The sequence below is a fragment of the Schistocerca serialis genome, chromosome 3 (assembly GCF_023864345.2).
Source record: "Schistocerca serialis cubense isolate TAMUIC-IGC-003099 chromosome 3, iqSchSeri2.2, whole genome shotgun sequence".
NCBI classification, from domain to species: Eukaryota; Metazoa; Arthropoda; class Insecta; order Orthoptera; family Acrididae; genus Schistocerca; species Schistocerca serialis.
Window position 1 is genome coordinate 372,598,821 of NC_064640.1, and position 144,179 is coordinate 372,742,999.

General features: G+C 40.5%; 2 protein-coding genes across 3 annotated transcripts; one reads left to right on the forward strand and one right to left on the reverse strand.

The window, feature by feature from the left end:
* Window positions 1–1,234: 1,234 nt before the first annotated feature.
* Window positions 1,235–33,329, forward strand: LOC126470193 (uncharacterized). 2 transcript variants are annotated; one of them, XR_007586146.1, is made up of 7 exons: window positions 1,235–1,406; window positions 2,867–3,009; window positions 4,057–4,156; window positions 16,677–16,864; window positions 16,962–17,012; window positions 30,443–30,584; window positions 31,824–33,329. XR_007586146.1 is itself a non-coding variant. In XM_050097853.1 (6 exons), the coding sequence occupies exons 2-6, from the start codon at window positions 2,923–2,925 to the stop codon at window positions 30,524–30,526; spliced, it is 510 nt and encodes a 169-aa protein (XP_049953810.1). In that variant the 5' UTR covers window positions 1,235–1,406; window positions 2,867–2,922; the 3' UTR covers window positions 30,527–33,329. The 2 variants fall into 2 exon arrangements, 1 of the variants encoding a protein (XP_049953810.1); XM_050097853.1 differs by having other exon boundaries at window positions 30,443–33,329.
* Window positions 33,330–41,160: 7,831 nt separating this feature from the next.
* On the reverse strand, window positions 41,161–116,902 carry LOC126471614 (uncharacterized). The gene is made up of 3 exons (XM_050099854.1): window positions 116,272–116,902; window positions 48,702–48,886; window positions 41,161–41,379 (listed from the first exon to the last, which is right to left on the reverse strand). Exons 2-3 carry the CDS (start codon window positions 48,867–48,869, stop codon window positions 41,173–41,175), a joined length of 375 nt encoding a protein of 124 aa, XP_049955811.1. The 5' UTR covers window positions 48,870–48,886; window positions 116,272–116,902; the 3' UTR covers window positions 41,161–41,172.
* Window positions 116,903–144,179: the final 27,277 nt, after the last annotated feature.

Here is a 144,179-nt window from a genome sequence, read left to right on the forward strand (position 1 = left end):
ATGCAAGGTGAGATACAGTTTTGTTTCTTTTCAGCATTAATGAGTCTGTCGTTGTAATACTTCCACAAAATAAGAGAAGGTTGTTCCAATACTCTTGACTTCTTTATAGAAAGTATGACCTGTAAAGGGAATAACATTATCTGCTATCAAAATATTGTCACTCTGGGAACTTCAGAAACTACCTTTATCATTAGCGAGGTCAGAAAAAAGGACGGAATATTCTGTCCAACTGTAATTATCCACAAATGAGGGCTGTTTTAGTATTGCTTAGGCCTATGTAGCATGATTTTTCTAAATTAAAACGAATGGTGACAACATCTCAGTTTATCTCTTCCCAGTTTGCCGGGAACTAATTTTGAAAAATCTCATCATTAATGTAAAGTTGTGTAGCTATTTTTGACTACTCGTCGAACTTAATACGACAGCTAAGCGTTATTTCGAACTAGTACAACGCGTTTCCAGAATTATTCTAAGAACAGAGTTTGTGAAGATACCCCTAGGCACTGTAAACCACAAATAATTTTTGTTTTCGAATATGTTGCCTATTTTGTGGAAGAACACTCATGGAAAAATATCCAAGCTGTCATGAAACATTTTCAGAGTTCCACTAAAACAAAGCAAAGAATAAATAAACATTGAGAAGAGACAGAAGCTCAAAATCTACTACTGTAACATGTGTGGACGCTTTGAAAATAGGTTAACCTCCTTTGTTACCACATGATGTCGCTAGAGACCAGTTCATACTAGATAGAGTGGAACGGACCGCCTGCCAATATTACCATCAATTAGTGACGGTTCACACTAGACGGAAAATCAACACGACATCAATTCACTTCGCCCAATGCCGAACTGTGAAAGTGAGGTTATGAGACACCATCCATAACACAAATAGGCGAAATATAGTATAAAAACTAAGAACTATAAAGAATATTAGTGGTCAAAGTAAACTTTATAACGGATTTTCTTGATCGGTTTTGTACGGCAAATTGCTGGGAAATGAAACATTTGAAAACACAGGCATTTATTTTCTGGCGGAAATATACACATCAAACAGTATTTATAAGAGAATACATAGAGCCCGGTTAGCTAATCTATTATGTTTTTTCCTACTTAGCAAATAACGTCTTACAAGACTGTATTTTTCACCTTCAATTGAGCTGACTCGATAGAAATCAGCGATTATATTTCTGTCTACACGCGCAGTTTCGCATATACTACTTCTCTGGTGTTTACGTCGTCGGAATGCTTGAATCCGTTAGGCCAGGGCGTTGCCTTGTTTTGTTGATTTCTGTTGTTAAGATAATGTTGAGATGAATAAAATTATTTGGATGGATCGTGGAGCCAGCTGATGAGTGAAAAATTGCTGCGAGTGTGTCTATTGCCGCTGCCTATTATACTGAGGGGAGGTTTGTTAACACAAATTGAGACATCGAATAACTTCTGAAAAAATTCAAAATATGCCTGACAATCTACAATAATGATGTTGAAATGCACTGAATGCAGAAATCTTTATTTCTGTTTCCAAAACAACGTGAATTATAATGTTCGTCTACAATTAGAATAATGTTGGCCGATTGAAATATATATGTGGAAGAGGTTATTATGCACGTTCATGAAAATACCATCATTGCTTGACATTACAAGAGTTGTTACACGTTGCACTCCGTTCTTCAGTGTCATTTGCTATTCCTTAAAATGTCCATTGCGAAATCTCTCCTTCATCTGAAAGTAATCTTGTGTATTTGCGTAAAGTGGCAGTGATTTTTAAAATATTTTTGTACTTTGAGATATCTCATTAAGGCTATGGATTTTATTGAACTAAAAGAGTGAAGTTCTGTTTCTACTGACCTTACGTCTATAATCCTACTCATTACTCCAGTGACAAAAGATACAGGCATGTATTTTATTTATTAGCAGTTCGTGTTTGCAGAAGTTGTCAAGCCACTATAGCTTTATGAGATACGTTGTGGTAGTATGTTGTTTTTCACGGTTGTCATGGCACTTTAGCTTTATGAAATACGTTGTGATAGTATGTTCTTCGGGATGGTTGACTTCCATGCGTGGATCTGCCTGCCTAAGGTACCATGTATTTGTGTTTGTAAATGTGCACCTTGCGCGAGGGAGAGAGATGCGTGTGCACCTTGCGGCAGCTGGCCCACAGATATGTTTACATCTGTGGCTAATAGGGAACCAGTTCATATTGACAAATCGATTCGAATTAGGGTTGGAGTACTGGAGACATGTAAGGTACACCGTTCACATGCTTATATTCAAGATTGCGTTGACGAAAGTGTTAAAGTAAATTATGTTCGTCGTCATTGTTTGACATATCTTACATTCACTACCTAATAACAAAATTATATTGTGCCTTGTGTAGTATGCGAGTACTACAGTGCGAAGTAATTTGAACCTTCGATTAGAATCACCTTAAGACAGAAGGCTATTTTAGCCCGACGGCGGAGCGTTAATTTTTAAGTTCTAGGATCACCGTTACGACAATTTATGGCACGGTATACCAAAAATTCTAGAAGTAACGTGAGTAAAGTAATGCAGTTGGCGCGGTACATTGTACCCCGCCTGCAAATGTGCACTTGAATTTTATGTAGTTTGGCAATATTCAGTATAGGCGTTTATGCAATAGTTAATAGATAAGAGTTAATTGCCAGTTTACTGTAGTTTACGTAGTTGTTTCATTTGTGACATCATGTTGTTTAAACTTCATTCTTGTTTTGCATACAGTGCTTTGTAATCAGTGCGTAGAATGTTATTTTTGATTATCATGGAAGTATTAAACTACCCCATAAACTTAGATATCAAATTCATGCATGATATAAAAAAAAACATTATTTTTCTATTTTATCACCAGCTGCTGCCTTTGTGTTGCTGTCAAATCCTGATATCCCTTGAATATTTGGAACAAGAATGGTTGCCATAAGATCATGTTGGTCTCCTTGCATATGGAACAGCAATGTCAAAGTTGGAACCTACATGGTTGCAGCTTATACTGCAGTAAGTGTTTGACTCATAGATGCTGTGACACATTTTTCATGTATTGACCTAATTTGTATTTTTGATCAAAGTGGAATTTGCCATGTATAAATTCATTATGGACAGAAATTTGAAGCTGTAATCTATGATGTGGATAGACATCTGTACTTGTCAGAAAAAGGAAATGAACTTATTCATTTGTTCACAGTGTGTCCATTTTATTATAACAGTTACTGCTCATTGTTTGTTGAGGTAAATGCTTCTTGGACCTCAAAGCTAGCATTTTGGAAGACATACAGAAGTCTTTCATTGTAGTGCATATAACAACTGAATAAAAGCATTCCTGGGACAGTTGTAATGCACTGTGTGGAATTCAAATTATGTTAAAATTATATTACTTGAAGCTAAGTAGTGTTTTCTCACTAAAAGCAGAATAATGTCTGTAGAAGAAAAATATGTATGGTGATATGGATTTATGTGGTGGCATAGTTTTTGTGTATGTGCAATGTTCTCTACATTGGTTGCCATGTAGTGGATGGGAGTTGTCAAATGTGTATGAAATATTCTTGGTCATAAAGTTCTAGTTGTTTAAAATCATTGGGATCACTTTTAATATCTAGTCCCTTTTGATTTCACTGTATACATTTATTGAACAAAAGCACTCAGATTACTATCTTAAACTTATGTGTCACTGTGAAAAACATTCATTTGTCCAAACTGGAGAGATTCTGAGTCTTTCCCTGTTTTTTGTACTTTAAATGTTACTTGCTTTCCAAGAGATCATACAATAGAAAATTTATGTTCGACTGTTGAGATTTTTTTATGCTTGTGATGAGCACTATAGTCATAGGATGGCAGTGCACATACATAGCTCTATACTGATGAAGTAAGGTGTAAATTATGTTTCTTCAAGACACATTAAAAATTGTGAAGCGATCTATAACAATACCCACAGACTGTAATGATGTGTTTACACGATTTGAATTAAGTTGTGCATAATGAGTTTTCGCTTTAGATATGTTATCAAAAGTAACTGTTCAAGTGTACTGATATGGTTTCTGTTTCCAGTCCTTCAGTGTTGTCCTAATTACACTGATTGCATATATGATGAGTGGTGGGGAATCAACCCAGCTATATTCACCATTATTTGAGACGGATGTCAGAGGATGTAAGTTAATATGATATTATAAGTAGTACAAACATCTTTATAACAACAAATTAGGTCACTCAATAATTTCGTACAGGGTGTCCGCATAAAACATATAATATAAAAAGGTAGTTACTTGAGACATAATTGAGATATTTGTTGACAGTTTTCTTCTACAAGTATGCTATCTCAAAAGGTATTGTTTAGTATTTTATCCATCCTCAGCAATTGTAGTTGTATGTAATGAAATAATAAGCAACCATTTGCATAAAAGAAATTTAATTTCTGTACTGGTTTCATGCACTTAGTGACCTCCTTCAGAAGGTTACACGTATCGTATTATTTGCGAGTGTCAGTACTAAAGTGCATGCAGCACAATGCTGTGGTCCTGAAAAATATATGCAGGAGCAATAAGTAATACAATACTGAGTCCATTAATACAATATTTTAAGAGCATGATATTTTTGTTTCACTTCTTTGTACTAGTTTTATGCAAACACCAAACTACATGTAGGCATCTAAGAGCTCTTATTGTATTAATAGGTTCAGTATTGTAATATTTATTGCCCCTGCATATATTTTTTAGAATCATGGCATTGTGCTGTATGCACTTTATTTGATATCCACAAGTAATGCGATAGGCATAGCCTTCTGAAAAAAGGCTCTAAGCGCCCAAAACTGGTAAAAAAAATAATTTTTCTTTTATGTTTCTTATTTTATTACAATATATTGTGTGTTTGCTTGCAGCAGTTGGTAACTGCTTTGTTTATGTGAACGCTCATTAGTATCCATATGGACTCCACAGCAGGTGTTCTATGTGGTTTCTCTGGGGGAGCTAAAGTCTTTTTACACTGGTACGTCGTGACATGATATTTCAACAAAATGGCGCACCATACCATTTTGCGAACATTGTGAGGTATTTATTGAATTGTGGGTTCCAGGATTGTTGGAATGGGAGAGGTAGTCCATTGACTGCTTGGTCCCCTAGAAGTCCAGATATTACCCCAGTTGATGTTTTTCTGTTGAGGGTTTGTCAAGAATGAAATGTACCAGATCACATTTCATAATATACCAGACCTGCACCATCATGTATGTTTCACCTGCAGTGCTGCAACACCTTTGGAGATAATTGGAATACAGATTACATGTGTCTCACACTACTATTGGTCTGCATATCAGGGTGTATTAGATATGTTAAACAAGATTTTGAGTTCCCATACTTGTAGGCACATACTGTCAATAAATACATCAATTAATTCTCAAGTTATTATGTTTTATATTGTTATATGTATAATGCGGGCACCTTGTATTTAGTTATAATCACATGTAGATAAGCTAAAGTCAGCATTGTATTTGTGAAGGTACTGTTTTGAAAAATAGTATCCTTCTGTGCTTTAATATTTATGTGAATGTAAGTGCTTGAAAACATTGTAGACGCTAGAAGTTAATGAATAAGAACTGCCTCTGTAAGGTCCTTTTTTTAACTTTTAAGGCACTTTGGAACTCATTAGATGTATTAAAACTGAGTGAAGACAATTATGATACCCTTGCTTCCATACAAACAGTGTATTGCCATGACATTTTCCTGCTGGGATTGAAGGTGATGCATAATTAGTTAGTGGGTAATGTGTATTTAAATCTGTTGGTAAATCAAAGAAGTTAGCAATACTTCATGGGGTTCTTGAGGCTGCTATTACGTTCTTGTGAATAGCTGCACTTGGGATGTGCATGAGCTGCTGTGGTTGTGTGTCAAGATGAGGGGATCACACAGTGTCAGCATTGTCTTTGAAGAGTTCAGCATCATGGCTCACCTTGTACGATGAGTGTATGAGGATGTCACATTAACGGCAACTAGCATTAAGTAGTTTTTATTGCACTTTTTGAGTCATTGTGTGACTCGTTTGTGTCACCTGGAGTCTAATTATCCACTGTATATAGCAACAGCTATACAAGGTAGTGGAGAGATTTATGTGATAGGGGACCATGTTTACCTAGCAAGAGCTTACCACTTCTTCCTTTCGCTCATCCTCACAAAACATGCCCAGGGCTTGTGCCCTAGCTGCCATACCCTAATTGACTGCTTGCACCTTTGGTGGTCAAAGAAAAATAAGTGCCGGTTTTTTGGTATGATTGGTTTAGTGAATTGATTATGTGATGACTGTCTGTAAGACAAAACATGTTGCTTTCTGAACAACGCAGTATGGACTCTCACCATTTTGCATCATCCATAAATTCACCCCGTGTCCCTGGTATGATCACTTTCTGAACTTTTTGAATTGCCCATTGTAATAGTGTACACATCTTGTCACCATACTAGCGCTGAATTGACTTCTCATACAGAAACCTCACCCATGCTGCGAGACAGCTAAAAACATAAAACATTGCTATGTGAGAGCACATCATATGCAATAGCGAGTAGCTCGCTATAGTCAGTGAACAGTGGGCTTACAGTTTTTTAAGGAATCTGTAAAGTGTTAGGATAAATTACAGAGGGTGAAGAAAAATTCACGCACTCATACTTTGCAGCACGATTCCTCATGTACAAGCAATACATAAATGTCTCTTGTAAAGTTTCGTCCTCCGCATGTTTCTGGCAGTAAATGGATGTCACAGATTAGCTATCTGGCATCACTGTAATCACATGTCAGCCTCTGTCAGCATATAGTAGTAGTGCTGTGCAGTTGGTGTAGTGCATAGCATTTTGGGTTACTATGCAGGGGGTCAATGGTTCGATTCTGGATCGACACACATTTGTTTTTATTTGCTGAATGTAGTCTTTGTGGTATGGTATCTGAGGTCTTAATCGTCATACAGCGATTACAGTTTGTCTTCTACAAAACATCTTCACTTATGTACTATGAACACAGAAATGTAAGTACAGTTGATATCATTGCTCAGCTTTTAAAGAAGTCTTTTGCATGTCGTGGGCGCAAATTATTTCGCACCACTGTGTCTACTAGATTCCAAACTTGTTTTCTGTGTACTCTCCCACAGTGGTTCCACCGATTAGTATGAACTGTTATTCTTGCCACATTCCAGTCCATTACATTTCATTAGGGCCTTACATCACCAGTAGGGCTAGCAACATGCTTTCAAATAATTTTCAAACTCATTTACCATGTGTGTGTGTATTATTACCATCGAACCACTAATTATGCCTTTCAACATTGATTCTGATAACCACTTGCTGTTTTTTATCTCCACGTGTTACTATCATTGTCATCATTGTTATAATTGATGGAGATGTAGAAACATCATGTCCATTACAATTAGGGAAACAGTGTGATTAGAAAAAAAGCACATTTCACAATTAGCAGTGTCTGGATGAATCTGCAGAACAGAGACTGTAAGAGAAGCGATGCTATGCTGCAAATAATGACATGTTTATGCTGTATGCACTGTTCACCAGACAGGAACTAGTAGCTAGTGGAGTAATGCGCCTGTGACAGACTCCATGTGTATTCGTACACATATCGTATTTTCTTCTTGTGTTATTCTAAAACAGTGTGGCAGGTGTATGGCATACACAAACAATGAATATGTGGATATGCTTCTGGTCCATTATGCAGCTAATAACCGGGTTAGTGTTGCTGCTCGTAAATATGTTCCTAGGTGTACTGGTCAAAGTTGTCCAGATAAAAATGTGTTTCATCATCTGGAGCTTCGTCTTTGGGAGACAGGTTCCCTCCTTCCACTATCACGTGATAGAGGTCGTCCATGGACTCGCCGTACTCCAGCCACTGAGGAAGCTATTCTGTAGGTTAAATATCAAGAATGCCAGCAAAGTACACATAGTGTAGCAAGGTAGCTGCGTGTCTCACAGTGCACAGTTGTTGATGTGCTGTACAAGCATAAGTTGCACCCTTATTATTCTTTAATGCAATACCTGGATGCTGTCTGCAGATGACCTGTAAGTCCTCTGAATTTTTTTCCTGGGGGGACACTTGAAGGAGCAAAAGTATTATACTCCATCGGGGCATGTGGAATAACTGGTAGCACATGTTCATATTGCTCTTGTATCTTTGGATGCAGCCATGTTATGAAGAAATCACAGCTGTGTGACACAGCGGGTCGTGCAATGTTCGGAGCTGCAGGGGGATAGCGTTGAGCATCTGCTCTGAGGGCAGTGTATTCTTTTGTGAATATCATGTGGTCATTAGTATGGAAATTATTCATCAGATTACCTTCCACTAGGAATGTGGGTGCACTCAGCGACTGTGATATGATTTACAGATGATAGAGCACAGCAATCAGCAGTCCCTTTTTGCACATTTTATTTGGCAAATCTAGATTTCGGCTTGTGCCTAGCCATTATCAATGCTTTATTTCATAATATCAATGCATGTCAGTTCCCTGTTGTTCGGACGTCTGTTACAGTTCTTTCAAGAGTAGTCTTGAAAGAAAGGTGACGCTCGAACAACAGGGGACTGACATGCATTGATACTATGAAATAATGCATTGATAATGACTAGGCACTAGCCAAAATCTAAATTTGCCAAATAAAACCTGCAAAAAAGGATGACTGACTGCTGTGCTCTGTCATTTGTAAATGGATATTATTATTGTCATAGATTGCTAATGTATTACATCTGAGTGGACGTATGGCATGTAGTATAAATGACTAGTAGATGTTGAGTGAAATCATCTTTAGCATCTCAAAATTGTTGTTGTTTTTGTAATTGTTTTATCGTGTGACTGGTCATTTGTTTCTGCTATCCAATTATGACTTGTCTGATCATGTTTTTATTATGTTCACTGTTGCAAGTCACTGTACTATGTCAATGTTGGATATGTGTGGCTTAAGAAATGGTGTATTCTACAGTATTATATGGCAGAATGAAAATGGCAAATGAAAACAAATGTGCTTCGAACAGAATCGAACCCCCAACCTCATAAACAATACCAGCTGCACAGCACTATGCCTATATGCTGACACCATGAATGTGATTACAGTGTGACTGCCAATCTGTAATACCCATTTACTGCCAAAAATATGTGCAGGATGAAATTTTGTGACAGGCATTTTTGTATTGCAAGTATGTGAGGAATCGTGCTGTGATGTCAACGTGTGTGAATTTTTCTCTGCCCTATATAACAAGTAATCACCTGTATATGAAATGATTATCATAAGAGTTGAAAACATTCATGCTCCAGTAAAACTTCTTTGGCACTGAGAATTCAGTTGAGGAGAAATATAGGGAAAAGTGAATTAAATCCCTCCCCCCTTCAACAGTGGACCTTACTGTTGGTTGGTTGGTTTGTGGGATTAAAGGGACCAGACTGTGACGGTCATCGGTCCCTCTTACTGTTGGTGATATGGCTTGTGTGCCTCAGTGATTGAAATTGCTGTACCATAGATGGATATCTGTTGAGAAGCCAGACAAACATGTGTTTCCTGAAAAGGGGCAGCAGCCTTTTTAGTAGTTGCAAGGACAACAGTCTGGATGATTGACTGATCTGGCCTTTAACATCAGCCAGAACGACCTTGCTGTACTGGTAATGTGAACAACTGAAAGGAAGAGGAAACTACTGCTGCAGTTTTTCCCCAGGGCATGCAGCTCTACTGTATGGTTAAATGATAATGGCCTCCTCCTGGGTAAAATATTACAGAGGTAGAATTATCCCCCTTTCAGATCTCCATGTGGGGACTACTCAGGAGGATGTCACCAGGAGAAACAAAACTGGCATTCTACAGATTGAAGGATGGAATGTCAGATTCCTTATTGGGCAGATAGGTTAGAAAATTTCAAAAGAAAAATGGATAGGTTGAAATTACACATAGTGGGAATTAGTGAAGTTTGGTGGCAGGAGGAACAGGACTTCTGGTCTGGGAAATACAATTTTATAAATACAAAATCAAATAGCGGTAATGCAGAAATAATTTTAGTATTGAATAAGAAAATATTAATGCAAGTTAATTACTATGAACAGCATACCTAACACATTATTGAAGGCAAGAGGGACACAAACTTGTTGAATATGTGGAAGAGACTTGGAGATACCAGAAGGTTTCAGATTGATTATATTATGGTAAGACAGAAATTTCGGATCCAGATTTTAAATTGCAAGATATTTTCAGGGGCAGATGTGGACCCTGATGACAATTTATTGGTTATGCACTGTAGATTAAAACTGAAGATATTGGAAAAAGGTTGGAAATAAAGGAGCTGGCGCCTGGATAAGTTGAAAGAACGAGAGTTTGTTCAGAGTTTCAGAGGTAGCATTTGGCAACAGCTGACCAGAACAGGAAAAGGAATACAGTAGATGATGAATGGGTAGCTTTTAAGAGATGAAATAGTGAAAACAGCAGAGGATCAGATAGGTAGAAAGACAAGGCCTAGTAGAAATCCTTTACAGGTGAAAGGTGGTACAAATGTCTAAATAATTAGATTGACAGGAAATGCATACTGGCTAAGCAGGAATGGCCAGAGGACAAATGTAAAGATTTAGAAGCCCGTTTCAATAGGGGAAAGATAGATGCTGCCTACAGGAAAATCAAAGGGGCCTTTCGAAAAAATAGAAGTAGCTGTGTGCATATCAAGAATTCAGGTGGAAAACCAGTCCTAAGCAAAGAAGGGAAAGGTGGAAGGAGGATCTGCAGTGTCTGTACAAGAGAGATGAACTTGACAGCACTATTAAAGAAATTGAAGTGGATGTAGATGAAAATGAGATGGGAGCTATGATACTGCAAGAATAATTTGACAGAGCACTGAGAGACCTAAGTTGCAACAAAGTCATTGGAGTAGATGGCATTCCATCAGAACTAATGATAACTTAGGAGAGCCAGTCATTTCAAAACTTCCATCTTGTGTGCAAGATATATGAGACAGGTTAAATATCCTCAGACTTTAAAGAAGACTGCAGTATTCCAATTCCAGAGAGAGCAGCTGCTGACAGGTGTGAACATTACCAAAATACCTGTTTAATAAGTCAGGTTGCAAAATACAAACACGAATTCTTTACAGAACAGAAAAATTGGTAGAAGTCAACCTCGGGGAAGATCAGTTTGAATTCTGGAGAAATGTAGGAACACACAAGGCGATAATGACCCTATGCCTTATCTTGGAAGATGGGTTAAGGAAAGGCTAACCTATGTTTATAACATTTGTAGACCTAGGGAAAGATTTTGACAGTGTTGACTGGAATACTCTCCTTGAAATTCTGAAGGGAGCAGGGGTAAAATACAGGGAGTGAAAGGCTATTTGAAACTTTACAGAATCTGGACAGCTGTTACGAGTTGAGGGACATGAAAGGGTAGCAGTGGTTAAGAATGGAGTGAGACAGGGTTGTAGCCTATTCCTGATGTTGTCCCATCTGTACATTGACATTGAGCAAGCAATAAATGATTCCAAAGAAAAATTTCGAAGTTCAGGGAGAAGAAATAAAAACTTCGAGGTTGGGTAATGACAACATAATTCTGACAGAGGCGCAAAGGACTTGGAAGAGCAGTTGAACAGAATGGACAGTGTCTTGAAAGGAGGATATAAGCAATGAAAGCAAAACACTGATAATGGAATATTGTCACATTAAGTCAGGTAACACTGAGAGAATTAGCTCAGGGCCGAGGCACTTGAAAGTAGTACACAAGTTTTGCTGTTTGGCCAGCAAAATAACTGCTTATGGCCAAAATAGAGAGTACGTAAAACATAGACTGCTAATGCCAAGAAAAGTGTTTCTGAAGAAGAGAAATTTAACATTGAATATAGAATTAAGTGTTACGAAGCTTTTCTGAAAGTGTTTGTATAGAGTGTAGCCATGTGTGGAAGTGTAACATGGATGATAAAACTGTTCAGTCAGTAAGAGAATAGAGGGTTTTGAAATGTGATGCTGCAAAAAAAATGCTGAGGTTTAGATTAGTACTATAAATCACATAATATGAGGAGCTACAGAATGGAATTGGTAGACAAGATATTTGTGGCACAACCTGTATAGAAAGGGTCATTTGATAGGACACATTCTGAGACATCATAGGATCACAAATTGAGTATTGGAGGGATGTGTGGGTAGTAATAATCACAGAAGAAGACCAGAAGACGAATAAGTAGGACTTCGAACGTGGTCAGGTGATGGGCGTCACTTGGGTCGTACGAGATTTCCACACTCCTAAACATCCTTAGGTCCACTGTTTTTTATGTGATAGTGAAGTGGAAACATGAAGGGTGACGAACAGCACAAAAGCGTACAGGCCGACCTCGTCTGTTGACTGACAGAGACCGCCGACAGTTGAAGGGGGTCGTAATGTGCAATAAGCTGACATCTATCCAGACCATCCCACAGGAATTCCAAACTGCATCAGTATCCACTGCAAGTACTACGACAGTTAGGCGGGAGGTGAGAAAACTTGGATTTCATGGTCGAGCGGCTGATCATAAGCCACACATCACGCCGGTAAATGCCAAACAATGCCTCATTTGGTGTAAGGAGTGTAAACATTGGATGATTGAACAGTGGAAAAAGTTGTGTGGAATGACAAACCACGGTACACAATGTGGCAATCTGATGGCAAGGTGTGGGCAAGGCGAATGCACAGTGAACGTCATCTGCCAGCATGTGTAGTGCCAACAGTAAAATTCGGAGGCAGCGGTGTTATGGTGTGGCTGTGTTTTTTATGGAGGGGGCTTGCACCCCTTGTTGTTTTGCGTGGCACTATCACAGCACAGGCCTACATTGGTGTTTTAAGCACCTTCTTGCTTCCCACTGCTGAAGAGAAATTCGGAGATGGCGATTGCATCTTTCAATATGATCGAGCACCTGTTTATAATGGACAGCCTATGGTGGAGTGGTTACATGACAGTAACATCCCTGTAATGGACTGGCCTCCATGGCATCCTGACCTGAATCATATAGAACACCTTTGAGATGTTTTGGAACACATACTTCATGCCAGGCCTCTCCTCAGTGCAACGCTTCGTGAAGAATGGGCTGCCATTCCCCAAGAAAACTTCCAGCACCTGATTGAACATATGCCTTTGAGAGAGGAAGTTGTCATCAAGGCTAAGGGTGGGCCAACACCATATTGAATTCCAGCATTACCAGTGGAGGGTGCCACAAACTTGTAAGTCATTTTCAGCCAGGTGTCCGGATACTTTTGATCACATAGCATACTTTGGCGGCAGTAGAATTGTTCTGCAGTCAGCCTCAAATACCAGTTCTCTAAATTTTCGTCATAGTGTTCCTCGAAAAGAATGTCCCCTTTCCGCCAGTGTTTCCCCATTAGGTTTTTCGAAGCATCTCTGTAATGCTTGCATGTTGTTCAGATCTACCAGTAACAAATCTAGCATCCTGTCTCTGAATTTCTTCAATTTCTTCCTTCAATCTGACCCGTTGTGAATCCCAAACAACTGAACAGTACCCAACAATGGGTCGCACTGTTGTTCCACAAGTGGTCTCCTTTACAGATGTACACTTTCCTAAAATTCTCCTAATTAATCAAAGTTGACTGTTTGCCTTCCCGGCTACAATCCTTAAATGCTCATTTCCATTTCATATTGCTGTCCAGTGTTACACGTAGATATTTAATTGAAGTGACTGTGTCTAGCAAAACTCTATTCATGCTGTATTCGAACATTATGGATTTGTTTATCCTAATCAGCTGCATTAACTTAGATTTTTGTACATTTAGAGCTAGCTGCCATTCACCACACCAATTAGAAATTTTGTCTAAGTCGTCTTGCGTTGTACTCGACAATGACACCATTCAATCACACCACAACATCATCAACAGTCGCAGACTTCTGTTTACCCTTATCTGCCATATCATTTGTGTGTGTGGAAAATAGTAGCAGTTTTATCATATTTCCCTGATGAATACTCACCATTGAGGAAAACGTATTGGATCCTATCACTCTTCAAGCCACTCACGTACCTGGGAACCTATTCCATATGCTTGTACCTACATTGTCAGTCAGAATTGGGGTACTGTGGCAAAAACTTGACAAAACTCTTGTAATATGGAATCTACCTGTTGATTTTCATTCATATTTAACAGGATATCATGTGAGAAAACGACAAGCTGGGTTTCGCACAAGCAATGCTTTGTAAACCCGTGCTGATTTGTGGACAGAAGCTTTTCCCTGTGGAGGAAATTTATTATGTTCTGAATGAGAATATGTTAAAAGATTCTGCAGCAAACTGATGTTAGGGATATTGGTCTGTAACTTTGCAGGTCCGTGTTTTTACCCTTCTGTGCAGGAGTCATTCGCACTTTTTTCCAGTCATATGGCATCGGGCGAGAGATTGACGATAAATGCTAGCTAAGAGAGGGACCACTGCCATAGGGGACTCTTTGTAAAAACCGAATGGCAATTCTCAGGACCTGGCAACCTATTTGCCTTCAACTCCTTCAATTGCTTGTCTGTGCCAAGGAGGCTTGTTGCTATGTTCTCCATACGGGAGTCTGTGCGATGGTCAAATGATGATGTGTTTGTACAATTCTCCTGCATGAACGATTTCTTAAATGCAAATTAGAAACTTTGGCTTTACTTTTGCTTTCTTCTTCTGCCACACCAGACGGGTCAATGGGTGACTCTATAGAACCCTTAGAGCAACTTAGCGATTTTAATTGGTCTTTTTAGAGATGCACTAATTTCTGTTACCTTTTGCTTGTGGTCATTTGCACGTTCTCTTTTGAACCAAGAATGCAACAGGCCTTGCTTGTTCAGCATTTCTGAATTTCGTTGTTAAACCACAGTGGATCTTTTCTTTCCTTAATCCATTTACTCGACACATACTTTTCAAGAGAATGATTTACTATCCATTTAAACTTTTCCCATAATACCTCTACATCCACTGTACTGGAACTGAATAATGCCAGTTCATTGTCTAATGTCTAAGTGATATGCTAACAGCTGTCTATCTGCTCTCTTTAGCAGAAATACCCTGTCTTGATACTGATGCCGTTGATTAGGTCAGCCTTGGTTGTAGCTACAAGATCTAAAATATTTCCATTGTGTGAAGGCCATCAAATTAGATGCTCAAGACAGTTTTCGGAAAATGTGTTTCAAAGATCTTTGCAAGACTGCCTATCTGTGCCCCCTGCAATGAATCCATAGACGTCCCAGTCTATACTCTGTAGGCTTAAGTCACCTCCAATTAATATCACATGATCTGGGTATTTCCGCGCTGTTGACCGTAGACTTTATTTCACTTACTTTAAAACCATCACATCAGAATCAGGAGGCTGGTAAAAACATCAAATTGTTAATTTAATTACACCTAGACCTGTTACATGTGACCAGACAACTTCACTGTAGCGTGTAGGTTGCAGTAGTTATTTAGAGATGAAGAGGCTTGCACAGTACATAGTAGCGTGGAGAGCTGCATCAAATCAGCCGTGAGACTGAAAATAACAAAAACTAGTATGGAGAATGAGATTTTCACTCTGCAGAGGAATGTGCATTGATATGAAACTTCCTGGCAGATTTAAACTTTATGCTGGACTGAGACTCGAACTCGGGACCTTTGCCTTTCGTGGGCAAGGGCTCTACCAACTCAGCTACCCAAGCACGACTCACGACCTGCCCCACAGCTGTAATTCTGTCAGTACCTCCTCTCCTACCTTCCAACTTCACAGAAGCTCTTCTGCGAAACTTGCAGAACTAGCACTCCTGGAAGAAAGGACATTGCAGAGGCATGGCTTAGCTACAGCCTGGGAGATATTTCCAGAATATTTTCACTCTGCAGCGGAGCGTGCACTGATATGGAACTTCCTGGCAGATTAATCTCATTCTGGAAACATCCCCCAGGCTGTGGCTAAGCCATGTCTCTGCATATACTTTCTTCCAGGAGTGCTAGTTCTGCAAGTTTTGCAGAAGAGCTGCTGTGAAATTTGGAAGGTAGGAGACGAGGTACTGGTGGAATTAAAGCTGTGGGGACGGGTCGTGAGTCGTGCTTGGGTAGCTTAGTTGGTAGAGCACTTGCCCTCGAAAGGCAAAGGACTCGAGTCTCGGTCCGGCACACAGTTTTAATCTGCCAGGAAGTTTCAAATAGTATGGAGTTTTTGTGTACTCAAAAATGCAGAACAATGTAGATAAGTAACATATAGAAATAAAAATTTGGCAATATAAAATACACAATTTTATACAATCAGTATACATAAAAAGTGTATTTATGCAAATAGTTCTATATTGTTCCTAATATAGCATGTGCTGTGACTTAAAGGGTGAACTGTTTTAGTACTTATAGGTTTTGAGCATTCTTAATTTGTAAACTTATTTAAATATTATGAACAAGAATGCAGTGAGGAATGTTCATTGTTGGCATCATAGTAGAAAACAGCAGTCAGCTAGTAGTAAATGCAAGAGTAAATAACTCATGCACATAGAAAGTAATGATAAACATCTGTGGAAGTAAGTCAAGTGTGTAAATGGAATGAACATTGAAATTTGATTATTTAATATTTACTTGTCCTGCTTGATTTGGATGGTCTGCCATGTATTGTGTAGTTAGAGGAATAGTGACTCTAACAAACATAATGTTTTAATTCATTTGTATTATTTCTCAGAAAGTACTGCAAAAACTTGATTACAATTTTGTTTTGCAGCTATGCTTGGTGTTGGAGGGTTTTTCATTGCCTACCTGCTGCTGCTGATTGCATTCTCTGTATTCCTCATTTTTGGTGTGGTGGAAACTAATCGAGGAATGATGCTGCCATGGATGATCTGCTTTGGAATAGTAATATTGTTTCAGCTAGTTTTTGGCCTGTGGTTGCTTGGTGGATACTACATATATGTAAGAATATTATTTTTTAGTGAGTTAGTATCAAGCATATTTTAATGGTGGTAACTCAATGATTACACTGAAATAAATTAAACCATTATTTTTGCAGCTGGATTCCGTTATGGCAGCTCTTGTTGATTGGCTTTGGATGGCATACAATGTAAGTTTTGTTGTTTTAGGATCACTGTTATTTCATTCCTCCTTTTTTTTAATTTTGAGCAAAACTTAGTGAAATGTAAAAAACAGGAGCACAATTTAAGATATTTTTGAGACAAATGGTATAATATTTTTTGTTGTGCTGTATTAAATCTGAGTTTTCGTCTGTAATGACATTTAAATATCTATAAGAGTACAGATTATCACTCTTTGTTTTTCATGTGAGTGAGACAATGAAGAGCATCATAAAGGTGTTGAGGAATGAAGGGTGCAACAAGCCATTGCTTGATTTCTTAAAGATCACATGGTATAATATGAGAGACCTGCCACATAGTAGTAGTCATGGAAGTAGTTTAGGCTAGCTGCTACATTAAAAATTAGATTCAGGGTATTGGATCTCAAGTATTGTGAAACCAGCTCCTAGACTATATCAGCATGAAACTTGAGAAAAATTTGTAAGGGTTTTATTAAGAAGGTTAGTGCTGAAAGATGGGAACTAGAAGTGATTTAGCTAATAGCATAAAATATAGTCTTGTGTGTCATGGACAAAATAAGAACATATATTGAACACACAAATGTGTGTTTTGTGAAAGCCCTATGGTTCCACTTCCATTGCTGCTGTTGACTATGTTTTAAAGTGTATAAATGTAGAGATGAGGAAGCATCTGAGATTTTAAGTGAGGTACCACATCAATGTTATTGCTATGGATGCTATAGACGGATCATAGTACTCTTCTCATGGCCTACATTTGTATCAGTTAGGTAAATACAAGTTAGCAGATCTGTTTGTAGAAGGCATGAAAGAGGGCCATTAGTACACAAAGGCAAAATGCTGTGGTTATTTAAAATGTCGAGTGAGATGTTGCTTTTGTATTAATGCTTTCACATAAATTGACACGGCAAGAAACATGTGGAGATTTTATTGCAAATGTAAAATTGTTGGGCTTACAAAATAATTTGCTTAACATGAGTAGTTGAAAAGTAATTCACAGCCGTGCACCCACAATGATTTAGCTTGGCCCTGGGTGGTGATCTCTTAACTGTCATTTACAGTCTATATGTGCAGCTGGTTTTTACATCATAAGAAATGTAAGAGACGTGATTAACTGTGCAGTTGAAATGAAAAAATTTCAACTGTGCAGTTGGAATTAGTATTCTGTATTTATTTCTTTTTCATTCATTACAAACCAGCTTTATCTAGTAACTTCCCCCTCCCCTCCCCCCTCCTCCAAGCTCTTTTTTGGAAATTTTATCACTAGTTAATTTTGTTTATGTATTTTGTTCTTTGTGCATATCTTTTGTACTTATGCCAATATCTCCATCTCCATGCGCTCACCAAAATCAGTTTGGTTTGACTTTTAATTTTTCAAAATAATTTTTTTTTTTTTCTTGTCAGTATGATAGGATTCATTCTTTGTCTATGTTCAAAAAACATTAGTTTTATTTTCCAATTTCTAATGCAATATTTTCCTGTGTATTTTTATACCTCAGAGTTACTTCTTACTTTAGATGTTTCTACTGTTGCAGTGTTTCCTAATGTCCTCATCACTTCTTTCTTTTCATTTTTCTGTTGTTTTTTTTTTTCATATTCTTTAATCATCAGAAACTAGTGTTTTTGATGCATACATGCATTTTAGCCATATGACAGTCTTCTAGTGGTAAACTTTTATGTTTAAAGGGAATGATGTTTTTATTAATGCGTTTTCATAGTCTTGCTCTGTTAGCTTCTGCATTGTCCATAATAATTTATTCTTTGGACTTAAATTTTTATGAACTCTTCTGATTATTCCATACTTCATGCTTAATTTTGATGGTGCAGTATTTTCTAAATTATCTGCAACTGCTAAACTGCTAGTTTTGACTTTATTTTCCCAAGCTATTTTTATTCCCGTTCTGGTGTTTGTTTCTGCAAATGTTTTCCTCCATACTGTGATCTTTTTTACAGCACACTGTTCAACAGGGAATAGTCGATAATCTTGTCAAACTTGTGTCTTCTTGTGAAATGGGTCTGATATTTATTCCATGAATTTTGTCTGGGATATTGTGTTTGTTAGGGTTTGTTGCAATAGCTCTTGCATTTTCTTTTCCATTCCAAATTCTTCCATATTGTGGAATAAAACCATCCTGTGTATAGGGTCATAAGCGTTGTTCGAAATTTAGAAATGTTCATCAGTATTCTGTAGCCTTTTCATTCTTATTAGCAACATTAGATTCATACCTACAATAAGACATCATTCAAATGTTAAGAGAGATGATAAAATTGTCCTTTTGGAGGTTGGCATTCAATTGAAGGAAAAAGAAATAAAAGGGGAAGCTGCCCAGTAGAATTTAGCACAGAGCACAATTTGATCATAGTTGACACCTGCTTTAAAAATCACGAAAAAAAGGTTATCTACTTAAAAGAAATATAATTGTAAGATGATGTTTTTGAGAACAGTTCTCAAACTGCGAAAGATTTCCAGGGGCAGGTGTAGACTGTGGCCATAATTCACTGATTATGAACTGTGGATGAAAAGTGAAGAAACTGCAGAAAGGTACGAGATTTGAGAAAGAGTACTTGGACCAGTTGAAAGACCCTAAGGTTGTTGAGAGTTTCACTGGGAGTATTGCACAATATTGACCTGAAACAGAGAAAAGGAATGCAATAAAAGTGATGCGGGTAGATCTTGAGATGAAATAATGAAGGTAGCAGAGCAAAGGACAAGGATCGGTAGGAATCTTTGGGTAACACGAGATACTGAATTTGACAAAAAGAGACTGTGTGAAACTGAAGTGAATGATTGAAAGCAAAAGTGAACAAAAACCAGCTAAAAATTAGACTGACAGAAACTGCAAAGTGACAAAGCAGGAAATTGCTAGAGGAGAAATGCAAAACTTTAGAAGCATGCATGAATATGTGAAATAGAAGCTGCCCATAGGCAAATTAAAGAGACATTTGGAAACACGAGAAGCTCCAATATGAATATTAAAAGTGCATATGGTAAGTCTGTACTAAGCAAACAAGAAATTTGGAAGGCATGTACAGAAAGGCTGTATAAAGGAAAGAAACTTGAAGACAACCTTATAAAAGGGAAGTCATGAAATGAGAGTGCATTATTGCTAGTTGAATTTGGTATAGCACTGGAAGACCTAAGGTGCCGTAAGGCACTTAGAGTAGATGTTATTCCCTCAGATTTAGTGAGGTTCTAGGGTGACCATGACATGACAAAATTATTCACCTGAAACTGGAGATGTATGAGACAGGCAAAAACTTTTGAACTCAAAGAAAAATGTAGTTATTACATCTCCAAAGAAGGCAAGTGCTGACACATATATTAACACACCATCAGTTTAACAAGTCATGGTTGCAAAATAATGACACGAATTATTTACAGAAAATTGGGTATAAGTGTGCCACAGGGATGGTCACTGTGGGTTCTGGAGAAATGGGTTCTGGAGAAATGTAGGACTATGCGAGGCAATATTGACCCTACAGCTCATCTTAGAAGCTAGGCTGAAGGAAAATAATCCTTTAATTTATAATATTTGTGCAAAAGCTTTTATCATTGTTGACTGAGATACGCTGATCTACAGGTAATTTATGACTTGTCGCACATTGAGCAGTCTGAAGAGGAATTTGAAAGTGAATTAATGTTCTGTGAGAATAAATAAGTATATGACTTACCTTACAAAATAGACTCAAGAAAGACAAAACTATGTTTAAAGAACTTGTAGATTTCAGGAAAGCTTTCAATATTGTTGACAGGAATACACAATTTGAGATTCTGAATGTAGTGGAGATAAAATGCAGGTTGCGGAAGGTTATCTGCAATTTCTACGGTAACATGACTGCAGTTACAAGAATCAAAGGGCTGAGACAACATTGTAACCTAACATCAATGTTTTTCAGCCTGTGCTTTAAAACAGAAGGATGAAAATGGAAAGGTTATACGATTTAGTTGAACAGAACAGAAAGTTTGGAAGGCAGGAGACGAGGTACTGGCAGAAGTAAAGCTGTGAGTACCGGGCGTGAGTCGTGCTTCGGTAGCTCAGTTGGTAGAGCACTTGCCCGCGAAAGGCAAAGGTCCTGAGTTCGAGTCTCGGTCGGGCACACAGTTTTAATCTGCCAGGAAGTTTCATATCAGTGCACACTCCACTGCAGAGTGAAAATCTCATTCTGAGAACAGACAGTTTCTTGAAGGGAGGTTGTTGTACGAGTATCGACAAAAGTAAAACAAGGATAATTGAATGTAGGTGAATAGAATGAGGTGGTGCCGGGCATGTCAGTCTGTCCAGTGCATCAAGTTGGTTGTTGTACAGAAGAAGAAGAAGAAGAAGAAGAAGCTATTACTGATTTGTTCTCAGAGTGTGTACAACCCAGTAGATCTGGGTAAAACTCGGGAATTTTTTCATCTGGGAGAAAACTGGGAAAAGCCCGTAAATTTTTTTACGATTCTGGGGAATTTTTCATGGTTTCAGTTTTCAATTAAATTTTTGTAATTTTGACTGGTAAGAATCAATGTTCTAACAAAGGATATTACCATATCTTGGCACTGCAGAATAATATTGCAGCAATAAAACATGAACGAGAGGGAAAAAAATGAAAATAAAACTTAAGTTTCAAAGGAAATGCACCATATATGGTGTCACCGCCAGACACCACACTTGCTAGGTGGTAGCCTTTAAATCAGCTGCGGTCCGTTAGTATATGTCGGACCCGCGTGTCGCCACTATCAGGATTGCAGACCGAGCGCCGCCATACGGCGGGTCTAGTCTAGAGACTCCCTAGCAATTGCCCCAGTTGTACAACCGACTTTGCTAGTGATGGTTCACTGTCTACATACGTTCTCATTTGCAGAGACGACAGTTTAGCATAGCCTTCAGCTACGTCATTTGCTAAGACCTAGCAAGGCGCCATATTCAGTTACTATAATCTGAACAGATAATATTGTGAATCATGTACCGTCAAGAGTGACGTTCATCATTAATTGATTAAAGTTAAGTATCAAACTAATTACGTCTGCTTTCTGAATTCTAATTCCTTCTCATGTTCCAGACCTCACGTCAGTATAGTCCTTCCCTCCTCACGCCAGCCTGCGTGAGCTAAAACGCGTGCATTTAGGCCTCCTCTAGTAACACAGTGTTGGCTCTTCTGCCAACACAACACCATATATAAGGAAAAAACAGTGTTCGTACAAACACATGCCAAGCGCAAAATATGTCATAAAGGTTTTAGGAAGACTATGCCATACTGCAGAACGACAAATTACCTCCAATGAATGTGACGTCACAACTGTTTACATTAGATTTGTGTGCGCAGTTGCGGGCGGGCTCATGTGCATGTGCAATTGAGTTGTGTATGAGTAGTACCTTCTCCCGCTTCCGGCTACAGAAGTGTGGCTGTTAGCTGTATAAGCAGTAGCAGCAAGCAGCCAGATGCTGCCCAAAATTTTACTGGCACTCTCAAGCTGCCAGATTCACGCATGCGCAACAGGCACAGATCTAGACGGCGGGGACAAACCTGGGTATCTGCCCCAGGTGGCAATTTCAGAGGGAGTGGGGCCAAATTCATATTCTTTAGGTAAAACCTTTTTTTACAAAGTGTCTAGCATCCGGTGACATTGCTCTATCGATTCTTCATATGATTTAGAAACACATCTCTGTTGGTTTTTTAACGTTTTTGAAAACATTCTGAGTTGATTTCTGAATGTATCATAAATTGATTTTTGAATGCGTGCGTACTGTACATGATCCCTCTGCCATGAGAACCCCTGTCTCATCTAGAAATAAACTTTCCTGCAAACAAAAGGGAATGCGGCTACATGAGCTGAGCGAAATAAAGCCGAATGGGTGAATGCCAATTGCAGTTTATTTATGAGGTTGACTGGGTTTTGCGAATGTTCAACGTTGTTATAATTACTAGCAAACCATAGCTTTAGACTGCCAGAGTGGAAATAAAGGGCTAAGAGGAATAACAAGTAAGAAAAATTATGTTATCTTCCCGGTGTACCCAAGAAAATGAAATTTTCACAAAGTTTTTGGCCAGACCAGTACACTAGTAAGGGCCAGTTGTACAGTCCCCGGCTAGCAGGCGCGTAAGTTCTATTGTGGGAGAAGCACGGAAAACGCGTTGTACAGACACATAATAACACCTAACCTGAGAATAAACATAGGATAACTAAACCGGCGATTGTGGCAGGGTTAGTGAAGTTAACCAGAGAATAAGTTTTGACACTGGCAGGTAATAGTTACAGAATTAGTGATGACAAGATAGTTTGTTAGAACAAGGAAGGAGACAAAATGGGGACATCACACAAGTTGTGGAAGAATATGGCAATTCCAAATTTATACAAAACATTTGAACCACTCCTTTTTGATCTCATGCTTGAGAAACTGGCGCCTATGAATGAAATGTGAAACTATTTCCTAACGTAAAGCTTTTTGCTTGTAGTAGGCCTTGGCATTTGATATTGGTACTTTGTGAATTATATGACCATTTGTTCCAAAAAAGTTTCGTTTATTTGGTGTGTATTAAAATTGCTGCAATATTACACAGGGCTATTTTGTTGTACCTAACAGACAGTGACAAAATACGTGTAATCAGCTTGTGTATAAAACCATATTGATTCTATGGGATCTGTCCACTTTTAGCAGACCATCTTTCTTCTGTGACTCACTTCGGAATTGAGAGACTGATGACCTCGCCGATTGGCCCCATAACCCCACTCAATTAATCAATCAACCAACAGGCTTGTATAGGCTGTGGGGCCAGTTACCTCACTGTCCCTGTATGTTGACAACTTTAGTAAATATGAAAGCTCTTCATCTGCCAGTGTTGCTGAATGCCAGCTACAAGGTGCCTCAAGGAAAGTGGAGTCACTGGGCCCTCAGCCAGGGCTTCCATCCTGTTGGAACTTTGCTAAGCCCTTGTCCTATTTTGATGGGCTTATGGACTAGTGGCCACCTTTGTATTACAGCTACTGTACAGAGTGCACCATTGTGGGATCTGACTTGCAACTGGTGCCTTTTGGACAAGTCCTGTGGATAGCCTCTTGGGAGAGGCTGGAATTCCTCCTCTGCACATCAGGTGCCACCAGTTACTATTGAGTTTTGCAATACATGTCCTCAACTTCCCAGAACCATATTCTTTTTCCTGTCAGGATGATTCCCCTCCCACAATGGTGACCCAGGTTGGGTGTCCTAGCAGAAGTTCATCTGGAATCTCTTCGTTGTGATCTTGACCTTCCGTCATTGAATCCTCTTATCAGATCACCTTTGTAACACACACCACTACCAACCCCCTTCAACCCCCAACACCCTCCAACAGTGGTTTATACCTCATAGAAGGATCCACTTCTAAATTGGGCAGAAAGAAAAGGTAGACCACCTGTTTTTTTATTTGTTTCTCTTTTCTTGGGAACTTTCATGTTCCAGAGTTGTATGTAGTTACAGCTTGAAGTTGATAATATCACCAGCTGTCCCTTCATAAATTCTGGGGGTCACAAGTAACATCCATCCCATATGGGCACACCTTTTTGAGCAGAATTAATGGCCATTGTCCAAACTCTGTTATGCGCCCACTCAACCTTGGGAGAGTTTTCTAACCTGCAATGACATTAATTATAAGCAGTCTGCAGCCATTTTTTATAGTCCTCAGTCTTCTGACTGATGTGATGCAACCTACCACAAATTATTCTCCTGCATCAATGTCTTCATGTCAGAGTAGCACTTGTAATTATTTGTTAGATGCATCCCAGTCTCTTGACTTTCTCTACAGTTCTTACTCTCTACACCTCCCAATAATACCATGGAAGTTCCTGATGTGTTAACACATGTTCTAACATGCTATCCCTCTTCTTGTCAGTGTTTCCTGTATGTTCCATTTTTCATCAATTCTGTGGAGAACCTCCTCATTTCATCTTTTGTCAGTCCACCTAATTTTCAACATTATTGTGTACCACCACATCTCAAATGCTTCGATTCTCTTCAGTCCTGGTTTTCCCACTGTCCATGATTCAACACCATACAGAAGTTTCTTCCTCAAATTCAGGTCTGTGTTTGATACCAGTAGACTTCTCTTGGCCAGGAATGCCCTCTTTGCCTGTGCTACTCAGCTTTTTATATCCTCCTTGCTTTGCTGATCATGGGTTATTTTGCTTCCAAGATAGCAGAATTCCTTGACATCATCTACTTCATGATCACCAGTTTTAATGTTAAGTTTATCACTGTTTTCATTTCTGCTGCTTCTTGTTACTTTTGTCTTTTTACAGTTTATGCTAATCCATATTCTGTGCTCATTAGGTTATTCATTTCATTGAATGGATCATTAATTCTTATTCACTGTCACTGAAGATAGCAGTGTCATTAATGAATCTTATCGAATGTTAATCCCACTCTTGAACCAGTCTTTTATTTCCATCATAGCTTCTTCGATGTATAAACTAAACAGCAGAGATGAAAGACTGCATTCCTATCTTACACCTTTTTTAATCCGAGCACCATGTTCTTGGTCTTCCAGTCTTCCAGTCTTATTGTTCCTCCTTTCTTCCTGTACATATTGTATACTACCTGTTTATCCCAATAGCTTACTTCAAGTTTTCTGAAAATTTTGAGCGTCTCGCATCATTTTATCTTATTGAACATTTTCTCTAGGTTGACAAATCCTTGATTTTCTTCATTCTTGCTTCCATTATCAAGTATAACATCAGAACTGTCTCCGTGGTACCTTTTCCTTTCCTAAAACCAAACTGAGTGTCATATAGAAGACCCACAGTTTTCTTTTCCACAAGCCATAAACCAATTCTATCCTCAGAACGTATTGGTATCGACCATACATGATCTTTCTGCGACCTCTAGGGTACTTGCAGCTCGATTTTGTTCCTCTGGACCCCAAGCCACATTGTGATTCATGGGAACAAGCTGCCTGATGAGTTAACAAAGGTGGTCGCAAGAAATTACTCTAGAAGATGAATATCCTGGGGTCTGACTTGCAGTCAACACTGCATCTTCAACTTTTGGAGGTTTGGACTGCAGGGGAAGGGGAGGGGTGTTCGCATGCCATGGTCGCTATTCACAAGCAGCAATTACTAAATGGGTGCATGGTTGCATGGCAGGCTTGCCTTCACCCTTTCCAAAGGGTGTATTGTCCACACCTAGCTGACTCGGTGTCACATCCTCGGATAAGCAGCCACCCTGTTGTGATTGTGGTACTCCTGTGAAAGTGGCCCATATCCTGTTAGTACCCAAGCTCTCCGCTTTGTGGCAAACGTTGCAGCTTGCTGAAGACTCTATACCCCTGCTGTTAGGTAATGATATCCATGTGGCAGATGTGGTCTTGCATTTTATTCAAGAGAGTTGTTTGTTTACTGTCATTTAAAATATGTCAACTCAGCTTCATCGCCTCTTCTTACTTTTCTCTGATGCAGGCATTCTGCCTGTATTCTAAAGTGGCTGGAGGGTCATCAGTCAGGTGTGGAAGTTGACCTGCAGAACTAATGTCAGAGGATCTCCAGCTGTCTCTACCACCACACCTCCCCTACCTCACTGTATTTTTTCATTTTTGTATGGCTGTTTTGTCTTTGTTCTTCTGACAATATTTTACACTTCAGAGAAAATTACTTGAGATTCGGTTGGCTGTGTAGCAGCTCTTGAACGGTATATCAGCCTGATAAACACTTTTTAATCTTTTTAATCTCTTTATGCATTTATATTGACCATTGTTTCCATAGTTTATTTTACATTTTTACTCTTCTTTGATGGGAGCATGCCGTCCAAGTATTTTATGTGAAACACGGGGGGGGGGGGGGGGGGGGGGAAGCAATCTCCTTCTTACCCCCTGCCCCTCGATGGTTCTTTGGCTGATTGCTGGATGTTACACCTCCCCCACCTCACTGATTTTTACTTTATTTTGTTTGTTGGTCCCGCCATGTGCTTCTTACTTATGCATCAAATGATACTGCAAGAGATCATATTGGCTGTCTGTCCTTTTCTCCTCATGGAATCTCGTGGGCTTGGATTATTAAAGGAAGATAGGACTGATGGCTTTATTGTTCAGTTCCTTTCAACCCTACTAGTTAATCAACCATTCTTCCAGTTGTTCCCAAAACTATTTCTGGAGGTGATAATAAATTTGGCAACAATGTATGTTGATCACTTAGTAATGGATATTGTTAGTAAGTGTGGCACACTTTCCACAATGTCTTTATTTCCATTTCAAGATTTGATAATTATCTGACTAGTGTTCCTTCATCTGTGAATCTGGTTTCTTGTAATATCAGTTCTATGATCTGTATTGAATTGAGCAAGTCTGTCCTGGGGTTTCCCATTATCTTGACAACCCCAAATAACTCGCTTTGTTCAGAAACAAAATAAAAAACATATCAAGCAAATGTTATTTCATTACCAGGGATACAGTATCGAGTGTAATTACCTCTCTTTTAATTTTATTTGTTGAGAAGATATGACCAGCAGTAAACTTTTTTAAAAATACCACCTTATATTTTTTATTCAGCAGTCCATTTCCTCTCCTCAAGACATGTTAAAAAATATCACTTTGTTCCATTCATGCAAGCATGACATTAACACTAATATAACACAAAATTGCCTTTGAGTGTCCAGTACCAGCACACAAAGCAGGTACTTGAGATAGCGCAACTTGTCCACTTTCCGGTGATGACTGTAAACAAATGGAAACTCAAGGAAAGAGCACACTGGTCATACAGTCTTCTGTTGACTCTTTGTGCAAGTAAAATGTATACCAACAAAGAGTGGGCAGAAATGCTGCTCATCTACAGAGAATGAAGCTAACAGCACAGTAGTTACAATAATGTTTTTTGTATTTACAATATGGGTACATGTCGTACAGTACTTAAGTTTGTTTAAATGATATGTTTTGTACAGTGAATGCAGCACTTGGTTAAAAACTGCACTGCAATTACTTTCCTTTTATTGTGGTTTGAGGTAGGTGTATTGCTACTCGGCCAGACGAACTCTACAGACAGCAGTATCCTGACAAAAACCACCTTCCTGATGAATGTTTTTTCTTCTTCTTGTTGTGATGCTTGAGGAAACAAGAAGTTTCAACCCGAGGCAACAGAAACAACATAGAACATACACAGATGAAGATAACAAAGTTACTCTTCCTGTTTCTGTTGCACATGACAGCTTGAACAGGTTATTGGCATTCCTAGGACCAGTGTACATTGCATTCCAACACGTCGCGAATTCTAGATATGTCATGGAGACCTACACCAAGATTTGCATGGGAACGGTTTCCAGTATTGCGTACAGTTCTGCCAGTAGACACAGCAGCAAATCCTCATGAACCAGAATTTTTTTTATGATTTTCTTTTTACTGATAAATGTTCCTTTTCAGACAAAAGACAGATAAATACAAAGAACATACATTTGTTGGTCCAGTGAAAACCAGAGATTGCTCAGACATGTATAACATCAGTGTCAATCGAGAGTTAATTTCTGGTGTGGGATACTTGATACTAAAATTGTCCCTTATTTCATCAATGGTGACCTAACTTACAAGGCATGTGCTGACTTTCTCTCATTAATTCTTTCTAGTCTTTTGAATGAAGTGCCACTTATAGCAAGACTACTTATATGGATCAACATAATGAATGCCCTTGAATGATGTGTTGGAAGAGGTCTTGAGGAGAGGAAGAAGATTACTGAATAAAAAATGTAGGATACTATTTAAACAGACGTACTGCTGAGCATACTTTCTTATGAAACATTTAACAGAAACTGGCAGTCATGTTGGTTAGTGTCCCACAGGTAGCTTTTTGCCGATACTTTTTTTTACGAAAAGGTGTGATAGAGATAAATGATACACCTTATGTGCAGTGTTAGTGTTTGTGTGTTTAATGCCTGGTTACATTTCTTAATTTTGGGTTTAGATTTTGTAATTGTATTTAAAAGCTTTCCCATTTCACCTATATGTATTGAGATGCTGTAATTCACATGTTAGTTTGGTATGCCCTGAATGTGAAGACCCATATGAAGATGCATATATTACCATGCAGGATTCCCCTTCTGGTTTTACTATCACTCACACATAGTGAAATCCTCTAATATTTTTTCTAGCATATGAACTTCGGGAACTGAGTTGAATTGTTGATGTTCCAGCCACATAATTTTCACCACGTGACTAGCTACAGCGAAAGATCAATTTGAAACAGGAATTCCTTCTGACCATCTACAGCTCACTGATGAAGTTACTTTGTCTGGTTCCTTGCGAGATCGTTTTCTGTACGACTACTACCACCTTTTATGAAGTAATGTGCTGTATAGATATAGTTTCTCCCAGTTTTTCTAATCACATTCATGTCTAACATTGTTTTGTATATCCCACAAGTTCCATGCTTTTATAATCGTCCATGTATGGTATTCAGTTTTTCACAAAAATAAGTATTGTCACGTTATCTACAGTGTGCATGCATACACATTCTCTCTCAGTAGTACTCTTGCTAAGATACAATGTTTTCAAGCTTGCATCTATTTTTGTTTGTATTGTTATTTGAGACAACTATAGCATTGATAATACTACACACCACAGTTTCCCTGGGTGTGTGTAATCAATTTTAGAAGGGTACAGGTTGGCTGAATAAAACATGTAACTCAGTGTAGCAACCTTTGTGACTGCATGTTAAACGATATTCTGCAGCCCAACAGTTAACTGGTTTGTGGAACTAGCTCATTCTGCGTATTTACTTTTCTGTGATAATAAGTCACTTGAGCAGAGAGATCTTGAGGTGGTGCATGCAGTGATGCTGTAGCAGTCTTGATTCCACTACACTAACAGTGGAGTCTGCATAGAGTTGCTCCGAAAATGAATCAGTAGTAGTGTACATAAAGGAAATGAAGAGATGTTTGATCTTATATTAAACACTTTTTAAAGTAGTTGCTTTTTGTTTTTGAAATGCATTTTGCCACATCAGGTATTCAGTAGCTTGCCATTTGTTTGCAAATAGTCATAAATCTTTTCAGTGCTGTGGTTGGGACCATTCATATTTTATTTAAAATATGGAGAAGTACCTTTCGCATAGAAACATGATTTTTATTTTTTGCAGTGTGATGTAAGATTCATGTTAAGCTGATAAGACTATGAAAATAGGAGTAAATGCTATGTTCAGCAGATGAGCTTCTAGTGGGGAACACACGTTAGCCACTATTGTTTAATATATTGTTTTAAACTTCGTACAGTTAATTAACAAAACGCAAAATTTCAACTGTCTTGAGTCTTTCCTTATAATGGCTCAGGACTACTCAGTTACATTACCACTGTGGTGTTCTTAATCACTGCAACAAAATGAAATTGCATTTGAACCTAATTCTAATTTAACTTTAAGTTCTTGTGTTGATGAGTGTTACGAAAGAACAGCTGTTTTTTCCATTTAGATGTTTGATTAGAGGTTTTTCTGGAGCTTTGTTTTTCTTTTTCAGGCATACTGCTGGACCTGTGTGTATTCTCTGTACCAGATATTTAAGGAAATGCAGTCCCCAAATATTGAACTGCTGTACCCATGAACTATAGCAGTTGCTCTGATCATCAGAAAAGCACCATCTAAATCTATGAATAGATTAGGTATAGTTACGACCACAATTTTTTTAAAACTGGGAGTTACATATCAGAAAGAGTGTGTGAAGTTTCAGGTTTATAAGAGGAGGAAACTTTAATTCATGTACAAAATTATGAATCTCGTATTGATATTTTGTATTTTTGTAATGAATATTTACTCCAGTATTTACAGAGACAGTGTGTAAAGTTTGAAGGATGGTTTTTACATGGCATGAAACTTCTGTATTATGAGTAACCAAAGAATGAATGCTAATGACCTATTGTGAAAGAAAAAGTAACAGGTGCACTCATAAAGCAAGAGCTTTTTATTTTGCTGGTGTCTTGGAAGAGATTTGGAACTTAATTATCAGTTGTGACATTAATAATGTAAGGGTTTGTTTTATCTGTAGCTTTCTTATAAATTTTGTTTTGTTATTTTAATAAGAAAGTGATCTGTAGTGGCTTTTTGCCTTCTGTTCAGTGCTGCTTGTATTTTCATTCGTTCGGTGAAATGATTGGTCTCTCTAAACTGAAGCATTGAGGCAACCAGTATTGCCTTCAGTCTACTTATAAAATAGTAACTATAACTGTTTATGAGATTGTCATGACCAGTTTGCCATCAGTAATACCATTTAAGAATACATGCACCATCTCTGTTTTTCCAGTTCTTTTGTTTGTGGTTTCTTTAATTGAATAAGTGACATGCATTTTACTCATTAACTGTGCCAAATGCATCCTATATTCATTGTTTCTGAACTAGATCAATTGTTACATAGTTCCAATCAAAACCAAGCACCATGCTCCAGCAGATAACAGTAAGATAAGCCAGAAATTGCTAGTTTGTGGTGGTGTTCTGTTAATTATAATTCATTTTTGTTTCTTTTCCCACAAATGAAAACAAGAGGTGGCTTAAACACTTAAATGTTCACAAATGGAGGTTCCATAAAGGCATATAAGATCCAGCTGTGACTCCTTTTACCAGATCTTTGAAAATTCACTTAATGATGGAATCGTGTAGTTAGCTCTACCTCTTTCCTCTCTTAATCAAAATGTATTAAGTGATCTGGATGGCATTATTCACAAAAGAAATATACCATCATAGTATTTTTAGATACTGTAAGATTAATATAAACAACCCAACAACTAATGCATGTTGGTTGAGTATGTGCTCAGCAAGTAAGTTTTAATGGGAAAGTATTTGTTGTATTTTCTTATGTTGCCATTACTAGCATGAAGTTAAATATTTTTCCTCCTTTTTTTCCTCAGATGAACACAGGGATCTGGTCTCTCATTATGCGCACAATATCCAGTAAAATTCCCCAGCATGCTTTGGCTTTATTATGTTACTTCATGTGAATAGAAACAGTACTTCCACTTCAAATAAAAGTGTTCATAGCATTATGTATATTTTTAGTTTTCATTGTGAGGAAAGTTCATTTGTGGATCTTACCATATAACCATTGTGATTTATATTGCATTCATATGAATAATACATTAGAACACTGTGTTCTGGAACATTTACTCCATGCTATGGTATCAGTAAATACTACAAACTAGTTCCTGTCAACCAATCAGACTTAGAATTACCATTTTGTGGGCATTGGTATTATGAATGTATGGTTAACACCCATCTGTAGTTTTTCAAAGATAATGTAGATGCATTCTTAAAATTTGTGTTCTGTTACACTTGTAGCCACTATCTAGTTTACATGTAATTATCACTGAAAAAACTGGCTGTTTTTAAAGTTATTCTACAGCAAAGAGGCCTTGCTATATGTTGTACAGTTTTGTCATCATGCAGATGTAAAATTTGCCTTTGCCTGTTTCAGTAATTAAAATATTCTTGCATCACTGTCTTCCAACACACACACACACACACACACACACACACACACACACACACACACACACACACATACACACACAAAAAAACAGCGATCATTTTACAAATAAGATTAATGCTGCCATGTATCCTGTTATCATCAGTATCTGAAGGTATTTCTAATCTCACAGAGTTTGTAAACATAGACAAGATATATTTCACACCTTGTGAAGTGTCAGAGAATGTACATTACAAAGCAATAAGTGACTAGCATAATAGTACTTTTAGATAGAGTAGGATTATTATAAAATGCTACACAGGAGCTAATGTGTATTGATTATGTACACAGTAAATTTTAATCTAAAAGTATCTGTCATACTTTCAAATTCATAAATACTGTGCATTAAGGAGAGATGCCACAGGTTCTGTTTTGAGAGGGTTGAATTATTTTGCATGTTCAGCCTGTGTTCAAACGTTCATTCTCTGTTCCCCACTGAGTAATTTAAATTTATTAATTATCTTTTACTAAACTGTGGTTGCCTTTTTGCACACCACTGTTTGCAAGGGGAAAATCGTATACATGCATCATTGTTTCTAATTCTTAATATGTCCAATAAAATATTAGTGAGAAGTATTATAAAACTTTTTTTTACTGTAATGTTATTTTGTAGTTGAATGTTATATTTGTACTTTTTATAGTAGTTAATGTTAGTCTTTCATGAAGACTGACTCTTATTTTTTTATCACTAAAATTGTCAAACATTGATTACTCAGAATGTACCTTAAAGTATTCTACACAATTCCGTCCAATTAAGAAACTGTGTTTCATTGTGAAAAGTAATCCATCCATTGTTGCATTTTTGTCAAATGCATTTTTACCCATACATTTGTTAAATGTTTACAATATTTTATGCAGTAAAATGTTTAATAAACATATGTTTTATTGAAAATCTGCTGTGTGTTTCAATGATGAAAGTTTCACCCCTCCTAGAATTGTTACTTTCAGTCAAGAGGTGCTGTTTACTATGTGATAAGTGTGATTCCTAATATTTATTTTTAGAGGGGAAGGGGGGGGGGACATGTGACAAACTTTTCGTATTCTATTGATAATTCCCTGTACACCTCTGACGGGATACGTTGGACAATATGCAGTTTTCGTCCAAAGCGCTGGGCTAGTTCATTCGTTTCCTTGGAAGAGGAGGCCGATAAGTGTTTTCCACCTTTTGACTAGTCAGCGATGACAGAATCGAGGTGCGCACCCGGCAATCTTTTTCAAATGATTTTACAGAAACTATTCAGCAAAAAAATTTCATTTTTGCTTTGCTGATAGCTTTACATGGCATGTTACTGATGATGTGCCCAACATTTCGTTAATGATCTTAGTTATTGTGATTTACGCAAAAGTAAAATACTGTGCAAAATTCGGAAAGTGTGCAATGAAAAATTGGGGTCGCTATGATTTTGCATTTGGTGCATATTGCATAATACGTTATTGCATATGAAATTTGGGTATCATTGGAATTTTTTTTAGACATGGGTAGAGGTATCTACATGTCACCAATCTTGTGAAAACTGATTTGATGTAGCACACTCATTTGTGATGGTGCTGTGCCAGCAATAAAGCCAGAGTGAAATATCCACAACACTCCTCGTATTTTGTTAACGGTTTCTGATATCAAAATGAGATTTTGGCAAATGATAGTACGCAAAGAGGAGAGTATTTTACCGTATCGTTATTATCTAGTAACTTCATTATCTACTGTGTTATTCCAATAGCTACTGATTTTTTTTGGTGAAAGAATGTAATTTTTAAGGGCCATCGATAGCTGGTGAAACGAGAAATGCTATAGGTTTTGGAACAACATATGTGAAGACATTACAGCCTTTTTTATGTAGAGAATGTGCTATTTCACAAGCTACTGACTTGAGTTTTCCTTAGTTCCTCATTTAATAAACAACTGTTTCAGAATTCTGTCACAACTATGTCTGCATAAGGTGAGGTGAGACAGTGTAAACTCCGCTGCCTTTTGGCAAAACAAGCAAATTTTGACATGGAAGCCAGAGAAATGTGTAGGTTTCACTCAAAATTCACTATTCATGATGTTTCTCTGAAAGTTGCAAACGGTTAACAAGGCAGGCGAAAATAAGTCGTTGCATTCTCAGTGGAATTCTTTTTAGATACTAACGAAAGCAAAGGTGACGGTAGATTTTTTTGAATGGTCACCATTCAAGTGTGAGCGTGGAGGGGGACCACTTAATATTTACATAAAATGTGAGTATAGGCTTCAGTTTAGAACAGCACTTCCCCTCCAGCACTCGATATTTCCCCTACAGTGCTCTGAGTGACCGCCTACAACTGCTGCTCTCCCCACACTTCCCCAGCTGTCTGTGCATCTAGCGGCCATGGCATTTTGCGCGCAGTATACTTGGTTTCTTCTTTGTTCAGATTTTTTATTCAGTTGTTTACCTCATACTTTTGAAGTAGAAAAATCAGTGTCAGCCATTAATGATTGCATAAACGTATGGGTTCAGAGTGGGGGAGGGAGATGTCAGTGCGTCAGCCGGCCTCCATTATATTCTGTTGCCATACGTCAGCAAATTCTGTTAGGCTTGATAATGAAACGTTGGCCTGGTTTACAAGGAACATAGAAATTTAAACCTCAATGTCTAATCTGTGACAATGGAATTGAGGATACTCTTAATTTTTGGGGTGTTATTGAACAGTTGCTAGGGAACACCTCCCACATTCCATTTGTATTAAGTATACGTAATCCTATGGATTTCCTTCAGATGTAAAATCAGTTCTTCAAAATATTCAATTTTAGCAAGGATTTTGTACTGACGGTGACGTAATGCACTTTTGGAAGTACAATTGCAAAATTGATGAGTAAATGAAGGGGTAATTGAAATCAAATATATTCAGTGAAAGTCAATGACGAACTGCAGAGGATGTAACCTGTCATTCTTATCTTCAGTTCAGTTTGCGTAAACATATTAACATGACAGGTGGTGGCAGTCACAACAGAACTGCACACCTGATCTGTGCCTGACAGTGAAACATCCATCATTATGTGTGCAGCAATCAACATGTTAAAGCCTCAGTGCAATGCCTTAAGTTTTAGATTTGACCACACTATCCTGCGATGCAAATACTTAGTGAGGTTGCATAGTGCAGGACTCTCTCATATTCTGATAAGCAATTCAAATCCCAGTCTGGCAATCCAGACCTAGGTTTTCTGTGATTTTTCTAATTTGATTAAGGTGAATACAGGGACGGTTCTCTTCAAAGGGCATGACTGATTTCCTTCCCAATCAGAGTTTGTGCTTCATCTTCAATAACTTTGTCAACAAGACAATAAACCCTAATCTTCCTTACTTTTTCCCTATACTGTAAAAGGTGTAAGACTGTAGTTTAGGTGCATATGAATTGTGAAATAAATGTTTGACATTACTAGTGTATGTGTAAATCACTTGAGCATCATGAGAAGCCGTTTTCAGTGTTACCACAAATAAAAAAATGTCAATAGCTGAAGATAGTTAGCCATATTACATATGCTGAGCCATCAGTTCTTATAAAGAGTTACAGTCTTTAACATTTGTCACAACCTTCAAGAAAACGAATTGTCGAAAAGTTCTGTCAGATTTTTCCTATCCCATCAGAAGCCACCTGTAGAAGCAGCTATCTCGTATACCACTCTGCTGCAATCACTGCACAGCTTTTTATGGTGGCATGACAGCAAACCAGCTGTTCATGAGAAAGAATGCCCACTGTCCAACTGGGGTCAAGAGCAAAGTGGTACAACCTGCAGCTGAGTATGACATGTTGGAGTTCAATGGCTACACCACAACCCAAGCCACTGGATATTTCTCTCGAGCACCAGATTTGCTGATCTACACAGATGAGACTTATCCTGGCAACACATCCTTCGTTCCCACAGCCTTTCTCTCCTGTAACCCTCCTGGCTTCACTCTGTGCTAACCCATTGTTGCCACACACAGCTCTGTCATATTAACCCCTCCCACCCCACATAATCTTTGTGTGCTGCACCTCACCAGCTCCAATACCCCCGTAGCGCATGCCTAACCTGTACCCTTGCCATCACTTCCACCTGCATTCCTAGCCAACCTGCTGCCTCCCTTTGAGCCACTATCTACCCATCACCAAACCCTCTTCCTCCACTCCCCCACCCTCCCCCTCCTGTCCCCTCCCCTCCCCTCCCTGCCCAACACAACCCCCACTCCAGTCCATCTGCTTTAATGCAATCCGCATTGTGTGTCCAGCCAGAGCAATGTAAGGGCACAAATGTGTGTATGTGGTGGGGCTGGGGTGAGCACTTTCTCTAAGCTTGTCAAAGAATTTATTTGAAATTTTGCAAGTTTTTTCTCTTTTGTGTGGGTTTGTCAACGACTCAACACTTTTGCTGTTTAGTGAGTGGTCTCTTTTATCCTAAATCATTTAAAACAACAAGGCCGGGATAACAGAATAACAAAGGTAGCAGAATCCAGCCCAAATATCTCCAGCTCACCTGTAGACTGGTACCAAGTAGGGTGTTCAGTGGTTAAGACAATGGAGTCAGTCGGGAGAGCAGCAGTTCATTTCTCTGCCTGGCCACCCAGATTCAGATTTTCCTTGGTTTCCTTAAACTGATTAAAGCAGATGTTAGTATAGTTCCTCTGAAAAGGGCACAATCAGTTTCCTTCACCAAGCGGAGCTAATTCTAATGATATTTGTATCAATGGGATGTTAAACCCCAAACTCCTTCTTAGACTGATGAAAACAGTCTATAATTGCTTGAAAGAGACTATCTTCACCCATGTCATCAGTACTTTCACTATGCTGGGAGAAGTAATGAAAAAGGACAGCAAAGGAAACAAAACAGCTGTGGCTGTTGGGTTACATAACTGCATATAGTTGCTACCCTGGTATGGAATTTCAGACATTACTGAAAGCGTGTTCCAGTAATCCAACTGCACTTTCTCCTGATCTAAGTAGATTGTATATTTGACAGAGAAGCATGTGGAGAACCTGGACAAAAAATGGTTCAACTGTAATAGGATATGAATGGACTTGGAAATCATTTGAAAGAACTGAGACCTGTGGCATAGGGCGGGCACTTGTACATAAGAGAGTCAAATTATGTGGAGCTACAATGTCAGTGGCAAGAATGATCCCAGGGGTGGAATGACAGCTGTTGGAGGCTTACTGCTCTACACCCATTTTCGTAACTGCTAAACTCTGAGCAGACAGTGCAAAGTTCTTATAATACTGAAGCTCAGAACTGCCCATCCTTAGTAGGGAGAGGGTGTCAGCTCTGGCAGATATGATACCATCCACTGTATCGTGTTGTGGACCAGGGAAGCAATTGCAATCCAATTCCTGAGAGCAGCAATTGAAATATGTGCCACCACTTAATACCAAAGAAATTGGGATGTTGAGTGCTGGGTTTTTAATCAAGGATAAGTCATGTTGCCCCCCCCAATGAACCATGGACCTTGCCGTTGGTGGGGAGGCTTGCGTGCCTCAGCGATACAGATAGCCGTACCATAGGTGCAACCACAACGGAGGGGTATCTGTTGAGAGGCCAGACAAATGTGTGGTTCCTGAAGAGGGGCAGCAGCCTTTTCAGTAGTTGCAAGGGCAACAGTCTGGATGATTGACTGATCTGGCCTTGTAACAATAACCAAAACGGCCTTGCTGTGCTGGTACTGCGAACGGCTGAAAGCAAGGGGAAACTACAGCCGTAATTTTTCCCGAGGGCATGCAGCTTTACTGTATGATTACATGATGATGGCGTCCTCTTGGGTAAAATATTCCGGAGGTAAAATAGTCCCCCATTCGGATCTCCGGGCGGGGACTACTCAAGAGGATGTCGTTATCAGGAGAAAGAAAACTGGCGTTCTACGGATCGGAGCGTGGAATGTCAGATCCCTTAATCGGGCAGGTAGGTTAGAAAATTTAAAAAGGGAAATGGATAGGTTGAAGTTAGATATAGTGGGAATTAGTGAAGTTCGGTGGCAGGAGGAACAAGACTTCTGGTCAGGTGACTACAGGGTTATAAACACAAAATCAAATAGGGGTAATGCAGGAGTAGGTTTAATAATGAATAGGAAAATAGGAATGCGGGTAAGCTACTACAAACAGCATAGTGAATGCATTATTGTGGCCAAGATAGATACGAAGCCCACACCTACTACAGTAGTACAAGTTTATATGCCAACTAGCTCTGCAGATGACGAAGAAATTGAAGAAATGTATGATGAAATAAAAGAAATTATTCAGATTGTAAAGGGAGACGAAAATTTAATAGTCATGGGTGACTGGAATTCGAGTGTAGGAAAAGGGAGAGAAGGAAACATAGTAGGTGAATATGGATTGGGGGACAGAAATGAAAGAGGAAGCCGCCTGGTCGAATTTTGCACAGAGCACAACATAATCATAGCTAACACTTGGTTTAAGAATCATGAAAGAAGGTTGTATACATGGAAGAACCCTGGAGATACTAAAAGGTATCAGATAGATTATATAATGGTAAGACAGAGATTTAGGAACCAGGTTTTAAATTGTAAGACATTTCCAGGGACAGATGTGGACTCTGACCACAATCTATTGGTTATGACCTGTAGATTAAAACTGAAGAAACTGCAAAAAGGTGGGAATTTAAGGAGATGGGACCTGGATAAACTAAAAGAACCAGAGGTTGTACAGAGATTCAGGGAGAGCATAAGGGAGCAATTGACAGGAATGGGGGAATTAAATACAGTAGAAGAAGAATGGGTAGCTTTGAGGGATGAAGTAGTGACAGCAGCAGAGGATCAAGTAGGTAAAAAGACGAGGGCTAGTAGAAATCCTTGGGTAACAGAAGAAATATTGAATTTAATTGATGAAAGGAGAAAATATAAAAATGCAGTAAGTGAAACAGGCAAAAAGGAATACAAACGTCTCAAAAATGAGATCGACAGGAAGTGCAAAATGGCTAAGCAGGGATGGCTAGAGGACAAATGTAAGGATGTAGAGACCTATCTCACTAGGGGTAAGATAGATACTGCCTACAGGAAAATTAAAGAGACCTTTGGAGATAAGAGAACGACTTGTATGAATATCAAGAGCTCAGATGGAAACCCAGTTCTAAGCAAAGAAGGGAAAGCAGAAAGGTGGAAGGAGTATATAGAGGGTCTATACAAGGGCGATGTACTTGAGGACAATATTATGGAAATGGAAGAGGATGTAGATGAAGATGAAATGGGAGATACGATACTGCGTGAAGAGTTTGACAGAGCACTGAAAGACCTGAGTCGAAACAAGGCCCCCGGAGTAGACAATATTCCATTGGAACTACTGACGGCCGTGGGAGAGCCAGTCCTGACAAAACTCTACCATCTGGTGAGCAAGATGTATGAAACAGGCGAAATACCCTCAGACTTCAAGAAGAATATAATAATTCCAATCCCAAAGAAAGCAGGTGTTGACAGATGTGAAAATTACCGAACTATCAGCTTAATAAGTCACAGCTGCAAAATACTAACACGAATTCTTTACAGACGAATGGAAAAACTAGTAGAAGCCAACCTCGGGGAAGATCAGTTTGGATTCCGTAGAAACACTGGAACACGTGAGGCAATACTGACCTTACGACTTATCTTAGAAGAAAGATTAAGGAAAGGCAAACCTACGTTTCTAGCATTTGTAGACTTAGAGAAAGCTTTTGACAATGTTGACTGGAATACTCTCTTTCAAATTCTAAAGGTGGCAGGGGTAAAATACAGGGAGCGAAAGGCTATTTACAATTTGTACAGAAACCAGATGGCAGTTATAAGAGTCGAGGGGCATGAAAGGGAAGCAGTGGTTGGGAAGGGAGTAAGACAGGGTTGTAGCCTCTCCCCGATGTTGTTCAATCTGTATATTGAGCAAGCAGTAAAGGAAACAAAAGAAAAATTCGGAGTAGGTATTAAAATTCATGGAGAAGAAATAAAAACTTTGAGGTTCGCTGATGACATTGTAATTCTGTCAGAGACAGCAAAGGACTTGGAAGAGCAGTTGAATGGAATGGACAGTGTCTTGAAAGGAGGATATAAGATGAACATCAACAAAAGCAAAACAAGGATATTGGAATGTAGTCTAATTAAGTCGGGTGATGCTGAGGGAATTAGGTTAGGAAATGAGGCACTTAAAGTAGTAAAGGAGTTTTGCTATTTGGGGAGCAAAATAACTGATGATGGTCGAAGTAGAGAGGATATAAAATGTAGGCTGGCAATGGCAAGGAAAGCGTTTCTGAAGAAGAGAAATTTGTTAACATCCAGTATTGATTTAAGTGTCAGGAAGTCATTTCTGAAAGTATTCGTATGGAGTGTAGCCATGTATGGAAGTGAAACATGGACGATAAATAGTTTGGACAAGAAGAGAATAGAAGCTTTCGAAATGTGGTGCTACAGAAGAATGCTAAAGATTAGATGGGTAGATCACATAACTAATGAGGAAGTATTGAATAGGATTGGGGAGAAGAGAAGTTTGTGGCACAACTTGACCAGAAGAAGGGATCGGTTGGTAGGACATGTTCTGAGGCATCAAGGGATCACCAATTTAGTATTGGAGGGCAGCGTGGAGGGTAAAAATCGTAGAGGGAGACCAAGAGATGAATACACTAAGCAGATTCAGAAGGATGTAGGTTGCAGTAGGTACTGGGAGATGAAAAAGCTTGCACAGGATAGAGTAGCATGGAGAGCTGCATCAAACCAGTCTCAGGACTGAAGACCACAACAACAACAACAAGTCATGTTGATTCAGATTTCTTTTATTTATCTTGCTCCATTATATTTATGCTCTTGAAATTCCAATTCCACAGAACTCCGAGCCTTGCGTGTAGGCACAGTGGTGTGCTGATTAAGGAGACCAAACAACAGACACCATTGCTCCTCACTGCTGTAGCAAACACTGTCGATGACTGCAACAGTGCGTTTTATGAGGATCCCCATGGGTGAAGAAACTGGTGGCAGACCCTTGATCTGTAACAGAAACCAGAATAACTAATCAATTTGGCGTCTAGCCATCATATCTACCTCTTTAAAGCAATACAGCCATGCAACTGTAACATAACCAGACTTAAAAATGGAATGAGTAAACAATGTGTCAAGCAAACTCTGGAACTCCAAGATGCTTAATATTATAGGGCTCTCTCTCTCTCTCTCTCTCTCTCTCTCTCTCTCTCTCTCACACACACACACACACACACACACACACGGTTTTTAAGGCAGATAAAAATAAAAAAAACACTACTGCCGACCTAGAGCTCTCTTACAACTACATAGTCTCAGTAACTATAATACCACTTAAAGCAAGGCATTAAGTTCACTCAGTTCTTATAATTTTCAACTAGAGTGATCAAACCTTTTTTCTACTGGCACTGGCAATAACTTAGTTTATATCTTAATACTTGGCAGATTTTAGCCCCCTATCACTAGTCAGGTACTAGCTCAGTTAACACAAGTTAAACTGCACTATTAGTGATAGCTTGCTTATATACAGGGAAGCAAGCGTAATTAATCACTGACTGCTAATCACCAAGAGACACGCTGGACAAGGCAGTGAACACCATTATCATGCACTAGCAGAACATACAAATAACAGCACTCAACTGCAATGTTCCACTTGTGCAGTTATGGTTGAGTACCGAAAAACCCTTCTGTGCCCTAAAGTGAACGGAGGTAACTAAGCCTTGCTTTCCTCAGTCATTCATACGGAAACACAAAGTCACCACAGCACAGATTGCAACAACAGGACCTCTAGGCATCTGGACAGTATGTGCTTTCAAAACCATTCAAGTAATACAAGATAAAGCAATTAATACCACTGACATTGTCTCTGGAAACCCACTCTGATTCTGTACCATAACAGCTCAAGTTATCAGCCAATACAACTAAGCAAGTTTCACTCACAGACAACTTATACTTACATGACACACTCAGAATCAACTGCCAATATTTTGCAACATCAATGAACCAACCATTTAAAATAATAACAGGAGCAGACTTACGTACTCTGTCCTTTCGGTAACCGACTTCACTTGCCATCATTTGACTGTCTTTTGTCTGGCCGAATAGTGTCCTTCAGTTACAAGGATGGCAAGGCAACCCCTTTCCGACTGTAATTCAATATGAGCAAACTCAAAAATACAACAGACAGAATGAGGTACTAAACCAAAAATCATAACTCATGGATTCCACCAGCATTTTACACACACAGCGAACAAATGTCTCCTAACAAGTAATAATGGATTAATGAGGAAACACTCATGCAGAAGCAGAATTCAGTTTCTCAACCTTGTCATCATTGCTCGGGAGTGCACACTACCAACACACAAAACTATGTAAAGTTTCCATGATCAACTTCAAACGCCTTGAACCAACAAACTAAGCACATCTACCAATAACCAATGGTGTGATCAAAAGTGTGCCCAACGACCTCAACATACGATGATCTCACATCTTATGTGCACCATGCAGCAACAAACATCGCCTAAATATCAGTGGCCAGTGCTTCCAGTAAACTCCACACTGTTTGGTGTCACAAACCAAAACCATGTTGCCTGAAGACAACCCGTAATATCAAGCTACCAGCAACCACACGACTTTGACAAACACACTTATAATAATGGATCACCCACAATAGAGCAGGCACAAGTTCTGCAATGAGCTATCAAAACTACCTAGGCTGATCACAGTTTGTAGTAATGGGATACTCACTACAGAGTAGACACAATTCAGCAACAAGCTATCAAAACTACCAAAAATCAGAGAATAGTCCAAGCCACAGCAGTAGGTCTCTGTTTGAATCTGAAATCAAAGCTCACAACACATACGACCACTACATATAAACACAGGCCCAGCCAGAACTACCCTCTCTGCAAGCAGGCCAAGCACTCTCCCTCACTCTGGTCTGCATTCTGCAGCTCTCCAGTGCCAGCATTAAGTGGCACCCCCAACACAGTGCGCTAAGAGCTGACAGGCAGGGAGTTCAAGAGTTCAAATCACTGAGGTGGACCAACAAATTGGCACAAATGCATTCTTCAATATTTGACTTCAAACAGTGTGTTTGTGTGTGTGTGGGGGGGGGGGGGGGGGCAGGTGGAGGAGTGGAAGCTCTTCAGCTGGTTGTCTACCACTGTCTCACGTTGATTACCAAATTCTGTATGTACATCTATACTTCACAAGTCACCTTTAGAATGTAGTGGAAGGTATTTTTGATACCACTATTGTACCCCTCCTTTCCTGTTCCATTTGTAAATGGAGTTTGGAGAATGACACACCTTATGTAATTTTAAAAATACTTCAAAGTTACTGGCTGGCATGCCTCAGTGATCTCAAAGTAAGGTCAATCACAGGATTGAATGTTACGAAGTACCACAGCCTACGGCCATGCAACTGAAAGAGCCCATTTTTTAAATATGTTACAAGGAATTATTTCAAACATAACTGCACTGTAGTTGCACATTCTATTGTTCAGCAAGGAAATCCTACTAGACAGTTATATTCTACATTTGTCAGCTCTAAACTACCCCAGGTGCAAAAGCTGTTAAATGGATTTTTTGTTGATTTTGAGCTGGGCACACTGCCATATAGATTTTTTCAGTCCCTACATGATGGAATAGGCTTCAGGGTGCAAAACCCACTATAAACTGCTGAAAATGGCTGTAGAAAATCTTTTTTAGGTGCAGAAGCTGCTAACTACACATTGTCTACAGGTGCAAAGCCCACTGAATGTCCAACATTTGCAAGGCATGGCAGTCGCTGTGCCATGTCCAGATGCAAAGCATGCCATCTGACACCAGACTTACCAATATAGACATTCAGAGCTACCTTTCAGTTTTTTTATGATCAGAAGAGATATTTTTCTTATTCAGGGTTAGGTTGATTACTCTGTAGCAAACATGTATGCAACAATGAAGCTCTCGCTGCTAATGCATTGTTGAAATATATGCCGGTAAGCACAGTTCAGCTGATCAGAAGGGTGTTTGCTGACATATTTGCATGAGTGTTTTGAAGAAAATGCATGATTTTGTGGATGGTTTAGATGCAGAAGATGGTACAAATGAAGTGAGAGTTATTGAAATTCTGCAAGAAGTCGAACCCGTTGTAGTAGTTGTAAATGACCAGAATGAGACCAAGGGTGACAGTCCCTCCCCAAAAAGGAAGTGGTATCCTGATAAGTGGAAGAAAAATGTTTCCTAAACAGAAAGGTAAGAAAATGAAAAGTATTATCAAAGCAATGTTATGCAATGAAAACTGTGTTGGCTGTGATTGTTATGACATTACCTCAACAAATTTGTGGTACAACCTATGCTCTGCTCTACACAGTGGCATAGTATGAAGAATTTAATGGACAATCTCTGCAAAACTGAGTAGGAGTGTAATGCATAGCAAAACTAAAGAAAATTTGTGTTTAATGCAGTAGATATCGCAGGGAACAGCAAGAAGTTACACTGTTGCCAGATTGCTCCCAGTTTCAGTTTTGCGGGCATTATTCATTGGGGAGGAATTTAAGCAACCAATGGGGGACAGGGTGTTGGTAGTAAAAAATGAAATTTTCTACTAGTGATGTTTTATCACGTTTTATATATATATATATATATATATATATATATATATATATATATATATATATATATATATATAAAATGGAAGGAAACATTCCACGTGGGAAAAATTATATATAAAAACAAAGATGAGGTGACTTACCGAACATAAGCGCTGGCAGGTCGATAGACACACAAACAAACACAAACATACACACAAAATTCAAGCTTTCGCAACAAACTGTTGCCTCATCAGGAAAGAGGGAAGGAGAGGGGAAGACGAAAGGAAGTGGGTTTTAAGGGAGAGGGTAAGGAGTCATTACAATCCCGGGAGCGGAAAGACTTACCTTAGGGGGAAAAAAGGACAGGTATACACTCGTACACACGCACATATCCATCCACACATACAGACACTCTGTATGTCATAGACACATATATATATATATATACCACATGATTTTTTTAACTTAGGTTGTTGTGCTTACTGTCCCTTTTGTTTTATCTTCATGTGCAGAGCTCTACCTAATTTTCAAGACTCGTGATGTAGTTTCCCCCCTTCCTCCCCCCTTTTCTCGCCACCTAAAAGAAGATCCGGTGAGGATGAAAAAAGGAAACAAACTGTTGCTACCCATTTTTCTTTACCAAAAAAGATGGGTGAGGGGATCAAAAATGTTGTTGTTTGCAAAGCAGCTTTTTTGTCAGTTTTACAAATTAGGAAAGATAGTGTTACCAGGCTGTGCCATAAAACTTTAGAGCATGATACGGTTCCCCCTGAGAAGAGAGGAGGTGACAGAAGAACGAAGTTGTATGAAATGGGAAAAGATAAAGTGAAAAATAACACTAAGAAGTTCATCTCCTTAGAACGTCACTACTCATGACGAACCAACACCCAAAGAAACTATTTCAGTAGTGAACTCAGTATAATGAATATGTGGCCCATGTAACATGAAGAGAACCCTGAAAACACTGTCAAATATTTTTTGATGAGATTTCTATTCTGGCTTTGGTGCTCCATATGTTGATACTTGCTCGACATGCTCATTGCTGGAAAATCATATTGAAGCGGAAAAAGAAAGAGCTGAAGTGGAGAACCTACAAACCTAGCACAAAGTCTACAAAATGAGAGGTGGCATGTTATACACAAAGCTGAAGGAAAATAATGAGGGTGAAACAACTCTCAACTACAACTGTCAAAAGAATGTAGTATTACAAAAGATGCCAGACCAAGTGGCCTATTATTCCTGTCAAATGTACCTTTACAATTTTAGAGTCTGCCAGGGCTCCTCAGAGGCACCCCAGAATACTAGTATGGTGTTTTCATACATTTGGTTGGGACATGAATATGCCAAAGGATAAAATAAAAAAGTATCAATGGCTCACCACAGATTAACTCACTTAAACTTTGAAGGAGGGAAAAAACTTTGATTGTTTTCCAATGGATGTGGGATCAGAATAAAATCCCAGATGATGATTAGCATGGTACGTCACTTGTTTCTTCTCAAAGCTTGCAACAATCTAGAAGAAACAGACCTGTGGTTCACGATAGTTGACCACTCATTCATCCCACCTGATAGGGTTTTTGATAACATCCTGTCTGTATACACACATCACATTGAGAAATTCGCAACGATAGTATGTCTAGGACAAAATGCATGTTCTGGAAAGAATACACAGAAAGCTTAGTGAATGTTACTGGTAACTGACATTTCCAGACTAAGAAAGCCAAAAAAATCATGTTCACAGAAAGCAAAAACAAGAAGATTTGTCTAATTTGTGAAAAGCCCTTCTACAATTTTGAAGCTGGAGAGGGGAAGAGCATCCTGAAGAGGGGAAGAAATATCAGCAAAGGAAATGACCCAACACCAATCACAGCAGGTGTAGAATGTTGAGGAGCCAGAGACGTTAAAAATCTTTTAGAGCTCAACTTAGGTGAAAACTGGGCGACCGGCGACAAACTCAAATTCTACACTGAGGTGTTTGATGAGCAGGAAGGCACTCCTAGAGTTGCTCCTGCCACTGCCAACCCTTAGGATGAGGAAGAAACCAGAAGCAATTGTGAGTTGATGGACAGTGTTGAGGTTGATACAGTCAATTTCATTTTCTAGAATTTTTTGTTGCAACTTTGTCCAATTTTTTCATTTTTAAAATTTTTTTTAGTGTTTTACTAAGATGCTATTTAAAGCACATTTTATTTTGTACCTTGTGAATTGAAAGCATGATGGTGTATTTTTTTGAAAAAACCTAATGTTGAACATTCATTTTGTTCTATTTTTGTCATTAAATAAGTTAGTTTTTCAATGTAAAATAATGTAACTTTTATATTTTTATATGACAATTTTGTAGAGCTTCCCAACTTCTCTTTGAAATAAAATGTATTGTGTTTAAATTTGCAATAATTAAATACCATCCTTCTGTCATTCCTAACACACCATTGAATAGCAGATTTTGCAACTAAATGTTTGTTTCATAGTTGGATCAGTACATTTGCAAAACCAGCTAACTGCATAAATCGAGTGCAAAAACCACTAAGTCAATATTTCTCTTGAGATATTAACTTATAAAAAATAACTGCAGATTTCAGCCATTATTTTCAAGTAATTAATTATTATTTTACTTATTTTTCAAAAGTAATGAGATCTTTAACTTTAATAGTTTGGATGGGATGAGTTTTTCATGATTAACTCAGTTTCGTTTATCACTCAGTTAGCAGCTTTCACATCTGGCCTACTTAAATGTTCTCAATTAGTCCTGTAAGTAATTTGTTAGTAATTTTCTGTTTGACCAAACAGAAACAATTTCCTGATGACATTTTGCCTTTGGTGACCATGATATCAGTAATAGCACCATGGTGGCTAATCCTTCTTTCACAAGTGACGCTCAAAAATATTGGGCCTGTTAGTAGCCAGGACAGCTGAAATATTTCTTACATGTGTTGGTTGCTGCACAAGTTGGTGAAGACACTTATCAGAGACAATGTATTCAGTATTTTAGCATTTCTTTTTGTCCTTACCGCTGAGTGAGGTAGTGCAGCGGCTAGCACACTGGACTGGCATTTGGGAGGATGAGAGTTCAAACCTGCGTCCAGCCACCCAGATTTAGGTTTCCCATGATTTCCCCAAACTGCTCCAGGAAAATGCTAGGATGGTTCTTTTGAAAGGGCATGACCAATTTGCTTCCCCATCCTTGACACAATCCGAGTTACACTCCATCTCTAATGATCTTGATGTCAATGGGACATTAAACCCAGTATTCCTTCCATCCTTCCTTCCTTTCTTTATTTATCCTTACCATGAATACTGTGTGTGCAGTCTTCCCAGTTGATACTGGGCTCATTAAACTCATCACCTATTACTACGACTACTCCTGTTGCTGCTGCTGCTGCGTGCTCACGGCATTTCCATGATACTGAGTTTAGCTTGTCTTTGAATGACTGTATGACCAATGTGTCTGAATCTGGTCAATTATTGTTTCTCTGAAATAACTGCCCCTTGTTAATCTTGTTCATGTTAGTTTGCAGTTGGATTTATTTTTGACCACTCCGGACCTAATGTTTCTGCTTGTCACTATGAATATTTCTCCTCCTGTAAAGTCTAATTTGTCATTGCCGTATGTGTTCCATGTGTTGTCGAAAATACACTGCACTGGAGCCGAAGCTGTGGCTACAGGGGGCATCAAGTTTTTGGTCCTACCCCGCCATCCTGCCTTTGTTCTGGTGGAAATATCACCCGGAAAATGACCACAAGGATTCATGTCCACCTGTGCAAGCCAATAACCAGATGAGGAAGGTGTCGGCTGCTGCGGTGTGGGTGGGTCCAGCTCCATCGGTATGATGAGCGGAGGCAGAGGAGATGAAGGCTCCATCTCCATGGGGTCGTCCCGTGGTGTCGTGATGATACCCTCTGGCGGCTGCTGTGGCCACGCCATCCTTGGGATCCATGAATCTGGGGAAGTAGACACAGAAGGATTGATGAGGTCTCAGACACTAGGAGATCTGGCTATTGCTAACCTGGTTGCTCCTTTCTCTGGTAGGGTGTCTGAGTATGTGTTAGTGTTTGTAGAAGATCTCCAGTCATTGGCTAGCATAGTGGATTGGTCAAATAAACAGTTATTGCAGATTGCATGGTTGCATTTGATAAAGTAATTGAAGTTGTTCATAAGGTACACAGAAGCATTTCACAATGCAGAGACTTTTGATCAACTAAGGCAAGGGTTGGAACAATGGTACAGGGAGCATAAACTGCATGTCCCCCCCCCCTCCCCCACCCCCCAATCACCCCACCCCGTGACTGGTGGGTTGTGGTGTCTAGGAAGCATAATGAGGTAGTGGAGGACTTTGGGAATAGGATTAGGCAGTGATGAATACAGCCAGGGGGGATATTTAGCTTGACGGGGAGGGGGGGGAGGGAGGACAAAGTTATAGGCTTAAAATTTAAGTGATATCGTTCTAAAGATGTAGCAGTGTTATTAATATTTAAAATTTTTCATGAATAGCTAATATATAATTAAATAATATGTAGGTTAAGTACTAAGCTGTTAGGCTAAGCCTAAGTTAGTTATATTAAATAATAAAATAATTTTATTGCATGCAAAAAAACTCACATTTACATCAAACTAATATGTTGAGGCTTTTTTACAGCATATCTCTTGATGACGTCATCAATAAAACTTTCTGTTGGCTCCTCGTCCCCTTCAGTTGAAATCTTCACACAAGCTTGGAGCATTTCCTGACCCATCCTATTCCTTAATTTTGTCATCACTCTGTTCATTGTACTAAATGACCTTTCCATTCTGCAAGTCAAAATGGAAATGCACAGTACAGATTCAGCGAGTGTCCGAAGTGCTTCGTAGCCGATGTCGACTCTCAGAATGGATGAAGCAACATCAGAAGACGTATCGTCTAATTTATTACTAACAATGTACCTAAACGAATGCAAGTCTGCAATAACAGTGTTGACATTTGTAAGTCCCAAAATCAAGCACAGTTCTTTACAATCATTATCACTAAACACTAGAAATTTTTTAAAACTTTCAAAATATGCACTTAGTTCTATCACTTTTATTGCCTTCTCAACAAACTGTTGCTCAGTTTCATCAATCATACTTTTAACAATTTTCCTTGTGCTTTTCGTAGCTTGAATCTGCTCCTCTTCATTCGTGACTAGCACACTTTTAACTTATGTTGCGTCCTCCTGCAGTTTTTTAATTTTATTAAGAGTTTCATTTTCTGCACTATGTCCATCGCAGTCACCAACACAGTCGATGTGTCTTAAATGTTCCAGACTCCAGAAACAAGTAGAGGGATTTGCAAAATTTTAAGTGCTTGTCTCTGCAAAACTTTACATAAGTTTGAGACTGCATTTAACGTATCGTCTAAAATCACTAAACCTACAATGAAATTGGAATTCATCATTTCTAACAAGATTACTCCAGCTAAACTTGTTAAATCCACACCGTCCTTGTGTATATCTTCACATGCCATTATAATGGACTTGTAGGTTAGGAAAATAGCATGAACTGTGCGATAGGTACTTAACCATCAGATGTCAACAGCTTTGGGTATTTTTAAAACAGGTTGCTCTAAAGCACACTGAATTTCATGCAAAACATTTTCTCGTTTGGAAGAACCATGAAAAAGTTTATAAATGTTTTTAACAACATGTAATGTGATTTTATAATGGGGTGTTTATTCCTAGAGTTGGTGGAAGCAGTTGACAAAACATGTGCTCTACAGTGAATGTATGGCAGCTTATGGCCCTTCCTCTCTGACAACCGAGCGTGGACTCCTGAGATAGAATCACTAAAATTCGCAGCACCGTCGAAAGAACAATATAATAATCTGTCATAAGAAAGTTTTCTTTTATTTAGTTCAGTATCAATTGCTGTATATATGGATTCAGCTGAAGTGCTTTTCAACTCAATGAGACACAAAAACCTTTCCTTCACTTCAAACGATGGAGACGGAGCAACATATCAAACTACTAAAGACAGTTCACTTTGGTTGGAAACATTTGTAGATTCGTCTGCCATTAATGAAAAATATTTGTCATAGAGAAGTGTTTCATCTTGAAAGTCTCAAGACTTTCCCAAACAAGTCAACAATTCTGATGCAATATACTTACTAAGATATGTGGATCTTTTGTTCTGAAATTTTAACCACTTTTCAAGGGTAATGTCGCTTTTCAGTACTACCTTACGAATTAGAGGCTCATATTTTGTTGTGTGGGATATTTCTTCCTTACTAAGGAAATAAATAAAATAAATGTCGTGTGACTAGGGCCTCCTGTCAGGTAGACCATTCGCCAGGTGCAAGTCTTTTGATTTGACACCACGTCGGCGACTTGTGCATCGATGGGGATGAAATGATGATGATAAGGACAACACAACACCCAGTCCCTCAGCGGAGAAAATCTCTGACCCAGCCGGGAATCAAACCGAGGCCCTTAGGATTGACATACTGTCGCACTGACCACTCAGCTACCGGGGCCAGACACTAAGGAAATACAGACTTCGAATTAATGATGACAATGCTTGACGGTTTAAAGCTTTTTCATTTTCATTTTGTTTAAATATGTGTGTATGAATTGGAGTGTTTAATCCCTGTAATCTACAATTTTCAAGTGCAACGGCTCTTGCATGTTTTTCTGAGTTGGCGTGCTTTTCTAGTTTTCCCGTGCTTCCGGTAGCTTTTCTAAATTTAGTGAAAGGTACAGAAATGTTTTCTGTAGAGCTTTGATATTGTTTTTTAAATGCATTTCACACAGTTTGCAGAAAGTCCCACCTCGCTTGTGGTCAAAGTACAACCAATTGTACTTACACTCCAATTTTTGCTGATACTTAATCTCGCGTTCAATATTTTGTTTAGAACTGCAATTTACGGATGGGCGAGAAATAGAACATTTATTGTTTGAAAACTGTGGAAGGGAAACTGAAGACTTGGTAGACCTATGCAATTTATCATCACAATCACTAGCACTTCTTTCAGTAGCCTCACACTCGTCTTTGTCTTTTGCAATACACTGTCTTTTATTAGAAAAGAAAAAAAATTAAAGTTTGTTGTTTCAACATTGTATTTCAGCACTAACACTTCTTTTTATGTTATAAATCGATAAAGACTGCATATAGTACACTACATGATCACATCACATTTCCATAGTAACCTGTCAACTGACTGTTACAGCCTTACAACAGTTTCAACAATGCATTGAGTTTTTATACAACAATGAAAACTTAGATTATACTTGTAGAGCAGAATTGCCAAATGTCCCACTCATGGTGGAATGTACCACTTCTCTAGGCAATAATTGTGTATCCCCACTGACGCTGCGAAAATCATTGTCAAGTGTACACAAATATTTGGTTTGAGCTTTGGACTCATCGATTAGGAAAAATTTATATGGCTATTAAATCTTGGAAATATTCCCAGTAATGCAATAAAAAACTGAAACAATCTATTATAATGTCAGATGCTACTTCCAATTCCGTAGCAATATCCAGGGACGTGTTTTGCGAGATCAGGTTTATTCTAAGGGCAAATAAAGTATAGATACGAGTGGCAGATAAGAATAAAGTTCACAGTGAGGGTGGGGTGTGTAGCTAAGGGATTAGCTTACACTTTAGGCTGATTGCAGGTGTGGTGAGGGAAGACAGTCGGCGTTGCCAACACACCTTGCAACGCTTAGCTTTAACGCACACTTATTATACAGCAACTGCTAATTTGTTGGTGTTGGCAATAATAATAATAAGAATAAGCCTCCGGTATGTTCCGCCAGTCGTAAAAGGCGACGAAAAGAACAAACCACTAATAGTGCTAACCCCCCTTTTAGTGTGATTAGTTGGTTCAGGATAGAACTAATGAAGCCTCAGACAAGCGCTGTCATGGTCGGGGACGACGCTTGAACCCTATGCCCGTCCACAATGGTAACGACACTGCTAGCCACATGGAAAATGATTTAAATCCAAATAGAGATGTTTTGCAGGACATGCTTCCTGCAACCACTCTAGAAGGAAAACAGTGACAGAGGATGAGATGGTCAGATGAAGTTAACCGAGACCTCATGTTCTGTTATTTACAAGCAACAAACTTAGGAACCAACACAACTGGATACAGCTCACAAGTATACACAACATTTATTACCAGATACCCAGAATTAAAATTTTTAACAGAACAACGACTAGCTGATCAGATCCGTGTAATAATCAAAAATAACAGGATACCCCAGTCAGAATTAGAAAACATCAAACAACAAGTACAACAAATACTGAAACAAAATAATGTGCAATCAGAAGAAGAAGAAAATACAGTAATGGTCTGAAACATCCCATAGCAAACAAACAAAGAACACCACGCATCAATTAAACAATCAGAGGAAAATGACATCTTAAGACAGCCACCAGAACAAGCACAAATAAAACACGAAGTGACACACATGTTAGATATAGAAGAAAAATTTCAGCTAACATATATAGAATACAAAGACACAAATACAGGCATTAGACCATTCTTGCATAGACCACCAAATAACCCACAAGTCGAAACAACAATAACAGCTATCAACACAATCATACACAACAAAATAAGTGAAAATACAACTATGGAAGAGTTACAACTACTGGTTTATATAGGAGCACTCACTACACTAAATATACACACTAGGCAGAGATCAGAACAAACCAACACACAGAAGAAACCCACAAAACCAGCATGGCAACACAGGCTACAGATCAGAATAGAAAAACTGAGAAAAGACATCGGACAGCTAACACAATTTATAAGAAATGAAATGTCAGAAAAAAAACGAAAAAGGTTAGGTAAAATCTCACAACAAGAAGCAATAGAGCAATTAGATGAAAAGAAGCAGAAATTACAAGCATTGGCCAAATGACAAAAAAAGTGAAAATAGAAGGAAACAAAACCAAACATTCAACACAAACCAAAAGAAATTTTACCAGACAATAGATAACACACACATTAAAATAGACAATCCACCAAACATGACAGACATGGAACACTTCTGGAGCAATATATGGCCAAACCCGGTACAACATAACAGGCATGCACGGTGGATACAAGCAGAAATAGACACATACAAGATGATACCACAAATGCCTGAAGTGATAATTTTGCAACATGAAGTCACCCGAGCAATTAATTCTACTCACAATTGGAAAGCCCCTGGAAAAGATAAAATAGCAAATTTCTGGCTAAAGAAGTTCTGCCTCAACACATTCACATCTAACTAAATTGTTTAACAGTTACATTGCAGACCCATACACATTTACACATGGAATAACTTATCTGAAACCTAAGGATCAAGCAGACACAGCAAACACAGGTAAATATTGCCCCATAACATGCGTACCAACAATATACAAAATATTAACTTCAGTCATTACACAGGAATTAATGACACATACAACACAGAACAAAATTATAAATGAAGAACAAAAAGGCTGTTGCAAAGGAGCACGAGGATGTAAAGAGCAACTGACAATAGATGCAGAGGTGACACATCAAGCTAAAACTAAACAAAGGGCGCTATACTACACATACATTGATTACCAAAAAGCTTTTGATAGTGTACCCCACTCATGGTCACTACAAATATTGGAAATATACAAAGTAGATCCTAAATTGATAGTTTCTAAACATAGTAATGAAAAATTGGAAAACCACACTTAATATCCAAACAAATTCAAATAATATCACATCACAGCCAATACAGATTAAGCGTGAAATATACCAAGGAGACTCATTAAGTCCTTTCTGGTTCTGTCTTGCTCTGAACCCACTATCCAACATGCTCAATAATACAAATTATGGATACAATATTACTGGAACATACCCACACAAAATCACACATTTGCTATACATGGATGATCTAAAACTTCTGGCAGCAACAAATCAACAACTCAACCAATTACTAAAGATAACAGAAATATTCAGCAATGATATAAATATGGCTTTTGGAACAGACAAATGTAAGAAAAATAGCATAGTCAAGGGAAAACACACTAAACGAGAAGATTACATATTGGATAACCACAGCGACTGCATAGAAGCGATGGAACAAACAGATGCCTATAAATATCTAGGATACAGACAAAAAATAGGAATAGATATTACTAATATTAAAGAAGAACTAAAAGAAAAATATAGATGAAGACTAACAAAAATACTAAAAACAGAATTGACAGCAAGAAACAAGACAAAAGCTATAAATACTTACGCTATACCATTATTGACCTACTCATATGGAGTAGTGAAATGGAGTAACACAGACCTAGAAGCACTCAATACACTTACACGATCACAATGCGACAAATATAGAATACATCACATACATTCAGCAACAGAAAGATTCACATTAAGCAGAAAGGAAGGAGGAAGGGGATTTATCGACATAAAAAACCTACATTATGGACAGGTAAACAATTTAAGAAAATTCTTTCTAGAATGAGCAGAAATCAGCAAAATACACAAAGCAATCACTCACATAAATACATCAGCTACACCACTGCAATTTCATAACCACTTCTACAACCATTTAGATCACATAACATCAACAGATACGAAGAAAGTAAATTGGAAAAAGAAAACACTACATGGCAAGCACCCGTATCATCTAACACAGCCACACATCGATCAAGACGCATCCAACACATGGCTAAGAAAAGACAATATATACAGTGAGATGGAAGGATTCATGATTGCAATACAGGATCAAACAATAAACACCAGATATTACAGCAAGCATATTATTAAAGATCCCAATACCACAACAGATAAATGCAGACTTTGCAAACAACAAATAGAAACAGTAGATCACATCACAAGCAGATGTACAATACTACCAAATACAGAATACCCCAGAAGACATGACAATGTAGGAAAAACTAATACATCAACAGCTTGCCTTACAACATAAACTTATAAAACAACACGTTCCCACATACAAGTATGCACCACAAAATGTACTGGAGAATAATGAATACAAATTATACTGGAACAGAACCATTATAACAGATAAAACAACACCACATAACAAACCTGACATCATACTCACCAATAAAAAGAAGAAATTAACACAACTAATCGAAATATCCATACCCAATACAACAAATATACAGAAGAAAACAGGAGAAAAAATTGAAAAATACATACAACTGGCTGAGGAAGTCAAGGACATGTGGCATCAGGATAAAGTTGACATTATACCAATTATACAATCATCTACAGGAGTCATACCACACAATATCCACCAGTACATCAACGCAATACAGCTACATCCAAACTTATATATACAATTACAGAAATCTGTAATTATTGATACATGTTCAATTACGGGAAAGTTCCTAAATGCAATGTAACATATACCGTACAGTTAAAAGGAAGTCACGCTTGATCAAGGTCCGCGTCACTTTCCATTTTTGACCAGACATAACGTCTGAGAAAAGAAAGAATAATAATAACAATAATAATAATAAAAACAGGACAACTGACGCTAAGTGTTCCAAACCAAACCGATCAGTAACGAAACCAAACTATAGGGACCCAGCCGCTACCTATTGTGTTACACATTCATTTTGCTTGTAAAAACTGCATGTCATCACAACTTCTCCATAGTTGACTCCAAACTTCGTTAGCAGCAGCAGCTGGCGTAGTTTAAATTTTGTCACAATGGTACAAGTTAACAGACCAGGTGATAATTTTTATGTTTCACCACAACTATAGATATGAATTTCTCGGGGGGGAATTTCCAATTTCCGGGAGAGGGAGGGGGGGGGGGGGGGGCTTTCTCCGCCGGGCTACCCCCTGAATTCATCACTGGGATTAGGGTTTTGAATGTTCACACCTGTGAATTGTCACAGAATTAGGAGGTGAACAAAGTGGTGCTGCAGGAGACCAAGCAAGACACACTTAATGCTTTTCTGAGAGTTTTGCCACCAAGATGTACACAGGGTCACCTAAAGACCTCCATGAAGGGATTAGGTTAGCACTGTTAATATGAAGAAATTTTTTCATTATAATGTACAGGGTTTAGGAAACAAAAGAGATGCTTGTAAATCATTTGTCACAGGACTATCTTCACATGTAGTAATAATTACAGAACACCAGAAAATAGTGAACAACATTCAATATTACAAATTAGAAGGCTACAACCTGGCTACATTCTACTGCAGAAGACACAATAAAGGTGGTGGTGTTGCCACATAATCAAGAAAATGTAAGTTCTTAACCACCACAGAAAAAGTGCTATGGGGGAACAATTTCCATGTTGATGAAGATTTTGAAATTGAAATTCTTAAAATCACATTTTGCACTGGTCCTTTCTGTGTTATAGGTGTATATAGATCCCTCTGTGGAAACTTTGATGCTTTTCTGAAATCACTTGATGGAGTTTTAAGTAAATTAATGTCAGGCTGTAGAAGTGTAAATCTATTCATACTGGGAGATCTGAACATGATGGTCAGGAAAGCAAATGTTTTACAGATTTTATCCTGTCTTATGGGGCTAAAGATCTTCTTGGACTAGTACCCACCAGAATAGCTAACACACATAGTAGTTCAATGGGTCATGTTATCACAAATTATGACCACATCATGTCAACTTATGTAATATATAGTCACCTCTCAGATCATTTAGGCCAAACACTAGTGCTAAAATGTAATACCAAATTCAAACCAAGAAAAATGTACAAGCACAGGTGAATATTATCTGCAAACAACATTGCTACACTAAGACACAGTTTAAGCCAGGAATCATGGGAATCAATTGTGACAACCATTGGGGTCAACAGTAAATGGAACATGTTCACAGAAATTATGACTGAACACTTAAATAGAACCATGCCATTAAAAAAGTGAGTATCCAGAAAAATCAACCTTTAAAATAAAAACCTGTACCATTAGATTTTAAAACAAAAGATCTGAAAGAAAAAATGGAAAACATGTATAACTTACACAGACTAACTCAGAGTTACATAAAACACTCCACAAGCAGTACAAATACAAGTACCACAAAGAAGTCAGGAGACTATAATCAGAAAGAATCATCCAACAGATATGAGTTTCAGATAATGTTTCAAAGATTTGCTGTTTCAGAAACAATGAAACAGAAACTAAAATTAATAATGTACAATTATCTGTGAATAACAAAGATATCTCTGGTCCTCTTCTCGTCAGCAATATTTTTAATAATTCCTGCATAGATACTGTTTAAAATGATGTATCTATGAAACAGGATATACAGCACTCATTTGAGTCCTGTAACAAACAGAATTGCAGTACACTACCCGCAGTAAGCACATATGACATTCTGCAGCATACTGATAACCTCAGAAACAAAAAATCAGCAGGATTAGATGAAATTTTTCCATATCTATTGAAGAAATATAAACATGAACTAATGAAACCACTAGGTCATCTAATAAACTGTGTTCTCGAAGATGGTATATTCCCTGACAAGTTGAAACTGTCTGTCCTATATTACTTGTACACTGGCTGTATAATATGTAATTAACAGGACCAAATAAATAAATAAAAAAATAAAAAAATAGTGAAATCAATACACAAAAAGGGGGAAATAAAGCATGTACAGAACTATAGACCCATTGCCCTAATCTCAACTTTCAGCAAACTGATAGAGAAAACAATATTTAAAAAAATCTTGGAACATTACAACAATGCTGACATATTAAGTGATTTCCAGCATGGTTTCAGAAGAGGTCGAAGTACCATGTCAACAGCAGTACAATTTGTCCATAATGTACTTGAAAAAATAAATGATAAATCCCAAGCAGCAGGAGTATTCCTGGACCTCTCAAGGGCTCTTGATAGAGTACATTTTGACACACTCTTATCAAAAATTGCGAAGAGTGGTGTCACTGGAAAACTCATGCAATTGCTATAAACATATTTAAAGGCTAGACAACAATGCATGGAGATTATGTACTCTAATGGAGAAATACTGGAGAGGAGAAGGTCTTGTATAAGAAATATAAATTTTGGTGTTCTTCAGGGCTCTATTTTAGGTCGACTCTTATTCATATGCTACCCAGTACGCAAATGATTTCCCAAGGTCCCTTGACCATAAGCAACTGATCATTATGTATGCAGATGATACATCTGGTGTCTGCTATGCAGGCGATGAGCCCAGCCTAGTTGAACAAATATATAACTTTATTGAAAAGGCAAGAGTTCACTTTGAAAGAGAGAATCTAAAAGTAAACATAAAAAAACTAATATTATTCATTTTAAACTAAGCGGTCCAAACAGACAAAAAACTGTGATTGACGAAAATCTACCAGAAACCTGTACAGATTGTAAATTCTTGTGTTTATGCATAGATGATCAACTTCCACGGAAGCAGCAAGCTGATTATGTCTGTAAAAAAATATAACTCCCATTCTATATGTATTAAGAAGATTATCACCATATCTCAATTCTAAAAGCCTAAGGACTGTATATTATGGGTTAGCATATCCTTTCTTGTCTTATGGAATAGTACTGTGGGGTGCGACATGCCAAACTAATATGAGTTCCATAATGCAGAAGTGAGCCTTGAGGATTATAGCAAAAGTAAAACCAGGGACTTCTTGCAAACCCCTATTCATTAGACACTATATTCTCACAGTTTATGGCATGTATATACTAGAAACTATAATAGTAGTGAAAGAAGACACTAAGATCACAAAAAGAAACATGAATACTCACAACTGTGAAACAAGGCATAGAAAAGATTCTCATATGGGTAACAGAAGATTAATTTTAATAGCAAAAAGCCCCTATCTCAAAGGAGCTGTTTTTAATAACTTGCTTCCAAATGAAGTTAAGATATCGACAGGGGATACTTTTAAAAAGCGAGTCAAGCAGTGGATTAACCAAAAATGCCCTTATAACTTGAATTTATCATGATTTACAATGAAAAAAAAATTTTTTTTTAAACTTTATTCTTAGTTGAATACACACACGCATTTAATATTACATGTTACAAGTAATAAATTGAATTGAAATCGGATGTATAATGTTTTAATTGCGGAGACACAGGACATATAAAGAGGCAGTGCTACCAGCGAAGAAAGAGTCATGGAGATAACAGAGATGGCCAACATTTTAATGGGAATGGTAGTACGGGAGGTGTAGGTCATTGATAGTGATACAAGAGTGGTGGTAGAAATGGTCCATTAAACTTAAGAGGAAATCCCAGAACTCTGACAGAAGTTCCTGGTAAAAATACATTCAGTAAGAACAAATGCAGAGGTTGAATGTGCCACAATGGGTGTGATAGATGGCACGAAATATAAAATTTTGTTGGACACAGGGACACATATGTCAGTGGCCTCAAGAGAGTGTAAGAGGTGAATCCACCATGTTACAATTTGCTGTGGTGGAGGATAGTGATATACGAACATTAGAGTGAGTAAGAGTGAATTTTTCATTCCAAGTAACCAGGTTTAGACAATGTGTGGAAGTGCTGTCTCATTTCAGTCAGGGCTATAGCATGATCCTGGGACTAAACTTTCTACATCAATGTCATGCCATAATTGACCTTTGATGACATATAGTGGAACTTAGTGGGAAAATGTTCTGGCTAGGGGAAACTATTGTCAATGTTGATTTGCCACAAGGAATTTCTCGTGTACGAAACAATCAAGTGTAAGCAATGAGATGAAGGCACGATTTACATGATTGTGTGTCAGGAGGCACTGGAAAGTTGCTACAGGTGAATTTGGGGCCTGCGTTATGAGTTGATATGTTACATGTAATATAACCATTGGAGGATAGTGAGATATTGGATACAGCATGTTGTTCACATCAACATCTACATCTACATGGTTACTCTGCAATTCATACCTAAGTGCCTGGCAGAGGGTTCATCGGACCATTTTCATACTACTTCTCTACCACTCCACTCTCGAATGGCACATAGGAAAAAGGAACACCTAAATCTTTCTGTTCGAGCTCTGATTTCTCTTATTTTATTATGATGATCATTTCTCCCTACGTAGGTGAGTGCCAACAAAATATTTTTGCATTCAGAAGAGAAAGTTGGTAATAGAAATTTCATAAATAGATCTCGCCACAAAGAAAACCACCTTTGTTTCAGTGACTGCCACCCCAACTCGCATATCATATCAGTGACGCTCTCATCCCCTATTGCATGATAACATGAAATGAGCTGCCCTTCTTTGCACTTTTTCGATGTCCTCCATCAATCTTACCTGGTAAGGATCCCATACCGTGCAGCAATATTCCAGCAGAGGACAGACAAGTGTAATGTAGGCTGTCTCTTTAGTGGGTTTGTCACATCTTCTAAGCATTCTGCCAACAAAGCGCAGTCTTTGTTTTGCCTTCCCCACAACATTATCTAATGTGGTCTTTCCAATTTAAGTTGCTTGTAATTGTAATTCCTAGGTATTTAGTCGAATTGACAGCCCTTAGATTTGTGCAATTTATTGTATACCCAAAATTTATCGGATTTCTTTTAGTTCCCATGTGGACGACCTCGCATTTTTCTTTGTTTAGTGCTGATTGTCACTTTTTGCACCATGCAGAAATTCTCTCTAGATCAGTTTGTAATTTGAATTGATCATCTGATGAGTTTACTAGATGGTAAATTACAGCATCATCTGCAAACAATCTAAGGGGGCTGCCCAGATTATCACCTAGATCATTTATATAAATCAGGAGCAGCAGAGGGCCTATGACACTACCTTGCGGAATGCCAGATGTCACTTCTGTTCTACTCGATGATTTACTGTCTATCACTACGAACTGTGACCTCTCTGAGAGGAAATCACGAATCCGGTCACACAACTGAGATGATACTCCATATGCACGCAATTTGATTAATAGTCACTTGTGAGGAACGGTATCAAAAAGCCTTCTGGAAATCTAGGAATATGGAATCGACCTGAGATCCCTTGTTGACAGACCTCATTACTTCATGGGAATAAAGGGCTAGCTGTGTTGCACAAGAACAATATTTTCTGGATCCATGTAGGTTATATATCAATAAGCCATTTTCTTCAAAGTGATTCATAATGTTCAAGTACAGTATATGCTCCAAAATCCTACTGCAGATTGAGGTCAGTGATATGGGTCTGTAATTCAATGGGTTACTCCTATATATACATGCCATAAACTGTGAGATGTTTAATAAACTCAAGTGGCAGACTCTGCAAGAGAGGCGCTCTGCATCGCGGTGTAGATTGCTCGCCAGGTTTCAAGAGGGTGCGTTTCTGGATGAGGTATCGAATATATTGCTTCCCCCTACTTATACCTCCCGAGGAGATCACGAATGTAAAATTAGAGAGATTAGAGCACGCACGGAGGCTTTCAGACAGTCGTTCTTCCCGCGAACCATACGCGACTGGAACAGGAAAGGGAGGTAATGACAGTGGCACGTAAAGTGCCCTCCGCCACACACCGTTGGTTGGCTTGCGGAGTATAAATGTAGATGTAGATGTAGATGTATTTCCTTTCTTGAATATTGATGTGACCTGTGCTACTTTCCAGTCTTTAGGAACAGACCTTTCGTCAAGTGAGCAGTTGTATATGATTGCTAAGAAAGGTGCTATTGTGTCTGTATACTCTGAAAGGAACCTGACTGTATGCCATCTGGATTGGAAGACTTGCCTTTCTTAGGTGACTTGAGTTGTTTTGCAACACCTCAGATATCTATATTTACGTCACTCATGCTAACAGCTGTTCTGGTTTCAAATTCTGGAATATTTACTTCATCTTATTTCGTGAAGGAATTACGGAAAACTGTATTTAGTAACTCTGCTTTAGTGGCACCATCATTGGTAACATTTCCATTGCTATTGCGCAGTGACAGTATTGACTGTTTTTTGCCACTGGTGTACTTTACATATGACCAGAATCTCTTTGGGTTTTCTAACATATTTTGAGACAATATTTCATTGTAGAAACTATTAAAAGCATCTCACATTGACGTCCGCACTAAATTTTGAGCTTCCGTGAAACTTAGCCAGTCTTGGAGATTTTGTGTTCTTCTGAATTTGGCATGCTTTTTTTGTAGCTTCTGCAACAGTGTTCTGACATGTTTTGTGTACCATGGTGGATCAGTCCCATCTCTTATTAACTTATGCGGTATGAATCTATCTACTGCTGCTGATACTATATCTTTGAATTTGAGCCATATCTGGTCTGCACTTAACATAATTAGCTTGGAAGGAATGGAGACTCTCTCTTAGGAAGGCATCAACCGAATTGTTATCTGCTGTTTTAAATAGATATATTTTGCATTTATTTTTAGTGGTTTTGGTTGATATGGTTTGAGCCTTGCCACAATGACCTTGTGTTCACTAATCCCTGTTTCCATCATGACGCTCTCTGTTAGATCAGGATTATTTGTGGCTAAGAGGTCAAGTGTGTTTTCGCAACCATTTACAATTCGTGTGGGCTCATGAACTAATTGTTCAAAGTAATTCTCAGAGAAAGCATTTAGTACAATTTTGGAAGATGTTTTCTGTCTACCACCAGCTGTGAACATGTATTTCCACCAACAAATCAAGTGTAGATTGAAGCCTGCACCAATTATAACTGTATGACTGGGGTACTTATTTGTAATAAGATTCAAGTGTTCTTTGAAGCATTCAGATATTATATCATCTGAGTTGGGGTTCGATAGAAGGTGCCAATTATTATTTTGGTACGGCTGTTGAGTATAACCTCTACCCATAGTAATTCGCAGAAACTATCTATTTCAACTTCACTACAAGATAAACAACTACCAACAGGCACAAACACACCACCACCTACTTTATTTAATGTATCATTTCTGAACACAGTTTGCGACTCTGTAAAAATTTCAGCAGAATTTATCTCTGGCTTTAGCCAGCTTTCTGTTCCTATAAAGGTTTCAGCTTCAGCTTCAGTGCTTTGTATCAGTGCTTGAAGCTCTGGTACTTTTCCAACACAGCAACGACAATTTACAACTACAATACTGACTGTTGCTTGGTCGATCCTTGTCGTTTCTTTGCCCTGTACCCTTTGAGACTGGAGCCCTTTTTGATCTTTCCCAAGACTGTCTAACCTAAAAAACCGCCCAGTCCATGCCACACAGCCCCAGGTACCCGTGTAGCCGCCTCCTGTGTGTAGTGGACACCTGACCTATTTAGCGGAACTCAAAATGCCACCACCCTATGGCGCAAGTTGAGGAATCTGCAGCCTACACAGTCGCAGAACCATCTGAGCCTCTGATTCAGACCCTCCACTTGGCTCTGTACCAAAGTTCCGCAATCGGTCCTGTCGATGATGCTGCAAATTGTGAGCTCTGCCTTCATCTGGCTAGCAAGACTGACAGTCTTCACCAACTCAGATAGCCGCTGGAGAGCAGAGAGAATCTCTTCCAATCCATAGCGACACATGTCATTAGTGCTGACATGAGCCACCACCTGCAGTTGGCTGCACCCTGTACCCTTCATGGCATCTGGAAGGACCCTTTCCACATCTTGGATGACTCTTCCTGCTATGCACACAGAGTGCACATTGGCTTTCTTCCGATCCTTAGTTGCCATATCCCTAAGGGGCTCCATCATCTGCCTAACATTGGAGCTCCCAATGACGAGTAATCCCACCCTCTGCACTTGTGTGGACCTCTCAGGAAGACCGGCCACTGCTGGCTCAGAAGTATTTTCAGCAGTGGGCAGCACCTCAAACCTGTTATGGAAGTGTAAGGGTACAGTCCTGTGGCCAGCATCAACTTTCCCCTTCTGCCCAGGGATTCGTGACCCCACTACAGTTCACCAGTCACCGTCAGGCAAGTGACGACAGGCAGGGACATGCGAATCTGAGGGCGCAGTGGCATCAGAGATCCCAGACAATGCAATAGGTTCCAGAGGTGCCAAAGTGCTTGCCTCGGGTGTCCCATTGTTACCGCAGCCCAGGGCAACAGCCTGGAGCCAGTTGGCCACGGCCAACACAGCTTCCAGCTGTTTACGGATGGTGGCCAATTCCCCCTGAACCTGTACATGTTGTTTGGTAACATGTAGTCTTGTACACATGTAAGAGAAGGACAGAGGCAAAGCAGTACCCATCAATGTGGATAACTTTGGTGCTGAAGAAGTTAAGTTGTTAAAGGGAACATTATTGTTACACTAGAGATTTTGACTGAGGAAGATTGCCACAGAGGGGTGTTGGCTTTGAGGGGCAAAGGATGCAGCTGTGACTGCATTTTGCAAGAAATTGAAGCATTTAAAAGGGACAGAAAGAACAAATGGTGAACCCACTGCTAGAATTTCAGGATTTGTTTTTCCACAAGAGCCATTGCCTGCTACACCAATAACACAACACAGGATTCTGACAGGGAACAAAGCACCAGCGTGTTGGAGGCCATGGAAATACCATGATCACTGCAACCAGTTATGGAGGAATTTATAAATCAACAGTTGGCTGATGGAATTATAGAAGAGAGTAGTAGCCCTTGGGGGGAGGGAGGGCAGGAATTGTGATTTTGCCCAAGAGTCTATGTATGGGTCAAAGAAGTATTGGTTTTGTTGCAATTACTACCATTTGAATAGTAAAACTACTGCAGATGCCTACCCAATTCCAAACATCACGGATATGATAGATGGTTCAAATCGTTCAAATGGCTCTGAGCACTATGCGACTTAACTTCTGAGGTCATCAGTCGCCTAGAACTTAGAACTAATTAAACCTAACTAACCTAAGGACATCACACACATCCATGCCCAAGGCAGGATTCGAACCTGCGACCGTAGCAGTCACTCGGTTCCAGACTGCAGTGCCTAGAACTGCGCGGCCACTCCGGCCGATATGATCGGTAACCTAGGCTAAAGGCAATATTTCTCAACAATGGACTTGAAGAGTGGATACCATCATTTGGAAGCTGCTTTGTAAGATAGACCAAAATTGGTGTTTTCAGCATCTTGTGGACACTATCAATATACACTCCTGGAAATTGAAATAAGAACACCGTGAATTCATTGTCCCAGGAAGGGGAAACTTTATTGACACATTCCTGGGGTCAGATACATCACATGATCACACTGACAGAACCACAGGCACATAGACACAGGCAACAGAGCATGCACAATGTCGGCACTAGTACAGTGTATATCCACCTTTCGCAGCAATGCAGGCTGCTATTCTCCCATGGAGACGAACGTAGAGATTCTGGATGTAGTCCTGTGGAACGGCTTGCCATGCCATTTCCACCTGGCGCCTCAGTTGGACCAGCGTTCGTGCTGGACGTGCAGACCGCGTGAGACGACGCTTCATCCAGTCCCAAACATGCTCAATGGGGGACAGATCCAGAGATCTTGCTGGCCAGGGTAGTTGACTTACACCTTCTAGAGCACGTTGGGTGGCACGGGATACATGCGGACGTGCATTGTCCTGTTGGAACAGCAAGTTCCCTTGCCGGTCTAGGAATGGTAGAACGATGGGTTCGATGACGGTTTGGATGTACCGTGCACTATTCAGTGTCCCCTCGACGATCACCAGTGGTGTACGGCCAGTGTAGGAGATCGCTCCCCACACCATGATGCCGGGTGTTGGCCCTGTGTGCCTCGGTCGTATGCAGTCCTGATTGTGGCGCTCACCTGCACGGCGCCAAACACGCATACGACCATCATTGGCACCAAGGCAGAAGCGACTCTCATCGCTGAAGACGACACGTCTCCATTCGTCCCTCCATTCACGCCTGTCGCGACACCACTGGAGGCGGGCTGCACGATGTTGGGGCGTGAGCGGAAGACGGCCTAACGGTGTGCGGGACCGTAGCCCAGCTTCATGGAGACGGTTGCGAATGGTCCTCGCCAATACCCCAGGAGCAACAGTGTCCCTAATTTGCTGGGAAGTGGCGGTGCGGTCCCCTACGGCACTGCGTAGGATCCTACGGTCTTGGCGTGCATCCGTGCATCGCTGCGGTCCGGTCCCAGGTCGACGGGCACGTGCACCTTCCGCCGACCACTGGCGACAACATCGATGTACTGTGGAGACCTCACGCCCCACGTGTTGAGCAATTCGGCGGTACGTCCACCCGGCCTCCCGCATGCCCACTATACGCCCTCGCTCAAAGTGCGTCAACTGCACATACGGTTCATGTCCACGCTGTCACGGCATGCTACCAGTGTTAAAGACTGCGATGGAGCTCCATATGCCACGGCAAACTGGCTGACACTGACGGCGGCGGTGCACAAATGCTGCGCAGCTAGCGCCATTCGACGGCCAACACCGCGGTTCCTGGTGTGTCCGCTGTGCCGTGCGTGTGATCATTGCTTGTACAGCCCTCTCGCAGTGTCCGGAGCAAGTATGGTGGGTCTGACACACCGGTGTCACTGTGTTCTTTTTTCCATTTCCAGGAGTGTATAAGGATGCCCTTTGGATCGAAAAATGCACTGGTAGCATTCCATCACTTGCTGGGTGGAATGCTGAAAGAACTGATCCCTCATCAATGTGTCATATATCTTGAGCATATAACTGTCTTTTCAAGACATATGTAAGAGCAAATACAATGTCCGAGGGAAACATTCTAGAGATTACAAGCAACCTGCTTGTCACTCAGCACAGCATGTCTCTTTGGCCTGGAGGAGGCTAACTATGTGGGCCATATAATTAGTAAGGATGACGTGAGAACAGATCTGAGGTTAATATAAGTGGTGCAAGAGTTTCTGGTATCATGAATAACCAAGGAGGTGAAATCTTTACATGGTCTCATGAATTATTATAAGAAGTTTGTGAAGTGGTCTGTGGATATTGCTGGACCACTTAAACAATTGTTGTAGAAGGGATTTAAGCTTGTATGGCCAGAGGAATGACGAGGAATGTGTCAAATTGAAAGATGTGTTAACATTCACTCCAGTGCTGGTGTTCCCAGACTTTCAAAAGAAGTTGATATTATGTGAAGCATTAAATCATGCTCTTGGGTGTGTTTTTGGGCAGGAGGTCAATGGTCAATAACACCCTGTTGGCTTTGCATCAAGACAGTTGAACATGGTGGAGAGAAAGATGCTTAGCTTGGTATATGGAGTGAGGTACTTTCAGTTTTACCTGTATAGAAGGAAGTTCAGTGCTCTGAAGTGGTTACTATGTTTGGAGGACCTACCCATTACATAGACAAAGTGGACATAAAACTCAGTGAATCTGAGTATGAAGTAATCCACAAGCCAGGGAAGAAGCATGGAAATGCAGACAGGCTAAGAGGAAAAATAGCTGTAGTTTAGGCACTAGTCCAGGGCCTTGTGGAATGGCAAGCTACACAGAGTGCTGATAAAGATTGTAGGTAGTACAGCAAGCAACAGCAGTTTTTAGCATGCATGACAGATTATCATCTAGAGAAACAAAAGTAGGACTATGATTTGTGGTGTTGGCCAAGTTGAAGCTAGAAGTAATATGTGAAATGTGTGATCACATTTTATCAGGCTATGGGGGACGCTGAGCACTGAATCAGAGGGTGGTGAAAAGTACTGGTGGAAGGAAAGCTATGGTGATGTCAACCAATGTGTCAGAAATTGTGTGGATTGGGCACAGTGAACAGATTTGAGTAAGAAACAGGTACTATCACAGAGTCTGCCTGAAACAATGGAGCCATCCAGTTTCATTGAGGTGAATGTGTTAGACCCATTCAGTCAAACACCAGCAGGTAATTCTTTTGTGCCAACCATAGCAGACCATTTTTATTGCTGCATGAAGATGGTGTTGATGCCAAACCAACAGGTGGTCATGGTCACTCGAGCATGGTCACACTGCATATTGCAGTTTGGGGTGCCAGAGACAATAATTATGGACCAGGGGACAGGATTAAATACCAGGGATTATGGACTTGCATCAATTTTGTGTAGAATTAACATGGAAAAAGGAAGATTTGCAAAATATGTAAAAGTTGGACACAAAATCAAAAATATTGAAACAAATAGTTTTTATATTTATCAGAACTTAGAAATGGTTGCTTGTGGTTTGTTACTGAAGACTACTTCTCTGACAATTGTAACAATCTACAGATTCCATGTAGGAAACTATGAGCTATTTCTATGAAATCTAGATGCATTATTGAGCTACCTGTCAGAGAAGAAGAAACAGTTAGTAGTTTGTGGGGATTTCATTGTAGATTTCTTAAAAGATACGGACAGGAAAAATTAACTAGATTTACTATTTGGTTGTTTCAATCTAATTTCAATAGTCAGTTTTCCAATTTGTGGGCAGCAAAGTAATATGACACTGATTGATAACATTTGTATAGACATTGCCCAGGCTGAAACAATGTGTACCCAGTTGCTAATGGACTATCTGATTATGATGCACAATTAATCAAAATAAACAGTATTGCATCTTACACCTCTGAGGCATGTTCATACAGAGGAGTGAGACTTATTAATGAGAACAGTATAAAATGTTCTAAGAGTAAGTTAAAAGGGATGGTATGGGATGAGATATATGTAGAGAAAGGCACTAATGTCAAATTCAATTTATTCCATAGTAAATTTGTGTCAATATTTGGATGTTGCTTTCCTAAAAAAATTATCCAGAAGATAAAAAAGTAAGCTCTGGATAATTTAAGTGAATTAAAATCTCATGTAAGAAGAAGAAGGAAATTTATGTAAAAGGCAGAGTAAATCAAGAACCAACATTACTTGCATACTACAAAAATGCTGTAGTATTTTAAGGAAAGACATTAAACTGTCAAGAAGTATTTATGTCCTGGCAGAAATAAATAATGCAGATAATAAGATTAAAACGATATGGGACATGGATGAATGGGAGACAGGGCAGCCAGTCAGTGTACAAGATTCAATAAAAATTAAACTAAATGACAATTTTGTGAACAATAATTCACAAGTTGCAAGTACTTGCAATAATCACTTTCTAGATGTAGCAGCAAATATCAGATTAAATAATGCAATTGAAAAGGCAAGAGAATGTATTGAAGATGTCATTCCACAAAACTATACGCAACTAGAAGTAGCACCATCATCCTTCACTGAAATTAATACAAGTATAAAAATTATTAAAATGTAAGCTCTTGTGGGGTTGATCAAGTTTCAAACAGAATTGTAAAAAGTTGTTCCAGCTTAATAAATAATGTCCTTAGTGATACACGCTGAGGCGACAAAAGTCATGGGATACCTCCTAATATTGTGTCGGACCTTCTTTTACCCAATGTAGTGCAAAAACTCAATGTGGCATGGACTCAACAAGTCACTGGAAGTCCCCTGCAGAAATATTGAGCCATTCTGCCTCTGTAGCCATCCATGATTGCATATCTGTTGCCAGAGCTGAATTTTGTGCAGGAACTGACCTCTCAGTTATGTCCCATAAATGTAAGGTGGATGTTTGGGTCAGTTACACCAAACAACACCTTTTTAACAGTAGTTCATTTATTCACCTCTTTACACAAGCAAGGCTTGCAAAGAACTGCCTGTGGCAGAAGAGAGCAAAGATAATCTTAGATTAGCATCCAAAGACGATGCTCGAAGTCTAGAGACAAACGTATATCGATGCTGGTGTCAACCTCATCAGCACCACAAATGTTTGATGGGATTCATGCAAGGCGCTTGAATTTTCTAGAATGTGTTTCAAGCCAATTGCGATCAGTTGTGGCCCTGTGACATGGTGCATAGTCACCCATAAAAATTCCATCGTTGTTTGGGAACATAAAGTCCATGAATGGCTGCAAACTGTCTCAGATGGTTCCACTTGACAAGAGGACCCAGTCCATTCCATGTAAACACAGCCCACACCATTATGGAGCTATCACCAGCCTGCACAGTGCCTTGTTGACAGCTTGGGTCTATGGCTCTGTAGGATCTATGCCACACTCAAAGCCTACCATTAGTTCTTACCTACTGAAATAATGATTCCTCTGAACATGCCATGATTTTCCAGTCATTTAGGATTCAACTGATCATCACATCAAAGGAGAGGCACTGCAGGCGATCTCATGCTGTTAGCAAAGGCAATCGCATTGGTTGTCTACTGCCATAGTTCATTAATGCCAAATTTAGCCACACTGTCCTAGTGGATATGTTCATCATACATGCCACATTGATATCTGCAGTCACACAGTAAAGCTTGTCTGTTAGCACTGACAACTGTATGCAAACGCCACTGCTCTCGGTCATTAAGTGAAGGCTGTCGGCCATTACATTGTCTGTGGTGAGAAGTACTGCCTGAAACTTGGTATTCTCATTATACTATTGACAGTGTGACTCTTGGAATATTGAATTTCCTAAAAATTTCCAAAACAGAATGTTCCATGCATCTAACTCCAACTACCCTTCTGAATTCAAAGTCTGTTAATTCCTGTCATGTGGCCATTATCATGTCGGAAACCTTTTTGCATAAATAACCTGAGTTATATATTGTGGTCACAATACTACCGCCATATGTATATGTCCATATCACTATCCCACAACTTTCGTCATGTTAGTGTATGCAGTGCATCACTGGCATAGTGAATTTTTCCAGACAGGTTATAATATGCAATTATTAAAATACTTCATAAGAAAGGTGACAGTTGTTGTCCAGTTTCCTTACCAACATCTTTTTCCAAAATATTTGAAAAAGTAACGTACTTAAGAGTAGTCACACACTCAAGTGGGAACAATTAAGAAGGGTTTCTTGACTGAGAACCAGGCGAAATACCCTCAGACTTCAAGAAGAATATAATAATTCCAATCCCAAAGAAAGCAGGTGTTGACAGATGTGAAAATTACCGAACTATCAGCTTAATAAGTCACAGCTGCAAAATACTAACACGAATTCTTTACAGACGAATGGAAAAACTAGTAGAAGTCAACCTCGGGGAAGATCAGTTTGGATTCCGTAGAAACACTGGAACACGTGAGGCAATACTGACCTTACGACTTATCTTAGAAGAAAGATTAAGGAAAGGCAAACCTACGTTTCTAGCATTTGTAGACTTAGAGAAAGCTTTTGACAATGTTGACTGGAATACTCTCTTTCAAATTCTGAAGGCGGCAGGGGTAAAGTACAGGGAGCGAAAGGCTATTTACAATTTATACAGAAACCAGATGGCAGTTATAAGAGTCGAGGGGCATGAAAGGGAAGCAGTGGTTGGGAAAGGAGTGAGACAGGGTTGTAGCCTCTCCCCGATGTTGTTCAATCTGTATATTGAGCAAGCAGTAAAGGAAACAAAAGAAAAATTCGGAGTAGGTATTAAAATTCATGGAGAAGAAATAAAAACTTTGAGGTTCGCCGATGACATTGTAATTCTGTCAGAGACAGCAAAGGACTTGGAAGAGCAGTTGAATGGAATGGACAGTGTCTTGAAAGGAGGATATAAGATGAACATCAACAAAAGCAAAACAAGGATAATGGAATGTAGTCTAATTAAGTCAGGTGATGCTGAGAGAATTAGATTAGGAAATGAGGCACTTAAAGTAGTAAAGGAGTTTTGCTATTTGGGGAGCAAAATAACCGATGATGGTCGAAGTAGAGAGGATATAAAATGTAGGCTGGCAATGGCAAGGAAAGCGTTTCTGAAGAAGAGAAATTTGTTAACATCCAGTATAGATTTAAGTGTCAGGAAGTCATTTCTGAAAGTATTCGTATGGAGTGTAGCCATGTATGGAAGTGAAACATGGACGATAAATAGTTTGGACAAGAAGAGAATAGAAGCTTTCGAAATGTGGTGCTACAGAAGAATGCTGAAGATTAGATGGGTAGATCACATAACTAATGAGGAGGTATTGAATAGGATTGGGGAGAAGAGAAGTTTGTGGCACAACTTGACCAGAAGAAGGGATCGGTTGGTAGGACATGTTCTGAGGCATCAAGGGATCACCAATTTAGTATTGGAGGGCAGCGTGGAGGGTAAAAATCGTAGAGGGAGACCAAGAGATGAATACACTAAGCAGATTCAGAAGGATGTAGGTTGCAGTAGGTACTGGGAGATGAAAAAGCTTGCACAGGATAGAGTAGCATGGAGAGCTGCATCAAACCAGTCTCAGGACTGAAGACCACAACAACAACAACAACATTCTCTCATCAGACAGCACTAGCCTTAAATAATAATACATTGCCAGGTGGTAATTTCTGTGATCTTTCCAAGGCATTTGATTGCATAGATCATGATACTCTCTTACAAAAACTAAAGTTTTATGGACTTGATGACTTTATGCACAGCTGGTCTGAATCATACTTGACAAGCAGAATGCAAAAGATTGCGCTGAATAGCTCAGACAATAGCAATTTTAATGAGCAAGGAGAAAACAAATCCCAAAGGGAGTCCCATGGGGTTCAATTTTGGGTGAACTCCTATTCCTTGTACACACATAAAAAAAAGTTTTGCTTCATCCTGGTTCCCAGAAATCCTAAAGATGGACATTGACTGTGGATTTTGTATCACAGACACAGTCCCTTTGACTGTTCGGAGATGTCGCTTAACCGTCCCAAAGATGTAAACAACCATGCACGAGCAGCATCTATTAGACAGAGGGGATCCAACAGCTGATCAGTTCTAGCCGTTCCTCCAAGAAGGAAGTACACAGCTCATGTTGTCTGTAGTTCAATTATGCTTAGACAGTCAATACCATGGTTTGATCACATCCCCATTGTTACCTTGTGCAAGAAACTTGAAAATTTGTTTTATGCTTCAGTACACCCCATAAATAATAACTGAGAGTCCTTGTTAATCTACCTCTTATAGTTTTTGAGTAATTAAATAAAAACTAATTTTGTAACTAAAATGTACCTAAGTGTTGTAGATTAAGTACTTGAAATTTTAATGATAGAGGATTTTGGTTAAACCAGATGATCAAATATATCAAATAATAGCGCTACACCAAGTTTAAGACTTGTAACATAAATAGCAACTGGTATAAGTCTTAGCAAAGGTATGGTTCAGAGGTAACAATCTACCGTTACTTCCACTAAATAAATTCTATTAAGCAAAGTTTTCATTATAGAGAGTTGAAGCTTTCTACGTGCTTTCAAACTGTTTATCTGCATACCATCAAAAATTAAGAAGTTTCTGAACTAATTGGTAACTATATTATTAAAGATTATGTGCCCGAGATAGCGGTCGTTTGTAGACTGTCGCCGTATGCAAATAGACAGAGACAATAGATGTTTTCTCGGCAGACCGCACCGGCACCTTATAAATACAGCCCCTGAACCAGTAGAAAGGTTCACTTCGCTCTCAAGACACTGTGAGGTCCACGCCAGTTAAACGACTGGTCGCGCTCTGCCTCGTATGACGTCAGAGCCGAGCTGTGACAAGTGCGTATTTGGCAGTGAAAACGGATAGTGGACTCGCGAGGACTATACACCGTCCTGGATCGTTTAGAATTCGGTAAAATAACTGTTAGTGTGCCGTCCGTGTGAAATTCAATTCCGCGTGGCAAGTGGTGAATTTATTTCCACTTGTATGGCGAGCATTAATTTTTGAACATTTATTGCAGACTTTCAATTCAGTGACGTTAGTTAGTGCGAAAAACGATCTGGTAGGAAGTTAACTGTAGAGGTCGCCTCTGAACTGCTAAAGGTGCTGTTAGATTAGAAAGACTTGTTTTCAATTGATCTTAACGCAATTTTAAGTGTTGTTTGTGAGAAACTTAAATTAAATTAAATCTTGTTTGGAACTTTAAACTTTTACTGAAGTCATAGTCCTGATCCCGCAAAGAAATGGGAAATAGACATTTTTCTTTCAGTGGGCCGTGCGGACTGGAAACTAAGGTCAGTATGTTTCCCTTCGCTTTCTGGCTGACTACCAAATTAAGTTGCCAGGCTCACGTGATTAAAGACGGCATCAAAACTTTAACCTGTGAAGTAACTTACTCGCCGCCCCACATGTGGTGCATCGGCCGGGAAATGAAAGCAAATCAATGTATTTGAATAGTGAAAGCGATTGGTAGAAATCAGTGAGCTCGGTAGGCACTAACAGAATACCGAACTGACATAGACAGGAATTAGTGTGGGAACAGTGTTAGAATTTATCCCAAGTGTGGTGAATTAACAATAAAAGCGAACCGCGGTAACATGAATGGTGAAGGAAGGAAGAAAGGCGACGATGCTGGATCGCGGCTGCCGCCGGCGCTGAGATCAAAAGAAGACGGTGCATCATCGCGGAGCTGCGCGGGTCTGCAAGACAGCTGCAAGCTGCGGCGAGCGCTCAACGGTGTCTAGCCCCCCCCTCCCCCCTCCCCCTGGAACTACAGAAGTAGACGAGTCCTGCGGCCATCTTCACCGCCACAACTTCTTCTTTTGCCTGCAATACGTCGCGACGCGTCGCATCACGGTTGTTGGTACATCGCGCCGACACAATTCGTCGAAATCAAGGATTTAAGTTAAGTCAAATATATTTACACTATTTGTTAATTACTGATAACAGCTTAGTAGATATGGAGAATTCAAAAGGGAACCGGTCTCTGACCATGAATCCTCAGGATCAGAAACTGAATTTAATGAGGATGGTTCCGCTAAGCCCATAAATATTAAATGAGAGGGTAATTTGTCATCAGTAGAATCTCATTTGAATTTAGATGAGAGTACCGGATTACAACCAGTCAGTGAGATAGAAGTCAAAAGGGAGCCGATAGAGTTGATAACTTTCAGGAAACGACAAGTGGCAAAGTATAGGCTCCGAATTGGATGCAACTGTTGTTTGCTAAACTTGAGGCAAATAAAAAAGAACTAAAAATAGTAATAGTAATAAAGAGTTGGAAAATAAGATTGAGGTTAGTAATGAGGAACTGAAAGAGGAAATGAAATCTAAAATGAACAGCTTAAATTACAAGATGGATGCTATCCATCACGATATTCAAGTAAAAGTAGGGCAACAATTAATTAAAATGCATAGTACTTTTAAATGCGAAATTGATAAAGTTCGCAAAGATTTTCAAGATGTGGATGAACTCTTGGAAGGGAGGTTGTCAGAAGGATTAGGCAACGAATCCAAACTTTGCTCAAGAAGGATAGATGAGGTAAAAATTAAGGTAGAAACCTGTCAGCAAAATACTGAAGAGGTGGACAAAAGATGTTGTAACAGGGTAGAAGCACTAGAGTCACAAGTAGAAGATTCGAATACTAACATTGCTAACCTAGAAAATATAGTAACCTCTGGTAGTTCTCGTAGTACAACTGTACAGCGTGTGGCTTCAGTTGACGCCGCTTTTATTAGATGTCGGCAATTCTTACGCTCTGATCCAAATAAGTCCATTCATCCCCTTGAATTTTGGAATGATTTTGAAGACGTAATGCTTAATGCCTGGTCAGAAAGGGAGAAAATTTCATTTATAAGAAGTCATTTGTCAGGAGATGCTTTGCGATGGTCAGCTGATGTAATGATAAAATGTAAAACTTTGGCTGAATTTAAATCTGCATTTCTTAACGAATACTGGTCACATAACAAGCAAAATGATGTTTTAAGAGAATTTTGGAGTGGTAAAACGTTTTCCCCAGGACGTGAATCAGTAAAAGATTTCTCTAGGAAGTGGGTTTCAATTCTGTCACATTTGACAGAAAGAATGAAACCGGATATGATCGCCCCTAGAGACAATGTAGATAAATTTATTGAATATCTAGAGAGAGTTGAAAGAGTAGCTGCTGCAGAGGAACAGATGCACCATACAAATAGATCATCTAACAATCACGTACAAAACAGAAATCAAGACAATGGGAACGTGAATGTTAGAAATATGGAAGTTAGGCACACAAGAACAAATTATCGAAATCAAAGCCGTGGCAGAGGAAGAGGTGGTAGACACTCACCACGCTTTCGTCACAATTATTATGACGAAAGCAAAGAAGTAAACACAATGCCATTGAGGCCAGAATGGGAACAAAATGCGACCATATCCAGTGCTGTAGAAAATGAACACAACAGGCCGCGTATGGGAAACTAAATCCCGTCTATGAGGAAACGGGCGCTCACCAGGTGGTAACAGTAACACAGCCAGTAACAAAAACACAAACAACAGTCAGCCAACATACACAGACAGAAAACAGGGATGATGAAACAAGAACAGACAGTACCAGTGATCTGTTAAACCACTCTCACAACATAGTAGACAGTATTTTGGATACGCTGGAGAAATGGGTCGAAGAAGAACAAGAACGCACTGTACATAACAGGGAAGAAATAATGAATGGGTTTGAATCTGGTGTGGATGATGATGAGGTAAAAGCTTACATCTTCGATAATAATGGCAATCTAAAAACTAGAGTTGAAGTAGCAGAAGTAGAATCAGTCTTGCAAAACTTTAGAGAGGTTGAATTGATGAATGAAGGGGATAGAAATAGTAACGAGGTTAAGGAACCTAGTAGCTGTATTAACGTGCCACAAATAGTAGAAGCTGACGACATTATTATGAGTAGCAATGTTGCGCAGGGACGCAGTTGCTCAGAGTTAGAAGATAGTTTGGCTGATGTGCAGCAAACAGAAGTAGAAGGAGTCGTCAAATGCTTCGATTTAAAATTAGTGGATAGGTTGGAAAAGGCAGCTAAAAGTGTAGAGATTAATAAACTCAAAATTTAAATGTAAATGTACTTGCAACTGATCAAAACTACTTTAGCTGGAAGCAAATTGAAAAGGATTTATTAGAAGACGTGTATGAGCAACCTGTTCAATGTAAAATAACTCTCCCTGTTATCAAAACAAACATACACTCCTGGAAATTGAAATAAGAACACCGTGAATTCATTGTCCCAGGAAGGGGAAACTTTATTGACACATTCCTGGGGTCAGATACATCACATGATCACACTGACAGAACCACAGGCACATAGACACAGGCAACAGAGCATGCACAATGTCGGCACTAGTACAGTGTATATCCACCTTTCGCAGCAATGCAGGCTGCTATTCTCCCATGGAGACGATCGTAGAGATGCTGGATGTAGTCCTGTGGAACGGCTTGCCATGCCATTTCCACCTGGCGCCTCAGTTGGACCAGCGTTCGTGCTGGACGTGCAGACCGCGTGAGACGACGCTTCATCCAGTCCCAAACATGCTCAATGGGGGACAGATCCGGAGATCTTGCTGGCCAGGGTAGTTGACTTACACCTTCTAGAGCACGTTGGGTGGCACGGGATACATGCGGACGTGCATTGTCCTGTTGGAACAGCAAGTTCCCTTGCCGGTCTAGGAATGGTAGAACGATGGGTTCGATGACGGTTTGGATGTACCGTGCACTATTCAGTGTCCCCTCGACGAACACCAGTGGTGTACGGCCAGTGTAGGAGATCGCTCCCCACACCATGATGCCGGGTGTTGGCCCTGTGTGCCTCGGTCGTATGCAGTCCTGATTGTGGCGCTCACCTGCACGGCGCCAAACACGCATACGACCATCATTGGCACCAAGGCAGAAGCGACTCTCATCGCTGAAGACGACACGTCTCCATTCGTCCCTCCATTCACGCCTGTCGCGACACCACTGGAGGCGGGCTGCACGATATTGGGGCGTGAGCGGAAGACGGCCTAACGGTGTGCGGGACCGTAGCCCAGCTTCATGGAGACGGTTGCGAATGGTCCTCGCCGATACCCCAGGAGCAACAGTGTCCCTAATTTGCTGGGAAGTGGCGGTGCGGTCCCCTACGGCACTGCGTAGGATCCTACGGTCTTGGCGTGCATCCGTGCGTCGCTGCGGTCCGGTCCCAGGTCGACGGGCACGTGCACCTTCCGCCGACCACTGGCGACAACATCGATGTACTGTGGAGACCTCACGCCCCACGTGTTGAGCAATTCGGCGGTACGTCCACCCGGCCTCCCGCATGCCCACTATACGCCCTCGCTCAAAGTCCGTCAACTGCACATACGGTTCACGTCCACGCTGTCGCGGCATACCACCAGTGTTAAAGACTGCGATGGAGCTCCGTATGCCACGGCAAACTGGCTGACACTGACGGCGGCGGTGCACAAATGCTGCGCAGCTAGCGCCATTCGACGGCCAACACCGCGGTTCCTGGTGTGTCCGCTGTGCCGTGCGTGTGATCATTGCTTGTACAGCCCTCTCGCAATGTCCGGAGCAAGTATGGTGAGTCTGACACACCGGTGTCAATGTGGAGTGTATCAGGAGTAACTATGCACTGTCTTCTAGACAGTGGCAGTGAAGCAAGTGCCTTGTCCCAAGCATTTTTTGAAATTATTCCAAATAAAAAGGAGTTAACGGTTATGGAAGTAAGTGGTTTAAAGATTATAGGTGCTACTGGAAAAGTTTATAGACCAGTTCAGCACAAAGCTTTGATACCCATTGGTATAAGTAACGTAGTAATAGATCATCCTTGTTTAATAGTACTAGGCCTAAGTGTTGATATGTTAATTGGTACCGATTTCTTGTCAAAGTATCAGGGAAAGATCGATTTTGACCAGAACAACTTAATTTTAACTTAACCTGACACTCGCGGGATAAGAGAGCCTTTTATAGGAAGTCATATAGGCGGTAATAATGAAACCTGGGAACTGCCTATTAGAGTAATAAGGAATAAAGGGTACCTACAGGAAAATACTGTATTCTGTAGTAATATGCAAGATGCTAATGTTGAGGAGAGATATATCCTAGAAGAACTAGAGGGAAAGGTACAATCAACAAAGCAAATTTCTGATGAATAAAGATCAGAATTAAAGAGTGTGTTAACTAGGCATAGTAACGTATTCTCAAACGCACCTGGTGAAGTTAGAGGATATGAATGCCATTTGAATATCAAGCCTGGGAGAGTATTTTTCAAGAAACCTTATCCGATACATATTTCAAGGAAACAAGCAGTTCTAAAGGAAATTCAACGTATGTTGGCCTGGGGTGTCATAGAGCAAGCAGTTAGTGAATATAATAGTCCTCTTGTTGTTGTGCCTAAGCGTGATGGAAGTGTCAGATTAGTACTGGATGCCTGCTGGTTAAATGAAATTCTTATCAGAGAAAGTGACCGTCCTCAGAATATGGACGAGCTGATTAAAAAATTTCGAGGTGTAAGGTACCTCACTTCAATGGACATCACATGTGGGTACTGGAATTTGCGCCTGGCAAAGGAATCACGAAAATATACAACCTCTTTGTATGAAGGAGTGTGCTACCAGTACAAAGTAGTCCCATTCGGATAGAATATTTCTGTGTGTGCCTTTGTAAGAGTTATGGCTCATGTATTAGGACAGGAATTATTAGATCAGGTAACTATTTACGTAGATGTTATTCTGTTGGCAACTTCCACATGGGAAGAACATATCAGTCTGTTGGACAGGGTACTAGAAGCTCTTGAAAATGAAGGTATGAAATTGAAATTAGAAAAGACTGAATGTGTAAAGGACAGAATAAAATTCCTGGGCCATGAAATTAGCAGGGATGGTATACTGCCGAATCCATCCAAATTATCAGCTATTGAAAAGTTTGAAGCGCCCCAATATAAAAAGCAACTCAGGTCAATGTTCGGTTTGTTTGGATTCTACCGACGTTTTGTTAAAGATCATTTGTTTAATGCTCCATGTTTACTCAACTTATTAAAAAATAATACCCCATGAGTTTGGACTTAAGAATGCCAGTCTGCTTTTGAAGGATTGAAAAACTGTTTGATTAATAGCCCGCTCTTGCACCATCCAGATTTTACGAAACCCTTTTGCATGTCAGTGGATGAGAGTGGTTATGGGATGGCAGTAGAATTGTTTCAGATGGAAACAGAAGGCGACCAGGAGGTTCATAAAACCTTTGCTTTTGCGAGTCGTTTACTGCAATCTGCTGAGCGAAATTATGGAATTTCAGAATTAGAGGCTCTAGCCATCGTGTTTGGCCTGCAGTAATTTGACCACTATTTGTTAGGACATAAGGTGATTATCTATAGTGATCACAAGGCACTTACGTTTTTGAAGACTTGTAAATTGAGGCATCCACGACTAACTAGGTGGGCTATGTACCTTCAGCAGTTAGACCTTGAAATTAATTACATACAGGGAAAGAACAATCTAGTAGCAGATGGGCTATCGAGAAGTGCTGAATTATGGAATGAATCAGAGCTTCCCTTGGCGGATAGGAATGAGGTAAGTATATTGGCCATACGTGAGCTCAGAGAGGTGAGTGCCATAAAGAAAGTATTTAAAAACTTAAGACGGGAGCAGAATGATGGTGATCAACTGAAGCTAGTCAAAAGCTATTTAGGGGACCCCAATTATGCAAAGGTAGCACAATATTACTGCTTACATAAAGGAATTTTGTTCCGTAGAAGGTTCAAATGGTTCAAATGGCTCTGAGCACTATGGGACTTAACATCAGTGGTCATCAGTCCCCTAGAACTTAGAACTACTTAAACCTAACTAACCTAAGGACATCACACACATCCATGCCCGAGGCAGGATTCGAACCTGCGACCGTAGCAGTCGCGCAGCTCCGGACTGAGCGCCTAGAACGCCGTAGAAGGAATGTAGATTTAGCAGAATGGAAAGTGTGTTTTCCTTCACAGCATGTAGATCTGCTAATAGATTATGGGGCTAAGAATTGCATTGCTAAACTAAGTGAGAAAGTCATCTTCGATAACATGCATCGTAGAGTAACAAAAAGACTGGCATCCTGTGTTATTTGTCAAAAGGTAAGGGCAGTAAATAGAATAGTGCAAGGCGATATGCACCACGTAGACCCAAGTGAACCCCTAGAGTTATGTGCAGTCGATCTTTTCGGACCCCTCCCGACATCTAAAGGATGATGTACCCACGTTTTTGTGGTAACTGATGGGTTTAGCAAATATGTCAAACTATATCCGATAAAAAGGGCTAATGCCAAAACGCTTGTAGACAAGCTGGAGAAGGATTATTTCGTGAAAATTGGCAAGCCAAAGAATCTTTTGTCAGATAATGGTCCTCAATTTGTATCTGAAAAATTTAAGGTTTGTCTTGAAAGGAACGGTACTCGCCATATTAGGATCTCAGAATATTTTCCACAGGGGAATATGAGTGAAAGAGTTATGCGGGAGCTGAATAGCCTGTGTAGAACTTACTGTGCCACGAAGCATTCAACTTGGGCTGATCATATTAAAAATTTTGAAGAGAAAATTAATAATCTTAAACACGATGCCACAGGGTTTGGTCCGTGTGAACCGATGTTTAATCAGGAACCTCATAATATCATTTCGAGTACGACTGACTTTCCAGTTCTAACTCAGAGTTCATTGGATGAGAAGAGAGCACAGGCCAGGGCAAATATACGCAAAAGCGCTTTAGATAGAAAAAAGAGGCATGACGCAAAAGCTTCCCACAGTAGTTTTAAGATTGGTGAGCTAGTACTGGTCAAAACAAAGGAAAAATCAAAGAAAATTTCTGCAGAAACTAGAAAGTTTATGCATATCTATCATGGATCATTTAGTAAACCTCATGCAAACGCATACCGCTTGGAATACTCAAAGAGTAATAGGGAACTAGGTCTACTAAATATTGTAGATCTAAAGGAGTTTAAAATTAACAGTAACTGGTTACTGTAGGGAGTCTGCCACTCTTTGGCGTATACACGGTTGGGCGTTTCAAGTTTCATTCCCTTCTTGTGTTCTATCATAGCAAGTAAGAATCACATATGTCTTCATGTTGTATATATTCTATTAGGTTATAAAGTCTTCTTGGTAAGTAATCTTCCTAGTGAATGGCAAAAATAAATTTGAGCATCAATAAGACTTTAAAAAAATGGCTAAGATAAATAGATAAAAATCAGGTCTGTAAAAAGGTATAGAAACTACAAAATAAGAGAAACACTTTGCAGTATAAAATGTTAATGAAGCAAGGCATGCATAAAAATAATCCGTTAGAATAAGGTTGTCTGAAGAGCAGAAAGGGTAAAAATGTAATGCCCCTAGAGGCAAGCAATAGCGTTTTAGCATTAATCAAAGGGCGATGTGTGGAAGTGGTGTGAGGATCACACCAAATATGTAGAGAGATAAGGAGGTCAGTAGACTGACAAAGGAAGAAAGAAGTGGCGGAACTGGGGTATTTTGAAGATGGAAGAAAGGGAGAAACGAAGTAAGTAAGTCGAGGTATATAATTAAAGGATGGAGAATTGATGAATAATTTCCCGCAAGTCTCATAAAATTGTGGAAAACGCTTAATCTTGCCTAAGGCAGTTAATAAGGTCAATATAGTAAAAACAGACAACAGAATCTTACAAATATTGGGAAATGCAGATCATAAAAATCGAATTAAATACAGTTTTTTTAATAATACGTACAATAAAGCAAAGTAAGTGCTGGTCAGCAAATGACTTCTTTGGTAAACTAATCCATACGATAATTGAGCCAAATTAATTTTACTGGTTACTCAATTTTCTAAGCTAAAGCAACATCTCAAGTAGTAACATTTGCCAAAAATTTCACTATTTCAGAACCTTAAAGATTATTTATGGAAGAAAGAAAGCATGAAGGATTTTCTCAGATGTGACTTAGTGCAAATGGTCTTTCTAACAACTGCTCAATTAGTAGACTAGTGCCAGAATATAAATTGGAAGATGTACTTTTTCCTCCCTTAGATATAAGTTGAGAACAGAAACTTAGACTGTGTTGTCTGTTTCTCAGGGACATGGAGGCAAAACGAATGACTGACAACAAGCTGTAGGCAGATTGGACGCAAGGACACCCCGCAGAGTGCGTACGATTTCCTCCTACGTTTCTGTCAGTTGGTGAAAATAAATCAGTGTTGTAGAGACACCAACCGTAGTGCCTACAATTATGGTGAAAAATGTGAGTACCGTGCAGTGATAAATTCGAGTGTATTTCTTTCAGGTAAAAACTCATATTAAATACAAAAATTTAATAATAATAATTTTGCAACTATTGAAAAATTTATGGAATGTTTCTATGCAAATTTATGTAAATGATTTTGTGAAAGTCTTGTACACTATATTTTTCTATGTGTATGTAAGTATGGTTATTTTGTATGTGTAGTAATAAGGAATTGTATAAAAATCAGTTTTAGTTAAAAGAGGTAAGCTAAATCATTACATCGCTTGTTTGTTCTTTTTGGATATTTAATTTTGTTAAAAAATAGATAATTTCACAAAAATTAAAAAGGGGGTGAAGAAGCAAACCTAGCGCTGTATCATGTGTGAGATACAGAGGGGAGTGAGTGCGCCGGGACTTACCCCAGTTCACTGCTAGTAGCGCCACGTTGCCTTAATGCGTCTGCATGCAGCGCACAAGTATTGCACCACAATTTAGTATGAAATTAAAAATCAAAATTCATGTTTAAAACTTTGTTAAATTATAGTTTAGTGTAATATTGTTCCAAATACCAAGTCTTGATGTTCTAAACTTAATAGTTTACGGAAAAATGTCGTTTATTTAAGGAGATGGGACCTGGATAAACTGAAAGAACCAGAGGTTGTACAGAGTTTCAGGGAGAGCATAAGGGAACAATTGACAGGAATGGGGGAAAGAAATACAGTAGAAGAAGAATGGGTAGCTTTGAGGGATGAAGTAGTGAAGGCAGCAGAGGATCAAGTAGGTAAAAAGACGAGGGCTAGTAGAAATTCTTGGGTAACACAAGAAATATTGAATTTAATTGATGAAAGGAGAAAATATAAAAATGCTATAAATGAAGCAGGCAAAAAAGAATACAAACGTCTCAAAAATGAGATCGACAGGAAGTGCAAAATGTCTAAGCAGGGATGGGTAGAGGACAAATGTAAGAATGTAGAGGCTTATTTCACCAGGGGTAAGATATATACTGCCTACAGGAAAATTAAAGAGACCTTTGGAGACAAGAGAACCACTTGTATGAACATCAAGAGCTCAGATGGAAACCCAGTTCTAAGCAAAGAAGAGAAAGCAGAAAGGTGGAAGGAGTATGTAGAGGATCTATACAAGGGCGATGTACTTGAGGACAATATTATGGAAATGGAAGAGCATGTAGATGAAGATGAAATGGGAGATACGATACTGCGTGAAGAGTTTGACAGAGCACTGAAAGACCTGAGTCGAAACAAGGCCCCCGGAGTGGACAACATACCATTGGAACTACTGACGGCCTTGGGAGAGCCAGTCCTGACAAAACTCTACCATCTGGTGAGCAAGATGTGTGAAACAGGCGAAATACCCTCAGACTTCAAGAAGAATATAATAATTCCAATCCCAAAGAACGCAGGTGTTGACAGATGTGAAAATTACCAAACTATCAGTTTAATAAGCCACAGCTGCAAAATACTAACACGAATTCTTTACAGACGAATGGAAAAACTAGTAGAAGCCGACCTCGGGGAAGATCAGTTTGGATTTCGTAGAAATACTGGAACACGTGAGGCAATACTGACCTTACGACTTATCTTAGAAGAAAGATTAAGGAAAGGCAAACCTACGTTTCTAGCATTGTAGACTTAGAGAAAGCTTTTGACAATGTTGACTGGAATAGTCTCTTTCAAATTCTAAAGGTGGCAGGGGTAAAATACAGGGAGCGAGAGGCTATTTACAATTTGTACAGAAACCAGATAGCAGTTATAAGAGTCGAGGGGCGTGAAAGGGAAGCAGTGGTTGGGAAGGGAGTAAGACAGGGTTGTAGCCGCTCCACGATGTTATTCAATCTGTATATTGAGCAAGCAGTAAAGGAAACAAAAGAAAAATTCGGAGTAGGTATTAAAATCCATGGAGAAGAAATAAAAACTTTGAGGTTCGCCGATGACATTGTAATTCTGTCAGAGACAGCAAAGGACTTGGAAGAGCAGTTGAATGGAATGGACAGTGTCTTGAGAGGAGTATATAAGATGAACATCAATAAAAGCAAAACGATGATAATGAAACGTAGTAGAACTAAGTCAGGTGATGCTGAGGGAATTAGATTAGGAAATGAGACACTTAAAGTAGTAAAGGAGTTTTGCTATTTGGGGAGCAAAATAACTGATGATGGTCGAAGTAGAGAGGATATAAAATGTAGACTGGCAATGGCAAGGAAAGCGTTTCTGAAGAAGAGAAATTTGTTAACATCGAGTATAGATTTAAGTGTCAGGAAGTCTTTTCTGAAAGTATTTGTATGGAAGTGAAACATGGACGATAAATAGTTTGGACAAGAAGAGAATAGAAGCTTTCGAAATGTGGAGCTACAGAAGAATGCTAAAGATTAGATGGGTAGATCCCATAACTAATGAGGAAGTATTGAATAGGATTGGGGAGAAGAGAAGTTTGTGGCACAACTTGACCAGAAGAAGGGATCGGTTGGTAGGACATGTTCTGAGGCATCAAGGGATCACCAATTTAGTATTAGAGGGCAGCGTGGAGGGTAAAAATTGTAGAGGGAGGCTAAGAGATGAATACACTAAACAGATTCAGAAGGATGTAGGTTGCAGTAGGTACTGGGAGATGAGGAACCTTGCACAGGATAGAGTAGCATGGAGAGCTGCATCAAACCAGTCTCAGGGCTGAAGACCACAACAACAACAACAACAACAACAACAAGAGAAAAATCGGAGGCGCTAAATAATGACGCTAGGAAGCCAGAATTTGGTTAGAAGGTGCAGTTAGAAGTTATAAATAAGTGATGCTGGTTTCCAAAACCATAAAACAAAAATTAACGCCACAATCCACGTTTTTCGGAAAAATCAGAGGCGCTAAATAAAGGACTTAGAAATTTGAAATTTTGTTTTATGCTTCAGTACACCCCAAAAATAATAACAGAGAGCCCACATTAACCTACCTCTTATAGTTTTTGAGTAATTAAATAAAAACTAAGTTTGTAACTAAAATGTACCTAAGTGTTGTAGATTAAGTACTTGAAATTTTAATAATAGAGGATTTTGATTAAACCAGATGATTAAATATATCAAATAATAGCGCTACACCAAGTTTAAGACTTGTAACATAAATAGCAACTGGTATAAGTCTTAGCAAAGGTATGGTTCAGAGGTAACAATCTACCGTTAGTTCCACTAAATAAATTCTATTAAGCAAAGTTTTCATTCTAGCGAGCTGAAACTTTAGACGTGCTGTCAAACTGTTTATCTGCATACCAGCAAAAATTAAGAAGTTTCTGAAGTAATTGGTAACTATATTATTAAAGATTATGTGCCCGAGATAGCGGTCGTTTGTAGACTGTCGCCGTATGCAAATAGACAGAGACAACAGATGTTTTCTCGGCAGACCGCACCGGCACCTTTTAAATACAGCCCCTGAACCAGTAGAAAGGTTCACTTCGCTCTCAAAACACTGTGAGGTCCACGCCAGTTTAACGTCTGGTCGCGCTCTGCCTCGTATGACGTCAGAGCCGAGCTGTGACAAGCCCGTATTTGGCAGTGAAAACGGATACTGAACTCGCGAGGACTATACACCGTCCTGGATCGTTTAGAATTCGGTAAAATAACTGTTAGTGTGCCGTCCATGTGAAATTCAATTCCGCGTGGCAAGTGATGAATTTATTTCCACTTTTATGGCGAGCATTAATTTTTGAACATTTATTGCGGACTTTGAATTGAGTGATGTTAGTCAGGGCGAAAAACAATCTGGTAGGAAGTTACCGTAGAGGTCGCCTCTGAACTGCTTAAGGTGCTGTTAGATTAGAAAGACTTGTTTTCAATTGAACATAACGCTATTTTAAGTGTTGTTTGTGAAAAATTTAATTAAATTAAATCTTGATTGGAACTTTAAACTTTTACTGAAGTCATAGTCCTGATCCTGCAAAGAAATGGGAAATAGACACTTTTCCTTCAGTGGGCTTCAAGCGCTAATATAAAGCACAGAAGCTGAAATCGTTATATGTACAGAAAGCTGGCTAAAGCCTGAAATAAGTTCTACAGAAATTTTTACGAAGTCTCAGGAAAGATAGATTAGGCACAATTGGTGGTGGAGTGCTTGTGTCTGTCAGTAGTGGTTTATCTTGTAGTGAAGTCGAAGTAGATACTCCGTGCGAATTGGTATGGGTGGAGGTTATACTTAACAACCGAACTAAGTTAATAATTGGCTCCTTCTACCAACGCCTAGACTCCGATGATATAGTTGCTGAACAGTTCAGAGAAAATTTGAGTCTCGTAACAAATAAATACCCCACTCATAGGGTTATAGTTGGTGGGGACTTCAACCTTCCCTCGATATGTTGGCAAAAATACTTGTTCAAAACCGGTGGTAGGCAGAAAACATCTTTCGAGATTGTCCTAAATGCTTTCTCCGAAAATTATTTCGAGCAGTTAGTCCACGAACCCACGCGAATTTTAAATGGTTGCGAAAACACACTTGACCTCTTAGCCACAAACAATCCAGAGCTAATAGAGAGCATCATGACTGATACAGGGATTAGTGATCACAAGGTCGTTGTAGCTAGGCTCAATACCGTTTCTTCCAAATCCACCTGAAACAAACGCAAAATAATTTTACTTATAAAAGCGGATAATGTGTCACTAGAAGCGTTCCTAAGAGACAATCTCCATTCCTTCCGAACTGACTATGCAAATGTAGACGAGATGTGACCTCATAAATTGGTAAGAGATGGAACTGATCCCCCATGGTACACAAAACAGGTCCGAACGCTGTTGCACAGGCAACGGAAAAAGCATGCGAAGTTCAGAAGAACGCGAAATCCCGAAGATTGGATAAAATTTACAGACGCGCGAAATTTGGCACGGACTTCAATGCGAGATGCCTTTAATAGGTTCCACAACGAAACATTGTCTCGAAATTTGGTAGAAAATCAGAAGGAATTCTGGTCGTATGTAAAGTACTCAAGCGGCAAGACGCAGTCAACACCTTCGCTGCGCAGTGCTAATGGTACTGTTACCGACGACTTTGCCGCTAAAGCGCAGTTATTGAACGTAGTTTTCCGAAATTCCTTCACCAGGGAAGACGAATAGAATATTCCAGAAATTGAAATACGAACAGCTGCTAGCATGAGTTTCTTAGACGTAGATACCTTAGGGGTTGCGAAGCAACTCAAATCGCTTGATACGGGCAAGTCTTCAGGTCCAGATTGTATACCGATTAGGTTCCTTTCAGATTACGCTGATACAATAGCTCCCTACTTAGCAATCATATACAACCGCTCGCTCACCGATAGATCTGTACCTACAGATTGGAAAATCGCGCAGGTCGCACCAGTGTTTAAGAAGGGTAGTAGGAGTAATCCATCGAACTACAGACCTGTATCACTGACGTCGGTTTGCAGTAGGTTTTGGATCATATATTGTATTCAAACATTATGAATCACCTCGAAGGGAACGATCTATTGATACGTAATCAGCATGGTTTCAGAAAACATCATTCTTGTGCAATGCAGCTAGCTCTTTATTCGCACGAAGTAATGGCCGCTATCGACAGGGCATCTCAAGTTGATTCCGTATTTCTAGATTTCCGGAAAGCTTTTGACACCGATCCTCACAAGCGACTTCTAATCAAGCTGCAGGCCTATGGGGTATCGTCTCAGTTGTGCGACTGGATTTGTGATTTCCTGTCAGGAAGGTCGCAGTTCGTAGTAATAGACGGCAAATCATTGAGTAAAATTGAAGTGATATCAGGAGTTCCCCAAGGAAGCGTCCTGAGACCTCTGCTGTTCCTGATCTATACAAATGACCTGGGTGACAATCTGAGCAGTTCTCTTAGGTTGTTTGCAGATGATGCTGTAATTTACCGTCTAGTAAGGTAATCCGAAGACCAGTATCAGTTGCAAAACGAATTAGAAAAGATTGCTGTATGGTGTGGCAGGTGGCAGTTGACACTAAATAACGAAAAATGTGAGGTGATCCACATGAGTTCCAAAAGAAATCCGTTGGAATTCGATTACTCGATAAATAGTACAATTCTCAAGGCTGTCAATTCAACTAAGTACCTGGGTGTTAAAATTACGAACAACTTCAGTTGGAAAGGCCACATAGATAATATTGTGGGAAAGGCGAGCCAAAGGTTGCGTTTCATTGGCAGGACACTTAGAAGATGCAACAAGTCCACTAAAGAGACAGCTTACACTACACTCGTTTGTCCTTTGTTAGAATATTGCTGAGCGGTGTGGGATCCTTACCATGTGGGATTGACGGAGGACATCGAAAGGGTGCAAAAAAGGGCAGCTCGTTTTGTATTATCACGTAATAGGGGAGAGAGTGTGGCAGATATGATACACGAGTTCGGATGGAAGTCATTAAGGGGCTCCGGAACGCCCTATACTTGCAATGTTAAAATAATGCTTATAAATTACATCTTTCCTCACAAAGTATTTGAGGTAGGAAGTTGAACCCTTTACAGATTATTTATTGGAATATGGGCTACAACTTAACACAGGGATTTTACAAAATTTTGGTTCACTTATTAAAGATGATTTTTTTTTCAATTCTAATGAAAATTCACAACATTTTTTTTGCAATTTTTTATTTATATATTCAAAAATATACAGTTTTTGGAAAAAGGCTGTGTTAAATTATGCAGAAGGTACTGTGTAACATTTACTGAAAGTTTGAAACAAATATGTTTGGAAGATCCTTAGAAAGCATGTAATTAGTATGAGAAAATAAAAGTTTTGGGAATCGAGCGACAAAGATTGGATTAACTTTTTAGTGCATTCCAGGTCCATAGGATGGATTATCTTCATCCTCTGCAAACTCCTCCTCCAGCTTCCTCTTGTTCCTCCTCCTGTTTACTCTTGCTTGTATTTCTAGAATCTTTACAGCCCTGTCTGCAGCCCGAAGGCATTCCTTGTCTAAAGCAAGCATCGCTCGTTGTTGTGTTCGTAGATTTTGCTACAATTTTCTTCAGTTGCAGTTACTGCAACACTGTTCCAAAAGGTGGTCGTGTACGAACACTTATCACATTTCAGTTGTATTTCACTAGCAAGTCCTACGTGCTTTATTATGGAGAGTTCCAGACCAACTTCACTACAATGAATGCATCTTACACAGTTTGAAAAAATTCCTTTGAGAACCGACATATCAAATATTTCATTCACATCCGATTCGCCCATAAAACGTTCATAGTTTTCATTCATTGAACCAAGGTTCTTCTGTGAAGTATTTTCTTTCCCACTTTGACTGCTATGGGCAGGTGTACTTGAGAGGTTAGGCTCACTCACTTGGTTATCGTCTTTATTGTTTACAGTAATAACACATACCTTTGGCTTTCCAACATTTCTCCTTTTCTTAAAAGCCTTCAGAGGATTTCTAATAGCTTTACTTTTACTCGTTATTATACTTCAACAAAACAGTGATACAAGAAACAGAATTAATTACGAATATTTTCGAGATAACGACAGAGTAAATAAACATAAAATAATCGACAATCACACCAGCGATATATATTGAACCATCACAGGTTAGCCACAACACATGCTTTATCTCACATCACTAAAATGTACCTGATGAACACGGAAGTTAATAATAACACCATTTGACAGCAGTTTAACAGCGCCACAGTGGGTCACGCCCATGTAGAATACATTTCAAAAAAAAATTAAAAATAGTTGTAGTCTTTGGAATTGAATAAATTATATATCTATTAAAAGGTAATAGTCTGCAGATTCAGAAAACGCAAAAAAGTAAAAATTAAACTTTTCATGATTTTGAGCCTTTCCGGAGCCCCTTAAAGCAAAGACGTTTTTCGTCGCGTCGAGATCTATTTACGAAATTTCAGTCACCAACTTTCTCTTCCGAATGCGAAAATATTTTGTTGGGCCCAACCTACATAGGTAGGAATGATCATCAAAATAAAATAAGAGAAAACAGAGCTCGAACAGAAAGGTTTAGGTGTTCGTTTTTCCCGCGCACTGTTCGGGAGTGGAATGGTAGAGAGATAGTACGATTGTGGTCCGATGAACCCTCTGCTAAGCACTTAAATGTGAATTGCAGAGTAATCATGTAGATGCAGATGTAGATGTAGATGTTGATGGGCTGGACCGAAATGTGGCCGTGCAGACTGGAAACTAAGGTCAGTACGTTTCCCTTCGCTTTCTGGCTGACCACCAAATTAGTTGCCAGGCTCACGTGATTAAAGACGGCATCAAAACTTTAAACCAGTGAAGTAACTTACTCGCCGCCCCACAAATTGTCCAGGCATCTCGGAATGAACAGAAGCGATGTTGATCGGACATGGAGGAGATACAGAGAGACAGGAACTGTCGATGACATGCCTCGCTCAGGCCGCCCAAGGGCTACTACTGCAGTGGATGCCCGCTTCCTACGGATTATGGCTTGGAGGAACCCTGACAGCAACGTCACCATGTTGAATAATGCTTTTCATGCAGCCACAGGACGTCGTGTTATGACTCAAACTGTGTGCAATAGGCTGCTTGATGCGCAACTTCACACCCGACGTCCATGGGTCCATCTTTGCAACCACGATACCATGCAGCATGGTACAGATGGGCTCAACAACATGCCAAATGGACTGCTCAGGATTGGCATCACATTCTCTTCACTGATGAGTGTCGCATATGCCTTCAACCAGACAATCGTCGGAGACGTGTTTGGGGACAACCCGGTCGGGCTGAACACCTTACACGCACTGTCCAGCAAGTGCAGCAACGTGGAGGTTCCCCAGTGTTTTGGGCTGGCATTATGTGGGGCCAATGTATGCCCCTGGTGGTCATGGAAGGTGCCGTAATGGCTGTACGATACGTGAATGCCATCCTCTGACCAATAGTGCAACCATATCAGAAGGATATTGGCGAGGCATTCATCCTCATGGACAAGAATTCACGCCTCCACTGTGCACATCTTGTGTATGACTTCCTTCAGGATAACATCGCTCAACTAAAGTGGCCATCATGTTCTCCAGACACGAACCCTATCGAACATGACTGGGATAGATTGAGAAGGACTGTTCATGAACAACGCGACCCACCAACCATTCTGAGGGATCTACGATGAATTGCTGTTGAGAAGTGGGACAATCTGGACCAACAGTGCCTCGGTGAACTTGTGGATAGTATGCCGCGATGAATACAAGCATGCATCAATGCAAGAGGACGTGCTACTGGCTACTAGATGTACTGGTGTGTACAGCAATCTGGACCATCACTTCTGAAGGTCTCGCTGTATGGTACATGCAATGTGTGGTTGTCATGAGCATAAAAAGGGCGGAAAGGATGTTTATGTATATCTCTATCCCAATTTTCTGTACAGGTTCCGAAACTCTCCGAACCGAGGTGATGCAAAACTTTTTTTGATGTGTGTATATGTGATGATCTTTCACTTAACATTCAACAAGCAGAATTGGTACTTTTTGCTGGTGATACTAGTCCCATTAGAGATAAAGAAATAGAAGAGTTGGTAAACAATATTTTCCAAGGAATTATTTAGTGGTTCTCTGAAAATCTTTAACAATATGATGATGGTATCTGTACTTTCGGACATGTCTGAAAGAACAGATACCATCAGTTACAATGCAGCTCTCTGAGAATGAAATGATAATTAAATCAAGACCCTAAGCTGTTGACAGGCATTGGTATACATCAACAGGGACAGCTGAAAATGTGTGCCCCGACTTCCACTCAAAACCGGGACCTCCTTCATATAGTTAAGGCTAACCAGCCATTGACCTTCTTCTTCTGTGCTGGATGCACACGCATTGCCTGAACTCTTACGGGACTCAGTAAGATTGTCTGCTGCGAGTAATGAGTGTAATGGACAGGGGCACTATGAATGTAGTACACCAGGGTCTCAGGAGGAGCGTGCAAGGGATAAATCCCTGCAGTTGCACTATCCTCTGTGCGCTCGGTGGTTCAGATGGATAGAGCATTTCCCATGTAAGCAGGAGATCTCTGGTTCGAGCCATGGTCAGGGCACACATTTTCAACTGTTCTTGTTGGCGTCTATCAACACTTGTCGACAGCTTAGGGTCTTGATTTAATTATCATTTCTTTATATAATTGCTAATCTTGGAAACAAATGTATCAACTTGCTGACATATTTTGCATATTTCCAGTCAGTAATGTCATACAGAATAATCTTGGGGGGTAACTCATTACTTAGAAAGGAAGTAATGATTGTACAGAAATGAGCAGTAAGAATCTATGATATCCACCTACAGATGTCATGTAGGTACATCTTCGAGGAGCTAGGCATTTTAACTGTGCTCTCACAATACATATATTTGCTAATGAAATTAGTCAGAAATAAGCCATCACAATCTGAGAAGAACAGTGAAGTTCATACCTACAGCACTAGATGGAAAAATGACTTTTCTTACTCATTTTTAAAGTTGTCAGTGGCTCAGAAAGGAGTTCAGTATGAAAGAAAATAATTTTTTGATCATTTTCTAAATAACATCAAATGGCTGTTAGGTAGTGATGCAAGTTTTAAATGTAATTCAAAATCATTTCTCCTTGATGGCTCCTTCTATTCCATTGATGAATTTGTACTTAAAAACTGGTAGCCAGTTAAAAAAATCAGTTGTAATTGTATGAGCAGGACTGAAAAAAATAATATGTTCATTAATGTTAACACTACTAATGTACACATATCCAGCAAACTGCCTTATTCCATGTTAATTCAACAAAAGAGTCATTCAAATAGCCAATGGAACATGTATCTAACTAACTGACAGACTTCTTTCATGTCAGACCTGACGAGAGAGTTGTGTCAATTACTAAATGTGAAAAAATTGAGAATCAGTCCACTTCATTCACAAGCTAACGGAATGATGGAACAAATTCATTAGACAATTGGGAAGATTCTTAGTTATTACATGAATGCCTACCATTCAGATTGGGACACATATCTATCCTTTGTAGGAGTGCATACAACTCCAAAGTACACACTTGCACAGTGTTGCTGCCATTTAAGTGGTTGTACAGAAAAGAAGATGATGTTGTCTTTTGACATTATCAGCCAGAAAAGAAGCAAGAAAGGGGAGTTTGCTAGAACAGTGAGGGAAGTGTGGAGAAAGGTCCAGTGAGCAAGCACTGAGGCACTGGAGAAGCAGGAAGGGGTGGTGAAGCAAGTGGGAACATTATGTTAGTATAAAGTAGGCCAATGGGTGATGTTGTCAAGCCCATATACCGTGAATGGAAAGTTGAAGAAGTTTGTAACAAAGTACCAGAGCCTGTACCAAGTAATTGAAAGTATGTCACCAGTAAATGTGAAGCTGCAGCTGCCAATAAGGACAATAATTGTGCATGTTGGGCATCTTTGACCATTTAAGGGTGCACTGTTGGCAATTTCAAGAGAGTCACTGGCAAAAGTGAGGACATAGGCAAAAAAGAAGAAACAGAAGGTTGAGTGACAGGAGAGAGAGATCCAGAAACCTCATACTCTTTATGCATTGATGCCAAGGAATTAATTGATATGTGGTTTGGTTTTGTCATTTTTTCTTTTGTGTATAGTATATGGTATTACTGTCATTTTAGATGAAGTTATGTGTTTGTGTTAGAGTAGATTTCATCATAAGTGTTTTGAGACATGCTGTTTGGAGATAGAAGACTTCTGAGGGGAAGGAAGGTGATATTGGTCTCCGTCTTACAGGAGAAAGTCTGAAGATGAAGAATGGTAGTTTTGGTGGTACTTTACCTTTTCACTTGGGCAGAGTGAGGGCACTGCAGAATAATCGCCTGGGTGGGGGACTTTCATTTCCCAGCCAACCAGACATGGTCTTATCTAGCCACAGGTGGTCATTATATTCAGTGTTCAATATGTATGACTTGTGGAATGAAATTAGGAGCCTGGAGGAAGTGTCTTGAGGGATATAACAGTTAGTGGTTTAATAGCTGAAGGCTGAAAGAGATCTCAAAAGAGCACAGGAATTTACTTGGGGCATATGCATGATTAAAGGAATAGATGCAGGAGGTCACTGGAGTGGTTCTTCACACATCAATGGGAGTGAAAAGGGGATGGGTAGATGCTGAGGGCAGAATATTAAAGGCCATCACTGGGACAGCAGGCACATGGGACATAAACTAGTTAAATGAAATGGTAAAAGCCACTAGGGGGTTAGGCAATTAGAGTAATCATGGAGGAGACTTCCTTACACTGCAACCTTGGAGAATGGCATGTTAAACAACACATGCATGCTCTGGGAACTGACTAACGAATTATGTCAGGGCCTCGGCTAACACTCTGAAGTGGGATTTGGAAGTGGTACAATCTCGAATGCAAATACTAAATGCAAGACTAATGATGATGAGGCTATAGCAGTCCCTGGGATTAGTATCTGGGATGCAAGAGTGGAGTTAATGAGTTTGCAGGAAGCTGTCCATCAAGTGCAACATGTTCAAAGATTGTTCGGGATTGCAGTCGGTCATCGTAAACTTTATTCCATGATATTTCAACTGGACACCTGCCAGTCATCTTCAGGTGAACCAGTGAAGACTGATGAAGATATTCTCAGCCCTCTTCAGCATTGTCACTCATGCCTGTAGCAAATCTCAGAGATGATGGGATTCCACACGTTATCCAGCCAGAACACTGGCTCAGCAGCTATGGGTGGAAGCCACTGCCCATCCATCACCACCAGCCAGGGCAACAGGGAGAGGTGTACCTGCCTCAATACATCATGTATCAAAATCAATAAAAGCTCTTTGTAACTGGTAAAAGTGCTTGCCCAGAACCCAACAGCCTGTCACCACCATTCTCTCCACCTCCAGCATGGTACAATGTGACTGGTGCGCAATATGGTGATTCTCCCTTGTGGTGTTCAGATGTGGTTAACCGGGACCTTGCACCATTCACTCCACCCCAGCATGGTACAATGTGACTGGTGCGCAATATGGTGATTCTCCCTTGTGGTGTTCAGACATGGTTAACCGGGGCCTTGATGATGAGTATGACTACTCTCATGTTCTCATGCAATCCAGCATCTGGCCACTGTCACATATGAATGTCCCAAAAATCTGTATATTCATAAAATGAAGTACAATCTCCTACAGTCATGATGCATTCTGACCACTGAGGGACCATTGTCATGTGCTTTGACAGTCTATATCATTTTTTTCAGATTTAGATTAATTATTTCCTGGTAAAATTACATTGCTATATTTAAGTGGCACCTTGTGAATATAAGTTTACAAAGCTAAGTCAAATTGCAAAATAACTTACTGTTTATAGCAGTGAATACAGGGTTTTGAAGTACAGTATTAATAGACATGTTTATGTACACACTTTCCATTGTACAACACATTTATAAACACAAGTCAAAGAATTTCAAATGTGAAGATACTGCACTTCTATAAATACACAGGTGTTACTATTTCAAAAAAGGTACAAAGCTGTTAAAGTATTAACCATAAATAGATATCATTTATAAAAGAAATATTTGTTAATATGTCAAATGTGACTGTATGTTATCAAATGGTTACACTATTAAATATTTGTTTATTTAGGGAAAACAAACTTTTAAACTTACTGAAAAAACTTTAACTGTAAACTCTGTTTGTTCATTCAAGAGGTTTTCAGAAGATTTTTTTGGTGTAACATTATTTCTAATTGGTGTAGCAGATCAAAATTTTTACCATGGTTTTCTGTGTGGAGTATAATTAAGTTGTTGCATTTGTCACTTAGTTTCTGTCCATTAAGGTACATGTATTGTTGATTTGTCTAAGTAGTTAAGTCTAAAAATATCAGTGTGTTCATTCTAACAAGTACGGGGAAGTTCTTTCTGTTTTGCCTATGCAAAATGCTGGGCAACCATTGCATTGTAATTTATATATGCCACTGTGTTCTGTTGCTGGGTTATCTTTGTTTACTGTATGAGGTAAGTGGTCTCCAAGTTTGTTGTTTGCAGAGAAGGATATTTTAAATTTGTTATTTCTAAATAAGTTAGCGATCTTTTGTGATGATGTGCCTAAATAGGGAAAATTTGTGAAGATGTGTGCTTTGTCAATTGATTTTTTTGAATACCCACTATTTATGGCAGTTACTCTGATTATATCAATTTCATGTGTTAATGCTTTGAGTTTTAAAGGTAATGAGTGACCATTCAACATCGATCTAAATGCAGCTTACTTGTGTGTATCTGAATGGTGTGATGATTAATGTATTGTGATGTTATTGTATGCCAGTTTCCTGTAAATGTAAAAATTATGTTCTTGCTGTTCATTAATGATTTTGAGGTCCAAGAAATTTATGGACTGATATGTTTCACATTTAGTTAAACTTTATTTTAGTGTGGAGTGAACTGAAAATTATAAGAACTTCATAAAGTTCATCTTTTATACCATCATATAGGAGTAGAGTGTCATCCACAAATCTTCTGTAATAAACAATTTTTTGAGCAAGTTTATTTTTCCTTTTAAGAAATTTCTTATTTATGTGGTTGATGAATATGTCAGCCACTTAGTGTGGAGTGAACTGAATATTACAAGAACTTCATAAAGTTCATCTTTTATACCATCATATAGGAGTAGAGTGTCATCCACAAATCTTCCGTAATAAACAATTTTTTGAGCAAGTTTATTTTTCCCTTTAAGAAATTTAATATTTATGTGGTTGATGAATATGTCAGCCACTTGACATTTTGTTACCCATAGCTAAGTCACCTTTCTGTTGGCATATTTCTTTATTAAATGAGAAGTAGTTACAGTGTAGTAGTAGTTCAAGCAAATCAACTAACTCTGGAATCTCTGGTACTGTTAGCTTTTTGCGTTTAATAAGGTTTTTTCTAATTGTGATTGAAGGCAGTTGATCTGTCTTTTATATGTAATACAGTCACAGAAGAGACACTGACAACAGTGGATAAAATTAAATCTGGATATTGTATCATAAAACCAGTTGGCCAAATGATGACCACAGTAGGACCACTTTAAAATTCTATTAGGTGCTAATAGTACTGTCTCACATGAGTGTGTGGTATCTCCATGTCCTACACAGTGGTGGCTCAACATCTGATGCAGTTCATGCCTCTGATATTTCCTACCAGGCCTAGTAAGAACCATGGAGGTAAGAATAAAGGGACGTCACAGCTGTGAAGCTATGTGAAGCCGAGGGTAGCCATCTTAATCCGAAATGAAAGTTGGAAAGCTCTATGGGAGAATGCTGTGAGGAGGAAGAATTGGTGTGCGTCTAAATGGAGCACTATATGTTCTCAGCATTTTCAAGAAGAGGACATAGACCAAATTTCTCTTTCAACAGTACGGCTCCAAGAAAATGCTGTACCATCAGTTTTTCCTACACACCCAAAACATTTGCAAAACGTGTGTTAATTCAAAGAATTAAATTCTTAGATTTCAAGTTCACATTTCAGTTTAATACATACGTATCGCCGATAATCGATGTGTTGAGTAACTCACATTCTGTCTTCATCATGTATAAAATTAAAAGTAACATTAATTTAACTGGTGTAAAGATAGGCCTAAATGATTGGTGTTATTGAACAGTGTTTCACAGTAGTATAATGTAACTGAAATATTCCTGTATGTATCACAAGCAAGATGTATTTGTGGGTCCTTGGAGGGAGGGATAGCTAACTTAGTTTTCAGTTTCCATTATTCAGCCATAACTCCGAAAGTAATTGAATACGCATATGAAGTAAATGTTATCAGTTATGTGAATATATAAGGCAGTAGTTTGTGAACATCTCACTTTGTCTGGTTTACTGAGTTGTACAATATTTTTATTTCAGTGTCGTTGATGGTTAATGGTAGTTATGTTCTAGGAATAATTGATGCAGCATGACTTTACTTATCTATGTTGATTATGGGAGGATTCCTTCAGGTCATTTGAATAAATTAATTTCACTTTCGACCTCATTAGCTCCTTACACATAGCTTTTGCCTAGGAATGATTTCATGCTGTGTACAGAATTTAAGAGGGGAGGTGCTGGAACAATGAAGTGTTTCTGCATCTACACAGTGTGTTATAAAGAGATAATCTGGTTCTCCACACTATCATGTAGAAACAAATGTATGAAACCCTTTTTTGACGAGCATCAGCCTTTGCACACAAGAGAATATCTGAGAAGAAAATTCAGGTTCACTGTTTAGATTATGAGACTACTTATGCTGAACAAGTTTGTCTGGTATAATTATTTAGTGAAGTCACAGAAATTAACACTTGGGCTGTGTTAAATACAACAGTTTATGTGGGATAAGCACAGCAAATGAACATTTCTCTTGTTTGATGCACTATTAATTGACATTCTCCATTGAAAAATATCATTACTGATTAAAAAGCTTTGGCGCTACCTTCTTTTTAACATTGTGGTGTCACCGCCAGACACCACACTTGCTAGGTGGTAGATTAAATCGGCCGCGGTCCATTTAGTACATGTCGGACCCGCGTGTCGCCACTGTGTAATCGCAGACCTAGTGCCACCACAAGGCAGGTCTCGTGATACGAACAAGCACTCGTCCCAGTTGTACGGACGACCTAGCTAGCGACTAGATGTACGAAGCCTTTCTCTCTCATTAGCCGAGAGACAGAATAGCCTTCAGCTAAGTTAATGGCTACGAACTAGCAAGGCGCCATTAGCCTTACAGTGATTGTAATTAAAGTCTCCTGTGTATCGTCAAGAGCGATGTACCACAATGATTGATTAAAGATAAGTATTAATCCAGCTACATACTTTTCTTCATAGTATTAATTACGTAGCCTGTTCCAGTACTTCACGCCCGTCTGCGTTAGTCTAGCGTGCATTTTCAGCCATCTCGAACTACAAGGTGTTGGCCCAGCTGCCGACACATCAAACATCATCCGTTCTCTCACCTCCCGCCTAACTGTCACAGTACGTGCAGTGGATCCTGATGCAGTCTGGAATTCCTGTGTGATGGTCTGGGTAGATGTCTGCATATTACACATTATGACCCTCTTCAACTGTCGGCGGTCACTGTCAGTCAACACACGAGGTCCGCCTGTACGCTTTTATGCAGTTCGTGTCTCTTCACGTTTTCACTTCACTATCACATCGGAAACAGTTGACCTAGGGATGTTTAGGAGTGTGGAAATCTCGCGTACAGACGTATGACACAATTGCCACCCAATTACCTGACCACGTTCGAAATCCGTGAGTTCGGCGGAGCGCCCCATTCCGCTCTCTCAAGACGTTTAACGATTATTGAGGTCGCCCATATGGTGTACCCAGCAGTAGGTGGCAGCACAATGCACCTAATATGAAAAACATATTTTTGGGGGTGTCCGGATACTTATGATCACATAGAGTAGTGATTCAACTGGAGCCCAACGTGGGGCGTCAGTGTGCTCCCTGCCGCCGTTGGATAAGCAGCTGAGCAGCAAGTCGTATACTCCTAGCTCACTCATTTGTTACATAGTTTAATTCTTAATTTCTTTGCGTGTTTTTGGTACTTGCATTGTTTAATTCATAAATTTCGGGCGTATTATAGTATTTGATAGTTGTAGCATCGCGTTTTAGTACCTGAATAGTGTAAATTCGCGTAGTCGTTTGTCTACTGTTTTTGTTTTGAACGGCCAGTGTCGGTTGGTCAGTCAGTGTGCTCCCTGCCGCCGTTGGATAAGCAGCTGAGCAGCAAGTCGTATACTCCTAGCTCACTCGTTTGTTACATAGTTTAATTCTTAATTTCTTTGCGTGTTTTTGGTACTTGCATTGTTTAATTCATAAATTTCGGGCGTATTATAGTATTTGAGAGTGTAGCATCGCGTTTTTAGTACCTGAATAGTGTAATTTCGCTTAGTCTCCTTCCGCCGCCGAGCAGTGTCAGCAGTGCGCAAGTAGCAGCATTACTGCATTTACTAGGCAATCTTGTATTTTAATAACCGTTTAAATTTTATCGATTTGTTTGCGCTCTCTGTAGATTAGTTCAGACGTTCTTTGCAAGACAGTTTTTAGCATGGATAGGGACTGCAACTGCTGTGTTCGGATGCAGGCTGAGTTGGCATCCCTTCGCTCCCAGCTTCAGGCAGTGTTGGCTTCGGTCACACAGCTTGAGGCTGTTGCCAATGGGCATCACTGTGGGGGTCCAGATGGGGGTTTGTCGGGGACGGCCAGCTCGTCCCACGCATCCCCTGATCGGACTACGACTGTGGTTGCCCGGGATACTGCCCGCATTGAGGCTGATCCCTCACCTGTGGTAGAGTGGGAGGTCGTCTCAAGGTGTGGCAGGGGGCGAAAGACATTCCGGAGGGCTGAATGGAAAGCCTCTCCAGTTTGTCTGACGAACCGGTTTCAGGCTCTGTCTCAGGCTGATACTGATCTTCGGCCTGACATGGCTGCTTGTCCTGTTCCAGAGGTTGCCCCTCAGTCTGCAAGATCCGGGCAGTTGCAAAGGGTGGGCTTACTGGTAGTTGGGAGCTCCAACGTCAGGCGCGTAATGGGGCCCCTTAGGGAAATGGCAGCAAGAGAGGGGAAGAAAACCAATGTGCACTCCGTGTGCATACCGGGGGGAGTCATTCCAGATGTGGAAAGGGTCCTTCCGGATGCCATGAAGGGTACAGGGTGCACCCATCTGCAGGTGGTCGCTCATGTCGGCAGCAATTATGTGTGTCGCTATGGATCGGAGGAAATCCTCTCTGGCTTCCGGCGGCTATCTGATTTGGTGAAGACTGCCAGTCTCGCTAGCGGGATGAAAGCAGAGCTCACCATCTGCAGCATCGTCGACAGGACTGACTGCGGACCTTTGGTACAGAGCCGAGTGGAGGGTCTGAATCAGAGGCTGAGACGGTTCTGCGACCATGTGGGCTGCAGATTCCTCGACTTGCGCCATAGGGTGGTGGGGTTTCGGGTTCCGCTGGATAGGTCAGGAGTCCACTACACGCAACATGCGGCTACACGGGTAGCAGGGGTTGTGTGGCGTGGGCTGGGCGGTTTTTTAGGTTAGATGGCCTTGGGCAAGTACAGAAAGGACAACAGCCTCAACGGGTGCGGGGCAAAGTCAGGACATGCGGGGACCAAACAGCAATCGGTATTGTAATTGTCAACTGTCGAAGCTGCGTTGGTAAAGTAGCGGAACTTCAAGCGCTGATAGAAAGCACCGAAGCTGAAATCGTTATGGGTACAGAAAGCTGGCTTAAGCCAGAGATAAATTCTGCCGAAATTTTTACAAAGGTACAGACGGTGTTTAGAAAGGATAGATTGCATGCAACCGGTGGTGGAGTGTTCGTCGCTGTTAGTAGTAGTTTATCCTGTAGTGAAGTAGAAGTGGATAGTTCCTGTGAATTATTATGGGTGGAGGTTACACTAAACAACCGAACTAGGTTAATAATTGGCTCCTTTTACCGACCTCCAGACTCAGCAGCATTAGTGGCAGAACAACTGAGAGAAAATTTGGAATACATTTCACATAAATTTTCTCAGCATGTTATAGTCTTAGGTGGAGATTTCAATTTACCAGATATAGACTGGGACACTCAGATGTTTAGGACGGGTGGTAGGGACAGAGCATCGAGTGACATTATACTGAGTGCACTATCCGAAAATCATCTCGAGCAATTAAACAGATAACCGACTCGTGGAGATAACATCTTGGACCTACTGATAACAGACCCGAACTTTTCGACTCTTTAAGTGCAGAACAGGGAATCAGTGATCATAAGGCCGTTGCAGCATCCCTGAATATGGAAGTTAATAGGAATATAAAAAAAGGAGGAAGATTTATCTGTTTAGCAAGAGTAATAGAAGGCAGACTTCAGACTACCTAACAGATCAAAACGAAAATTTCTGTTCCGACACTGACAATGTTGAGTGTTTATGGAAAAAGTTCAAGGCAATCGTAAAATGCGTTTTAGACAGGTACGTGCCGAGTAAAACTGTGAGGGACGGGAAAAACCCACCGTGGTACAACAACAAAGTTAGGAAACTACTGCGAAAGCAAAGAGAGCTCCACTCCAAGTTTAAACGCAGCCAAAACCTCTCAGACAAACAGAAGCTAAACGATATCAAAGTTAGCGTAAGGAGGGCTATGCGTGAAGCGTTCATTGAATTCGAAAGTGAAATTCTATGTACCGACTTGACAGAAAATCCTAGGAAGTTCTGGTCTTACGTTAAATCAGTAAGTGGCTCGAAACAGCATATCCAGACACTACAGGATGATGATGGCATTGAAACAGAGGATGACACGCGTAAAGCTGAAATACTAAACACCTTTTTCCAAAGCTGTTTCACAGAGGAAGACCGCACTGCAGTTCCTTCTCTAAATCCTCGCACAAACGAAAAAATGGCTGACATCGAAATAAGTGTCCAAGGAATAGAAAAGCAACTGAAATCACTCAATAGAGGAAAGTCCACTGGACCTGACGGGATACCAATTCGATTCTACACAGAGTACGCGAAAGAACTTGCCCCCCTCCTAACAGCCGTGTACCGCAAGTCTCTAGAGGAACGGAGGGTTCCAAATGATTGGAAAAGAGCACAGATAGTCCCAGTCTTCAGGAAGGGTCGTCGAGCAGATGCGCAAAACTATAGACCTATATCTCTTACGTCGATCTCTTGTAGAATTTTAGAACATGTTTTTTGCTCGCGTATCATGTCATTTCTGGAAACCCAGAATCTACTTTGTAGGAATCAACATGGATTCCGGAAACAGCGATCGTGTGAGACCCAACTCGCCTTATTTGTTCATGAGACCCAGAAAATATTAGATACAGGCTCCCAGGTAGATGCTATTTTTCTTGACTTCCGGAAGGCGTTCGATACAGTTCCGCACTGTCGCCTGATAAACAAAGTAAGAGCCTACGGAATATCAGACCAGCTGTGTGGCTGGATTGAAGAGTTTTTAGCAAACAGAACACAGCATGTTGTCATCAATGGAGAGACGTCTACAGACGTTAAAGTAACCTCTGGCGTGCCACAGGGGAGTGTTAAGGGACCATTGCTTTTCACAATATATATATAAATGACTTAGTAGATAGTGTCGGAAGTTCCATGCGGCTTTTCGCGGATGATGCTGTAGTATACAGAGAAGTTGCAGCATTAGAAAATTTTAGCGAAATGCAGGAAGATCTGTAGCGGATAGGCACTTGGTGCAGGGAGTGGCAACTGACCCTTAACATAGACAAATGTAATGTATTGCGAATACATAGAAAGAAGGATCCTTTATTGTATGATTATATGATAGCGGAACAAACACTGGTAGCAGTTACATCTGTAAAATATCTGGGAGTATGCGTGCGGAACGATTTGAAGTGGAATGATCATATAAAATTAATTGTTGGTAAGGCGGGTACCAGGTTGAGATTCATTGGGAGAGTGCTTAGAAAATGTAGTCCATCAACAAAGGAGGTGGCTTACAAAACACTCGTTCGACCTATACTTGAGTATTGCTCATCAGTGTGGGATCCGTACCAGATCGGTCTGACGGAGGAGATAGAGAAGATCCAAAGAAGAGCGGCGCGTTTCGTCACAGGGTTATTTGGTAACCGTGATAGCGTTACGGAGATGTTTAATAAACTCAAGTGGCAGACTCTGCAAGAGAGGCGCTCTGCATCGCGGTGTAGCTTGCTCGCCAGGTTTCGAGAGGGTGCGTTTCTGGATGAGGTATCGAATATATTGCTTCCCCCTACTTATACCTCCCGAGGAGATCACGAATGTAAAATTAGAGAGATTAGAGCGCGCACGGAGGCTTTCAGACAGTCGTTCTTCCCGCGAACCATACGCGACTGGAACAGGAAAGGGAGGTGATGACAGTGGCACGTAAAGTGCCCTCCGCCACACACCGTTGGGTGGCTTGCGGAGTATCAATGTAGAATGTAGATGTAGATGTACTAATTTATTGTTAGTTTTATTCTTTATGAACCAGCTGCACCTGTGATGTACTAGGGAAACAGATGCTGAAGCGGAAAATTGATTCCTGTCGTAGATGATGAGCTTCACCTCCACTCCATGATGCAGTTCTGCATAACAGGTACGGTTGCTAGCTTGTTGTCATCGCAGTATATTGCAATAGTTTTGCCCTGCACAGTCGCATCATTTTGTGGTCAGCCAGCGTAGAATAGTGCAGCTATTGTTGCACTGCGGCGTAGAATTAGAGCTATTGATTAGCTACACGCCAGCTGCAAGTAAATTTTCATGTGTTATGTTAAAGGTAGCTTGTTATTCTGCCATTCAGGTAACTCCATATTCTGCCTATAAAGTTCGTTTGGTTATTCAGATTAGATCGAAGGAGAGTTCCATCTCTAGGTATAGTTGTTTGGGAAATGACCAAAATTGGTAAATTCGTAAACATGGACCCTGTACAAGAAACTACTGACAAAGATGTTGCCGATGTTAGCAACTTGCATCTGACTCGGTAGCAGTTGGAACTAAGCCAGAAAATACAGCAGTTGGTATAATGGAGCGGTCTCATTCTGCAGGGGATGCCGGACAAAGCCCTGCACCCGCTGCAGACCCTTTTGCAGCTTTATTAGACAAAATCGCGCACTTGATGAACGAACGCGATGAAGCGCAAGCTGCAAAGGAAAAAGAACGCGAGAAAGCACAAAGGGAAAGAGAACGCGATGAATCACTAGTAGCGAAATTGAATATGGGCTTCAAAAGTATTGCAAAAGAAGTCTCAGCAATGCAAAAGGTCACTAAAGACCTGGCAGAAACGGTAAGTAAATTAATGGGTGCTGTGCAAACTGCACAGATAACCACTGAAGAGACGATAGAATGAGTGCAAAGAGCGCAAAAGAAGACGGAAGAATCCATTGTGCAATTAGCACAGGTAGTAAATAATTTACCTCTCGAACCAGATCCAGCTGCCACTGCTAAAACAGCTGAGCAAAGTGAGACTATAAATAAAGAATTCCACGACTGGTTGAGAGAAAACGACAAAATGATAGGTGATCGGTTTACATCCGAAGTAAAGAGCGCCATAGCCAGCGCTAACGGCCAAGAAGCCGCAGAGTTAAATAAAACGAAGAAAATAATAGCCACCGACATAGAGCAGCTTCAGCAGGTTGCGACGCACGAAATACCAAAGTGGCGCGAAGAAATCGCGACACAAATCCAGGACGTTCATTGCGTTGCGGAAACATTACCGCAACAATCATGTGCTGTACCGCAGCCCGGTGTACACATGCGTGACGGGTCTGAAACTGATCCGGAAAATGCAGAATCAATTTATGAAGATCATCAGAGAGAGCACCCCGACATACAACAATCGCCTAGAACGATCGGGGCAGACAATGCTTTGATGGCTATTTTAATGTATGAGAGCCTATTAAAATACCGACAGTACCACTTATTCATACCAGATAAGAAGCCAGTGCACCCGGTTGTATTTACCCGGTCGTTTAGGAACGTGCTTCCTAAAACGTGGAACGAACGACAACGTATACAGTTCGTAGCATGGCACATCCAAGGCGATGGAGCCTTGTGGGCGACAGAAGCTATAGAGAATTATGATACATATAGTCAATTTGGAAAGGCATTCCTTTCGAAATATTGGTCGGCAGGAGTACACGAGAGATTACGAAAAAAGATCTTTTCGCCTGAACAGTACAACTCGCAAATAGGAGGGTTACGCCGGTATTTCGTGAAATACATCAATCTCACTCGGTATTGGGACGATCCGGTGGCATAGAAAGATGTGCTCCGGCTGTTAAAGGCAAAGTTGCCACCCAATATGCGAGAAAAATTAATTACTGTTCTGGACGAAAGTGCGGCTGAGTTGTGCTTCCTGAAGGCAGCAGCGAGACGGAATGGGGGCAGAACTGTGCTAGAGCATGTGCATATGCTCCGGTACAATGACGACCAGGACATGTGGCAGAAGTTGTTTACTGATAATGGAACAACTTCCGAACAGAATCGTGAATTTGCACAGGCTGCTGTGCAAGCCGTAGTAGGAGGTATTCCTACAACGCTCATTTTTATCCTGGCGCGAGTGTGAATGTTATTGAAGCAAATTTTTTCCAACATGATCACTCAGCATCGAAAAGTATTGAAGTCACCGGTTCAGAATTGTGTGGTATCCAGTGCTATTGGCTCTGGAGGCCAACGAGTTACGATACAGGCGCAAGTAGATATTAAATACGAGAGCGGAGCCGGCAGATGCACGTTCCTCGTCGTGAGCGGCCTCACAGTGTCCTGTCTCGTAGGCATTGAGTATATGCGGGATAGGAACGTAGCTATCGACCTTCCCCATGGTCAATGTCGTTTGAGGATTGGAGGAGAATTAAAAATTCTGAACCTAATTAAAACAAAAGGTCGGTATACCAGACTGTCTGATGGTATTCAAGTGAAAATCATAAATAAAAGGAAGCGATGGGTGAAAGACAATCCTAGGTACCGTAGCCTCGCACCAGATGAACAGGATGACCAGCAGTATGACGTAGACGTAGACGTAGATCTCAGTTCAGAGTAAGTCCGAGGAAGCAATGTCTTTGTCGGAAGAACAAAGAGAAGATTTATTTTTACTTTTGAAGATATACGTTCAGGTCTTTTCCAGAAGGCCTGGCGTCATAAAAGATATGAATACCAGATGGATGTATACCTCCGTAAGACCTTTGCACGTGCAACCTACTTCGTCCCGTGGTCTAAGCGGGAGGCCATCAAACGGGAGCTTAATAAGATGATTCAGTGGCGCACCATCGAACCATCTTTCTCCCCACACAGCAGCCCTCTCTTAGCGGTGGGCACAGCAGTTGGAGAGGTGCGCCTTGTTCTGGACGTGAGGTCAATCAACAAGATAATTGTCCCAGTGAGGATTCGACCCCAGAGTTTAGAATAACAATTGCAGAAATTTCATGGGGTACTGAACTTATCTCATCGCTCGACATATGCTACTCGTACTGGCAAGTGAAGTTAGCAGAAGAATTTAGAAAGTATACTGTTTTCGTCTTTGTTGACAGGTCTTACCAATTTAGGTATTGGCATTGGCCATTGTGTGGTCTTTTAGGAAATTTAGAATGTAAGCACCAGCTTGTTTATCTCCACCCTGGACATGGTCCTATGGGTGGCCGAGCGGTTCAAGGCGCTACAGTCTGGAACCTCACGACCGCTACGGTCGCAGGTTCGAATCCTGCCTCGGGCATGGATGTGTGTGCTGTCCTTAGGTTAGTTAGGTTTAAGTAGTCCTAGGTTCTAGGGGACTGATGACCTCAGAAGTTAAGTCCCACAGTGCTCAGAGCCATTTGAATCAACCATGGTCGTAGGGCCGGAATTTCTGGATATAGTAACTCAAGAGGATGTCGTTATCAGGAGAAAGAAAACTGGCGTTCTACGGATCGGAGCGTGGAATGTCAGATCCCTTAATCGGGCAGGTAGGTTAGAAAATTTAAAAAGGGAAATGGGTAGGTTGAAGTTAGATATAGTGGGAATTAGTGAAGTTCGGTGGCAGGAGGAACAAGACTTCTGGTCAGGTGACTACAGGGTTATAAACACAAAATCAAATAGGGGTAATGCAGGAGTAGGTTTAATAATGAATAGGAAAATAGGAATGCGGGTAAGCTACTACAAACAGCATAGTGAACGCATTATTGTGGCCAAGATAGATACGAAGCCCACACCTACTACAGTAGTACAAGTTTATATGCCAACTAGCTCTGCAGATGACGAAGAAATTGAAGAAATGTATGATGAAATAAAAGAAATTATTCAGATTGTGAAGGGAGACGAAAATTTAATAGTCATGGGTGACTGGAATTCGAGTGTAGGAAAAGGGAGAGAAGGAAACATAGTAGGTGAATATGGACTGGGGGACAGAAATGAAAGAGGAAGCCGCCTTGTAGAATTTTGCACAGAACACAACATAATGATAACTAACACTTGGTTTAAGAATCATGAAAGAAGGTTGTATACATGGAAGAACCCTGGAGATACTAAAAGGTATCAGATAGATTATATAATGGTAAGACAGAGATTTAGGAACCAGGTTTTAAATTGTAAGACATTTCCAGGGGCAGATGTGGACTCTGACCACAATCTATTGGTTATGACCTGTAGATTAAAACTGAAGAAACTGCAAAAAGGTGGGAATTTAAGGAGATGGGACCTGGATAAACTAAAAGAACCAGAGGTTGTACAGAGATTCAGGGAGAGCATAAGGGAGCAATTGACAGGAATGGGGGAAATAAATACAGTAGAAGAAGAATGGGTAGCTTTGAGGGATGAAGTAGTGAAGGCAGCAGAGGATCAAGTAGGTAAAAAGACGAGGGCTAGTAGAAATCCTTGGGTAACAGAAGAAATATTGAATTTAATTGATGAAAGGAGAAAATATAAAAATGCAGTAACTGAAACAGGCAAAAAGGAATACAAACGTCTCAAAAATGAAATCGACAGGAAGTGCAAAATGGCTAAGCAGAGATGGCTAGAGGACAAATGTAAGGATGTAGAGGCATATCTCACTAGGGGTAAGATAGATACCGCCTACAGGAAAATTAAAGAGACCTTTGGAGATAAGAGAACGACTTGTATGAATATCAAGAGCTCAGATGGAAACCCAGTTCTAAGCAAAGAAGGGAAAGCAGAAAGGTGGAAGGAGTATATAGAGGGTCTATACAAGGGCGATGTACTTGAGGACAATATTATGGAAATGGAAGAGGATGTAGATGAAGATGAAATGGGAGATATGATACTGCGTGAAGAGTTTGACAGAGCACTGAAAGACCTGAGTCGAAACAAGGCCCCCGGAGTAGACAACATTCCATTGGAACTACTGACGGCCGTGGGAGAGCCAGTCCTGACAAAACTCTACCATCTGGTGAGCAAGATGTATGAAACAGGCGAAATACCCTCAGATTTTAAGAAGAATATAATAATTCCAATCCCAAAGAAAGCAGGTGTTGACAGATGTGAAAATTATCGAACTATCAGCTTAATAAGTCACAGCTGCAAGATACTAACACGAATTCTGTACAGACGAATGGAAAAAGTAGTAGAAGCCAACCTCGGGGAAGATCAGTTTGGATTCCGTAGAAACACTGGAACACGTGAGGCAATACTGACCTTACGACTTATCTTAGAAGAAAGATTAAGGAAAGGCAAACCTACGTTTCTAGCATTTGTAGACTTAGAGAAAGCTTTTGACAATGTTGACTGGAATTCTCTCTTTCAAATTCTAAAGGTGGCAGGGGTAAAATACAGGGAGCGAAAGGCTATTTACAATTTGTACAGAAACCAGATGGCAGTTATAAGAGTCGAGGGACATGAAAGGGAAGCAGTGGTCGGGAAGGGAGTAAGACAAGGTTGTAGCCTCTCCCCGATGTTGTTCAATCTGTATATTGAGCAAGCAGTAAAGGAAACAAAAGAAAAATTAGGAGTAGGTATTAAAATTCATGGAGAAGAAATAAAAACTTTGAGGTTCGCCGATGACATTGTAATTCTGTCAGAGACAGCAAAGGACTTGGAAGAGCAGTTGAATGGAATGGACAGTGTCTTGAAAGGAGGATATAAGATGAACATCAACAAAAGCAAAACAAGGATAATGGAATGTAGTCTAATTAAGTCGGGTGATGCTGAGGGAATTAGATTAGGAAATGAGGCACTTAAAGTAGTAAAGGAGTTTTGCTATTTGGGGAGCAAAATAACTGATGATGGTCGAAGTAGAGAGGATATAAAATGTAGGCTGGCAATGGCAAGGAAAGCGTTTCTGAAGAAGAGAAATTTGTTAACATCCAGTATTGATTTAAGTGTCAGGAAGTCGTTTCTGAAAGTATTCGTATGGAGTGTAGCCATGTATGGAAGTGAAACATGGACGATAAATAGTTTGGACAAGAAGAGAATAGAAGCTTTCGAAATGTGGTGCTATAGAAGAATGCTGAAGATTAGGTGGGTAGATCACATAACTAATGAGGAAGTATTGAATAGGATTGGGGAGATGAGAAGTTTGTGGCACAACTTGACCAGAAGAAGGGATCGGTTGGTAGGACATGTTCTGAGGCATCAAGGGATCACCAATTTAGTATTGGAGGGCAGCGTGGAGGGTAAAAATCGTAGAGGGAGACCAAGAGATGAATACACTAAGCAGATTCAGAAGGATGTAGGTTGCAGTAGGTACTGGGAGATGAAAAAGCTTGCACAGGATAGAGTAGCATGGAGAGCTGCATCAAACCAGTCTCAGGACTGAAGACCACAACAACAACAACAGTAACACTGTACGTGGACGATCTGCTAGTCGCAACGCCCACATGGGAAGAGCACCTGGATGCACTAGATAGAGTGTTCAAGACGTTCTCTGAGTTCGGCGTAACAGCCGACTTAGAGAAATCGAAGTTTGCTAGAGATAAATTAAAATTTCTTGGACACATTGTTTCTCCCACAGGCATATTATCTGATCCAGAAAAGATGGATGCAATTCGCAAGTTACCAGCACCTGCCACTAAAATGCGACTTAAATCTTTCCATGGACTTGCATCATTTTTTCGCCGTTTTACACCCAATCAGTCGATTAATGATCCTGATCTTTTAAATTTACTGGAAAAGAATGTGGTTTGGCATTGGTCAAGCAAATGCCAGCAGGCGTTCGATAATATCAAACAGAGTTTGAAATCAGCGAACATCCTGCATCACCCTGACATGATCAAAGATTTCTGCATAGCAACTGATGCTTCCTGCTCTGGTTTAGGAGCATGCCTCTTTCAGGAGGACAACACAGAAGGCTAGATAACGTACAAATTCATCAGTTTTGGAAGTCGAGTACTGACTGAATGTGAAAGAACTTACACCGCTACAGTGTTAGAGGCATTGGCCATTGTGTGGTCTTTTAGGAAATTTAATTATTACATCCATGATAAACATATCAAAGTTTATTGTGACCACCAGGTGCATTGTTTTCTCCGAACGTGCAAATTGTTGCATCAGCGCCTAGCGCGGTGGACGCTGCTACTTCAGGAATATGATTACGAAATTGTGCATATAAGTGGTAGGGTGAACGTCGTAGCAGACGCGCTCTCTCGTTTACCACAAGATTTACCTGAGTATTCAGACTTAGTGGAACAAATGTCCAGTTTCAAAATTATGTTGATGAAAGACACTTTGCTCCGCCAGTGCTATTTAGAAATGTGTAGGAACATGGCTAATTTACAGGATGCAGATGACAGGTGGGCCCAACTCAAGTGTACGCTTGCCGAGCGGCCACACCACGAACTGTCACAACACTTTACGATAATGATGCGCTTTTTCGCCGCCAACGCAAACAACCGGAGTCATGGTGTGTCTGCATACCAGACAGGTGTAAGGAACATGTGATATGGTACATCCATATCGCATGGGGGCACTTTGGGGTGGAAAAGTGTAAGAAAAAAATTGAGCCGTACTGTTACATATTGAATCTGCACTGTTGTGTGCATAAATTGCTTCGCACCTGTAAAGTTTGTCACCGAAGTAAGCCTTCTAGTCTTCCCAATAAAATAGCACTGCATCCAATTATCACAAATAAACCAGGAGAGGTGGTGGCCATTGACGTCTCCGGCCCCCACCCTCAGGCGAGGGGAGGTGTCAAATACATTGCGCCTTATACGACCTCTTCTTGACATATGTACGTTTGTATACCACTAAGTCAGCAACAGCAGCGACAATCATTAAACGATTCCGAGAACATTTATTTCCCAGGTTTGGGAAGCTGGATGCTATTCTATCCCATAATGCATCAGATTTCACTGGCAAGAGATGGAAAAACTTCTTGAAGGGAAATGGTATCTGCCAGATACTAATAAGCAATTTCCATCCAGAATCAAATCCTACAGAAGGATTATCCGGGAATTTAATAGGTTCATTCGAACATATATACTGAATAAACAAATCAAATGGGTGGAATTTTTTCACCATTTGAGCACATGGTAAACAATTTTCCCCATAAAAAGACGCAACTTACACAGCTATTATGTTCGATACTAAAGAGAGGAATGAATGGGTCAATCCTCTGCCGAAACGCTCTGATGGTGAATTATCCAGAGAGGAACGAATCAGACGAGCGCTTAATGCTGCTGCACAGACAAGGAAGCGTGCTTATAATAAGAAGCTTGGCAAAGTGTAAAACTATAAAGTCGGAGATCGTATCCTCCTGAGATCACATCCAAAATCTTCCTTACTTTTAAGGCGGAACAAGAAGTGGCAAACTTTGTACACCTTCCCATACGAAATTGTACGCATTCTTTATGAAGGCAGTTACTTGCTAGCCTACCCAGAATCTCGGAAGATCAAAGGCTTATACCATCAAAATGATCTCAAGAAACATGTACAATGATGAACAGAATTTATATTTATCTATGTAAACAAGGGCATGCAGCATTTTGTATTATTTTCCTTATTATTATTATCTGTGTTATCTCATGGATTTTGTATTCACATACGAGGGTCACTCCAAAAGAAATACATACTATTTTTTTAATCCATCTTTTATTCTACATGTTTGAAAGTTTTACAGTGTGTAGATACATCCTTTAGGAACAATATTTTCATTTCTCCACATAATTTCCATCCCTCTCAACTGCCTTACACCATCTTGGAACCAGTGCCTGTATCCCTGCATGGCATAATTCTGGACCAACCTGTTGGAGCCACTGTTTGGCAGCGTGCACAAGGGAGTCATCATCTTCAAACCTTGTTCCACAAAGAGAGTCTTTCAGTTTCCCAAAGAGATGATAGTCACATGGAGCCAGGTCAGGACTGTATGACGGGTGTTTCAGTGTTGACCATCCGAGTTTTGTGATTGCTTCCATGGTTTTTTGACTGACATTGTGCATTGTCATGCAACAACAAAATTTTTTAACGCCAACACTTTCAGTATTCTGCAAACACTTCCTACCCCTATCCCAACGTAGCATGACAATTCGTTCACTGTGATGCGTCTGTCAGCAGTCACCAATTCGTTAACTCTCTGCACACTGTCTGGAATGTGTGCAGTACGAGGCCTGCCGCTGCGAGGAAAATCCTCAATATTGCCGTGATCGCTTTCATCACGTAACCTGCTTGCCCACCGACTAACTGTACTGCGATCGACAGCAGCATCGCCATAAACCTTTTTCAACCTCTTGTGGATGTTTCCCACTGTCTAATTTTCACAGCTCAGGAATTCTATGACAGCACGTTGCTACTGACGAACGTCAAGGGTAGCAGCCATCTTGAAGACATGGTATGACGGCGCCACTCACGGGAACAGGTTGAACTAAGTTTGAAAACAAGCAGGAAGGATGTATCTACACACTGTAAAACTTTCACACATGCAGAATGAAAACTGTATTTTTACAAAAATAGTGTGCATTTCTTTTGGAGTGACCCTCGTATTTGTTAAGAGAGACAGACTATGGACTATAAAAGGAACAAACAGAGAATGTAAAGTTGTACATAAACAAATGAACCGGATTTGACTAATTAATTGAGAAAGGACAGTAGTGCATACAGTGTGCATACTAGTCCAATGCAGAGATTATTACTAGTTTTGGTATTCGTTTCCTGTGTTTAGCTGTGAAGTATTTCTTTTGTTTCTTCTTTATTTGTATATTTTATATTTATTCCTAGAGTAATAAGTGTCATCCAGACACTGTCACTAATGAACTGAACAAAGGTAGCACCTTTAGTGCTTACAGAAAATAAACACGAACTGAAATGAAGTGAGAAATATTGCTAGTAAGGAAACTGTCAGTATCTGGCATAAATACAGTACGTAAATCTGTAAAGAGTTACATTAAGATGTACTGCTATTTCTATCTTTTATGCAAACAGCTCTATGACCATGCAGTCATGTTGCTGACTCCTATTAATGTTTCATTTTACTTGGATTTAAAAAAAAACTTGATTGAGTCATTTAAAGAATGTTTTATTAGGAAATTTCTTATTGACATATTTGCTACATGAATAGCGTATTCTCATATTTGGCACCAGAAATGTGCTACAGAAATAATTACATTCACAGATCTATGTAAATAATAGCTTTAAGTTTTTGAACTCATATTTAGTAAGTATTTAGTTAACTTCTGAGCATTAACATTTTTACTGATGTTTGTTTATTGTATATATCTATATACATTTTTCTGTGAACACAATTTATGACGTAGATAACATTGTAGTAAAGAAACATTTACGTGCCTTGCTGTATGCATAATTTTGTAAGACCATGAGATGAACCGATTATGCTAGGCGAGACACAGACTTGACACTTGCGGTTTTTGAGGCATGTTTAATTTCGCGAACACGAATTTCGGTTTTTAGCTTCCCTTTCTTTGGGAATATCTCGTGCTTTGCTCTCTGAGGTCGTTATTAGTTTGCCGTGAATAGGAATTTCACTTGCAGTGGGCAACAGGGAATTGTCGAGGCGTCATGTATGTGTTGACAATGATGTTGCACACATGAGCCACTCGGTAGGAATGTTAAATCAGACCGCTGGTGAAAATTGTATAGCAGTAAGATATTTCTATGAAGGCATGGTTTCAATGTGAACAAGTTTAATACGCATATATTATGTAAACAATAATGTATTTTGGATATCGATTTCTTGTATTCACGTAGCAGGGACACGCTTGTAAATAAGATGTACACTTGCAAACGTGACTGTTTATATGTTTCGCAAATAGTGCCACATGGACAGAAGGACAATAAAATGCACTATGAAGTGAACATGGGACACTCAGGCGAGTGCAAAATGTGCACTTTGAAGCGTTTATAAAACTTAGAACCACACAAAAAGGTAATGAACAATGGCGTAGCTCGGACTTACCGGTTTTGGGCTGTGTATAGCATCCGATGAGAGATGAATCGACGTCTTCAGCCTATTCTTGTGCCCTAATCCCATGGGTGATACACTTTTACACACACCCGAAGCAATATAGCGAAGTGCAGCATAGAGAAACGCTACTTTTAAGGCACAAACTGTGACTAACTTCGATAAAAACATTGTTGGGACGATATGTTATCGACAACACATAGAACTGCAATTCCACACGATGTGACTCTATAGTGCTACGAATAAACTGTGTTAGCAGAGACGTTTAATAAATGCCTGATTAAAAACACGCGTATAACCGCACTAAATAAGTGTAACAGATAGTGTTGAGACACGTTTGTTGTGGTCATTCAAACCGGGAACAGTTTTCAAACAGTGTGACAAACTTCAGTTGTGTGAATTGTTAACGCTCTAGTGAATAAACAGTGACAATTTACATTCGTGCTAGAGAGACACTTATCATGGAACACAACACATGTGCTAATCAGATTATTTTTCCCAGGATGCTACAGTGTAAAGTGTTTTATGTATTTTGTGCACGCAAGAAGCATTGCACGGACTGGCACCAAATGCGTCCACGCAGCAACCCAGCTCAAATCACGTACGCGAAGCGTGTCTGCGTACCTCATGCCACCGGCCGGCAGCAGGGCGCGCTACATGCGGTGCGTGATTGAGTGACATTGTTCCTATGAGATGGCGTTAGCGGCGACTTGTTGCCACCGCTGCTGATCGACGCTCTTCGCTTGTCTGCACAGTTGATTGAGCCCTGGGAGCATTGACCTTCTTTACGGCGACGCCACCGTGCGCTGAGCCAATAAGTTCGCTCGGCGGACTTCTAACTAATTAAAAACGCAAAGCAAACTGATATTTTTCATGAAACATGGACAAATACGTGCCAAGAGCACAGTAAGGAATACAGCGTGTGTGTTTCCTCATTTGTAAAAGATGTTTGCAGATGAAGTGACATTTATGGAACTTTTATGACTTGTACGACAATTTGCCGAACATTTAATGAGATGATCGATCCGTTGGACTTTAAAGGTGAAAGACAATTTTCGTAAACATGAACATTAACAAAACTATAACTAAAAGGTGAAACTCTTATATAAAAGTTTACCTGGTACCTGACCTCTGCGTTCAATTGAATTCTACTTTTTGTTTTCTAACTACGTTAAAAAAATAGAAAGTATCATTCAAGGGGGCAATGAAATGTTTCTTTTTATGTATGAATAAATTTAAGCCCCAGAAACTAAAATCATTTATGTAAACCTAAGTAAGAAATGCTGTATTTTTGTATTAATTCCGTGATTGTGTTCAAGTTGTCTTATGAAGTAAAACTGTAATTAATTTTTCTCAAATGTGAGAGAGCATACAGAAGTTAATACTAGCAAAAGAGAGCAACTGTATTTTTTAATTGGAAAATAATGCATCAGACGCAGCGCAGGTGGCGTCAACAGTCAAATTTTCTGCGTTCAACCACGCCAGGAAGGAGCGCAGTGATGTCTCTCCAACGTTTTTCCACGCAAGAGGCTTCCAAGACAGGAAGAGACTGAGGAAAAATGACAGTAAAGTTTCCTTCAGTTGTCTACTTGCATGTAAACACTAGTAGCGTCTGGGTAGCTCTTTCCTCTCTCCTCTCTCCTGAGGTCCGCTCTCCATTGATGTCTCCGCTCTTGTTGATCACTCTCTTAATGGTCGCTCTCTCGAATCATTATGTAACAGGCAGTTGTAGGTGAAAGATATTATCAAGGTGCGTAAAGTATTTATCTGCGTAAAAGTATGGTCAATGTATGAATAATTGTTATTGTTTATCAATGTTTCATTTCAATAACGTTAACCTTGCCGGCCAACCTCTCTATGTTTCAGCTAGGAGAACTGCAAGACTGTTGACATATCGTTTGCTGGCCGCTGCCACACATCATTGATGTTCGAACTTGTAGCAGCCACTCGTGCGTCCCTGAGATCTGTTAAGCCGATCTGTAAATGTAGTTTCCGGGCAGCACTGCTGCACTGCTGTGCATAACGCGTAATATTAATGATCGGCATACAGCCAACAAACAACGTGCACGGTCAGTCCAATCCAACGATATCAAAGCAGGTCACAATCTTGAATTATTAATTTCTCTCTCTCTCTCTTAGTGGTAAATTTATCTGTGCCGTGTGATAATTTAAACTTATTATTTTATTTTTACTTGGCTGCTTCTTTTAATTATTGGCACTCGAGTTAATTTCCTCTTATCAAATTTTATTTTTCAATTACGACTAAAGAGAGCAAAAAAATAGAGAGGAAACTTTCTTTTTCGTAAATAATAATTCAGCAAGACTTAGAGGCAGGCTTGTTCTTCACTGAAAAACAAGCATCTTTGTCCTGGCTTTGAATAGAATGATTCCAGCCAGGATAGTGATGTGAACTTTGTGTGAGAGAAATGGGGGTACAATGATTTACGCAGTCACTACAGCGCAGGCATATCGAACATGGCTCTAAGCACTATGGGGCTTAACATCTGAGGTAATCAGTCCCCTAGACTTAGAACTACTTAAACCTAACTAATCTAAGGACATCACACACATCCACGCCCGAGGCAGGATTCGAACCTGCGACTGTAGCATCCGCATGGTTCCGGACTGAAGCGCCTAGAACCGCTCGACCACAGCGGCCAGCATATCGAACGATGCCAGAGCAAGGCGAGGGGAAGTCAGAGCAGACCGGCAGACTAAGGTGTTGACATGAAGGCAGGACCCAGGTGGTCGGGTGAGGCAGCAGCAGAGCACTGCAGCGACGTGCACAGGTACTTCTTAGTAGCATTTCTATTGCCAAAGCGGTCAGACCTGACTGCTAAGCGAAGCAAGGTGTATGAAGGAATGGTGGACAGCTTGGCTTGCTATGATGCGGAGACCTTATCTGCGGCGATCGAATTGTCCAGATACTGTGTAAGGTGGTATCTCCCCGGCCGGCCGCTGTGACCGAGCGGTTCTAGGCGCTTCAGTCTGGAACCGCGCGACCGCTACAGTGGCAGGTTCGAATCCTGCCTCGGGCATGGATGTATGTGATGTCCTTAGGTTAGTTAGGTTTAAGTAGTTCTAAGTTCTAGGGGAATGATGGCCTCAGCCCCATAGTGCTTAGAGCCATTTGAACCATTTGAACCAGGAAGAGTCTCTTCTGATTCAAAGTGAAGCACACCGTTAGTACTGATATGAGCCAGCATCTGTAGCTGGCGGCACCCTGTGTTCTTCATGGCAACGGGAAATACTCGTTTCACACCTGGAATGACTCCTCCCGATATACACTGGATTTCTTCCCCTCCTTGGCAGCCATACCCCCAAGGAGCCCCATTACGCACCTGACACTGGAGCTCCCAACTACTAGTAATCCTACCTTCTGTGAATGGTCAGATCTTGTGGGTCGAGAGGCTTCCGCTGGTACACGGCAGCGAATGCATCTAGTTCAGAATCTTTGTCAGCCACAGACTGCGCCTGAAATTTGTTCGTCAGACGAACCATAGGCCCTTCGATCGCCTCTACAGAAAGTCTTTCGCTGCCTGCCGCACCATGGAACGATCTCCCAGTCGATCACGGATTAGGGGTCTATCAAGGGCTGTCACAGTAGTGGACTGATCAGTTGAAACCTGGAACGCACTGGAAGTACATTGCAAGCCCTACATCCAATGCCCCCTCCTCCCCCCCCCCCCCAAAAAAAGCGATGCTCATTGGCAAGAACCTCAAGCTGCGTGACTGAATCCAGCACAGAGCAGTGAGCGAAGTGTCAACAAGTCAGCTCGCGTCTGAACTCAGCAATCACAGTCGCTACCCATATTAAAGTGGAGGAACCACATACTAGACCCGTAGGCTGCGCGGGTTGCAACAGGAGCTGAGTGATTGTGGGGTAACGGACGTCTGCACAAGTAGAGGAGCAGTCATCAAGAACTGCCTGAAGATGCCAAAGAGTCTGTTTGACAAAACATTGTAGAGAACTTACGATGTGACCTGGGCGGACACCCAAGGATTCTACAAGTTAGAAATATGTCGGGAAAAGAACAGATCGTAAAATACTTTCTGTGTTCACATTTTTAATAGTTTTTGATATTGGTTGGCAACATAAGAAAATACATCACGAAATGGAACTACGAGGGCAGTTCGATAAGTAATGCAACACATTTTTTTCTGAAACAGGGGTTGTTTTATTCAGCATTGAAATACACCAGGTTATTCCCCAATCTTTTAGCTACACAACACTATTTTTCAACGTAATCTCCATTCAATGCTACGGCCTTAGGCCACCTTGAAATGAGGGCCTGTATGCCTGCACGGTACCATTCCACTGGTCGATGTCGGAGCCAACATCGTACTACATCAATAACTTCTTCATCATCCGCGTAGTGCCTCCCACGGATTGCGTCCTTCATTGGGCCAAACATATGGAAATCCGACGGTGCGAGATCGGGGCTGTAGGGTGCATGAGGAAGAACAGTCCACTGAAGTTTTGTGAGCTCCTCTCGGGTGCGAAGACTTGTGTGAGGTCTTGCGTTGTCATGAAGAAGGAGAAGTTCGTTCAGATTTTTGTGCCTACGAACACGCTGAAGTCGTTTCTTCAATTTCTGAAGAGTAGCACAATACACTTCAGAGTTGATCGTTTGACCATGGGGAAGGACATCGAACAGAATAATCCCTTCAGCGTCCCAGAAGACTGTAACCATGACTTTACCGGCTGAGGGTATGGCTTTAAACTTTTTCTTGGTAGGGGAGTGGGTGTGGCGCCACTCCATTGATTGCCGTTTTGTTTCAGGTTCGAAGTGATGAACCCATGTTTCATCGCCTGTAACAATCTTTGACAAGAAATTGTCACTCTCAGCCACATGACGAGCAAGCAATTCCGCACAGATGGTTCTCCTTTGCTCTTTATGGTGTTCGGTTAGACAACGAGGGACCCAGCGGGAACAAACCTTTGAATATCCCAACTGGTGAACAATTGTGACAGCACTACCAACAGAGATGTCAAGTTGAGCACTGAGTTGTTTGATGGTGATCCGTCGATCATCTCGAACGAGTGTGTTCGCAGGCTCCGCCATTGCAGGAGTCACAGCTGTGCACGGCCGGCCCGCACGCGGGAGATCAGACAGTCTTGCTTGACCTTGCGGCGATGATGACACACGCTTTGCCCAACGACTCACTGTGCTTTTGTCCACTGCCAGATCACCGTAGACATTCTGCAAGCGCCTATGAATATCTGAGATGCCCTGGTTTTCCGCCAAAAGAAACTCGATCACTGCCCGTTGTTTGCAACGCACATCCGTTACGGACGCCATTTTAACAGCTCCGTACAGTGCTGCCACCTGTCGGAAGTCAATGAAACTATACGAGACGAAGCGGGAATGTTTGAAAATATACCACAAGAAATTTCCGGTTTTTTCAACCAAAATTGGCCGAGAAAAAAACTGCCCTCGTATAATGCTACTGGAAGCTTTCAAAACTTGGCAGTTTCAAGTACAAGAAGAAAGATGACAGCCATAATAGTTTTAGATTTCAAGCCATATGACACTAAATACAGTTGTTTCTATTCAGTATCCATTACGTGTTGTGACTTACTACAATTTGATATAGAACAGATACACCTCTCTCTATGACGGAGGAGGATGCGAGTTCGGTTTGCCAGGAGAATAACATTTTTTTTTCTTTTTCTTTTTTTTAAATGATAGTTGCATCCCCTACCACTCGCTGCGTGCGCTCTTGATATCAAATCACTAACCTTTTGTTTGTTCCCTGATGCACAAATCTACACGAAATTATACGATTTCCCTATAAATATTCTTTGTAGTGTCACAAACAGTCGGAGACGCCTGTAATCGCTGACACAATGTCTGCTTAAGCCATTTCACAAACTGTACTATACGTCAAGATTTATGTTTGTTATGCGACTACAGAAATTGGTTTTTACCTTTTCGTGTAACGTCTGACCAGCCAACGGCCTTGCCGCAGTGGTAACACCGGTTCCCGTCAGATAACGGAAGCTAAGCGTTGTCGGGCTGACCTAGCTCTTGGATGGGTGACCATCCGGTCTGCCGAGCGCTGTTGGCAGGCGGGGTGCACTCCGCCCTTGTGAGGCGAACTGAGGAGTTACTTGATTGAGAAGTAGCGGCTCCGGTCGCATAAACTGTCATACAGCTGGGAGAGCAGTGTGCTGTCCACATGCTTCTACATATCCGCATCCAGTGACGCCTGTGGGCTGAGGATGGCACGGTGGCCGGTCGGTCCCATTGGGCACTCTGAGGCCTGTTCGGATAGAGTTTAGTTTAGTTTAGTTTTTAACATCTGATCATGGAGAGAATGTGTGCCACTTTTGAAAGAAGCCGCGCTCTAGAATATGTGATAGCAAGTTGTAATGAGCCGAATGCCATCGTCAGTCAGAGCAGCGATCACATAGCATTCATAGCCCCACTTTCGTAACACTTTATCAACAGTCGCAGCACTGATTAACTTGAAAAACACAGTATTTTTCCTGATCCAGTTACCAGGTATGGACGGTTTCAGAACTGAGACCAATTACCTGTGTAATCCAGTCATCTATTTCCAGGGATGTCGGTTGAACAGGCCGGGATTCCTTATCAAAAGCAAATACCAGAGTATTCTTCCTGAGGTTTGTAGCCATGGTTAATCCAGCGACGCAATTTCGGTTAAACAACCGAAATTCCAATTAGCAGCAGCAAGACCAGAAAGAGGGATCAGATCACAAGGAATAGAAACGAACACGGAGATTAACGGACGGACAGCACTCGGCGAAGCACAAGTACAGCGATGTAAACACGGGAGTGCAGCGCAGCGGTTAACACCGGCCACTCGCGAGCGCGGCTGAAACGGAACTGACAAGGAGACGGCACGAGCGTGGGGTCGGGGATTTGTCCGAAATTTTGTGTGGTGAAAGAGGACCCCTAACGCCTCACGTGGTTAAAATATTAGGACGCACTACCCGGAAAATCCCGAGAAAAATCGATCCAAAGTTTCTTAGGTGCCTTATGAGTATAAAATGTTAGCCCATTACCAAGCCGCCTTCTGGCCTACATGGTTAGCGGTCAGACCCTTACGCCAGAGGTCTCAGGTTCGAGTCCTCCTCTGGCACTTTTTTTTCTTCTGTTGCTTGCAAAATTGCAGCGCATTGTTACAGGAGAATCGTCGTGAAATTAATTCCCGGGAAGGCTGTATAAAAATTCATTCTATAATTCACCATCAGTTATCGTCACCAATATTCTGAGACATGATTCAATATGCCTGGTTTGCCTCAAAATTATCAGATACTCAAAACATTTTCGTAAATGTTAATGGGGCATATTTTTGTACAGATTTATTGCAAACGCCGCGTGTTTGTAAAAAATCCGCTTTTATATGTTGCGCAAGATGTCGCAAAAATTATTGCTTTGTTTGTTTTTGTTGTGTCTAGACTAGATAGCCTAGACACAATGAGAGGAAGCCGAAAGGCACGCGCTGAGCTAAAGCAAGGTGTGTGAGGTCTGAAACAGGATACGTTATGAATGCTATAAAGAAAAGTACGTAGCTTCTGGAATACTTAACTTTAATCCATCCTTTTGGTACATCTGGAGATTGTGGCGATACAAGTGAGACTCTTTAGATACATGCAATGTTACTAATAGCGCCTTGCTAGGTCGTAGCCATTGACTTAGCTGAAGGCTATTCTAACTATCTGCTGGGCAAAGGAGCGAGGCTTCGTCAGTATAGTCGCTAGCTACGTCGTCCGTACAACTGGGGCGAGTGCTAGTCCGTATCTCGAGACCTGCCTTGTGGTGGCGCTCGGTCTGCGATCACACAGTGGCGACACGCGGGTCCGACATGTACTAATGGTCCGCGGCCGATTTAAAACTACCACCTAGCAAGTGTGGTGTCTGACGGTGACACCACATTCCTCCCCCGCAAATCGGCGAACGGTCGTGGTATAAGGCTTCCGCCCGCCGTGGGGAGGACCCCATGTTGACGTATGCGATGAGGTGGGGAGCCTAACAACAGGCGAGGCTGTGCCACCCGCACCCGGCCATTCGGTCCGAGGGGATCTAGGAAACGCCTGAAAACCTAGTCCAGGGTGCACGTCAACATGCGGTGTATGCGCCCATAAAGAGACAGGAGGGGCCGAAGGGTCGACCTCCATTGCGTCGGGGTACCCGACGCGCGAAGGCGCCATGTGGTCCGGAGCGGGCAAGAGTTCCAAGGCGGAGGACAGCTGGTCACGGGAAGCGATCGGCGGCGCGTGACCCAGGGAGGCGCTTGGCGGCTGCAGCAAAGCGTCCACTGCGGGCGGCGCCGGCTGGAGGACAGGCGGCGGCGGCGGAGGCGGCAGCGGCGCGTCGCCATGGGGCAAAATGGAAGGCATCGTCGGTAACACCTGGGGATGAGGCGAGCCAGTAGATGGGTCCCCAGGGCGCTGACCGGACGGCACCGTCGCTGAAAGCAGACGGGGAGCGGCAGAACCCGTGCGACGACAGAGGCGCAGCTGATTGAGATGCCGACGCACCTCACCAGAGGCCCCCAAAACCAAATACATCGCGTGGCCGAGGCAGTGAAGAATGCGCCCTGCGAGCCAACGCCGTGAACCTCGATAGTTGCGATAGAATACAACGTCGCCTGGAGCAAAAGCAGAAGTCTGCCGCTGCACAGGAACCTGATGCGGCGGATGCAGCAAAGACATCAAGGTTCGATGAGGACGACCGTGGAGCAACTCAGCCGGCGAGCGACCATCTCGGGGCTGAGAGTGATACGATGACAAAAAGAGCAACAACGCGTCCTCCCAAGATTGCGACTCTTTCAACTTCAACATCTGTGACTTGAAAGTCCGGACCAATCGGTCAGCGGCACCGTTTGACTGAGGCGAAAACGGCGCGAATGTCAGATGTTGAATACCATTGGCCTGGCAGAATGACTGAAATTCTGCGGACATGAATTGTGGGCCATTGTCGGAAACAATAGTCTGCGGAAGACCTTCAATGCAAAAGATAGCAGACAACACTTGGATGGTGGCAGATGACGTCGTGGAAGACATCCGGACAACAAAAGGAAAATTACTGAAGGCATCTAGCAGAACCAACCATCGAGCATTCCAGAATGGACCAGCAAAATCGATGTGCAAGCGTTGCCAAGAGGAAGTGGCTTTTGGCCATGCAAAGACTTTCCGCGGCGGTGCGGATTGTTGTTCGGCACACGCCATGCAAGAAGAACACATATTCGCAATCGCAGCATCGATTCCGAACCAAGTACCGTGCCGACGAGCAAGTTGTTTCGTTCGCACTATACCCCAATGTCCTTGATGAAGAAGCCGTAAAACAGAGGACTGTAACGAACGTGGGACCACCACTCTGGACTGATCATTATCAGAACGCAACAAGAAAACACCACGTCGAACAAAAAGTCTCTCCTTATGAGCAAAAAATCGGCGAACCAACGGATCCTCGATCCGAGACTTTGACAAAGGTTATTGCGTAGCAACAAAACGTAAAACGGTAGCAAGGACAGGGTCAGCAGCTGTGGCTGCAGCTACACGACGAAAATCAATCGGAAAAGATTCGACCACTTCATCGGTTTCCGAATCAATGAACATGCAAGCAAGTTCGGAAGAATCGAATGCTCTATCCTCAGCAACAGGCAAACGGGACAACGCATCGGCGTTTCCATGCTTAGCAGTGGACCGATACAAGATATCGTAGCGGTACTGCGAGAGGAAAATAGACCAGCGAATGAATTTCTGCGCTGTACGCGGAGGTACAGGCTTGGTCGGATGAAAAAACGATGTCAAAGGTTTGTGGTCTGTGATGATGGTAAAGTGACGACCATACAAGAAATCATGGAACTTAGTAACACCAAACACGAGAGACAAAGCTTCTTTCTCTATCTGTGAATAACTTCTTTGCACAGACGAGAGCAATTTGGACGCAAAGGCAATAGGGCAATCATGCGACCCATCTTTGTGCGCAAGCACAGCACCGATCCCGAAATCCGATGCATCTACCATCAACAAAAGGGGTTTCTGGGGATCGAATGGCGTAAGGCAAGTATTAGAAAGCAACGCCGATTTCAACTGGCGAAAGGCGCGTTCGCATTCGGTCGTCCAGACGAACGGAACACCCTTATGGCGTAAGCTATGAAGCGGAGCTGAAATGGAAGAGGCATTGCGCAGAAAGCGATGATAATAGTTAATTTTACCCAGCACACTCTGTAGCTGCTTCAAATTCTGCGGCGAAGGCAAGTCTTGTATGGCACGGAGGTGCTCTGGACTCGGATGTATGCCTTGGGCATTGATGACATGTCCCAGGTATGGTAAGTCACGAGCAAAAAACACACATTTGTCCTTCCGCAAGCGAAGACCATTTTGTCGCAATACCTGAAATAATGTTCGTAGGTGTGCTAAATGCTCGTCTGCTGTCTTTCCGGAGATCACAATATCGTCCAGATAGTTCGCAGCAGTAGGGACCGACGCACAAACAGTTTGTAAATATTGCTGAAACAATGCAGGGGCGGATGCACACCCGAATGGCAGTCTTTTGAATCGGTACAAACCAAGATGCGTGTTAACCACCAAGTCGCGCTGGGATTCGGCGTCCACTGGGATTTGCAAGTACGCATCTGCTAGGTCCGACTTCGAAAAGTATGTACCCGGGCACAGTTTATCAAAAAGATCTTCCGGGCGGGGTAAGGGAAAAGTTGCAATCACTAGTTGTGGATTCACTGTTGCCTTGAAGTCCACACAAAGTCTCAGTTTTCCGGAAGGTTTTGGCAAAATTACTAAGGGTGAGGCCCAGAGAGAAGCCTGCACATGTTCAATTACTCCTTGTGATTCTAAATCGTTTAATGTTCTTGCGACTTGACGCGATTTCCGGCGACGTCGACGCACAGTATTTGTGGGACGAACACAGTCACTGTTAGAGACAGTGGCACTGTACGAAGTGGAATTAACTACATGAATGTCCATGGGCGAAGGTTCACGAGCCTGAGTATTCTTGGTTCGATTCCGGCGCTAAGCAAAGGGCCTGGAATGATTAAGAGTGTCTGATCTGAGCTTTTTCTGGCAAACTTTTTGAACATGTCCTTTCTTATTACAGAAAAAGCAAATAGCTTGGCATGACGGGCACTTTTCAAGTGAATGTCTAGTAGCACACTGCGGGCATGATTTCACTGCATTTGTATGCTGGCGCGGCACACCTGGTTTAGAGCGTGGCGGCAGCTGCGTGGACGTGTGCGAGAGCAGTTTACCGGACCGTGCAGCGCGGCCGGCGGGCCAGTTAATGTTACACACGGCTGGCGAAGTTGCAAGTGATTCCTGAGCAAAGTCAAGCGTGTCTTGTCTATCCAATATGTCTATCACTTGCTGAAGGGAGGGATTAACTAGTTTCAAAATCTGTTCCTGTATGCGAACATCAGAAACGTTCTGTGCTATTGCATCACGTACCATAGTATCTGAATAAGGGAGTCCAAATTCACACTCAAAAGCACAATCCCTTGTAAGGCCCTGCAATGTTGCAACCCACTCCCTATTAGTCTGACCGGCCGTACGTTTTGTACGAAAGAAAGTATACCTCTTTGCGACTACATTAACTGTTTCCTAAAGCAGACAAAATTTCTTCGTAGAACAGAGTTGCTACGTCGTGTCGGGGAAATAATTTCACTATCACACGGTACGTTTGCACCCCTACACACGCCAATAAATGAGGCTGCCGCTCGTTACCTTGAATTCTGTAGGCGGCGAGATGAAATCCAAACTGGCGTGACCACTCCGTCCATGTTTCCTGAGCTGGGTCAAAATGCCGGAACGTGGGTGGAACTGCATGTTGTGGCTGCGGTAGCGATGAAGCGGCGGCGGCCGCATCGTTTTGCAGTGCACGTTGACCCTGGACGAGCTGTCCAAGGGCATCCAATAACGCCTGTGTCTGCTGATTCTGCAAGCGATAAAATTCGGACAGTACATCTGGCGAAGCCATGACACAAGTAAACGGAAGCAATTAGAAAGAACAAGACCCTTTCCGTTGACTCGTCGCCAAAAATTGTTGGATCTAGACTAGATAGCCTAGACACAATGAGAGGAAGCCGAAAGGCACGCGCTGAGCTAAAGCAGGGTGCGTGAGGTCTGAAACAGGATACGTTATGAATGCTATAAAGAAAAGGACGTAGCTTCTGGAATACTTAACTTTAATCCATCCTTTTGGTACATCTGGAGATTGTGGCGATACAAGTGAGACTCTTTAGATACATGCAATGTTACTAATGGCGCCTTGCTAGGTCGTAGCCATTGACTTAGCTGAAGGCTATTCTAACTATCTGCTCAGCAAAGGAGCGAGGCTTCGTCAGTATAGTCGCTAGCTACGTCGTCCGTACAACTGGGGCGAGTGCTAGTCCGTATCTCGAGACCTGCCTTGTGGTGGCGCTCGGTCTGCGATCACACAGTGGCGACACGCGGGTCCGACATGTACTAATGGACCGCGGCCGATTTAAAACTACCACCTAGCAAGTGTGGTGTCTGGCGGTGACACCACAGTTTTTACGATAATTAGCACTGCGGTTCTTGTTTATAATTATTATATGTATAAAAATTGAATGTTTCCCAATCGAATTTGTTATTCAGATTAAAAACCCAATGATTCTCCTTATATACTTTAAAATGAAAAATGGCAAATTGTGGTGTTGGACAAAAAGAAAATAATTTTTATTCATCAATGTAACTAATTTGTTAAAGATAATGTAGGTTTGGGAAACTTTCTGAATAATTGGTGGAATAACAAAAGAAAATGAAACAGAAGAAAAAAAAGTGCCAGAGAAGGAACAGACCTCTGGGGTAAGGGTCTGACCGCTAACCATGTAGGCCAGAAGGCGGCTTGGCAATGGGCTAACATTTTATTCTCATAAGGCACCTAAGAAACTTTGGATCGATTTTTCTCGGGATTTTCCGGGTAGTGCGTCCTAATATTTTAACCACGTGAGGTGTTAGGGGTCCTCTTTCACCACACAAAATTTCGGACAAATCCCCGACACCACGCTCGTGCCGTCTCCTGTCAGTTCCGTTTCAGCCGCGCTCGCGAGTGGCCGGTGTTAACTGCTGCGCTGCACTCCTGTGTTTACATCGCTGTACTTGTGCTTCGCCGAGTGCTGTCCGTCCGTTAATCTCCGTGTTCGTTTCTATTCCTTGTGATCTGATCGCTCTTTCTGGTCTTGCTGCTGCTAATTGGAATTTCGGTTGTTTAACCGAAATTGCGTCGCTGGATTAACCATGGCTACAAACCTCAGAAAGAATACTCTGGTATTTGCTTTTGATAAGGAATCCCGTCCTGTTCAACCGACATCCCTGGAAATAGATGACTGGATTACACAGGTAATTGGTCTCAGTTCTGAAACCGTCCATACCTGGTAACTGGATCAGGAAAAATACTGTGTTTTTCAAGTTAATCAGTGCTGCTACTGTTGATAAAGTGTTACGGAAGTGGGGCTATGAAGTAGATTTTGTGCATAGAAATGGTTATAAAAGTAAGGTTTCCATCTATAGAGCGGACATTCATTACAAAACCTTTCGTGTCTTGAATATTCCCATTGAAATTGAAAATAATAAGATTAAGGAAGCTCTTTCAAACTACTGAGACGTTAAATCAATTGCAAATGAAAGATGGTCGCCTCACTTTAAACTGCAGTGTTTCAACGGGGTCCGCTGTGTAGAGATGGACGTTAAGACGAATATTCCGCCTCACGTAACTGTTTGTGGGTATAAGGCACAAATTGTTTATACAGGTCAGGAAGCTAATTGTCATATATATAACGAAACCGGCCGCTTCAGACAGGAATGTCCGCGGCGAACTGTTGTTCTTAAAAGTAATTTCATACAGCGTCAGAAGCTTACCTTAAATGATCTGTTACCAAAGAATAGCCCGGATCAACTGGTTGAGGATGTTAACGCAGCGGGCCAAGCGGCTTCCTTCACGATAACAGTCAATTTCCCCCCGTGACAACAGAGGGAAACCCTGTTACCACTACTCGTGAAACTGAAATGCAACCGAAAAAACGACCTCTGGATATAACTGATAGTTGTTCAGAGGACGAGCTGTCTTGTCCCATTCCCCCACTTCGCAAGCAAAAACAGTGCGATGAGGAGGCAGGGGAACCTGAAGGCAAAATGCGAATAGAAACTGATGAACAGAAAGATAATACACATACGGTACCAGAAAATGAAGGGGGTGTAATCAGCATTAATTTGCAAGAAGCAACAGGTGCAGTAGCCGATTGCAAAGATCAGCAGCTATCTGTTAATAAACAAATTCAGGGAGAGGTTGCAAAACTGCAGTCTCCATTTGTTTCCCTCGATCAGGAAGTGAGTGAAATTAATAAAGAACGAGGAAGTGGTGGCCAAACTGAAACCACGGTCAACAACTCAGGGCAGGCGCCGGCAACCGAAATTGCGAAAGCGTCTATTGCTGCTGCATATAAGCCGCGAAGTAAAATACCGACGCAACCAAATGAGAATGTAGCTCGTAACCAAGGGAAGGGAAAATCCGGTAGGGACGACCCAAGCCCAAAGAATGTTCGGTCCGAATCGGTCTTACACGAATCACTGGAGGAAAAATCAGAAAGTTCACCAGGAAATCAGTCTGCTTGCGGTACAAGAGAGAATATCAGAAGTAGAAAAGAAACGGGACAGTAACTAATAAACTAATTGAAGCGTTATTCCATGTGCAGCCTTCCGAGAAAACTGTTACAGCTTAACTGAATCCTGAACCACAGGTTCAAAAATGGCTCTGAGCACTATGGGACTTAACTACTGTGGTCATCAGTCCCCTAGAACTTAGAACTACTTAAACCTAACTAACCTAAGGACATCACACACACCCATGCCCGAGGCAGGATTCGAACCTGCGACCGTAGCAGTCGCGCGGTTCCGGACTGCGCGCCTAGAACCGCTAGACCACCGCGGCCGGCTGAACCACAGGAAACTAAATTAGTTCATCAAAACAACTTCATAGTGACAGCACAATGACGCAATCTTATTCGGTCACCACTATAATAATGAATAAAATTACGACCGGTTTGAAATTATCGGCCCTTAAGCAATTTTTGTTCGAATCCACGACTGATATTGCCCTGTTACAAGAAGTTCTAATTTCGGATTTAGTAATTCCCGGTTTTGTCAGTTACATAAATGTGTCTCCCGAAACAAGTGTTGGAACAGCTGTTTGGTGAGGGAAGGGATTACAGTAAGCGAGGTGGAACGACTGGAATCCGGAAGGAGAATAGGACTAAATATCTATGATGTAACTATCATCGCCGGCCTGGGTGGCTGAACAGTTCTAGGCGCTTCAGTCGGGAACCGCGCGACCACTACGTCGCGGGTTCGAATCCTGCCTTGGGCATGGGTGTGTGTGATGTCCTTAGGTTAGTTAGGTTTAAGTAGTTCCAAGTTCTAGGGGACCGATGAACTCAGAAGTTAAGTCTCATAGTGCTCAGAGCCATTTGAACCATTTCTTTGTAGCTATCATCAAGTTGTACGCCCCTTCAGGAAGTTCTCACCGTGCTGACAGGGCACGTTTCTTCAAATATGACCTGATACACTTGTTAAAGAAAACTCCAAGACAGTTATTACTTGGAGGTGATTTTAATTGTTTTCTAAATCAAAAAGATCAGTTACCTAATTTTAATTTCTCAAGTGAACTAAAACAACTAATTACTGGTTTAGAATTAAAGGATATATGGGAAATCAAATACCCCTCCATTGTTGAGTTCACTTATGTCACGGCAACATCACGTAGCAGGACTGATAGACTATATATTCATAAAAATCTTGAAACTTCCGTGACAAAAGTAGAAACCATTCCTACGTACTTTTCAGACCATTCAAGTGTCTTAGCTTGCATAAATCTAACAAGACAGCTGGTCCGCCGGTTTTAGAATCAGTGGAAGTTGAACACTTCCTTGTTAGTAAATCATGATTTAGAAGACCCGATTAAAGAAATATGGGCAATATGCCTGCGTGCTCGTTGTAGATATGCCACTGCTATTGACTGGTGGGTTAAAATGGCAAGGCCAAAGTTGAGGAAGGTACTTATTCAATACAGTGCCCAGAGCGCAAGGGAAATGAAATGCACTATAGAATATTACTATTCCGTTTTGAGAGATCTATATGATCAAGTCTCAGCAGGTTCCTCACTTCGGATAGCAGACATCAAAAAAGTCAAAGCCAAGTTACTTAATACCAAGAGAAGTGAAATGGAAGGGTTGAAAATAAAATCGAAGGCAAATTCGATGTCAGAAGATGAAACTACTCCCCTATATCATTTAGTGAAGCATACGAAGAACGGGAGAAGGACTTTTATTGATAGAATTCGAACAAAACACGGTACGATTCTCAGAACCCAGCAGGGTATCATGGACGAGATTTATCGCTATTATTGCGAGCTATATTCTGTACATCAAAGTAGTGATGCTTCCTTGGAAGAATTTATTGACGTCCTAACCCCACAGCTGACAGAAGACGACAACGAAAATGTTCTCGAGGTTGTCAGAGAAGAAGTAGTGTATGAAACTCTGTGCGCCTCACCACCAAAAAAATCCCCAGGACCGGATGATCTGCCAGCAGAGTTTTACATCCGTTACTGGCCAATAGTAGGTGCGAAAATCACGGACATTGTAAATGAGGTTATTCGGGGTAAAATGATTCTGGCTGAGTTTAAGGAGAGTAAAACTGTTCTGGTGCCAAAAAATAATGGAAATAAAGATTCAAATCATTTTCGTCCGATTTCACTGCTGAATTCTGATTGTAAATTAATAGCTAGAGTAGTAAACAAGAGAATTTCATGACTTACGGATAAAATTATTAGTAAAAATCAGAGCTGCGCGCAAGGCAGAACCATTTTTTAAAATCTAGCAGAATTCAGGGATATCATTGCAATAACTTCTGTAACAAACATAAAGTGTGCTTTATTGTTTTTAGATTTTTATAAAGCGTTCGATGTAGTAAGTCATGAATATCTTCTACAGACACTGAAGCAAATAGGTTTCAACGATAGGGTCATACAGTTGATTAAGAACATAGCAACCGGAACAAATGCTAAAATAGCGGTGAATTGTCAACAATCCAGGCCGATGCAAATAGAACGAGGTGTTCCTCAAGGAAGTCCTTTGTCCATATCGTTCTTCGCCATTTTGCTGGAACCTTTCCTCCGACATGTCCATGCTAGATTAAAAGGCTTAACATTATCAGGATATAAAACAGTTATAAGAGCCTATGCTGACGATATATAGGGGGTCGTTATAAGGAATAATGACGAGGTAACCACGCTAGCAACAGTGATTGATTCGTACTGTAGAGCATCTGGAGCCAATGCAAACGAAAAAAAAGTAAGATCTTAATTCTCAGAGGTTTTGATAATATCAACGTCGAGTGGGTAAAATTAGTCCGACAACATAAAACACTTGGGACCACCCTGACAGCGTGCCCTATGAAAATGACGGCTTTAAATTGGAAAGTTGCAGCAGATAAAGTGCAAGGAACCATTATAGAGAATTTAACTCGATATATGAACCAAGTTCAAAGACCACAGTATATCAACTCATGCATTCTTGCTAAAGCTTATTATACTGCGCAGCTGTTTCCAATACCGAGAATGATAGCGAGGAGAATAATGTCCAAAATCACCAACGTTTTGTGGAGAGGTGAAGTGTTCAGAGTACCTGCTAAAGTTGCCACTTTAGATCCTAAAAATAGTGGACTAGGATTAACTGATATAACGGATAAAGCCTCTGCACTTTTTATCAAAAGGCAAGTTAATTTAATAAGAGACTCACGAGAAAGCATAACCAGCCAGCTGTTCGAGGTCATTAAACCTCGAAGCCTGCTTCCCCCGATTGACGTGCAGAATATCAACAGTCGCTTACAGCATGTGAGGATTTTCTATGTTGAGTTTAGTTATGTCAGTGTCGAACTCAGGCAGTCACGACACTTAACATCGAGAGCTATAATGCGGGAATGAAAGAAAAGCGAAGGAAGGAACAAAATAGAACGACAGTTTCCAAACATTGAGTGGACTGAGATTTGGGAAAACATTAGTTCAAATGTGCTCACGTCTAATATAAAAACGTCGTGGTACAAGACAGTTAACAACATAGTTAGCACCAACGAGACTGCACGCAATCGGACTCTGTGAAACAAATTTATGTCAACAATGCCACCTAGTTGACACAATAATTCATAGATACACTTGCAGTGGTCACACGAATAGTTCGAAGTGGATCCGGGAGCAAACAGCTTTGATTACAAGAACATCCCTTGAGTATATATCGCTGTCATTGATACGCAGGCCTGAAGGTCGCTATTTCCCAGAAGCAAAAAATAACGCTGTGTACTGGTTGCTGGGAAATTTTGTTAATTACATCCTTAACAAATTAGGATCCGATAGCATCATAGAGTTCAAGGTATACGTGCTGTGTGAATTCCACAAAATTAGAAGGTATTCGAATCACAAGAAAAAGTTCGGTAATATGTTAAAAATTGGATTTGAAAGAATGGGCATTGGTTAATATAAAAAAAGACTGTTGACAGTGATGTATTGTAGTTACCTTAAGGATATTATTTAAAATTTTACAGTATATTTTTGGTGTGTGCTTTTTCTGCTTCAAAGAGTAGTTTTTGAAATTTATAAGCTAACGTACAGAAATTATGTGACAGTGAGATTGTGTGTCTAATAGTGTCAAAACACAAAACATTAAAGGTGCATTATTGACTTATATTAGAAATCTGGAAATAGACAGTTTTTATGGAAAGGTCTTTATCGATTGGTTAAAACCATAGGATTCTATCTGATAATGTAATATTCAATGGGTGGCACATTGCCGTGTTCATTTTTGCACTGTGATGTGTAAATCAGTTTGACAGTGAAAGACTTATTATATAGGTCTGATCACTTCTGGTACTTAACATTCAATTAATGTCCAGAAAGTGTAGTTGGAGGGCTAGTCAACTTTATTATATATCTCCCTTCCGCTATTCTCAAGTATTTCAGAAATTGTCTAATATAATTATTAAACTGTTTTATATTTAAAATTATCCCACCAACTTGCTGATATCCACCATAAAGAACTATTTATACTTCTGTAAAGATTGGAGCTCATGTAATTCAAAGTGCAGATTTTATTTCTTCATGTTGAAGTTTGAATGTCTTTAAAAAAACTTTTCTTGATGTTTAACTTAATTCTTTCTGGTAATTTAGTGAGTAACACAATCTTCTGTTGCCTTTCTTTAAAATCAGCATAATTGAAATGATCAAACTGTTTTTGTTTAAATAACTTCAGATATAACATGTGTCCATGGTTAGTACATGAACTTAGTATGTATTTGGAATGTGTAACATTGTTTTTTTTTAATAAATATTTTTATATAAAGAAAGCAGTCTAAGGCGCTGCAGTCATGAACTGCGCGGCTGGTCCCGGTGGAGGTACGAGTCCTCCATCGGGCATGGGTGTGTGTGTTTGCCCTTAGGATGATTTAGGTTGACTAGTGTATTAGCTTAGGGACTGATGACCTTAGCAGTTAAGTCCCATAAGATTTCACACACATTTGAACATTTGATAACTTTAACAGAGAAGACTTTTATTTATTATTTTCGTACCGTGTATATTTATTTATTATTTTCATACCGTGTATAGAACTTGTGTATCGCTCAGTAGCGATTTAATAAATGCTATTGACGACAGATAGATTCAAAATCTATCACAGTTGTCGTCCCTGTTCTACGGAACCTACCATCCTTTCCTTCTCAGGGTGTAGAATGCTGAACCTGTGAACGAATGGAAATTAAGGTTATCAGTCAAAGAAGCAACACTTCATCTTGTCGCCATTAACAACTGTAAACAGATTTTTCCTCTTACTGTTGAAGCCATTAGGTCTTATAATTTTTACAAACCAATATATAAGACTAGACTGAACAACCGGAATTCTTTGAAACGACAGCACAAAAAAATGTTTTTAGCGCTTATTATTCCTCGCGTGACACACTGCGTTTTAATGGCAGCATATAACGGACTGTCACGCACGTCGCTATCAGCCATGTGCACAACAAACTGTGGATTTAAAAGGAACCTTAAAACCGTTTCATTTCCATGTACTACGATATGTTCGATTTATACAGCTTAGTGAAGAACGATAGCATATTTTCCAGAATTACAATAACTTGAATATGTGGGTAGATTCTTGTAATCAACGTACAACCTCAGTAACTTCGACATCTACACTCATCGTCGTATATCGGAAAGCCGAATACACACCTATCGACGATAGTGTAGCACAGAATTTGGGAATGTGTTGGGACTCACAATGTGTCTACTTTTACGTGAGTACATTAAGGGACAGAACGTGTTTTTTCTAAAGTAAAATCAGTCGTCAGCTGCAATATTGAAATATTTTATTGCACTTAATCGAATTCAGCAGTTAAATCTGTCATCTTCGGAAGTCTACAAAATTTGGGAAGATACAAATCATTAGAACATGGCCATAAACGTACGTAAAGTACAAGAAGCGCGTCGCAACAAACTTACTCAATACTGGCCTACAACATGAATAAAAAGCCATCAAATTAGAAATGGATAATTAAGAAACCTCAAAAAGATCACGTAAAAATGTCAAAAATGTTTGTTTATAACTACCTGATGTGCAACAGTTAATAGTTTGTTAATGAATCTTAGTAACCCGACAAATCACAAATTGTACGTAGTGTATGCGACAATTTCAACCACAGACTGGTAACTTAGAATTCATCAAACTTAAACACATTCAGGTATGTGCGCTAGGAGGTAGGAACATTCTAAAAGGATATAAAATGTGTGACACAGACAGGTGAAACCGAAGCTGTACCTTAGATAAAAGGGCTCAACGGCCAACCGTTTGTCCACATAAAGATTAGGGTAAGGGGGCTAACTAAAGGCTAGTATATAATTTTATGTGTTGAAAATTGGTGATGGCACCATGGGCCATTGGTGGAATGGTTATTCATTGTACTTTCCAGTGTCCTGGAGACGAGGCTCGTACCGAAAAACGAGTTTACAGAAACGCAAAGAAAGACGACTGCACATGGGTTTAGGTGGCAGTGAGTGGAGTACGCCGGCGCGGGAATGCTTTAATATTTCTGGCTTTACAGCCATTATATTCAGATACGGGATGATCTTCTTAGAGCAACTGAGTTGGCAGCAGTGGGAAGATGATGTAACGTGGTGTGAGAAATCGATGACAAACGGTTTGCTCGGTGCGGGTACCGTGAGAAAGACCATCTAAATTGTGGTCCTCTTCGGTGATTGGCTGCTGAGTTAGGAAGTAGCGCGCAAAGTGATAAACTTCTCTAGTTCTCTTGTTAATATAAGAAAAACTAAACAGTGAATTTACTTGCATTCCATATAAAAGCATATCTAAATAGCAGGCTATCATTCCATTATTTCAATAGTGTTAATTACCAGCAGAATAATAAACATCAGCTAAACGAAAAGGCAGACGGAGCACTTCGCAATTCTTCAGATTGCGCTAAATGTGGGTGGCGGCAGAGTGGTTCGTCTGTAAAGTCAGAGTTGTTTCGGCAATCTTGGAGGACAGACATGTTGTCTGCCTTGGACGGTATCGGTTAAGAACTTAATTAGCTATCCATGTTTTGTTGGAGATGTAAATGAGACCTAGTTTGATAGTAATTACGCAAAACCGCTGTTCATTATTTTTTATTCACTGCCAAAGTGTGAAGAATGGAAATTATTTGTGATTCATAAAGTAGACTATAATTGTGCAGTCTGTAGTACTCTGCTAATAAAATGCGAGTGGCATCCCGTTCAAACAAACCTATTCAAAATTAATTTTTACAATACCGGTTCCTCGCTAACAGTTTATTTCAGCCTCAAGATAATGGACTCGCGACCTACTAGCTGTTTTCTGCGCAGGCTATAAGAACTACAGCAGACTGCAGGTTGGTGAATATTCAGAACTTACACATTCCACTCAGGCCGGGGGAAAGAATTAGGCACCTCGCGTGTACTGCAATTTTAGTACAAAAAAGATCAATGACACTTCATCTGTGGAAACACAGAGGAAGTGTGAAGGAGAAAATTTTCGAGGGAAGGGATTATACACACGTAAATCCCTCTCGCCACCTTTATCTCCCTCTCTTTCACCTGCCGTAACGCGCGAGGGGCCACAGTGCTTGTTTACGATTTGTCTTCAAATGCGGAAAGTTTGCCTGGGGCTCATTTAAACAACACCACGGCAAGTAACGTGATACAAGTCAAAAAATGGCATTTTTTCTTTATGTCACTGAAAAATAGATGTAAAGTGCCACAACGTGCACGGAAAACGTCACATCTCTATCTCGCAGTTTGTCCAGTTCTGGGCAGTTGAGTCAGTTTCGCTGTAGGCTACTCCAAGATTCACCACGGTAAGAACAGTGTCGCCTTAACTTTGGTTGATTGGTTGATTAGGTGAAGAGACCAAACAGCGAGGTCATCGGTCTCATCTGATGAGGGAAGGATTGGGAAGGAAATCGGCCGTGCCCCTTCAAAGGGACCATCCCTGCATGTGTCTGAAGCAATTTAGGAAAATCACGGGAAACCTAAATCAGGATGACCGGACGCAGGTTTGAATCGTCATCCTCCCGAATGCGAGTGCAGTGTGCTAGCCACTGCGCCACCTCGCTCGGTCTTTTACTTGGCCCTTGCCGGCTATGCATGGGTTATTCAAGAAGAACGGCACATTCTGAACTGTGACACTTTTCCGGTGTAATGTAAGTTGAACGTAATTTTTAATATCAAAATCTGTGTTTATGCAGTGACTGGATCTTGAATTACAATGTCCTTCAGATATGCATGGTTCAAAATGGTTCAAATGGCTCTGAGCACTATGGGACTCAACTGCTGAGGTCATTAGTCCCCTAGAACTTAGAACTAGTTAAACCTAACTAACCTAAGGACATCACAAACATCCATGCCCGAGGCAGGATTCGAACCTGCGACCGTAGCGGTCTTGCAGTTCCAGACTGCAGCGCCTTTAACCGCACGGCAGACATGCATGCATGTCTGAAGAAACAGACACTGTTTTGACGATTCAAGCTGTTGTAAATCTTACGAAACTCCTTGTGATGCAACGTACAAGAAAAAAGTGGAAACTTCTGCTATAAAGAAAGTTCATATAGAATCACTTCCTCGGCGAAAGGTATTCGTACTCTATAAAGGCCCATTTATGATTCTGTTTTTTTCGTAAACTGTGCTCTTTACATTGTAGCTAACTGTTGATTCTCATAAAATTGCATCAATTTTCATAAATTTTAATTTTCCATTTTATATTTTTCTAATAAAACAATTTCAACTTGTTTTTCATATTTTATGCTGACTTAAGTATTAATTTTGCCTGATGGAGGTTCGAATGTCGTATTAAATTAAAATAAGTAAAAGAAATGTATTATTTAGGGTGTCAAAGTGGCAAAAGTATTACACGAAGAGTCATAACAAAAACGAAAAAGTTTTTAGAAAAGCAACAAAAGTGACACAAATCAACGAACCAATTAATAATTACCAGGTAACACCTCACATTCTACGAGAACATAACTGTATGTCCATATTACTGTTGTATAGAATATAATGCGATTTACTGCCAAATACATCTACTTGAGATTTAGAGGAAGTTTATACTATTTCAGTATGAGTTTTATAGAATTCTTTAAGTCGGTTTTTCTAGAGTATAGCATTTTTGATTTGTGTCACTGTTCTTGTCGAGCTGCGAAATGTTAAGGGCTAACAATATTTATATGAGCCACAGACACACTTTTCGCATTCCACAATTCGTAAACAAGCGCTGGCGCCCCTCGCGTATTTCCGGGCCAGAGCACTCAGCTCGCCGCCACCCGAGCCTCTTTGCAGCCGAGTTTCCTTGTCTGTCTGCAAACTCGCTTCCGGCTGCCAGCCTCGTCTGTAGGGTACTGGAAACTACAATGAATAACCACTATACCACTGGCCCACGGCGTCATCACAAAGTTTGAAAAAATAAAATTATAAACCAGCCTTTAGTTAGCCCCTTTAGCCCAATCTTTACGTTAACATATGATTGGCGGCCGAGCCCTTTTTATCTAAGGTACAACTTCCTTTTCATATATCTAAGTCACACATTTTATATCTTTTGAGAATGTTTTTTTCCTGCTAGCTCACCTACCTCGATGTATTTAAGTGTGATGAATTATAAGTTATCATTCTGTGGTTGAAATTGTCGCATGCACTATGTATATTTTATGATTTGTCGCGTTACTATGGTTCATTAACGAAGGTACGTAATTTTTCCGGCTCTTAACTGTTGCACATCGATAGTTTTAAACAAACATTTTAATATTTTTTTACGTAATCATTTTAAGATTTCTTAATTATTCGATTCTAATTTGACGACTACTTATTCCTGTTGTAGGACAGTATTGAGTAAGAAACTTCCTGGCAGATTAAAACTGTGTGCCGGACCGAGACTCGAACTCGGGACTTTTGCTTTTCGTGGACGGGGAGTGAGTCGTGCTTGGGTAGCTCAGATGGCAGAGCACTTCCCCGCGACAGGCCAAAGTCCCGAGTTCGAGTCTCGATCCGGCACGCAGTTTTAATCTGCCAGGAAGTTTCATATCAGCGCACACTCCGCTGCAGAGTGAAAATCTCATTCTGGAGTATTGAGTAAGTTTGTTGTGATACCCTTCTTGTACTTTAAATACATTTATGGCCATGTTCTAACGATTTGTATCTTCCAAAATTTTGTAGACTTGCGAAGATGACAGATTAAATTGTCGAAGACGGTTAAGTGCATCAAAATATTTCAATATGGCAGCTGACGACTGTTTTTATTTTGGAAAAAAATGTATACCACATTTTCTGGAAGCCTGATAGCTATGAACAAAAAGATAATGTGTCCATTTTTGTTTTAACAGTGGTTTTTCTGCTCGTCTGTTATTCTTCTGGAAGGAATTACATACCCACTTTCATCCCTGTATGCTCAGTCGTTACCAAGGACATAAATGTATTCGACTAAGATCGACCACAGTTTGATCAAAACTGTTATATTTACGTGGAAGTAGCGTTATCTCATCGGTATTTTTGACTGGATATGGATGACTGTTAATTCGCAATGGAAGAAACTCAAGCTAGAATTTAATGTCTCGTCGACGTCGATACCGTCATTGTCATAACGCTCCGCTGGAGGAGGACGAGGGAAGACTCAGTTGTTGCTTTAACAAAGGTGCCTCTCCTGCATTTAGACGAAGTGATCTACGAAAACCACGGATAACCTAAATCTGGTTGATTGTACTTGAACACGAGTCAGGTGAGAATGTTACATCATGATGCGCTGTAATATCGCTAGCGCTAGCTAACTACTCTGAAACAGTTTGCGTATTATTATCATCCTAATGACCAATAAACAATTACAATCAAAGAAAACACTAGTATTAACAATAATTTCGACGAATTTTGTCCAGTCTAAACTATTCATTTTGATTATTCTTCTAAAAAAAATGGCTCTGAGCACTATGGGACTTAACATCTGTGGTCATCAGTCCCCTAGAACTTAGAACTACTTAAACCTAACTAACCTAAGGACATCACAAACATCCATGCCCGAGGCAGGATTCGAACCTGCGACCGTAGCAGTCGCGCGGTTCCGGACTGAGCGCCTAGATATTCTTCTAAAAAGGGCTGTTGTTGTTGTTGTGGTCTTCAGTCCAGAGACTGGTTTGATGCAGCTCTCCATGCTACTCTGACCTGTGCAAGCTTCTTCATCTCCCAGTACCTACTGCAACCTACATCCTTCTGAATCTGCTTAGTGTATTCATCTCTTGGTTTCCCTCTACGATTTTTACCTTCCACGCTGCCCTCCAATACTAAATTGGTGATCCATTGATGCCTCAGAATGTATCCTACCAACCGATCCCTTCTTCTAATAGAGTTGTGCCACAAATTTCTTTTGTCCCCAACTCTGTTCAATACCTCCTCATTAGTTATATGATCTACCCATCTAATCTTCGGCATTCTTCTGTAGCACTACATTTCGAAAGCTTCTATTCTCTTCTCGTCTAAACTATTTATCGTTCACGTTTCATTTCCATACATGGCTGCACTCCATACAAGTACTTTCAAAAATGACTTCCTGACACTTAAATCTATACTCGATGTTAACAAATTTCTCTTCTTCAGAAACGCTTTCCATGCCATTGCCAGTCTACATTTTATATCCTCTCTACTTGGACAATCATCAGTTATTTTGCTCCCCAAATAGCAAACTCATTTACCACTTTAAGTGTCTCATTTTCTAATCTAATTCCCTCAGCGTCACCCGACTTAATTCGACTACATACCATTATCCTCGTTTTGCTTTTGTTGATGTTCATAAACATAAAAATGGCTTATCATTGTTTTATTGTCAGTTCCAGTGATATCACTCGTAGCAACGGGAATCCAGTGGTAATTGTAGTCAGAGAAGGTGACGTAGACGCAAGATTTGTCGTTAGTGTGCCAGTAAAATGTGTTATGTAACAAACTAAATTAAGAACGTCTTACTGTTTCGGAAAAAATAGGATGTTTCCAGAATGAAATTTTCACTCTGCAGCGCACACTCCTTTCTTTCAGGAGTGCTAGTTCTGCAGGGTGCGCAGGAGAACTTGTGTGAAGTTTTGAAGGTAGGAGACGAGATACTGGCAGAACTTAAGCTGTGCGGAGGGGGCGTGAGTCGTGTTTGGGTAGCTCAATAGCCGGTACGGTAGCTCAGCTTGTTCGATCAGTGGGTTAGCTGCCTTCTGTTATAAGGAAACTGAGTTAATGGATCAATGATGAACTTGAACAAGCGTCATGGGACGTCCGCCCCAAACAAACAGAACGAACAAAATGAGATTTAAAAAAAAAAACTTCGGTAGAGCACTTGCCCGCGAAAGGCAAAGGTCCCGAGTTCGAGTCTCACAAACAGCATCTTTAATGTTTCAAAGCGCAGTAATACTGGTAATTGATGCAGACTCAAACTTCCGTCAAATATTACCAGTAACTGCAACAGGGACGAGAGCAGACCAGTCAGTGCAGTTGCAATTGTCAGTTAGCATAGCATGTTAATATAACTCCAGAATTAATCAAATAAAAGCAAAATTACAATAGCGAATGCGAAATTACATAAAAAGTTAAATTTAAAACACTTTCAAATGGCCAAGACCAATATCTTGCCAGTATCGATATTGATAATAGGCAAAAATCGTCGAGATTCTCGATTCACGGGACGGATGAATTCTCTATATACGTAATTAAGTTTCTACGGAACCATCAGAGTGCGTGTCCTACTGGCACTTGCCCGTTTTTTTGTCTAGAAAAATATAACTGTATTTTCGGTTGCTGCGGTTGTCATTCAACAGCAGGCAGTACAAGTAAAATAGCGCAACTTAATTTCTTGGGCAACAGAAGGCAAGAAATTGAAGAGTTAAAGCTGAAGCACGTGGAACATCGAAGTGTATACAGGGTGCTCGGAATTTTCCGTTACAAACTTCTAGGATTTGTAGAGGAGAGTGAGTACATAATATCTTGAATTGTAACCTCTGTCCAGAAAGGTACCGTTTCCGTGCTACAACCATTTGAAAATATCTTTGGTAACGCGACCACTTTTGCAAGTAATTGATTACGTGTTTCTCAGTACATCACTAGTTTTACAGTTCTACTCATTAACAGCCAAAGGAATTGCTCGTGTGCTCGTTGACGGGTTCCCTTCAGAGTGATGCAGTACAGTCTTTTCCAATTCGGGTGTGTGGTGTCCCCTTGGAGCACCAAAGTCACGCCTGTTGACGCTGAATGTACCCTTTCTCGAAGCCGTTACGCAATTGTGGTGAAAGGGGTATCCGATGGAGTCTGATGTTGTGGAGAACGAT

What these genes read in the sequence shown, in the direction of transcription:
- LOC126470193 (XM_050097853.1), top strand. Translation starts at nt 2,923, where the DNA reads ATGGTTGCCATAAGATCATGTTGGTCTCCTTGCATATGGAACAGCAAT. An exon ending in TGGTTGCAGCTTATACTGCA is followed by an intron (nt 3,010 to 4,056) that starts GTAAGTGTTTGA and finishes TTCTGTTTCCAG; the next exon opens with TCCTTCAGTGTTGTCCTAAT. An exon ending in GGCTTTGGATGGCATACAAT is followed by an intron (nt 17,013 to 30,442) that starts GTAAGTTTTGTT and finishes TTTCTTTTTCAG; the next exon opens with GCATACTGCTGGACCTGTGT.
- LOC126471614 (XM_050099854.1), bottom strand. Translation starts at nt 48,869, where the DNA reads ATGGCGTGGCCACAGCAGCCGCCAGAGGGTATCATCACGACACCACGG. An exon ending in CTGGTTATTGGCTTGCACAG is followed by an intron (nt 41,380 to 48,701) that starts GTGGACATGAAT and finishes TTTCTGTTACAG; the next exon opens with ATCAAGGGTCTGCCACCAGT.